The sequence below is a fragment of the Mauremys mutica genome, chromosome 2 (assembly GCF_020497125.1).
Source record: "Mauremys mutica isolate MM-2020 ecotype Southern chromosome 2, ASM2049712v1, whole genome shotgun sequence".
Classification (NCBI taxonomy): domain Eukaryota; kingdom Metazoa; phylum Chordata; order Testudines; family Geoemydidae; genus Mauremys; species Mauremys mutica.
The window spans coordinates 283,715,335-283,837,230 of NC_059073.1; the positions used below are offsets into that span (position 1 = coordinate 283,715,335).

Consider the following 121,896-nt stretch of genomic DNA (forward strand, 5'->3'; position numbering starts at 1 on the left):
CGATACCAGCAGCCTCAGGAGAGGGAGCAGGGTACTCACACCAGCACCAACCCCTGACACCTATAGAAAGGGCCTGGGGTTGATCACTTTGTGGGTGGGCGCTCGCTCAGTGTGACAGGCATGGAGGGGGCGGGGCCAGATTTACACCGTATGCACCCCTAGGCACTGCATCTTCAGCGCCTCACCCCCGCCCCCTCGCCTACAGCTGACCCTCATGTTTTCTGTAAAAAATGAAACGAAAGGAAATATAAACACAGCCTCCCCGGAAGGCACAAGACCCTCCGCCACGCACGGCGCTCCCAGCCCAAGCTGGGGTGCAGCCCTCCCACCCCAGGCAAGGCACCAGGGTGGGGGACTGTACGTCTCCCTACAACGAGCGGTCCCTGGGTGTCTTCTGTCGCTCCTGTAGCCCGCCTCTGCTTGTGCAAGTGAATGGGGCACTGGCTGCACCCTTCCCTCTCTCTCCCCTTCTCTGGCATGGGGTGAAAGCAGTGGGGCGGCTGAGATTGGGAAGGGGCTGGGACACTCCAAGCACCTTCGGCAGCCGCCCTGCCCGGCCGCGGCTCACAGCGCACCCAGGTGGGCTGACTGGGATGCTCACCCTTCTCCAGCCCCACATGCTGGGCAACCACCAACCCACGCCAGGAGCCCAGCCGCCCGCATGGGAGCGGTATGTATTAACTCGTTAGCTTTCAGCCCACTTTTAACTTCTAGGCGCCCCTAGAACACCGGCGCCCCTAAGCATGTGCCTACCGTGCCTAACTGGAAATTCAGCCCTGGGCCGGGGTCATATTTAAAAAGCAGCAGTTTTCTTCTGGTGATATTGACTTCCTCACTTTAGGTTGCAGTACTTTCTTGGTACTAAAATGGAACATCAGAGTGAGCTGATAGCCTGAGCAAACAAATCCCCCCAACCCCAACCTAAACCACCCTTTCAGTGGTGGCAGCTCAGAGATGAAGCATGTGCACCGGGTCCTGTGCATGTGTCAGGACATGAACTCTGGAGAAGCTGAGTGCCTGGCCCTGTTGATCCAGGTGCAATCCTTGGCTGGCGTACAGAGAGCTGTGTGGAAATCTGCTTCTCCTCAGTGTAGGAAGAGGTAATGGCATGTCCCTGTAAGGCCTCTGTGTGGCTGAAACCCAAGAACCCACCCACTGCTGGTACGATCAGTCTGTTGCTGAGTATAAAGCAGCCAGTGGGAGCTCTGCCAATGCAGCACTGTTGAACCTGCTGCTGTGTGCGTGCCTGGATTCATTTCCCACTAGGCAACACAGACTGGATGGATAACAGTGAGCCTCTGGGGTCTGACAAAATTCCCGTGGATAGGTGGGGGGGGGGGGCAGAGAGAGTAGATAGGTGTGTGTGGTGGGGAGAGTAACAGAGAATTTGTGACTAGACCCTCCCCCCACATTTTTGATTTGCAGTTATATCTGCACCACAAAACCCTTCAGCCTCTGTTGGGTCAAACTATTCACCCACCCTGAACCATGGCCCAGCTTTAGGTGCCCAACTCAGGTAAGCTTGTACCTGATCTTCACAGGCAGCTTTCAAGCCACAAATCCACTGCCTTCCATAGGAGCAGGAGCGCCGCCAGCTTTTTTGGCGCCCTAGGTGGCGGAAGGTCCCACCCCCAAAATGGCACCCCCGACAGAGGCGGTGGATGGTCCCGCCCTCAAAATACCGCCGACGACCGGGGCGATTGCCACCCCCCAAATGTTAGCGCCCTACGCGACCGCCTAGGTCGCCTAATGGGTTGCGCCGGCCTTGCGTGGGAGATGGGAGTTCCAGGTGCAGCGCTGAAAATCAGATCCAAAAATGGAGGTGCCCCAAATTACTGACCCGTTCTGAACATTGTGGCCATCGTGCTTTGTGTTTTCAAAGCACAATCTGAAAATTAACAAATGCATCCACCGCCTTGAGGCAGGTAAACCTGAGCCTCACTGCACTGATAGTTAAGCTGAGGTGCCCAGGGCCTAACCAAAACCCACTGAAGTTAATAGAAAGATCCCCATTGATTCCAGTCTGCTTTAGATCAGGCCCTCTGAGATTAAGTGGCTTGCCCAAGGCTCAGCAAGAGGTGGATTTGAAACCAGGAGTTCCTGGCCTTAGTTTCCCATCCAGTGCCCTGTTCCATGCTGCCCCTCTTCAACCACAACACCAACTGAACCTGAATGTATGGAGTTCAAAAAAGCTCGCCTGACTTTTCTACAATGATAAATGACATGCTGTTTTACTTCCTGGCTCCGGCTAGCAAGGACCAAGGTTATTCTTGCCAAGGTTATGGAAAGGCAGATCTTACAAGATTTCCTGCGTGACCCCCAAAAGAGAGACGTTTGGATAAAGAATCCAAAATATCCATTTTGGAACATTCAAATGGAGTCTACAAACCCTGAGCCTCTCCCGTCGCTTATCCTGGCGTCCTCCACATGCACTCAAACCCGAGGAACATGCACTTGAGGTCCAGCACATTTGAGCTGCAAGTGGAAACCTGGGCTTTCCAAGACAACCCACTGTTCAGATGAGCAAGGAGCTAGGGTGTGCGCCTGTGAATTTCCTCCATAGCAGATTTTGATGCTATGGTACCTAATTAAAATTGACTGCATGTGATGCAACAACTATAAACATAAAAATGGGTCTTTCCAAATAAGCCACATTTGTTCCACATGTGCAGTTGAGAGATAATTTTTGTTACTTAACATGAAACCCACAGTTATGGAAATGACTGCTAGGGCCAGATTTTCTCCACACAAAAACAACACAGAGCTGAGAGAAGGGAATTTGAGAAGCAGTGCAAGGGATATTTTTTCTTTTCTAAAACATGTATCACCAATAAACTGATAATGCAGAGCTTTATGTTCCAGACCAGAGGAAATAAAGAAATCAATTCTGCTAATATTAGCTCCTGAGGGCTGCACTGTAAGAACCCCCCCCACACCCACACACACTCTTAGATCCCCGTGCATGCTATCTGGGCCATGAGTCCAGCCAAGCATAAACATATATGGACCCCACATACCTGATACTTTCTCCCAGCACAAGTGTGTGAGGAGTGGACAGGGAGTTTGGTTCCACTCTCCACAATATGCCAGCCAATGCTGCTGAGCCAGCACAGAGGGGGTGTCATAATCTGCAGAGCTGGGATAAGCGGGCTGCAAACTACCACCATGCTGGAGCAAGGGGTAAGCAGGGAGGGAACTGTGCCTCAGAGCCAGAGAAGCATCTGTAGGGCACAGTTCCTCTCAGACCTGCTCCAGGAGCAGGCCAGCTTATGGACCACTGCTGTACTCAGGGCTGAAGGCACAGTCTAACCCCCAGGGTTTGTTTGGGGTTATTTCCCCCTGTGAAACAACTTCTGATACCTTGTCTTGCTCCTATAGATACTGGTAGGGTGAAAAAAGCAGCAACAGTTCCCTTGGGGCATGTCCAGCTCTGCGCGTGCATGGTCCGAGTTGACAGTGGCTGTAGCATCAGAGTTCTCAGTGGGGAGAGCTACATGCTATGGGCTCGGTTCTACCCACCCTTGCTTCTAGTGAGCAGTACCATTGAAATTAATGGGGTAAGTACTTCTCAAGGTGTGGAAGGGTGGCAGAACGGGGCCGTGGGTAATTAATAATACTTGGTGCTTACATAGCACTTTTCAGACTTTACGGAGAAGGGGATTTGAGGCAGAAAGATGAAGGGAGGTGCCCAAAGCCACAAAGGAGTTGGTGTCAACAGTGGGATTAGCGCTACAAACAGCCACCTATCCAGCCCTGGGCTTAAACTGCTGGGCCACCCTTTTCTCTCTCAACCTTTCTAAAAACAAACAGGAAGTGGCCAACATAATGGCTAATCTCACTTTACTCATCTGCACAAAAAAGACAAGAGTGAGATTGTCTCTGGCAAAGGTCGACCTTACTACAGGCATGGAGCATAGAGTATGGAGCAGGGGTGTGGAAAAGGAGACCTGCACACAGAGCCAGACTCAGCCCAATGCCACCTGCAGGACACAATCTGAGAAGAAAAGGCAATATGGTGCTTCATGCATGGCACCTTTCCCCTCTGGAAGGACATTGGTTATAAGTGAAGAAGTCCAAAAACATACACGTTGGGTGGTTCTGAGCTTGCCCCTGCATTGGTTGTTGTGACCACATAGCAGATGCAGCCTGGCAATCTTTGCTTTGAGGAGCAGAAGGAATAGCTTGGCTGATGTCTGCAGAGCAGCATGGGGAGATGTTTGTGCAGTCCACAGGGTGAGTTACAGGGCCTCCTTTATGCTGATCCTCATACGATGTGTTATTAAAACACACACACACACACCCTCCTTTCCAGCACTTTAGCTCAAGCTGTAGGAACTCATGCCTTTAGCTCTGGAGGCCCTGTTCAGTCCCTGTTGTGTTAGCTAAGAGGGCGGCCTTCAAATCTGCAAAGTGTTGACTGCCATCAGTCACTGAGATCAGTCACAACCTTAATATCATAGATTTACAGATTTTCAAAGCCAGAAGGGGCCGTTAGGTCATCTCGTGTGACCTCCTGTATAACCCAGGCCACAGAATTTCACCCACTAACCCCTGTATTGAACCCAATAACTTGTATTTTGACTAAAGCATCTTCCAGAAAGTTATCCAATCTTGATTTCAAGACATCAGAAGATGGAGAACCTACCACTCTACCCATATTCTCCTAGTAATTAACACCCAAACTCCTCTCAGGACAGAATCCAGCTGAGCCTTGAGACAACAAACCTCTCAACATCAGGTCAGACATTCCTGGTTTCATGTGATGAGAAGCTAGTACCTGGCTTGAAAATAGCACATGACTGTAGGCCTAATTTTCAAGAGAGACTAATGATTTTGAAGCAGCAAAGAATCCTGTGGCACCTTATAGACTAACAGACGTGATTTTGAGGGCCTCAGTTTCTCAGTGCCCAATCTAAGATGCCTTAAACTGGGCCTGATTTTCAGGGTGCCTAGTCCTTTCTGAAAATCAGGCCCTGTCATATTATCTTAAGTTGGGGAACCCCCATATGGAGGCATCGCAATCACAGGCCACTTTTGAAAATCTTGGCCTTCATTTCAAAACAGCAGTACAATGATTTGTTTGGTTTTTGATAATTCGTTAAAAAATAAAGTTCACTCCTGGCCTGACATGGCACATGGCAACCTTCAGCAAGAATCAGAGATATAGATACAGCTATAGATTGTTTATAAAGGATACACTGGCAGAGTATTAACTGTAGCAGAACTAGATGGAGCTGTTGTAAGACAAGTCTTTGAGACCTGTTAGCAAGTTCAATTTTTTTGGTTTTTACTTTGTTTTCTGTAAAGTAAATGGAATTTAAAAAAAAATCTTTGGTGGAACTTAAACAAAACATTCTAAAGCAATTAGAGATAGAGCGGATCAGAAATTTTTCCAGCAAATCTTTTTTGTTGTTGTTTTTGCTGAAAAATGCAATGCCTTAAAACCAAAACTGTTCATGAAACAGGGTGGGTTTTGAAGAAGCTCCTGACTCAAAAAAATGTTGGCTAAAAAGGTTAAAAATCATCAAGACGTCCTATTTCAATACTTTTGAACCAGAAAGTTACTGGGTTTTGACTTTACATTTTGAAATGTTGGTAAATTTAGAGTAAAAATGCTTAAAAAAAGAAACAAGGTTAAAATCCAAATGAAAGAGTCTGAAATTATTGAAAAGAAATGTTTCAATTGACCCAAAATCCGGGCCCAGGTGGGGGTGCTGAGAACTAGAAAATCTGACCAGAAGACTTTTTTATTTTTAAATCTGCCTCCATTTATCTAGCAGGCTGAGCCAACATCTTGGTTCCAGCCATCCACTAGGCTTTGGGTAACTTTGACACCAGATCCAAACTTTGCAATTGGCATGTTTATTACAAGGAAAAGCATACCAGCTCCTGATTTCCATTCTCCAATGACTGCATTTCCCCCTCTCCAGTGTCACAGATCGTGTTATTTCAGAACAAGTCCAGAAGGTGGTGCTCTCCACCATGCTCTGTCAGACAGTCTGGCAATGAGGCATTTGTTATTAACCTGGGGAAAAACAAAAAAAAAAACCCATGCTGATCTCAAAGCCCTGTATCAACATTCAGTAACAGATTTAAAAGTAGCCATCCTTCAACAAGAAAACTTCAAAAACAGACTTCAAAGAGAAACTGAAGAGCTACAATTCATTTGTAAACTTAACACTATTAATTTGGGTTTCAATAGAGACTGGGAGTGGCTGGCTCACAACAAAAGCAATTTTCCCTCTCTTGGTATTGACACCTCCTCATCAGTTACTGGGAGTGGACCACATCCATCCTGACTGAATTGACCTTGTCAACACTGGCTCTCCACTTCATGTGCCAGTATATTTCTGCCTGTATCTGTAATTTTCACTCCATACATCTGAAGAAGTGGGTTTTATACCCACGAAAGCTTATGCACAAATAAATCCATTAGTCTTTAAGGTGCCACCGGACTCTTCGTTGTTTTTGTGGATACAGACTAAAATGGCTACCCCCTGATACTTCAATCAACTCGGTCAATCCACTCGTGGGACGTTTGACGACCAAGCCAAGTGGTAAGGAACAAACAAGCGTTGAACAAACCAACACAAAGCAGTAAAAATTAGGCTGAGCATTTGCAAAATAAAAAAATGCCACCCCCACCCACTCACTCACTCACACACACACACACACACACACACACACACACACACAAAGAAACTCATCGAGTTTTTATGGCAATACCAGTATCAAAACATTATATAACTGCAAAAACAGAAATATGGAAAACCACTGGAGAAGGTGCAAACAGTGTGATCACTGAACACCACAACTCCCCCTCCCCCAAATTATATCTGATCTCAAAGCACATTACAAAGAAGGAGGGATCATTAACCCCATTTTACAGATGGGGAAACTGAGGCACGGAGGGATGAAGTGACTTGCCCAAGGCCACCCAGCAGGCCAATGGCAGAAACAGGAAGAGACTGCAGCTCTGCTGAATCTGAGTCCAGTGAGCTATCCACAAGACCACACCGGCCCTTCTCTCCATGTGCAGCTGATAGTGGTATTAGGGGCTAGCGTTGTAAAATCTTCAGAACCAGAAACTTGTCTTCCTACCACTTCTCCATAAAGCACCTACCTGACTTAGCAAAGCTATGTCAAATAATAATTAAAATAGGACACATTATTTATATTACAATAGTGCCCAAGGCCCGAGTCAGAGATTAAGGCCCCATTATGCTAGGCACTGTACATACATTTAATGATAAGACAGTCCCAGTGTTAGCCAAAAGGGCTCGTTTCCCCCTGGAGCTTACCTAATTACACCAAGGAGGCACGGAGACAGGAAGACAAGTACCACACCCTTTATTGATCGGTCAGCTGAGCGGGTGTTCCTCTCGGCTAGTGCCAGAGAAAGAGACACACCTTACATGGCCAGATGGGCTTACCTTTATACCCCGAAACAAACAACTTAGCCTACGTTTGTCTACGTCATTTGGTTGACCTGTAGAACCTGTACATGCATCTGTTAGGGGATAATTGGATATGCAGGATACATATATCATTTTGTGGGGGCTACAAGATACATCTGTTGAGGATACATTTGTCATTCTGAAGGGGACACAAGATACATCCGTTGACCCTTTGTACTAGATACTTTGGATGCATACATGTGAACGCAGCTGCATACACTTGGGGAGCCAACATATACTTGGGGAGCCAAACAAAACTGATAAGCGAAATAGCTGACTTAGGTAGATACACGGCCTTCAGTCTAATGAGTTCTGTAAGCTTTCCAACACAGTTTGGACAAGCATAACATAACTTTGGTTTACTCAGGCCTAATACAAAAAGGCTTCATTAGCACTATGATTTTCCAACAACTCCCCCCTTTGAGAATACTCACCAAACCTTTTGGCTGAGTTTTCTCACACTTTGAGGCCAAAAAGCAATGAAGCTCTGCAGAAATATTTACAACTGCTCTTTTAAGCTTAGTCACCCCCAACCCAGGAATGAATGCATGGACAAAAGAGTGGAACCTTGTTCATTTAACAACGAAGGGATCGGGGCACTGACTATAACTCAGGTAGGTATACCCAGTGGTTTAATTTCCCAGATGTCTCGGTGAATAATTTAATCCCATATGCATCCTCCCCATGGATCCGGCAGGATTCGGTATGTGGGAGCCACACCCACCCCAACCGGTCCATATGCTTGGAAGGAGCACTGTAAATGTACACACTTCCACCCAGAAAGTGTCCAAGTATGTCTTCATGACCACAGATCAGATGGTACTCCTGATATGTCTGTAAGGGCAGTGGGTCAAGTCTGGTGCTCAAGATCACTTCAAATGGCCATCGGCTGGTCATCGAGGAAATCCTGAAATTTTAAACATACTAGATCCCACTGCAATGCCTTCCCAGCCTCAGTGATATTCAATACCATCTCTGTCAGTAACTTCTGGGTTATAGAACTAAGGGTGGAAATGACATGTAACTTACCAACTTCAGCCTATACTTGGGTTAGCTGAACTTCATAAATAAGGCTAGTGGCCCTTTCTAGTCGGCCCAATTTCTTATTATGTTCTTGGCCTTTAAGAATATTCCAAATGGCTGCTACACTATTGGCCCCAGCCCACAGGGATCTGGTCAATTCCCCTTTCTCCAGAGGAAATAACCCAGGCTCTTTGTTGTGCTAATCTAATGGCAGCCCCTTGTGAGCAATCTGGGTATGTAAAAGTGATCTGAAAACTGGATAAAGGCAATGTCATTTAAAATCCAATTAGGGAGGGCAATACATACTAAAGGATTTATCCAAAACACAGGGCGCAGCCTGTAGAATAAACCCCAAAATTCAATTAATACCACATTTCCAAACAGGATCCCACAAGTTTCTTCCTGCCAGTGTAGAATTTTTGTTTCTTTACCAGGGTCAGTTCTCAATGTCCTTTTTAGTCAGGAATTCCTGGACTTTGGCAATGTCAGTGGAGTGAGCGTTCCTTCTCCTTTCCCAAAACAATTGTAGTTTAGCATTTTACAGGGGAGAGATTATCAGCACATCACCCTGTAATGGTTTTTGATTCTTCTAGAAAAGTTCAAAGGCACAGTAGGTCTGTCAGCGGACAAGGGAGAGGTTAGCTAGCACGTCACCTTGTCCTTTTTCCCTGCTGTCCAGAAGGCACAGTGGAGCTAGAAGAAGGAATAGGCTAATCGTCAGTAGGAGAATTCTCCTGATGTAGAGGGGTCTTTTTGCAGTGAGAATCATGGGTCCAAGCAATCAGTCTTTGGCACATCACAGCGGTGTTGGTAATCAGCAGGACTCAATAAGGGCCTTTCCAGTGTGGAGCCAAAGCAGTCTTCGTTGGTGGACCTGTACATTGATCCGGTCTTCTGGTTCCATGGAGTGGCAGGGCTGCTAGGGTCTTCGGGTAGTGCGTCTTTACCTGTGTAAAAAGGAAACCTAACACATTGCATTAGTGTCTTTGCAGATTTTACATCTGCTTGGGTATATTCAAGCCCCCCCCCTTTTCTTGGTTGTTAGCCAAGTCCTTGAACAGAGTCAGTGTCTTATCTTGAAACTGAATATGTTAACTATTTTTTTCTCAGTTAACTCGTTCTTTTTCCTTTTCCCTTCTTGGCTTTTTTAACCTACAAAGGAAACTTTTACTTTTTACTTATACACCTTTTGTTAACAATGAACATATACACATTGCTGTTATACAGTACATTAGTCTTATTATTTAATATATGCCACATATACCCTTCTACTAACATAACCTTATTACAGAGCTTTGGAACAACAAGCCAGGACAAGCACACCCACTTTGATGAGTTTATTTAATACAACCTCTAGTTCAATAGCTTCCCACCATCCCCAGCCCTCTGGCTAGAAGTTTGAGGTAGCCAGAAGGATGCCATGCACAATATGGGGAGTGGGTTAACTTTTCATGTCCTCGCTTCCAAAGACTGTTAGTATGCAAATTTTAACAACAATTTTCAATTAAAAGATTTGGCCAATGTAGTTTCTTTCTCTTACTGAAGAAAATATATTAGACTTTAATAGATCACATTTTTCTGATGTATCCAAACACTTTGTATTTTAAGTTGAACAAAACAAATATCTGCATTTCAATTCAAGCCTTCTGCTTTATTTCAAACCAGACCATCCCATGAAAATATTAAACACAACAATTCTGGCTACGAGACAAACACCACAAGACAGAACATAGAACACAAAACATAATTTTTACTGTGCCAGTAAATCATGGTACGTTGAATGCTGTTTAGCTGGCATTAGTTTTCTTTGATTATCTGAAAGACAAAAACAAAGGTCTACCCCTTCTGGGCAGTCAATCATTGCTTAAAATATACAAATACCCTTGTTGATTTCAGGCAAAACAGGGGAATTACCCCATATTTTCTTATATGTGTTTTATAGGCAGCCCAGGTTTCAGTGGCCTCTACCTTATCAGTTAGATAATTTGCATTAATACAGATGCTTTCTGGCTTGCTTTTTACTTTTAACTCCTGCTTTTAAACACTGAAAGAAAACATCACCACTTATAGTGCCTTAGAGCCTAATACATTTTTATTTACATAGCACTGTATACATTCTTTAGCTAATTCAACAAAATTGTTCATAGCCAAATGATTGCAATTTAATAATTTCTTTGCCTGAATTTATTTACAAATATTTAAAAAAAACACCAAGAACTTTTTTCTTTAGCATCTTTACAAAGTTCAACTACTATTCCCTCCAGCAACTACAGAGTTAACTTTTCACTCTCCTTTAAAAATCACTTGCCCTTCCCTTAAATCACTTGCCTGTCTTCCAACAGCCACTTACCAATTCAAATCACCATTCCAAATATCATTCTGAGTATTTGAAATCCCCATGCTTACACTCACTTACTTCTTCCTTCCACAAGACCCTCAAAAGTTTCCAACCTGTTCTCCAAGCTCTCTGTCTGTTGCCTGCCCGCCTGGGCCCGATCCCTTTTTTTTTTTTTTTGCGCGCTGAACTGTTTCTTTCATGGGCTTCTGCCCCCACCCTTCTGGTTTTTTTTTTTCCTAAAACATTTTATTCACAAGACGACCCGAGTCCTCCCTCGTGAGGCTTGCCACCTGGGCAAAACGCATGGCCCACTGGCGTTAACTATTTAATTGCCTCTTGTAGCAAACACACTGCTGTTACGGCGTATGCTGAGCACAAATGGTTAAATTTTAACAAGTCCCTAAAGGACTGGTACTTGCTTAGCCAGGGCTTCCTTTTATAACTGGAAGTCCTGTCTCAAGGCCTGCAACTTGGCCTGGCGCAGGTTTGAGTTGCTGCCTGGTTCATGATCTATGCTCTTAATTGCTTAATTCCAGTTATCAAATACACATTTTTTTCCTTTTCTCCAACTACTCTATTGCCCAGTCCTGCTACGACTGGGGGTAGATTCACCTGCCACCCTTCCTGGTTAACCAGGGTGGAGAGAGGAATGCTAAACCCTTCTCCAGTTCTCAGACTTACTGCAGCTGAGAATGGGCACACCTTTAATTATGCAATCCTCAACATATAACACCAACAGAACCAAATAAAACAAACATAAAACAACAAGGGTAAAACAAATAGATGGTGTAAATTCTACAGGGTTCCCCCATTCTCTATTGCTCACCAAACTGTGACAAATTTCTGTTACCAATTTATGCCTCATGTCAGGTGATCAAACTGACACTGCAGGACGTTGCAGGAGGATAGAGAAAATACACCATATAACCAAATTTTAAAGCTTCATTAAAATGATAAAACAACAATGGAGAGTGTTGGGAATGCTTCCACATCACTCATAAAAAATACGAATGCCCCATACTTACACATATCCAGACTGGCCACGTCTGTATATAACATTCAGAAAAGGGGAATAGGTGGACGGGAGATTATCCTGTATACAGCTTGTTCAGAATTTCCAACATGCTTCCGCTCTTGGGAAGGCTGTTCTTTTACACCCTGGAATCTCCTGCGGTGTCTCTTTCAGAGATTCTAGTCCAGGTCAGCTACCTCTGGCTTCTCCAGTGTCACCAAGCCACACCAGCACCGGCATCCGTCACAAAGTCAGACTGTTGGATCTCACCAAACAGTTAAGCTTTGCAAATGTAATCTCAGTTCTGTAACTTGTACTGCCTTTGGTTTGCTTGACCTTGAGCATAAAACAACTTTCTCTTTTTATCTCTGGGCGAAGCTGAGTTTTAAATTAACCCGTTTCTAGACAAATTGCTCACACTGTGTCAGAGGCTTTTCTTTGGGGATTAAAAGCTCCTCTGAGATATATGATCTTATCTAGATTAAAGGTACCTTTTAATGGGCATTGTTTAGATGGATCTTCACGCGTATAAAGATTCCAATTCTCTAAATACCTGCAGGTTTTAGAACCATAATGTACGTACATATAATATGCTGGGGTACCCTTAGGGGGTGAGGTGGAATGTTTAGACTGTCCCTTACCCACACGGAAAAGAAGGTGGGGGAGAGAAGATGGGTTCACACGCTCCTAGACCCGGTTACAGTTTTGGCTTCCAGCATTCCAATAGAACAAGAAACAAAAGTACCCCTACCAAAAAGAAAAGCCAGCCCTGGGGCTGCTCTAAGTCCCAGTAATTGTTCAGCACGGCCCACGGACTCGTGGAGTTAATGGAATTATTCATTAGCCGTGTCTGAACCTAGGTACCTTAACCAGAAAGCTTTTACCCACACACTTTCCTATTTGTGGGTTCCTTTACCATTAGGGGCCCAAGGTCCCAACCCGCACTTCGGGGGCGTTAATCCTCAAACCCAGGAGGTAACGCACTTACCACGCCCGGAGTGGCCACGTCTGGCAGGTGGACTCCCCTCTTCTGGTACTGTCTTGCCTCCGTGTCGGCTGGAGTTCTCTGTGGAGGGGGCGTAGCCGTCCCGGCCGATTGCGGCGACCCGGAGCTTGAGCAAACCAATAGCTCAAGGTGGCCACTCTCCTGAGCCGTCCTCGGCCGCCGGTCAGCGCCCCCAACAGGGAGAGAAGTCCCGGCGTGGAGTCGCCATTTGTTAGCCAAAAGGGCTCGTTTCCCCCTGGAGCTTACCTAATTACACCAAGGAGGCACGGAGACAGGAAGACAAGTACCACACCCTTTATTGATCGGTCAGCTGAGCGGGTGTTCCTCTCGGCTAGTGCCAGAGAAAGAGACACACCTTACATGGCCAGATGGGCTTACCTTTATACCCCGAAACAAACAACTTAGCCTACGTTTGTCTACGTCATTTGGTTGACCTGTAGAACCTGTACATGCATCTGTTAGGGGATAATTGGATATGCAGGATACATATATCATTTTGTGGGGGCTACAAGATACATCTGTTGAGGATACATTTGTCATTCTGAAGGGGACACAAGATACATCCGTTGACCCTTTGTACTAGATACTTTGGATGCATACATGTGAACGCAGCTGCATACACTTGGGGAGCCAACATATACTTGGGGAGCCAAACAAAACTGATAAGCGAAATAGCTGACTTAGGTAGATACACGGCCTTCAGTCTAATGAGTTCTGTAAGCTTTCCAACACAGTTTGGACAAGCATAACATAACTTTGGTTTACTCAGGCCTAATACAAAAAGGCTTCATTAGCACTATGATTTTCCAACACCAGTCCAGAGACTTTACAATCTAACTGTAAGATAAGAGACAACATGTGGAGATAGACAGATGGGTGAGTACAAGGTAACAGTGAGACAGTTATAAATAGTGTAATAGGAACTAATGGGCTAGATCTAATAATAATATCTAGCTCTGATATAGCGCTTTTCATCCATATATCTCAAAGGAGAGCAGTATGATTATCTCATTTCACAGATGGGTAAACTGAGGCATAGAGTTATTAGGTTTCATTACCTAGACTAGAGAAGTTAGATAAAAACATAGAATACTCTTGCTGGCAGGTTGGAATGTAACCCTCCTTACTTCTTAGAATTCAGAATGATAACACATGTAAGAACTCAAAAACAGAGAGAGACAAAGCAGAGACCATAATATAATAACATTTAACATTCCTGTGGTGGGAAGAACACCTCAGCAGCCCAACACCATGGTATTTAATTTCGGAAAGGGGAACTATGCAAAAATGAGGAGGTTAGTTAAACAGAAATTAAAAGGTACAGTGACTAGAGTGAAATCCCTGCAAGTTGCATGGACACTTTTCAAAGACACTATAATAGAGGCCCAACTTAAATGTATACCCCAAATTAAGAAACACAGTAAAAGAACTAAAAAAGAGCCACTGTGGCTTAACAACCATGTTAAAGAAGCAGTGAGAGACAAAAAGGCATCTTTTAAAAAGTGGAAGTCAAATCCTAGCGAGGTAAATAGAAAGGAGCATAAACACTGGCAAATTAAGTGTAAAAATGTAATAAGAAAAGCCAAAAAGGAGTTTGAAGAACGGCTAACCAAAAACTCCAAAGGTAATAACAGAATGTTTTTTAAGTACGTCAGAAGCAGGAAGCCTGCTAAACAACCAGTGGGGCCCATGGATGATCAAGATACAAAAGGAGCACTTAAAGATGATCAAGTCATTGCGGAGAAACTAAATGAATTCTTTGCTTCAGTCTTCACAGCTGAGGATAATATTTTCACCTCAAGGTCCCAGAGACACAGACAAGGTTTTCATCTCAAGGCCAAAGGACCAAAAACTTCAAGACACTTGACCACGGCCTTGGATAGGCCAAGAGACTACTGAGGGAGATTCTCAAACCTGAGCCGTCCTTTGTAGGTGACATATCTGAGGAATTGTCACAAATTGAAGTGTCATTAGAGGAGGTTTTGGAATTAATTGATAAACTTAACAGTAACAAGTCACCGGGACCAGGTGGCATTCACCCAAGAGTTCTGAAAGAACTCAAATGTGAAATTGTGGAACTATTAACTATGGTTTGTAACCTGTCCTTTAAATCAGCTTCTGTACCCAATGACTGGAAGATAGCTAATGTAACGCCAATATTTAAAAAGGGCTTTAGAGGTGATCCCGGCAATTACAGACCGGTACGTCTAACATCAGTACTAGGCAAATTAGTTGAAATAATAGTTAAGAGTAAAATTGTCAGACACATAGAAGAACATAAATTGTTGAGGAAAAGTCAACATGGTTTCTGTAAAGGGAAATCATGTCTTCCTAAGCTACTAGAATTCTTTGAAAGGGTCAACAAACATGTGGACATAGTGTACTTAGATTTCCAGAAAGGCTTTGACAAGGTCCCTCATCAAAGGTTCTTATGTAAATTAACTTGTAACTGGATAAGAGGGAAGCTTCTTTCGTGGATTGAGAACTGGTTAAAAGACAGGGAACAAAGGTTAGGAATAAATGGTAAATGTTCAGAATGGAGAGGGGTAACTAGTGGTGTTCCCCAAGGGTCAGTCCTAGGACCAATCATGTTCAACTTATTCATAGATGATCTGGAGAAAGGGGTAAACAGTGAGGTGGCAAAGTTTGCAGACGATACTAAACTGCTCAAGATAGTTAAGACCAAAGCAGACTGTGAAGAACTTCAAAAAGATCTCACAAAACTAAGTGATTGGGCAACAAAATGGCAAATGAAATTTAATGTGGATAAATGTAAAGTAATGCACATTGGAAAAAATAACCCCAACTATACATACAATATGATGGGGGCTAATTGAGCTACATCTTGAATACTGCGTACAGATGTGGCCTCCTCATCCCAAAAAAAGATATACTGGCATTAGAAAAGGTTCAGAGAAGGGCAAATAAAATGGTTATGGGTTTGGAACGGGTCCCATATGAGGAGAGATTAAAGAGGCTAGGACTTTTCAGCTTGGAACAGAGGAGACTAAGGGGGGATATGATAGAGGTATATAAAATCATGAGTGGTGTAGCGAAAGTGAATAAGGAAAAGTTATTTACTTGTTCCCATAATACAAGAACTAGGGGCCACCAAATGAAATTAATAGGCAGAAGGTTTAAAACAAATAAAAGGAAGTTCTTCCTCACACAGTGCACAGTCAACCTGTGGAACTCCTTGCCTGAGGAGGTTGTGAAGGCTAGGACTATAACAGGGTTTAAAAGAGAACTAGATAAATTCATGGAGGTTAAGTCCATTAATGGCTATTAGCCAGGATGGGTAAGGAATGGTGTCCCTAGACACTGTTTGTTTGTCAGAGGGTGGTGATGGACGGCAGGAGAGAGATCACTTGATCATTACCTGTTAGGTTCACTCCTTCTGGGGCACCTGGCATTGGCCACTGTCAGTAGACAGGATACTGGGCTGGATGGACCTTTGGTCTGACCCAGTATGGCCGGGCATTCTTATGTTCTTAGGCTGCTCCCTAAAAACTGAGCAGCACAACTCACCCCAGCTTACTCTAAACTGACTGTCTACTAACTGACTGCTTTTAGGCCCAAGCAGGGGCCTGCTTTCTTACAGAGCCCCCTAGGCTGCCAGCAGGAGCAGGAACCCTCTGAAATTTAAAATGACAACCTACAATTTTAAAATAGGGCAGCAGATTTTACCCTGGACTTTCTCTGCCCTGTGCTGATTGGCTGTTTGTGCCAATCCTCCTCCAGAGTCTCTTCCCCTCAGCTTCACTCCACACCTGCCTCCTGATCCTTTGCTCCCCAGCCCTGTCCCCTCACCTCCCTTGCCTTCAGTGTCCCCTCTCCCTCCAAACTAAACCCACCAGAAATAGATAGATAGATAGATAGATAGATAGATAGATTTAAAGTCATGGCACTACATGCCATTTGCTGCCACCACACTGATCATTTCTGCATGTGTGTTCTACCCCTCTCTCTCGCCTGTGTGTGGCTGGTCTTTTTAGGTTGTAAGCGCTTCAGGGCAAGGACTGTCTATTATTCTGTGTTTGCACAACGGAGCCTCATCCTTGGCTGGCCCTTAGGCATTACAGTTATAAACATGATTAGTAGTAACATAAAATGGGTCTCATTATATTTACCTACCTTGTGGGAGCTGAGGAGCTAAGTTCATTAGTGTGTATAAAGTGTTTTTTTAGATTCTTGGATAGAAGATACATCGGGGCCCTTTCTATTGACTTCAGTGGGCTTTGGCTCAGGCTCTATAGAAATGTACAACATGTTATTCTATAGAGTAATAATACATGGAGGAAAGAACTGCTCAGCCTCTCAATTTGGAACATCTGTCAGTTTATATACCTAGTTCTCTGGTTTGCACTCACTCACTGGCTCAAGCCTGGTGTCAAAGGTTTCTTTTTCAGCGTACACATTTCTGGGTAATGATTTTCCAGCTCAAAGAATGTTTTGATGATAAATGTGGCAATTCTTGTCCATTATACACTGCCCTTGACAAATTCAGTATTCGCTGCCCTTATTCAAGCACTGACTTTGTTGTTTGTTGATCTCTCCAGATCAAGCCGAATAACCCCACAGAAAGGACTTTCACGGTATGTAATTTATATTTTGGGACCAAGGCCCACAGTGTTCATGGTCATATGAGATCCCATCTTGCTTCCTGGAAGAGCAGAGATGTTATCATTGCCAAATTCTGACTTCAGTAGTTATATTTTGTCTACTGTTCCCCACGTGAGAGCCAACTGGAGAGACCACTGCCCTTCCTAAAAGCCCCCCAAATTAGTGGATCATTTACATTAATTCAGTTGGGGCCCAGTCTACCCATAAGGCCTGGTCATCATTTTGTTTTAGACCTGCAAGAGCAATCTATTCACAAGAGTATTTTGCATCATCAAGAGCGGCTCTTCACTGCTGTGCAAAATCTTTCCAGTAAAGCAACAGACCTTGATGCTGTGCACAACACTGGGAAACCTGGCTGGTTTGGGGCAGGAGTGTTCTTGTCCGGTCTCTACTCTTGCAGTGCCACCGAGCAGCCGGAGCATTGGCAGGCTTTGAAGGCCTGGCGAGACATGCCCACTCCTGCTTGGTGCACACTGCTCAAAACTGGAAACGGAACTCACCTGGTGCCTATTCCTGCAGCATATGGCAATAACTCCAAGAGAGGGAGATCGCTCCTTTGGGCAGCTCAGCAAGCTAGCTACCACAGAATCAAAGTGAATTTTAAACGCTGCTTGCTGCGGTTTCTAGTTAGTTGCAATTTGGTGAGCCATTAAGAGTTATACAACCAGTGAAGCCCGCAGATGGAACTCTGCTCTTGATAAACCTGAGCAGCTCTGAGGAGCACATCACCTCTGGTCTCACCCTGGCCTCCTACCCCGACCCCTCCATTTCTCACTCACCCAGCTTCTCTCCTCTAACCTTCTCACTCCCAAACCTCAGCTTCCCCCCACACTTAGACTATAAGGCCAGAAGGGACCATCGTGATCATCTAGTCTGACCTCCTGCGCATTGCAGGCCACAGAAAGAACCTCACCCACCTGCTCCTGTGATAGACCCATAACCTCTGGTTGAGCTACTGGAGCCCTCAAATCCTGATGTAAAGACTTCAGGTTACAGAGAATCGGCCATTTACTCTGGTTCAAACCAGCAAGTGACCCGTGCCCCACGCTGCAGAGAAGACAAACACTTGTGTTTTTTCCGGAGGCTAGACAAAGAGCGGTTTTCCCAGGTGCCATAGCTTATCCTTAGCAGATCACTTCCTGCACAAGTACACAGCCAGGCAAGTCTTGTACGCAGACCTGAGAAGAAGGATGGTCGTGTGTGTCATGTATTTCAGTACCAGATAAGGACTGGCTACAGAGCTTGCTTACACACACCAGATGTGTTCATCGGAAGATCCTTTAATGCTCTGCTAGGTACGGCTGAGGTTCATTTAAATAAGGTGTTTTACACATAGAGCCAGTTAGTGGCTGAACAGTATAATACTCCTTTACAGTGGGTTTAAGACACTAGACTAGGACTCAGGAGATGTGGGTTTAAGTTCTGAGTTAGGCACAAATTTCTTGTGCAACCGTGGGCAGGTCACGCCATCTCTTTGTGCCTCATGTCCCAATCTGTAAAATGGAGATATGCTATTGATCGCCTTTGTAAAGCAGTGTGAGATATACTGAGGAAAAGGGCAATGTATGACATGGGTATTATCTGTAAAATGGGGATAATATTGCTTCCTTTTCTCCCACACTCCAGCTGTCTTGCCTAGACTGCAAGCTCTTCTGGGCAGGAGCTAGCTCATAGGGGATGTCTACACTGGATACGCTACAGCAGCACAGCTACAGTTGCGCAGCTGTAGATTAGGCAGTTACTACATGATGGAAGGGAGGGGCTCCTCCGTCGCTGTAGTCAATCCACCTCTCTGGGGAATGGTAGGTAGCTCGATGGAAGAATTCTTCTGTCAACCTAGCAGTGTCTATCCTGGGGCGTAGGTCGGCTTAATTACATTGCATAGGGTGTGAAACCTAACTTTGTACTCTAGACCAGCCCTTCCAGTGTCTATGTATAACACACAGCGCTAGAGAGGCTCTGATCTTGGGTGGATCCTTAAGTTGCTACTGTAAACAATGGCCTCATAATCTTTTTAAGACTCTTTCTTTGCTATGTATGGCAGAGCAAACATCTGTCACCCTCTGGATCAGCCTGTTCTCAGTGCTTTTTCTCTTCCAGTAGTAAGCCACCTCTCTTCAGTATGCAATTCAGTATACACAGCATGTACCCCAAACACCAGCCCATCGAGTGGCTGAGTGTATGGCTCTGACGCTCAGACGGATATATGGCTGCAAAATGCTTCAACGAGACAGCACGTTTCGGTGAAAATGTTCCAACCAGCTCTGCTGAAATCTGGATTAGCCCCAGTGTTTTTCTAAGTAAGAGACTTGGGGGGAGGAACAGCTTCACAAGGACTGGTGGGAGCCATGCTCCACTCTGCTCTTTAACACCAGCTCTCTGAGTCGTGGTGACCCTGTTCTCACCACTTACTTTTAATATTTAATTGGAGTCCTGCTGGGGGACTTTGCCCACCTAGCGCCAAAGAGAGTGGACAGGAATAAGGAATCAGCTGCATGGTAGCGAGGTGCATCAAGGAACAAATTATATGGCAGAGTCATATCCTGGGCTCAGACCAGCATTCTAGCAAGTAAGTGACTTAACTCTGAATTCTCCTCAGAACTATTATTCTGTGCTGTGATGGATTGCAGAAAGCTTGAATGCACTCAGCCTAGAAATTACTGTGTACTCTTGTCAGCTGGGGGGCTGCATTGCTCATATGGGAAACGTTTATCATGTTCTAGAAAGGTAAGTAAAGTAGGAGAAATGGGTTGAAATTAAGAAAAGGGACATATCATCTGAATCTTAGGAAACATGTCCCTAATGGTGAGATCAGGCTGTATAATAATCTTCTAAAGGACCACCACTGTGAGTCATTTAAAACTAGACATAATGCACCCCAAAAGTATACCCCAGACTGGCCCACAGCAGATGGGACTAGATCAGGGATCGGCAACCTTTCAGAAGCGGTGTGCCGAGTCTTCATTTATTCACTCTAATTTAAGGTTTCACGTGCCGGTAATACATTTTACCATTTTTAGAAGGTCTCTTTCTATAAGTCTATAATATATAACGAAGCTATTGTTGTATGTAAAGTAAATAAGGTTTTCAAAATGTTTAAGAAGCTTTATTTAAAATTGAATTAAAAGGAAGAGTCCCCCGGACCAGTGGCCAGGACCCGAGCAGTGTGAGTGCCACTGAAAATCAGCTCGAGTGCCGCCTTCGGCACGCGTGCCATAGGTTGCCTACCTCTGGACTAGATGATCTAATAAGTCTTTTCCTTCTCGAACATCTATGATATTTAATTGAAACATCCTTGTATGTGAAATGGAAAGTGTCGTGGCCAAAGGTTTCAAAGGTGACTAGTGTTTTGGGTGCCCCACTCCTTGGGGGCCCAGTTTGAGAGGCCTTGAGGGGGGACAGATTTTCAGAAAGTGCTCTGCCACCAAAATCAGGTACTTTAATGTGTCTTCAGTTGGGCCCTCAAAATCACTAGTTTCTTTTGAAAATCTTGGCCTGACTATTCTTTTGGAGAATGCAAATTGCTACTGAAATACAGTTTACAAACAAAATAGGGAGTTTTAACGTGAAAATCTAATGTAGGAATGGTTTCCGTTTTTCCACAATCTTGTATTGTGAATTTTCATTGTAAATAAATAACTTACACACAAACTGTAGCCAGTTATTGTTTCTATGAGAGCAATGTCTAGAGGACCTATTCAAAAACCAGGGCCAAGAAGGTTCAGTACATTTTGAAATATCAGTTTAATGATCTATAGACCAGTGCCTGATACTTTTGCTACTTATTCTTGGGCTTGAATACAGCCATATCTAGTTAACAGACATTAAACTAGACAGACATATTGATGGCAGCAGAGGCATACAAATGCTAAATATCACCTCCTCCAGGTACCACCTCCATTAAGGAGAGGCAGTTGGAAGATCACACAACATTGGAACTAAAGGATGGACCGGTACTAGACCAAATTGTGCCCTCAGATACAGACACAAAACTTCCATTAAAGTAGTTTAATTTTGCAATGATAAAGAGCTCTCCGTCTCTGGTATGTCTTCATTAGGGGCTCTCTACCCTACTCTGGCAGAGGGATGGACATGAAGATGCAGTAGAGTTCTAGTAGTGACAGGGCCGCCCAGAGGATTCAGGGAGCCTGGGGTCTTTGGTGGTGGGGGGCCCCCGCCACCAAATTGCCACTGAAGATGTGGCACTTCGGCGGTGGGTCCCGGGGCGGAAGGATCCCCCGCCACAGGTCTTTGGGGCACTTCGGTGGCAGGTACCGAACAGAAGGACCCCCCGCCACCGAATTGCCACCGAAGACCCGGAGCGGAAAAAGCTCCGGGGGCTCAGGCCCCGCGAGAGTTTTCCGGGTCCCCCGGAGCGAGTGAAGAACCCCGCTCCAGGAGCCCTGAAAAACTCTCGTGGGGGCCCTTGCGGGGCCCGGGGCAAATTGCTCCACTTGCCCCACCCTGGGCAGCCCTGAGTAGTGAGAGACTGAAAAGACCTAACTCCTGCATCAGACTTAAATTGGACGTAACGAGCACCTTTTAGCTGGATGTTACTTTGTAAAAGTTAATGTTGCAAAGAATGAAAAAACCTAGCACAGTTCTAATTTAATCAGTGTTGCCTCTAGCCCTTGCCATGCCTAGCACGCTAGTAGGTACTGTACAAATATATATTTTTTATTAGTAGCATTTCCCAAAATTTGAAAAACCTTTCCCAAATGGTTTCAAGAGAGACAGACATAAATGGGGGAAAACCTGGCCCCAGTGAAGTCGATGGGAGTTTTGCCACCAACTTCAATAGGGCCAGGGCCAGAATTTCAACCCAAATGTTTCCTGATGGAGAAAACTCCAAGAGTGAGTTACTTTTACTTCCTCCCTGTAATTTACTTTCTAATTTACAAGCAGGCAGCCTGGATAGAGTTTGCACAATATCCCAGCCTTTGCCATCTCTCTCCCTTCTCTGTCAATTCCATCTTTCCCTGCTCCTTTTAATCTGATTGAAAGTGTGGCTGTTTCTAGCAACTCTCAACACCAGGGGTTGGATGAGGATTCACGCTTCAGGGTATATAGCCAAGCTGGGCAGAAGAACTTTTGTATTTTCCTCCTCATTTCCATGCATCTGTAACCATCCTCAGGCTGTGCACTGAGGCCCCAGGTCAGGAAATCATCCTTCAACAAGGCAGAATTTAAGCAGGCGGGATTAATTTGAAGCCTGTGCTTAAGTCATGCTGATCGGCTTTCCTGAATCAGAACCATAAGCCATGATGGGGTGTACAAACCCCACTCTGGGGAACAGGGGGTTAAGGAGCAGATCTGGTCACAGGAAGCTCCACCCAGCTGAGCCTGCTGGGAGTGCTCTCAATGGAGGTGGGTTTAAAAAGCGGAGCACGCTCAGTCAGGGTGGTCATGCAAGCAAGGAGCCCTGCACCGCTCTTCACTCAAAGCCGCTAGCCACTGCAGAAGAGACAGTGGAGTAGCTGCTCGGGAGTGGGGAAGGGAATCTCTTAACCCTCTCCTGGGGGGATGCTATAAGCCAGGCCTGCAGCGTGCCTCAGAAGAGGCCAGGACATGGTTAAAGTAACCAAGGGAGTAGACTGGGTGATACCCTAGCCCAGGTCACATACCTGAACTGCCTGACCCCAGACCCTGGGTTGGAACCTGCAGGATGAGAGTGCCCCGGTTCCCCTACCATCAACTCCCTGGACTTGAACCACTAAGCACTACTGCCAACTACAGCCAGCCAGTGCTCTGACCACTCGGGGACAGGGTCTAACAAGATGGTCCCCACCGCAAGCTGCACACACTGTGGTAGTATCAGAAAGCGCATGATCTTTCCTATGATATTTCTGCCCTGTGACCGAGGTCCCGGGGGAAGCCAGCGGAGGTCATTCAATTAAAGTGAACTGCAAAGAATGGGGCAGACAATCCCCCAAAACTGGTGGCTATTCCAATACTTAGATTTACCAAGCCAGCATAAAACAGCTTCTTTATTACCCCACTGGTTACTAAGTCAACAACACAGTTTCCTTAAAGTAACCCAGCTCCAGGCCTCCACCTAGTTACCCAAGTCAGATATGATGAGGATTAATGAAAATCTTATTCATCATATAAAAAAGTTCTACCAATCCCAAAGGATCAGACACATTACCTCCCAGGCTAATAAATATTCCAAATCTTACCCAAATACATGCTTGCAACCAATTCTTATAAACTAAACTAAAACTTAAATTAAAAAAGAAAAGGGAGAGAGTATGGTTCAAGATGAATATACATACAGACACGAGTTCAATTCTTGAGGTTCAGATTCATAGCAGAGATGGTGAGCTTTGTAGTTGCAAACAAGTTCCTTTAGAATTCAGTCCATGGTTTATAGTCCAATGTCCAATATCATATTCAGGGAGTTCCAGTTTAGGACTGGGATCTCAATCCTTATGGCTTAGACTTCCCCTGCATGGAACCTTAAGCAGATCTGACATGACAGGATCAGAACCCAAGGTTCTCATACACAGTTTTTCTTGACCACACAGTCGTGAGTAAACCACAGGCTTTTGATGTAACCTTCTGTTTTCCAAACCTCACCAGTAATTAACTTCATGAATTAACATAAAATAATTTAATCCATTAAGCAGTCTATCACAAACTTCAAAGAGACATATAGACAATGACATTATTTCACCCAAGATTCATCTAAATGTTAATATTCCATTTTGATCACTGAATCAATAGCTATAGTGACAGACCGGAACTGTCTGTTTACATGGCTAACATTTACAAGATTAATAAGTAAGCACACAATTAGTATCACCTTTAATTTCTAACAATATAGGTTTGCATTTCAAGGTTCTAGCCTATCTAACATTGAATGGCCCTAATTACCATTCACATACTTTCTCACATGTCTTTAAAGGTCAGCTTTGGGTTAGTTAGCCTACAGTCTGTTTAACCCTTTCTGGCCATGTGTTAGACTTTGTATAAGATTCGTTTCAATTATATAACAGTGGTAGCAACAATGGTTTACATGATTATATTTTAATTAGATAACATCACATGCCCCATCGAATGCCAGAGTATCTATAGAGCCCCAAGTTCGACCTTCCGCTGCCCCCAGGGCCGGCTCCAGGCACCAGCCTACCAAGCACGTGCTTGGGGCGGCACCTTGGGAGGGGGCGGCGATCGGGGTTTGTTTTTGTTGTTTTTGGTTTGGCCAGGCGGCACTGCGGAGGGGCGGGGACTTGGGCGGCGCGACGCAACGCTGGGGGGGCGGAGACTTGGGCGGCGTGACGCGACGCTCGGGGAGAGGTCGGACGGCGCTCGTGCGGGCAGGGCGGCGCTCTTTTTTTTTTGATTGGGGCGGCAAAAATGTTAGAGCCGGCCTTGGCTGCCCCCATTCAATCTAACTGATGTAAGGAGTTTGCAGAGGTGTCTATATAATACACACTACTGCAAGATATAAATGGAATGGAGAGATTTTCAAAGGCTTTCCCCAAACTCACGGTGCATTGATTTTGCTTCTTTTCTCTGCTGCCAGCAGGTAGAGAGTTGGAGCAGGTACGGAGAGCATGGAAAGGGCTGATAAGCCGAGGCAGCCTCAGTCCTTTCACGCTGCCTTTGGCTCTCCAGGGAGCAGTTCAGCCCACCGAGCAGTGGCTCTAAGAAGAAATTCTGTCTCAGCATTAGTGGCCAGGTGAGCAGCCGATTTCCAAATGCCTCTAACCATTCTGTATTACTGATGTACTGAGATCCGGACTAACTGCAGCAAGAAACCTCCAGCCCACCCTCAGGGAGCTCTTAAACACACAGTTCATATGCAGCGGACTCTAACCAACAGGGCCAGTTACAACCTATAAAGCCCTGACTGACAGCGAGGGACCCCCTGCCTCTCTCCCCTGACATACCACCATAGCTGAGGTCAGCGGGGCATGCAAGCTGGGTATCCCTCATGAGGCAGCAGCGGACAGGGCAGGTTCTGTGAGGACTCTGGGATTCTGGAACTTGCTCCGCAATAGCCCAGGTTTGGTGACCTTCTGGGCACACTGCAAAAGGCCCTTGTTGGAGAGGGGTTTTGGAGAGGGCTAACCGTGCGCATCCCACAGTGAGGAAAGGTTTCTAGGTGACTGGCGGGCCGAGGTCCTGTTAAAGTGATCACTGGGATGCTGCTGGGATTGTTTTAACAATATGGCAGGGTAGCTAGAGCCTTGGAGAGGCAGCTGTTTATTATTTCAAAATTAAATAAATCCTACGCTAACACTTACCCACTTGGAGCACAACCCCAGCAGCAACACAAACCCATTGTAATAATAATCCAACCCCACCCAAGAGAACCACCAGCAGAGTCCCCACTCGATTAGCAGGGGGCATGTGTGTCCCAGAGACCCCTCTGCCCTCACCTCAGACAGTAGAAGAAAAAAAACATAAGGGTTGGAAGGGACCTCAGGAGGTCATCTAGTCCAACCCCCTGCTCAAAGCAGGACCAATCCCCAGACAGATTTTTACCCCAGTTCCCTAAATGGCCCCCTTAACGATTGCACTCATAACCCTGGGTTTAGCAGGCCAATGCTCAAACCACTGAGCTATCCCTCCCCCTCTGCCCAGTGGAGCAGAGGGGTCTCTCTTAAATGATAGGACGTTGAACTCCTTCTCTTTGAAGGTTCATTTTAAGATCTCTGGTGTCTACTGTAAGTGTTTAGGGTCAGACTCTGCCTTCTGACATGCACAGAAAACTCCCAGTGAAGTCAAGTGCATCCCTGAAACTGGAATCAGGTCCCCTGATTCATCTAGTGCAGCCTTCACCACAAGCGTTCCTCCACCCTCTTTCTACCAGGCTCTGTCTGCACATTTTCCTGCACGATTTCTCCATTTCTCCAGGGGCGCAGTATTAGCTCTTCACATTGGTGTGTCTCTGAGCTATTGCCGGTGCTCTCCAAAGGAGGGTGGTGCATTCTCCTGGTGCTAGTTCTCTTCTCTGCTGCAGTTTCGCTGAAATCAGTAGATTATCAGTACCTACCTGCTAGGGCTTGGTGACATTTTTCAACTGAAACTTTTTTTCCACACCGCCAAAAAAATGCAGATTTGGCAACTCTGAAACATTTCACAAATTAGCATGGATGTCACCAGATTGCTTTGGTGGAGGGGAAAAAAAAAAACCTAAATAACATTCCAAAAAAAACCAAACACTTTGTTTCAACATTTTTTAAATGAAACATTTCAAAATTTCCTTTCACTGTATTTAATGTTTTAAAATGTTAAAAAAAAAATTCTCAAAATTGAAACAAAATATTATGTTTTGAGTCAAACAAAACACGTTCACACACGAACAGAATTAGAATCAGAGTGGCAGCCAGAGAAAGAAGGAGAGGAGGCTAAAGAGACTGAAAACTGTGAGGAAAAACTATACATTATTTGTCTAAGGTACAGAGAAAAGTACACTGAGGAGTCGCTGGCGAGCTGCAGTTCTCTGCCCTATTGTTCTACTGTTTGTGTGTTCCTGGACACCACAGCCTGAGTAAGCTAATATTGATCTACTGCTATTAATATTTGGATTACAGGAAATCAAAACACACTGACTATTACATTTATCTTGCTTATTATGTGTGCATAGATGTGAAGTATTTTATTTTAGGATGTCAACAGGAAGATGCCATAACTGAGAAAATGAAGGCGCTCAATCTATTTAGCACATTGAAGAGACGCTTAAGAGGTGACTTGATCCAGTCTCTCAGTGAGAAGATGTCTGGTAGTAGACGACTCTAGTTTAGCAGAGAAAGACACAGCAAGAACCAAAGAATCCTGTGGCACCTTATAGACTAACAGATGTATTGGAGCATGAGCTTTCGTGGATGCATCCGACGAAGTGGGTATTCACCCACGAAAGCTCATGCTCCAATACTAGTTAGTCTATAAGGTGCCTCAGGACTCTTTGCTGCTTTTACAGATCCAGACTAACACAGCTACCCCTCTGATACTTGACAGCAAGAACCAGTGGCTGGAAATTGGTGTTAGAAAAATTCCAACTGGAAATTAGGCTTAATTTTTTAACAGCCAGGGTAGTTAACCATTGGGGAAGCTTACTGAGGGGTGAGGTGGATTCTCCAACCTTGGAGTCTTTAAATTAAGACTGGATCTCTTTCCAAAAGATGTGCTCTATCTAGTTCAACCACAAGTTGTTGGGTTCATTGCAGGAATCCCTAGGGGAAGTTGTCTGGCCTCTGTTATACATGAGGTCAGACTAGATGATCACAGTGGCTCCTCCTGCCTGTAAAATCTATCAAATCCCATTTCTCCATACCTCAAATATCAAAATGTCCAAGTCATCCCTGTGGGTACTCAGGGCTGTGAGGCACCTCGCTACCACCTGCCCTTAGCGTGAGGAAGCCTTGTCTGAGCCTGCCAGGGGTCAGCCCCCTGGCACCACCAGCCCAGAGGTAACCTCCGAGCCTAAGCAGGTTCCGCTGTTCCTCTGCAGGTAAGGCACACTCCAACCCCCGAGCCCTTCGAGCATCCCCCCGGAGTGTCCAGCCTGTGTTCCGCTGGGCACCTGCAGAATTCACAGATCCGCTGTTCCCAAAGGAACAGTGCCCTCCAGCTTACCGCACCACCCAACTCACAGCACTTAGATTTGTTTACAGGGAAAACAAGTAAAAGTTTGTTTAAAAAGGCCTAAAGATTCTAGAAGTAGCATGCAAAAGATTTGGAAACGGGCTTACATGTAAAATAAAATTATACCCCGCTTTCTAGCGCCTAAACTTAAGACATCCTCCTGCCTCACTAAAGGTAGCTCACCCAAAGCTTTTCTCACAGGGTTAAACAGCCAGACAGCTGTGATCATCCATTCATAAAATAAGCCGGCTGGCAGTTTGCCCCCTACATGAAGGATACCTGAGTGTACCTCTGCACCCTCAGATATAGTTCCAGAAATCCATTGTCTTCACTTGTAAACAGGGTACCCCTTGCTGCTTGTTTTTTTACTGGAGAGAATCTCCCCTGGAGACTTCACAATCTCATGATTAGCATTTGCTCAGCCTTTAAATAGGTGTTCATTGTGAAGTAGATAGTACTCAGTTTCCATATAGCCAGACAGGTCGATAAGCATCTCCCAACTGAAAGGAACTGATTTATCACCTTTTGGTGGCCAGCCCCAACTCAGACCTTAAGCACATTTAGATACATGACTTCTTACGAATTATCTGCACATACATTTCACAGTGATTGTGATGACCAGTGTGACACAAGCTTTCAGTAGAGACTTTACACGATACCCTTTGAGGAACTATTATGTCAATACCAGACCCAGGGGATCCCTGTAACCCTATGCGCCCCTCCGCCCTTTGGCACCAGGAGGTCACTGGGTGGCAATCCCAAATTCAGATCCATCCCTTTATCCGAAAGTCGTATCAAAGCCAGAATTCGTTTTTCATGAAACCTGAGTTTCAAAGGTTTAAAGCCCCTCTGCTCCACCAAGACCTTTGAAAAACTGGGTATTTCCTCTACAGGAAAAAAATGCATGTATTAAATGCACTGAATAGAAAGGAAGTAAAGTGCCACATTCGGTCTTTTGTGTAGGTATCAGAACATACTGGATTGTGAAAGTGCCACATCAAAGCAAGACAACTGCAAGGTGAGCTACAGGCAAACTGGTTATTATACGAGGGGTAGACTTGAGTACAGGCTGACACACTGTATTGTCCTAATGAATGAAAATCAAGCAATTCATAGGAGCTGGCTAGTGCCCTTCTCATGAGGGTTCAGTTCAGCTTAAGACTTGGTCACATCATTGGTATGCCCAATGCCCAGAGAATCAGACACAGGAAAGGACACATTGTGTATATCTACACCTGAAATGCTACAGCGGCACAACAGCTGCACTGTAGTGTTTCTACTGTAGATGCTTACTATAGCGTTGCTGTAGTAAATCCTCCACTCCAAAAAGCAATAGGTAGATGGATGGAAGAAGTCCTCTGTTGATCTGGTGGTGTCTTCACCTGGGCTTAGATTGTTTAATTATATCACATCAGTAGTGAAATTTTTCAGTCTTGTGTGATGTAGTTAAGTCAACCTAGTTTTCTAGTGTAGACCAGCCCCTAGTATTCTATAACATTTTTAAAGTTTCCTTTTATAAAATTCAGTTGATTTTGATTGACTATATAACAGGCTTTAGGACCTTGCAGAATCCTAAAACTATTAGCAGAATTTCCCACTGGCTAGGCAGCTGGCATGCAGTGACTGCTGTTTATCATGCTGTGATGAGTACTCTCATTGTTGACTTGTACTCCCCCATCTGCCTGTATCTACCTATTGTCTCTCATCTTCTGCTTCGATTGTAAGCTCCTTTGTTCTGTGTTTGTACAGCACCTAGCACAGTGGGGCCCTGATCCATGACTGGGGCCTCTAGGAGCCAAGAATACAAATAATAAACCCACGCCAGGGAAACCATTCAACTCCCATTGGAGAGTGAGATTTAACTACCCTATTCTCACATGACTAAATTCAAGATTTGAACCCATGTCTGAAGAGGTTAGTTGCTGATCTTGCAAGCTGATCCATGCAGGAAGACCCCATTGAAACCTGTGGGGCTCTGCGCATGGAGCAATGGTTAGCCTATGCAGACCAGCTTGCAGAAATGGGTGCCTAGCATTTTAACCCACTACACCAACCTGGGCTATAACTGTGTGTATCTTTATTTGTTTAGTAACTTAAAAAGGAACAAGAACGTAGATCTTCCCCTCCCCCCTCCCATCAGTCAGCACAAAGCACTGGTCTTTCTGCATTAGGATGCAAGCAAAGTGTATTTGAACTCAATATTAAACAAACATTTCTGAAACTAATTATATTAATTGTTATTATCAAGCATTTAAACAGTACTGTAGCTACAGAGTCTGATTCTCTTCTCACATCAGCCTTATTGCTTTGTAATTTGATTGACTTCAATGTTGCCATTCCTGATTTACACCAGTGGAAGAGGGAATGAATGTGGTCCAAACACAGCACTTTACAGAATGCAGAATAAGACAGTCCCTCCCACAAAAAAAATATACTCTAGCATAGACAAGACAAAACATGGGACCACAGTTCAGGAAAAGGTGAGCCATGTGCAGATCAGGGTCGCTAGGGTTTATGGAAGGAGTGGTTTCTAGGGAGGAGCAGTCAGAAGAACAGGAGGAGAGTGATTGATGGAAGACTGTTCCAAGCCTAGTAACATGAAAGAAGACATGAAGCTGAGAGTGGGTGATGGCGATCAGGACTGGGAGTAGAGTATTACAATCACAGTGTGCTCCGTATGGACAGAGCTATGTGGGAGGTGGTAGAGTAAGTCTATTTTGATGCATTTTTTAGATCATGGTGAGAAATGTTCTACAACAGGCTTCAGGGGGAAAACCTGCCTTACCTCAAGGCCACAGCGATGATGGGTCGAGGAACAAATCCATGGAGAACCTCACCTTCCATCAAACCAGTAGCACTGCAATGAATTCCAGGAGACTTCAGACCAGCTTCAACACCGGTAAAGCTGCTTCCACTTCATGGCTTGCGGCTTTCCCTTTTGCTACACTGCAGACAGCATCTTTCAGTGACAGTTTTAGGAAGACTGAAACGGGGTCCAGCACAGTGACAACCACCCAGCCTCTGACCCAGGGGGCTAAACCCTGGACTGAATTGTCCTTCTCTTCAACCCAGAGCAATAGCAGGAGGCAACAATGGAGCGCTGCAACCTCCATAGGGAAGGATTCAGCCAGAAAGGTTGGTGAACTCTCTTCTTCCAAACCTCCCAAGAAATGTATTTCCCTTTGGCATTCAGGGCTGAACCCTGCTGCCTTTGAACTCAGTGGTGAAATGCCAATTGTTGTCAAGGGGATAGGGAAGCACTATTGTAGAATGGTGAGCGGAACTGAGGAAAGAAGATCAGGTTTCAGGAAGGACAGATATTGGTGTGACACTAGATGCTCAGAAAAGTAGGGCTGGGGGTTGCTCCCAGGTGTGGCTAGGAGACAAACAGCAGAGCCTAATGCACGCAACACTGGCTTCTCTGCATCACTAACACCATGTTTCTCATAACTCACAGTGCTTGCTGCAACACATATTGCGAGTGAAACAAGCACACTACCAGCTTCCCAAGCAGTGCTGTAACAAGGGCGAGGCGAGTGAGGCACTTGCCTCGGGCGGGCAAAGCGGAGGGGCTCCACCGCAATTGGTGGCAGCTCTACCACCGCCGCTTCTTCAGCGGCAATTCGTCAGCGGGTCCCTGATTCCCTGTCATAGGGAAGGACCTGCCGATGAATTGCCGCTGCCACTTCATTCATTCTTCGGTGGCAATTCAGCGGCAGGTCCTTCTCTCTGAGAGGGACTCAGGGGCCCGCCACCAAATTGCCGCTGAAGAATGAATGAATGAAGCGGCAGCGGCAATTTGGCGGCAGGTCCTTTACTCCAACAGGGACTCAGGGACCCGCCACCGAAGAGCCTGGAGCAGGCCCATGCCTCGGGCATAAAAATTCCTTGTTACGGCTTTGTTCCCAAGCACATACCATGTTTCCTGTGGACCAGTTTTTGCCACCTGTTTTTACCTGCTCCATGAGCCACCCCACTGGGTTCAGTGGAACTACTTCTGGAGTAGGGTACTACTCCCTGGGAGTAATAGTGGCAGAATCTGGCTCTTCATTAGTAATTGGTGGTGTTTGTAAGGGGAAATGTATTAGATTTTTAGCACTAATTCATGTGACCAGTGAATAACACTGAGGAGAGCCAGGAAACATCCACTGGTGAGAACAAACGCATTTCCACTTGTAGTTTAAACTAGATTTGAACCCTGTTCTGCAGAGTGTACAAATCCACTGTGGGACAAAGTCCCCTCCTCCACAGCTCTCCTAATCTAAACCCACATCCGTCTGACCCTGAAACACAGTTCAGCCTAGGCCTTCCAGGACTCAGTGATTTTGAACAGGCTGTTTCCAGGAACAAGAGGCACATGCCCCAACATCTATTAAGTACCCTGAAAATCCTTGGGTGACCCAGAAAACACAGTTACACAAACGCACTCACAGTACCTTCATGCCAGTCATAGAATTGAGGCCGTACTGGACCTCGTTGTGCATACTCTTTCTGAGACCAACTAACAAAGACAGGAGAACTGCTTACCCATTTTCTACACCTCTTGGCAGCAGAGACAGTGAAGGAATCAACTGTAAATCAAAAAGTCTTGGAAGAAAGGAGTTAATGAGCCTTAACACTTTGGCAGAGGGGGTGGAGGTGAAGCACAAACCTGTAAGCCCTATAAAGAGAGTCAAACAAGATACTACTGCTAGTCATTAGCATCAAGGTAGATGACTCGCCATAGCACTGCTGGATAAGGCCCTTTCGAGACCCTCATCTGGAACAGCATGTAGCGCCGCTGTAGTGTAGAGCATTACTGGTCGTGATTCCACAGGGAGGAGAGGATTCCCTGACTGAGGAGGCAACAATGAACAACAAAGATAATTTCAGGAATGAGAAATCTACATGCTGTAGGGATAGGTTAAAGAAAGGGCCGGGCTTACCTCTGTCAGAAAGATGAAACAATGAGGTGACCTTAAAAAAGCTGGCAAAACATTCCCCAGGACTTCGGGTTGACAGGCAAATAAAGCTTTCTGGAAATGGCTAAAAAATAAGGGATACAATCGCCAAGGGCCAGATTTTGATCGCTTTACTTGCATGGAGTAGTACCTTACTCACTAAATATGCTGTTGAAACCAATGGGATTACTCCTGGAGTAATTTATTAAGGGGGACGTAACTGAGGCCAAAATTAAGAGTAAACCAGGTATTTATTTGGTGACCTGAGTTACCCTGGGGGTTAAGTGGCTCTGGAGCGTGCTTAGGTGAAGCTGCGACAGTGTCGGTAATATGGAGTGGAATCCTTAGTATTGCTTAGAAGTGCCTGGAATCAAAACACTGTCAGCTCTCTGGGGCTGGTGCACTCTCCTGATTATAAAACAATTTGGGCTTGATGCTAGCATGCCAAAGTGTAATATGCAGCGGGTCTATCAGAACCGCAATGGGACAATAGACCCTATGGTCTAATTGCTTTCCATACATGCCAGTGCCTAGCAAGGTTCCTAAAGTCTGTTTATGGACATGTAACTGTTCAGCTAGCCGCTCAGACTGTTCTCATTCCCATACAGGAAGTGAAGCTCCCCGGGAAAAGTAAGACGCCCATCGCGCAAGTGCCAGATACAGCCTGTGACTCAGCCCCCGGCAAGCGCTGTGAGTTTCTGATTTATTTTGGTTCCTGGGTGATTTCAGCAGCTCTGCTGCCAGGTCTCTGATTGCGCCGATCACAAAAGAGGGGTCACCCTCAACTCTCGTGCAAACCCACTGGTATAAGTTAAATCAACCCTGAAAGCAGAATTTGACCAAGGTCATGCTCGCCAGCATCAGTGGCAGCTTGGATGGCAAGGAGAGGTAGCTTGATGGGTCTGTCTTCCCTAGAGAGTACAGAGTCGCTCTCCAGGAGTCAAAAGAAGAGGGCAGATTATCTAGCCAGTAAGACATACAGCAAATTACTCAAAGCAAATCAAATGTAAATCTGTCATTTACAGCGAGGTTTTTTAGCCTCAAAGCATGAGACATTATTACAGTCCAAGTTTAGAAATTGAGAAACTGAGGCACGTTACTCTGAAGTGACTTGCTCATGACCACACACTGAGCCCGTGAGAGCAGGGGTTGGAAAGCAGAAGCTGCTGGCACCCAGGCCAGTGCTCTGTCCACTAGATCATGTTGACTCTCTCTCTACTGTTAGTCTCTGGGCTAATGTTTAAAAATAGCTGATATCAAATTAGCCCGTGTTTAGCCTGGATGGGTTTGCGCTGCATTCGAGATGAAATAATTTTTCTGTGCTACTCAGTGAGCTATGCAGTTTATTTTGTACATAACTTATGATTGAACTACAGCACTCTTGGCTTGATTCCATTGCAGGCATTGCCTAGGTGATGAATCAGACCCAGTCATCACTGACTTAAGATAGTGATCCCAGTGCTGTGATCTCATTAGAGCCTAGCCATTGCTTTTGTACTGTCGTTAGGAATGTACTCAGTAGTACAGCTATTTGGGGAAAAGAGCAGCTCAGGAGAACATGGAGGTATCTGGTTCCCACCAGCTTTTTAAACAGAAAGGTTGTGGGAATCATCATCATACCTTGCTAAATAGATATTGAGCTCTTTGGGATACCATTAATGTTAGCTTCATCATTAATTTTACAATGCCAAGTATAGGAACAAAGCTCATCATCTGGCTGATGAATGATGATACACTATCTATCTTAGGATTTTATACTGCCTCCCATCATTGCAGTATCTGAGCACCTTCCATGTCAAATCAATAGCAAAAGCAATAGCAAAGTCCCCAGTGGAGTTCATGGAGTCTCTGGCACATCTCCCCAACAGGGGTCTGAACTCTGCTTGGGGTAGGCACTGGGAGGGGGTTAGGAATGAAAGAGGTGTATACGGTGTGAGTGATTTACAGCAGACCAGCTTTCTCAAAGAGGAAGGCTTAGCAACATTGCCTAGAAATGGTCGGACTCTGGATTGGCAACATCACCTTTGGGAGATTGTTCCTTCCCTCCACACAGAATGCTTCATCCCCAGCTCTGACATGCTTCCTCTGGGGCTTTGAGGTCAGGGCCGCCCGGGGGGAGGCAAGTGGGGCAATTTGCCCCAGGCCCCAGGTCCCACAGGGGCCCCGCGAGCCCTGTCCCGGCAGCGGTCTGGGTCTTCAGCTGCATTTCGGCGGCGGGGGGGGGGGGGGGGGGGGGGGGGGGGGGGGGGGCCTTTCAGTGCTGCTGAAGACGTGGAGCGACTGAAGGGCCCCCTGCTGCCGAAATGCCACCGAAGACCCGAACCACCGCCGGGTGAGTACAAGCGCCGCAGCTCCTCCGCTTTGCCCCAGGCTCCCATAATCCTCTGAGTGGCCCTGATTGAGGTCTGCATTGTCCCAGAGGAGCCCAGCTATATCATTACTATACTCTTTCAACGGTAGCACCCTGTCAGGATCCTGGAAAGGGCAGTCAGGACCACGGGTCAGAGCGGGGTCAAACTTGGGGCCAAGAGTAGTGGAGATGTGCATAGTCAAACTCCAGGCCAGGGTCAATACCAAGGATCACAGTCCGAGTCAGGTTTCAGGGTCCAGGCCAGGAAGCGAGGTCCAAGTCAAGCCGAAGCCAGGAGTTCAAGAGCAGAAAGCAGGACTAGTTGTGGCAGCTACAGGAGATCAACACTATTGCCTGGACACTTCCTGGAACGCCCCTTTGGTTCATATGGGGTGGGGAGCCAATCAGCAGCCATTAGGCTGCTTATAGCTGCTGCTGGATGGCAGCACAGGAGTGTTCACTGCCTGGCAGCTCTGCAGGCAGGGGCGGCTCTAGGCATTTTGCCGCCCCAAGCACGGCAGGCAGGCTGCCTTCGGCGGCTTGCCTGCGGGAGGTCCCTGGTCCCGCGGATTTGGCGGCACGCCTGCGGGAGGTCTGCCAAAGCCGCGGGACCAGCGGACCCTCCGCAGGCATGCTGCCAAAGGCAACCTGCCTGCCGCCCTCGCGGCGACCGGCAGAGCACCCCCCGCGGCTTGCTGCCCCAGGCACGCGCTTGGCGTGCTGGTGCCTGGAGCCGCCCCTGTCTGCAGGCCTGGCTTCGACACCCTCTGGACCTTTAAATTATGCCCCATCCAGATGCGCTCTTTGCCAGCCTGGGTTTGTCCGGAGGGGCTGTGTGGAAAGCTACCATGAGGCCAGGGGGATGGACTTGAGATGGTGGGTCCCAGGATCGCTCTTCTGGGCTATAGCCCACCCAGACTACAAGAGACTAGAGCGAGCTGTGTTTGATTTTTGAGTCCAGTATCTCATGGACCTTGTATTCATCACATCCTTGCATCTGCACCAGAGAGGGCAGTGGTTGGGCTTGGTGACCGAAGGGGTTGTTGACATAGGGTTTTAGCAAGGAGATGTGGATTCAGTCACGGAAGGCTCTTGACTGGCAAGATAGAATCATAGAATATCAGGGTTGGAAGGGAACCTCAGGAGGTCATCTAGTCCAACCCCCTGCTCAAAGCAGGACAAACCCCAACTAAATCATCCCAGCCAGGGCTTTGTCAACCCTTAAAAACCTCTAAGGAAGGAGATTCCACCACCTCCCTAGGTAACCCATTCCAGTGCTTCACCACCCTCCTAGTGAAATAGGCACAGGGCAGTGAGGCCAATGGCCAGTATCCGGGAAGGAGAAGGAGGGACGGACCGGCTTGGGGGAGTTTTCACAAAATAGACCTAGAAGAATCATGACTCCTCCCCGGACCACCAGCTAAGCCCCTGACCCTCGAATGCTGGCACCCGATCAGCCAGACCCAGACCAACAGGGAAGGAGACCCTCAGGAGACTAAGATGCAGGTGCAGGAGCTGGAACAATCTAGGTTAAAGGAGACTTAAGCATTCAAATCTTCGCATGGGGGAACCTTGACAACTGGAAAGAAGAGAGACAGCAGTCAGCAGAGGCACATGCTGCATTGGCTTTTGGGTGTCTGTGTTTCACTCCTCTAACAGACAGAATACACTTATATGTATTTTTTACATTATTCAGGTTTTTTTCTGGAGGATGGGAGTTAAATGAAGGGCAAAGTAGGATGTGATATCAGTTCAGTGCAACAAAGATTAAATTGGTGTCTGATGTGACTACAAATTACAGCATGTTCAGAGCAACTGCAAAATATATATAATTTCTTCTCTTTTCCGCTCCGTTTTGTATTCATTTAAGAATGTATCTACAGGGAATTTTCAAAACTCAAGGTGGAGAGACAGAGAGAGAGAAAGTGAGAGAGTGTATAGCTAGATTATATATTTCTTTCCCTGGTGTAAGATTCACACATCCTTAGTACAGTAGGAACAGACCATAAAATATCCAGAAATCACTTTATTTTTATATTTGTTAGTTTGCCACTAGCTTATGAAAGCATTTCTGTTACTGTACCTGTCCTTCTGATCAAGTATCAGGGGTTAACCATGTTAGTCTGTATGCACAGAAACAACGAGGAGGCCGGTGGCACCTTAAAGACTAATAGATTTATTTGGGCATTAGCTTTTGTGGGTAAAAAACCCACTTCTTCAGGTGCATGATGTGAAAATTACAGATGCAGGCATTATTATTCTGACACGTCCTTCTGATAGCCTCTCTGATATGCGGGCTTACACTGCCATCTAGTGGTAGTGTGGTTTCTTGCCTGTACTCCAAATCCTTGAACTGGACCTTCGCAATTGTACAAATCACCTGGAGGAGATTTATGTTGTTCAGTAGTGGAGTGCGGGGGGCTGAGGGATGTAGTTGCTGTTTAGGAGGGAATATCTCATCTCTTACTCCCTTGGCTGTCTGGCAGAGCTGAGGAAACTGTTCCCCTTGAGGGAGGTGAGCACCGTGTCACTCTGCAGCAAATTAAGGAGCAATGTTGCTGGGCTACGAATATGTTGCCAAGTCGTCTCTAGCAAGGAGGATGGTGACTGTGATCTGAGGTGCCAAACTGTGGGGAGCGGAAAGAAGAGAAAAATAAGAGGGACTTCTCTGGGCTCGAACTGGTCAGCACCTAGCACATTGGGGTCCTGCTCTAGACTAGGACTCTAGACTCCAAGGTAGGAGGAGGATATGGGAACGATCCCCAGCTGGTGTGCCTCAGCAGCACTCCACTGAAGTCAGCTGAGCTACATTAATTCACCCCTGCTGAGGATAAAAGCAAAAAATCCTTCCTTGTATTACAAATATGTCTTTAAATGTAATACATTTCTGGTACTTGCAATAGCACAGGTTATTAAAATAGAAATAATTTTGAAAAACTCACGTCCTTTTCACCATTTTCCCTGTGTTTACCCTGTGCACATTGCTTTCCTTGGAGAATGATAAACTGGTTGGTTTTAGAGGTAGCTAGTCTGTTTCTAGTCAATTTCACTCTCGGATTCTCATGCAGGTCTTCAGTGTTTGGATGGCAAACTCTGCTCTTTTGTTTAAACAAAAACTATTTTCTTATGCAATTGAAACAAAAGGCAATCCTGAAAACATTTCTATTGCATTTCTGTTTCTGTTTCTAAACCTGCCTTTTTGCACCAATGCTGACCTGTCTGTGTCTTTTTCAGTCTGAATATTAGCTTTGTGGATGGCTAGATTGAAGATCAGCACCATTTCTGTTAAGGAAACTGTTGCATCATTCCTACTGCCTGAAGAAAATATGTATTTTAAAAAGCCATTTCATATACATATAATTTTGCCTGATCAACTGTGCAAAAATTTCAGAGGTTTTTGTCGATTGAGTCATATTGGTCTCTTCCCAGTGAATGTCAACAAATGTACTGAATGTTACTGTACATGGACTGGGACACTGTTCTTAGTAAAGGCCAGATTGTGATACCTTTACTCATTTACTCTACAAATACATGGGACTACTAATGCTGTAAGGTACTATTTAGTCATGAATAAGGGTATCAAACCCTGGCCCTAATTTAGCAGGACAGAAACCTTGGCCAAAGCCCTGGAATACAGGCAGCTAATCAAATGAGAAGGGCAAGGATTTGTGACTGTCCTTTACATAAGCAGGGCTGTGCATGTGTCCCAGCAAACACAATTACTTTTCTAACATGACAACAGACAACTGAATGCAAAGTCTATTGGAACTAGCCAACAGAGCTGGCTTTCAGTGGTTTGAGTCTCTCACTGTGTCTCAGTTAGCAAGAAACCTGGGCGTTTTAAAATAGGGGATCCAGGTACCTGTCTTTGGGGCAAGGAAGAAAGGGAGAGTGTAAAAGGGTCTCCCCAAACCCAGCAGACCCTGCCTCTTCTTCAGTTTCCTAACAATCATATGAGCTGGCAGGAGGCCAACTCACCAGCCATTTTGTCAGTGAAGCTCCCATCATTGTCAGTATTTCATTCTCTTTTCCTCAGTGATTCCCTCATTGTTCAAACACAAGCATGGATCATAGAATCATAGACTATCAGGGTTGGAAGGGACCTCAGGAGGTCATCTAGTCCAACCCCCTGCTCAAAGCAGGACCAAACCCAACTAAATCATCCCAGCCAGGGCTTTGTCAAGCCTGACCTTAAAAACCTCTAAGGAAGGAAATTCCACCACCTCCCTAGCTAACCCATTCCAGTGCTTCACCACCCTCCTAGGGGAAAAGTTTTTTCCTAATATCTAACCTAAACCTCCCCCACTGCAACTTGAGACGATTGTTCCTTGTTCTGTCAACTGCAACCACTGAGAACAGTCTAGATCCATTCTCTTTGGAACCCCCTTTCAGGTAGTTGAAAGCAGCTACAAATAAGAACATAAGAATGGCTGTATTGGGTCAGACCAAAGGTCCATCCAGCCCAGTATCCTGTCTACTGACAGTGGCCAATGCCAGGTGCCCCAGAGGGAGTGAACCTAACAGGTAATGATCAAGTGATCTCTCTCCTGCCGCCCATCATCACCCTCTGACAAACAAACAGTGTCTAGGGACACCATTCCTTACTCATCCTGGCTAATAGCCATTAATGGACTTAACCTCCATGAATTTATCTAGTTCTCTTTTAAACCCTGTTATAGTCCTAGCCTTCACAACCTCCTCACGCAAGGAGTTCCACAGGTTAACTGTGCACTATGTGAAGAAGAACTTCCTTTTATTTGTTTTAAACCTGCTGCCCATTAATTTCATTTGGTGGCCCCTAGTTCTTATATTATGGGAACAAGTAAATAACTTTTCCTTATTCACTTTCGCCACACCACTCACGATTTTATATACCTCTATCATATCCCCCCTTAGTCTCCTCTTTTCCAAGTGGAAAAGTCCTAGCCTCTTTAATCTCTCCTCATATGGGACCCATTCCAAACCCCTAACCATTTTAGTTGCCCTTCTCTGAACCTTTTCTAATGCCAGTATATCTTTTTTGAAATGAGGAGACCACATCTGTACACAGTATTCGAGATGTGGGCGTACCATGGATTTATATAAGGGCAGTAAGATATTCTCTCTCTTATTCTCTATCCCTTTTTTAATGATTCCTAACATCCTGTTTGCTTTTTTGACTGCTGCTGCACACTGCATGCACGTCTTCAGAGAACTATCCACGATGACTCCAAGATCTCTTTCCTGATTAGTTGTAGCCCCCATCATATTGAAGGTATAGCTGGGGTTATTTTTTCCAATGTGCATTACTTTACATTTATCCACATTAAATTTCATTTGCCATTTTGTTGCCCAATCACTTAGTTTTGTGAGATCTTTTTGAAGTTCTTCACAGTCTGCTTTGGTCTCAACTATCTTGAGCAGTTTAGTATCATCTGCAAACTTTGCCACCTCACTTTTTACCTCTTTCCCCAGATCATTTATGAATAAGTTGAACAGGATTGGTCCTAGGACTGACCCTTGGGGAACACCACTAGTTACCCCTCTCCATTCTGAGCATTTACCATTTATTCCTAACCTTTGTTCCCTGTCTTTTAACCAGTTCTCAATCCATGAAAGAAGCTTCCCTCTTATCCAGTTACAACTTAATTTACATAAGAGCCTTTGATGAGGGACCTTGTCCCTCTTGTCCACATGGTTGTTGACCTCTTCAAAGAATTCTAGTAGATTAGTAAGACATGATTTCCCTTTACAGAAACCATGTTGACTTTTCCTCAACAATTTATGATCTTCTATGTGTCTGACAATTTTATTCTTTACGATTGTTTCAACTAATTTGCCTAGTACTGACGTTAGACTTACTGGTCTATAACTGCAGGGATCACCTCTAAAGCCCTTTTTAAATATTGGTGTTACATTAGCTATCTTCCAGTCATTGGGTACAGAAGCTGATTTAAAGGACAGGTTACAAACCATAGTTAGTAGTTCCGCAATTTCATATTTGAGTTCTTTCAGAATTCTTGGGTGAATGCCACCTGGTCCCAGTGACTTGTTACTGTTAAGTTTATCAATTAATTCCAAAACCTCCTCTAGTGACACCTCAATCTCTGACAATTCCTCAGATTTGTCACCTACAAAAGCCGACTCAAGTTTGGGAATCTCCCTAACATCCTCAGCAGTGAAGACTGAAGCAAAGAATTCATTTAGTTTCTCCGCAATGACTTGATCATATTTAAGTGCTCCTTTTGTATCTCAATCGTTGAGGGCCCCCACTGGTTGTTTAGCAGGCTTCCTGCTTCTGATGTACTTAAAAAACATTTTGTTATTAGCTTTTGAGTTTTTGGCTAGCTGTTCTTCAAACTCCGTTTTGGCCTTTCTTAATTACATTTTTACATTTAATTTGGCAGTGTTTATGGTCCTTTCTATTTACCTCACTAGGATTTGACTTCCACTTTTAAAAGATGCCTTTTTATCTCCCACTGCTTCTTTTACTTATCTCGCACTACTTCTTTTACCGCCCTCATTCTTCTCTTCTGCAGACTAAATAATCCCAGTTCCCTCAGCCTCTCCTAAGTCATGTGCTCCAGCCCCGTAATCATTTTTGTTGTCCTCCACTGGACTCGTTCCAATTTTTCCACATCCTTCTTGTGGCCAAAACTGGACACAGTACTCCAGATGAGGCCTCACCAATGCCGAATAGAGGGGAATGATCACATCCCTCGATCTGCTTGCAATGCTCCTATTTATACAGCCCCAAATGCCGTTAGCCTTCTTGGCAACAAGGGCACATTGTTGACTCATATCCAGCTTCTCATCCACTGTAACCCCTAGGTCCTTTTCTGCAGAACTGCTGCCTAGCCATTCGGTCCCTAGTCTGTAGCAGTGCATGGGATTCTTCCGTCCTAAGTGCAGGACTTTGCACTTGTCCTTGTTGAACCTCATCAGATTTCTTTTGGCCCAATCCTCTAATTTGTCTAGGTCCCTCTGTATCCTATCCCTACCCTCCAGCGTATCTACCACTCCGCCCAGTTTAGTGTCATCTGCAAACTTGCTGAGAGGACAATCCACGCCATCCTCCAGATCATTAATGAAGATATTGGACAAAACTGGCCCCAGGACCAACCCTGGGGCACTCTGCTTGATACCGGCTGCCAACTAGACATGGAGCCATTGATCACTACCCGTTGAGCCCGAAGATCTAGCCAGCTTTCTATCCACTTAATAGTCCATTCATCCAATCCATACTTCTTTAACTTGGTGGCAAGAATACTGTGGGAGACCATAACAAAAGCTTTGCTTAAGTCAAGATATATCACGTCCACTGCTTTCCCCATATCCACAGACCCAGTTATCTCATCATAAAAGGCAATCAGGTTGGTCAGGCATGATTTGCCCATGGTGAATCCATGCTGACTGTTCCTGATCACCTTCCTCTCCTCCAAGTGCTTCAAAATGGATTCCTTGAGGACCTGCTCCATGATTTTTCCAGGGACTGAGGTGAGGCTGACTGGCCTGTAGTTCCCCGGATCTTCCTTCTTCCCTTTTTTAAAGATGGGCACTACATTAGCCTTTTTCCAGCCATCTGGGACCTCCCCCAATCGCCATGAGTTTTCAAAGATAATGGCCAATGGCTCTGCAATCACATCCGCCAACTCCTTTAGCACCCTTGTGTTCATCCATGGGATCAATAGGAATCAAGGCAGGTAAATCAGGCCCTGCTCCCTGGCTCGCCTGAGGTTTTGGCCACTGTCTACTCAGCTGGGATCCCAGTCAGATCTTTTACCTAACTTTCCCTGACCAGGATCTCCTGTAGGAACCTCCCTACTTCCTGCAGCTCTTTGCTTAAGTGAGCAGCCTGTTGGCTTTGTAGCTCACAGCCAGGAGGCAGCTGACTAGTGGCAGTTATGGGCTCTGCCCATCCGCCTCACTCACCAACTCTTATGGCAGCTACTTTGATTTGGATGTCTCAGGAATGAGGCTGGAGTCCTCTTCAAAGATGAGCAGTTTCCGAACCATTCCATTAACAAACTGCCTTGTTTGTTTTGAATGAATGATTTTTTGTTACTGTGTTTGTGTCTATATAAATAATATGTGATTTTCAGGTTCTGATTTGCCAGTTGATCATACACAGGGTTTTTTTTAAGCAATTTTGTAAGTTGTGTGTTGTTTAAAGTGCTACTGTGGCTTTTTGTTTTTAAATTGATGATGGTATATTATAGTTACATCGAGATTGTGGTCTATTATTTGAATGCATGAAAATGCTCTAAGCAGAGGTGTATGAAATTAGGTGAAAAATATCAATTTACTTTCGACTTTAACATAAGCTGATCCTGTATTTAAATTAATGTGAAAATCTCTGGATTTTTAAACTGTTTTTGTTTACTTGGAATTATTCTTCTTCTTTCTCAGGGAACAGATGAATATTAGATTCTTTTCCACGTATTAAAAACGAATTGTATAATAATAGCTCTTAAATTATGCATTGGGCAGGGACTAAATTAACTATTTGGTGATTTGTGCCCCAGCTGTCCAAAAAAGTCAAGCTGCCACTGGTAGACACTCTGAAGCATGGGCGCCAGGTTTGTATAATTTTTGGTGGTGCCCAGAACGGGTCCAAGCAGAGCCGTCCCATCCACAGGACAGACCAGGGCAACCACTCCGGGCCTCACATTTTGGGGGGCCCCGTGCTTCAGGGGGATGCGAGGTCCAGGGCGGCCTGGGAGGCTAGCGGGGGGCCCGGCCCCAGCCTGTCCTCCTCCCCCAGCATCGCTCAGGGGAGGGGGCAGAAGCTGGAAAGAGGTGGGATGGAGTGGGGGCTGGGCAGGGGCAGAGCAAGGGCGGAATGAGGATGGGGCAGGAGCAGGGCTCCACGTACCCCTGAAGCACAGGGACCCCCAAAGAATGGGGCCCGGGGTGGTTGCCCCGGTCCATCCTATGGACGAGATGGCTCTGAAAATATAAGCCCAAACGTTGGTGGAGCCGGGCCCACGTTCCTGAATATTGATAGAGCATGGGCACCACGGGCCCATATAACTCGCCGCCTATGCTCTGAAGATAGGATCTCAGCCAAGGGACTACCGGCTGCTGTCTTCTCCAGCAATGTGGAGAATGTTGTGCTCTGTTCTTGACCTGGTGCCTTTTCAATGCTCACTGCCTTTTCCTCTTCCCAGCATCTGTACGAAATTAATAGGCTGCAGCTCCACTGTGTGTCCTCGGTGTTCCCAAGCTAGCCTGTCACTCCATTTGCTGACTCTCGCTTGTTACAGAGCTTATGAATAATCTAGTTAGCTGAGCTGGTAAACATCTGACAACCCCTGCCATTTCCATTCCTGTGAGTCAGAACCTGGCTGGTAATCAATGAAACATATATTGCATGCTTACTCAGATCCCCGGCCTTCCTCCTCTCAATGTTTGAGATACCCCGGGTGGGGATATTTTATACGAGACTCTACCACTGCGTAATAGTGCCTTACTCAGAGACCATCTCATGCACGGAGTGCAATGTCTTGTTGACATGGGAGATTAATGACTGTGGTCTCTGAACGATACTTTCGCCAGGGCTCTTTTTTTTTCTTGCAGGTACAGTAACTCCTTGCTTAACATTGTAGTTATGTTCCTGAAAAATGCGACTTTAAGTGAAATGATGTTAAGCAAATCCAATTTCCCCATAAGAATTAATGTAAATAGGGGGGTTAGGTTCCAGGGAATTTTTTTTCATCAGACAAAAGATTAATTAATTATATTTTATTTACACACACACACACACAGAGTATAAGTTTTAAACAAAATTTAATACTGTACACATCAATGATGATTGTGAAGCTTGGTTGAGATGGTGAAGTCAGAGGGTGGAAGAGGGTTTGATCCCACCTGCCAATGACCAGGGTCTGTTGGCGTTACACAGTTTTCTACTTAGGGGAGAAAATTCCTTGCTGACATCAGCTAATGATCAGTTTGTGCTCTGAAGTATGAAGTCTGTCCACTCTTCTTGTTTGTATTCTAGCTAGGATATGATAGGAGCTATTGTTTATATGTAGCACCCTTTTCCACAGTCGAAGAAGAAGAAAGGAAAAAATAAAAGGCAAAAAATATAAGCTAATTAAAAATAAATGCTTTTAACCAGTGGAACTCATTGTCACATGATATTATGTAATGTAGTGGACTGCCCAACTGGCCTTCTCTGTATCATTCCTCATGTTATGTTCCTCTGCCATATCTCCTCTTGCTGTTCTCTTTTCCAAACCAAAGAGTTCTAGAAATAATACACATCCATTTAAAAGCTAACTAGGAATCAGTTTGTGTTAATTAATACTTGTTGCCATTGCTAGCTTTGAACATAGTAAAAATCTTGTGACAGTCACAAGGTGCCAATGCCGTGGCCCAAGGACCCTTGAGAATGACTCAGGAAAGTGCCTCTTCTCTGATGCACAATATTTGGAAGCTTACACATCCCTTTACTGAATTACAGTGGGGTGGTGCTGAATGAATAAGCCTATCAGCATTGCAAGCTGCTAGTGCCAGTGACACCTCAAGACTCCCCCCTGCCAGAGCTGCAAGAACTCTTGATTGACTCAGCCTGATGGAACAGCAACTTCCGTATTCCCTAAAATAAGCCATTTGGCTCATCCTCTCAACTTAGCCCAGCACACTGTGATAAAATCAGCTGTCAGAGACCAGTCAGAGACAGAGAACAGGATCAAGGGACGCAGATTGGAGCAGGGCTTCTCCATAGGAACGTCTGCTGGGATTTTCTACCGAAAAGACACGACTGGCTGGAACTCTCTGTAAGTAATCTTTTGCTTGGTGAGATTCTAGTGAAGATGTGCATGTATTATGCGAACAATGTAAAAGGCCCAATCCTGAAGTTCAATAGGTGCTGAGGGCACTCAGCCCCTCACACTATGACGCTCCAAGTGAGTTTGCTGCCATTGGAAAGCAATGAATTTTGTCAGCCTGGAACCTAGTAAATCCAGATCTCTGTGGTCTCTTTTCCTAGGGAGGTTATTGTGTCTGTACCATGGGTTCTATTTTCTGTCTAGTGCAGCAAAATTTTGACTTGAGCATTAGGGGATGCTTGAAATGGAGAGAGGGCTTTTAACATGGTGACAAAACCATTCCTCCCTTCCCCCATAACGAAGCAGCCAAGGTTGTCACAATTTCTAGCGTCAGTGCAGCCATTTTAAATGCACTGGGCAAGTTTCTCAGCTTCAGTTACGTTAATGGAGCTACATCAACTTATACTAAGGGGCTGGCCCATTGTAGCAGTCAAATCAGGGGTAGAATCCATGCAAAGTCCATCTATTCTGTACCTCAGCTAGCCAGATGGCGGTGATAGATAGATTAGATAGATGATATTGTAAAAGGTAACACCGCATGTGACTTGCTAATTTGCATTTACGTGGAATTTGAGGACTGATCAGGATGAAACAGGTCCTACTTCAATTTATACCCTTCAGGAGCAAGTGGCAGCATAGATTTTGCCAAGGATAGAATCTGATTCCCCCCTCATCACTCCCACATGTCAAACAATGAAGAAAGCATTTGTGTGTCCATATCCAGGGATCATTCATGAGGCCTGCTCTTGAGAGGTGCACAGCTCCTATCTGAAGTCAGTGGGAGCAGCGGTTGCTCAGTACCTCTCAGGTTCAGGCTTAACGGTTATAACTTTTGGAAATCCTTTTGTCACTTCTATTCACTTGTCCAGCCCAGCAAGCGCCTTTGGACAAGCCCATAGATCTGCCAGATTCTTTGTAGCTTCAATCTCTCTCCTGCACTGCTGCATCTCTTTGCTTATTTGTTTAATGGGCACCAGAGCTGCAGCTCTAAAGTGCAGGTGTTATCTAAGGGGTGGAGCAGGGCACTGAAAGTCAGGAATCCTAGGGGCTATTCTTGATTCTGCCACTGACTAACTGCATGACCTTGGACAAGTCCCTTAACCTCTTTGCTCCAGACCCTCAGTTGGTGTGAAATGGTCTAGCTCCACAAACGTCAGTGGATTTACATCAGCCGAAGACCTGGCCCAGTGTGTCTCTAAAAGAGGTGTACTACTATTTATCCTGTCGTCAAGCAGTTTTAAATCATCAGGTGCTATTGACATGCAAAATATGTTCTTCATTCATTTATTTGCTTCTTGTTATCATTTCTTTCTGGGATTTACCCACGGGCATTCTGCCAACTCCCGCAAGGACATCAGGGCTGCTTTTCCCCCTCCCAGTCATTGGCTAAAAACAGCTTCGACAGCTTCTTTTTAGTAGAAAAATGAGAGAGAGAGAGCGCTCCCTCAGTCCAACACCAGGTGGTAGACAGCTCGCTAGTCTAAAGGAGAATAAAGAGAACCTTAGGCTGTGGGTGGGAAATGTTATGATGCACATTCAGGCCCATAAGTGCCTTGAACTATTAGTTATTTCTAAGGAAAGGAAACAAACGAAGCTCAAGATGATTCCCTGAGGCACATTCCTGAAAAGCTGAGGGCTCATCTACTCACAAAAGTTGTACCCCTGTAACTATCCCGGGATAGCTAAAGCAGTACAACTGCCCTTAGTGTGGGCACAGGCACATCAGGCTAAAGGTGTTTTATACTGGTACAGCTTACTTCTGTGTGGGACTAGGAATAAGCTATGCCAGTATTAAGCACCTTTATACCAGTATAAAGTGAAGGCCCACTAAATCAACCGCAGATCGCTCTCCCATCGATTCCTGTACTCCACCTGAATGAGGAGCGCAAGGGGAGTCAACGGGAGAGTGTCTCCAGTCGACATTGTGTAGTGTGGACCCCGCAGTAAGTAGATCTAAGTACGTCAACTTCAGCTAGATTATTCACGTAGCTGAAGTTGCGTAATTTAGATCAATCTCCCCCGTAGTGTAGACAAGGCCTAAGAGAATAAGTTATCAAAACGGTCAGCTCTAAATAAAGATCAGTTTTCCGTTGGAAGAATGATCCTGTGAATGTAGCACTGGATTGGGGCTCAGGAGAGCGGGGTTCAGTTCCTAACTCTGTCACAGACTTTCTGCGTGACCTTGGGAACGTCACTTAACCTCTTTTTTAACCTGGAGATAATATTCCTTTTTCCGTCTTACTATTTAGATTGTGAGCTCTTTGGGATGGGAACTGACTCTCCCTGTATGTAAATACAGCACCTACCACAAGGAGGCCCTGATCCTGGTTGCAGGGTTTCGGAGCTAAAAACAACAGTAATAATAATAATAATTAAAGATTGGTAGTTAGATACGGTATTAAAGAGATGTGTATGGTAGAAAAGTAGAACAAAAGAGGCAGTTTAAATAATATTAAGAGGATTCATTTGTGATCACATTTTAGACTAAAGTCCATAAAGGGTTAAGAAATGATGACTATATGTTACAAAAGTGCTACAGACAAGAGTAGCTCATGTGATAGGCGGCTCTAAGCACCTCAGAAGTGTTATAGATGGTTACAAGGCATGGTTATGAGCAACCTGTTGACCTGATGGAATCTATAATAATTTATTAAACATTGATTAAAACATCTGCTCATCATTTATTTCAACCCTTTATAAATAGAAGATGACTACAAAGTGTGACCCCATTGGTAAAACAATTGTGAATCTGCAGCCATAGCTTCATCCATCTAGTCAATTAAAATTCAGAATCCCTGGAAGGCTGCATGGGCGTGGTTTAAAGCCCTCTCTAAGCATGGATCTTTCTAACCAGTTGCCCCCTTGCCAGCAACCCCCCGCCCCTTCTCCAGTCTCCAATGCCACTAGCAGCTGTTACTTGGGGACGCATCTTTGCATTTTTTGCACCCCAGGAATAGTGTCTCTGCATTCCAGCAAGCCTGAAATTTTACAAAGTCCAAAAATAACAGCCCAGCGCTTCAAAGTGACTCTAGTGTCAGTCTGGGGCTGCGTTTTACTGAGTCACCTCGGGAACTCTTTAAATGGCATGGGAGTATTAAATTGTGATATACTGCCTGCAAAGAATGATTCAGGTTATATGGCCAGGATTTTTCAGGAGTGACTAATGACTTGGTTGCCTCAGTTCTAAGGTACCCAACTTGAGACACCTTAAAAGGAGGAGTCCAGTGGCACCTTAAAGACTAACAGGTTTATTTGAGTTTTTTTAACACGGGTACCCCTCTGACACCTTAAAATGGAGACTGCACGAACCGCCGGCTGGGGGAGGCTAGCCCCCAGTCCTTCCCCTTCCACATGAGGCCCCACCCCTTCTGCACCCCCAGAACCCAGAGCCCCCCCCCCACAGCCTCTCTAGCCCGGGAGCGCCAGGAGGGGGAGCACGCGGCGTGGCCCCAGCCCCTGGAGCCTAACGGCAACACAGAGGGGAGCCTGGGGGCAGAGTGCGGGCGGGGCCATGCCTGGCTGTTTGGGGAGGCACAGCCTCCCCCAGCCTCCCCTACCCGCCGCCCAAAGGGGCCTGATTTTCAATGGTTATGGATTTTCTGGAAGGCAGGACCACTTAAGATGCCTCAAACTGAGCATCCAAATTAGTCACATTTGAAAATCTTGGCCTTTTAGAATATATTTAAATCCTAACTCCTTGTGCTCGTAACACCTTAGATTATTAAAACTGAAAGAATTTCCTTTCCACCAGAGCTGCGCCGTATTTACTTGCTTTGCATTTCACTCTGCTCTTTCCATTATAGTCAGTTTCACTTTCCAGCTGACATGTAGTTAGCACAAAGTTGCAACATGATTCTAAGGCACTAGCGCAAGGTTACTATGCAACAGGTGGGTTGAACCCCTCTGCAAGCGGATGTTTAAATCCAAGCTTTAAAAAAAAAAAGCTGATTTATATTTTATTTTGGGTAAAGATTTGTATTATTATAATACACTTGTATCTATAACAGAGCCCAGAGACCCCAAACTGATATCAGAGCCCCATTCTGCTAGTTGCTGTGCACACAGATTATAAAACACAGTCCCTAGCCCAAAGAGTTTGCAATCTGAAAACAGTGTTACTAGCTCACTTACTTTTATTGTGGGTCTCGTGATCATTAGAGTTTTCCTTAAAGCTCCAGTTGCTGCACTCGTGAATAAGTGAGCATCTCAGCTTTTATTTTTTTTAAAGGTACATTTCTAGTAGGGTGACCAGAAAGCCAGTGTGAAAAATCGGGACAGGGGGTGGCGGGTAATAGAAGCCTATATAAGAAAAAGACCCCAAAAATCGGGACTGTCCCTATAAAATTGGGACATCTGGTCAACTTAATTTCTAGCCCTTATAGCTATGGAGAAAAGGCTGGAAATGTGACTCAGGTCACCCTAAAGGGACAAAAACCAGAAAGGGAAAAAAAACCCAAGAAGTATTTAAAAAAAAACCTTCATGATTTTTAAGCCAATTTCACGATTTTGGGGGAACAGACTCATCATTTTTGACTATTTGTGGTTGGCAATAATGAACTGTCCCCTGCTGGCCCATCCCTAGAAAGAGGCCAGCTTGAATTTCAGATCCCAACTGGACTTTGCAAAACTGGCAGTTGGAGTGAAATGGGCAGTTTGCAAACCAGCAAATACCTGATCCAGAAGTCCTGGAGCAAGAGGGAGAGAATAAATAGGAAGCCTCTGGACATCAGTGTTCACAATTCTTTCCTGCCAGCAGCCTCACTTTAAGCAGCTGTTTCCTGCCCTCCCCCACGCCTGTGGGAGGTCCACCGGAGCCGCGGGACCAGCGGACCCTCCGCAGGCACGTCTGCGGGAGGTCCACCGGAGCCGCAGGACCGGTGACCGGCAGAGCGCCCCCACGGCGTGCCGCCGTGCTTGGGGCGGCGAAATGGCTAGAGCCACCCATGCCAACGCTGCCCTTTCTTCTCACATTGGCAGAATCAGCACGTGGCCTTTGAATGATTTTTCCCATGTGTCCCAAATGCTCAACAGCAAGCTGGAGCTGGGCAGTCAACTCAGAAATAGCTGAAATGCACTTTTATCCACTGCTGAGCTGCCTGAACAAAAACCGCCTGTGCCCCTTCCCTCTGCCCTTTTCACCCCAATAGACGGTCTATAGCATTTTCCACTCGTTCCAGGAGTGTATCCCCAGGATCACTTCCCCTTTCAGCCCAGCTGCTGGAACTCCTGGGCCTCAGAAAGGGAGAGTGATTGAGATTGCCTGGTCAGTCCTCTGAGCTTCCCCTGCCCTCCCCCATCTGCTTTCCACCTGGTTAGTATTCACCACTGTGACAAAATGGCTCCACAGCAGCTATTAGGCACTGGAGCTGGATCATTCCATGAGGAATGTGGACCCAGCGCGGGCTTGAACAAGGCCCATCGGCCTTTGCTCAAAGTGACGGGATCAAGGAACTGACAGCAGCACAATGGGCCGTCAGAGCACAGAATGGAGGAAGAGATTTGAACGTGTTCCCATTGATTTAACAGAGCCAATGAGCACCTAGGCTCCCAGATTAAGCTGCCACACTGGCTTCTTCTCCAGCTATTATTAGTGCTTACCCAGCTATGAGAATTCCACAAGACCAGCCACATGAGCGGCGCTCGCATTTAGCAGCCCGTTTGTCGGGGGACTGGTTATCTCCCAGTGAAGCCGGGGGAAGGGAATGATTCAGCACAACTGACTTTCAAAGCCAGCGACAGGTACATGATCCATTAAAACCGGGGTGAGGGCAAATTGCGATTCTGATGCACAAACACTGAGGGCTGGTGTCGCTGCTCAGCGCTGACTCCATCTCCTGGAGGCTGATGGTGAGTTCCCCAGGGCGGGTGACATGGCGAGGTTCATGGACATGGCGGTGGGGGGAGTGGCAACGAACACTGCAGAACACCCCTCCAGCCCGCCGCACAAACACACCGCTGGGAAGTCTGAAGCAGCTCCCGCGCTGGGTGCCCCTCCCGGAGGACCCAGCAGCTGGGTGACTCAGGGCCCTTCCCAGGCTGCAAAGAATCGCTGGGATTCTAGAGATTCTTAGTAACAAAACCAGCCAGCTTAGAATACGTCAAAGACCATACAACCATGTGGGTTAGTCTCAGTCGCTAAACTGCTTCATCCACGGCGTTACCCCATCGCTCGAGGTGTTGAGAAACAGAGCGAGTGAATGGTAGAAAACAACAATCCTGCATTGGCAGACAGAGGAAAGAGAGCTCTTTGCCAGCTCTGACTTCCACAAGCGGCTCCTCATAACCACTGCACGTTCGGTTTAGTGAGGCTCAGTGCACATCTGCTAGTGACTCAGGGTTCACTAGTGACTGGCAATAACAGGGCTCAGAAAAGCCCACTGGAGAGAGTAGCTACCTATTTCCCCGTGGCTGGGGAAACACCATGCAAGGCGAGGTCTCTAGTAGCTATTCTCAGCCACACTTTCAGAGCAAGAGGAGGAAGCTATTTTGCCTGGCATCGCTGGCTTGCGTAGATGTGAGTTTATTGAGCTCAGAGCCCAGTTTCACCCTTCACATCACTGGATGGTTTTTCTTTGCTTTGTAAAAACAAATTTCAAATGCATTAGCTGCGGCACCCCCACTTTAGCCCACCCGGCAGAGCTCAGATCCCATTACACCATCCCACTGTACAGTAACAGGCAGAGAAATACAGAGTCACCACTATTGGGATGGCCAAAGTGGGGTTCATATGGTGGCACAAAGGGTGTTTGCTTAGCGGCTGTGTTTGTTCAGTGCGGATGATTTCAGGAGCAAAGCTGATGACATGCTGTTGGCCGACCATCCCAGATAGACTAGGTGCTGAGCTTGCAGCTTCTTTTTTTTACTAGGTGATTCAGTCATTCAGTAATTCACTGGGGACGGTGGTGCTAGCCACTCTGCGAAAAGTCCTAGCAAGAAAGATGATGGACACTAACAGGTGGGTGGCATTGTTTCCCTTCAGCACATAATGGTTTAGGTGGAATGAGAAGCCAACCAGGGTTGCTGGCTTATTGAAAGACAGGTTTTGTCTCAGTGGCAAAAGAACTTTGTTTTTCTTTACTTGGATTCTGGCTGTTGGATCTAACATAGTTGAAAGAAAGAAAGAAAGAAAGAAAGAAAGAAAGAAAGAAAGAAAGAAAGAAAGAAAGAAAGAAAGATAATTTTGTATTGAGTTTTGCATCATCATTACCTTTTCCCTATGTAGCTCTGATGCTTTCTTCATCTTGTAGTGTTACCTTCACTAGAAGGCAGTGTGCTCTGGTGGTTTTATCTACAGTGTTAAGTGGTTAAATGCTTGTTTGTGCTTATGATTTAGGGTTTATCACAACATGCCCCAGGAAGTCTAATAACTGATCAATTAATATGAATGACTATAATGCATAATTTCCCAAGCAGGGGAAAGTGTAGGTTTCTCAGGTTCTGTGTTATGCAGTTTTCCAGGATCCTTGTAACATTAGAAGACTCTGATTCTAGCTTTAGAGACTGAACACCAGGCTAAAACTTGCTTTAAACACAGGTTTGACAACAGAAATATGAGAGTCAAACTCTACTCTGGGTGTAATTTAACTGATTTCAGTGGAGTCACACCAGGGATGAATTTAGTCCTCTCTTCTGAACTTTGCGGGGCAGAGTCTCAGCAGATGTAAATCAGAATCGCTTTGTTAACATGAATGCACCTACACTAATTTACACAGCTGAGATTCTGGCCGTAGGTGTGTGTGTTTTACAGTAAAGATGAACTAAATGATTGGAAAAGCGGTAGACTAATGGTCACTAGCTAGAGCTGGGCGTAACTCAGACAGGCACTGTGCAAGCTAACCACTGATACACTTTGCCGATGCTCAGCACCTCCTGCTATTCCACGTCTGGGCCACTGCAGACTTCTACCCACTGCATCTCAGCTCGCACCTGCAGCTCTCCTGCCATTGCTGCTCCAGGCCTCTATTGAACTGAGGCTGCCAGCTGGCCCAAGCTGAAGGTTATGTCTAACAGGAGAACTAGATGACTACCCAGAGGTGTTTGCCAAGCTACTGAAACTGTAGCCGCTTCCCAGATTCAATTTATAAATACTCTACCACATTCCAGCTCCATTGGAGCCAATGGGCATTCTGATGTGGTCTACAATGGGAACCATATCAGGGTTAGATCCTATGATCTTTATTCAGGTAAAATTCCCAGTGAAATCATCAACAGCAGATTTTCCTAATCAGGATTGCAAGATGCAGCCATCACAGATGAACATTTTTAATGAGCTAGCCAGTGAGGATGCCTGTAGCCATTAGAGTATCAGGTTTTAAATCCCTAGCCTCTCTGGGACCACAGCTGGTTCTATTGTTTTATTTATGTCCGCATCTGCCCAGTACAACCAGGACGGCTGTAATAAATCAAACAAATTCTAGCGGGTCAGCCTGGCCCTTCATCTAGGGAAGGCAGAACACTGCGTTCCATACAGTCTACTAAAGCTTTCAGAGGAGATGTTGTGCTCCAGGGTCTCAAACATTTTAACCAGACACAACCGATTCCATGGCAATTTTTGTGACCAGTAAGGGTTTGCCCTAGTGTTTTAGCCAGAGGTGGCCACCTTGCAGTAGTACGATATGTTTATAGTTTGTGAAGTGCTTCGGGATTCCAGTTGCTGTCTGAATGTCAAATAATGAGACCCCGTATAATATGCTGGCTAATAATTGCAGACAGTTTGTAGCCTGACTTTCTGATTATCAGAATGAATTGTTGTTCCTCAGCTGTGTGGGCCATTATCTATAATTAGTGATTGAGTGAGTGGCTGCTATGCGCGTTGTCCTGCAAAGCTGGGGTCATTGCATACTTTCCATGCTTTCAGAGCACACAGCTCATGCTGCCGTTTTTAACTCCCTATATCTAAGGCATGTGATTTTCAGGATGGTGATAAGCAAAGAGCAGGTTTGCAAATCCCAAGCACCGTAAAAGAAAAAGAAAATGACAGGGAGAGACTTGACTAAAAGTCTCATATCTAACTGTATCCATCATCCAAAGAGCAGCCCTTTGGTCTTTCATTCGGTGGATCGAAATGCTTGAGGCACTCGGGATAAGAATTTTGCCACATGCTAGCAATGGAGTCATTCATTTCTGCTAGGCATATGATTTAATCTACTATAAATCTCAATTAAGTGGTAAAAAACAGGGCCACACAGAGGATTCAGGGGGCCTGGGGCAAAGCAATTTCGGGGGCCCCTTCCATAAAAAAAAGTTGCAATACTATAGAATAGTATATTCTCGTGGGGGCCCCTGCAGGACCCGGGGCCTGGGGCAAATTGCCCCACTCGCCTCCCCCGCTCTGGGCGGCCCTGGTAAAAAAATGTGTTATGTCCATAAACTCTCTGGGACAAGGACTATCACTTTGTTCTGTGTTTGCACAGCGCCGAGCACAGTGGTGTCCTGGTGCATTCCTGCGGCTCATAGGCACTACGGGAATACACGTAATAAACAATACTGTGCAGAACCATCAAAATACAAACCTAGGATCAGGGGTGCTGGAACAATTTGTGTAGCGGGGGCACTGAAAGCCATCGAACCAGACTGTAAGCCCTGTGTATGATGGAGACCACTTCAAGCCAGGGGGTGCAGCTGCACCCCCAGAACCCGTAGTTCCGGCACCTTTGCCTAGGGTAACTAATGCAGACGGCACATCCCTGGAAGGCTTCAGGATATAAAATATGCATGCGGCTCCATAATATTAATTTCTAAAGGGGGAAACCTGGACCCACTAGCTGTAGGCTGTATACCTGAATGTCACGTGGCATTATCAGCCCAGCTATTTTTAGCTTTTTATCATCTGTTTGAATTCATCATTTTAAGGAGATTTCATACATATGTAACCCACACACCTCCTGGGTGTGGTGTTCTGTCCCATCTAGTGGCACCGATACCACTTAGAGATTAATGAGTCTGCTCTACAGCCTTAGCTAGGGACCATGTGGGTTTCAGCTCATGTGGTAGAGGCTCATGCACTGAGGTCCCAGGTTCGATCCCACCCACCGACAAACAGAGTCTGTTGGTGTTACACATACATAGGCTGTTTCTTTGCAAGGGGAAGGGCTGGAGGGAGTGATGAAAATTAAGATCTACCCCCAATCCTAAACCCTGCCTGCAGGGCCGGGTCTACACTACGGAGTTAGGTCAATATGAGGCAGCTTACATCGACCTAACTCTGTAAGTGTCCACACTACAGCATTGTTCCTGCCTATGTAAATCCCCCACTACACCAACCTAATAACTCCGCCTCCACGAGAGGCGCAGTGCATAGGTCAAAGTCATCAGGATGATGCATTGCCTGTGAGCCCCACTGCCTGGCTGTGGGATCCACACAGAGCCCCACTGCCAGGGGCTGACAGCCCACCAGCTATGCGTGGCGCTCAAAGCTGAGGGCTCCACGCGGAGCTAGCAGCTCGGGCTGTCCGCACTTCATACTGCCCCAGTTAAGTCTGTGCCAGAGCTCCTAGTGAGGACACGCACCACCGGCAGAAGGAGAGTAGTGTGACATGAAAAAACATAGTAATTACTGGAGTGGCTGTACGTCGACCTAACATAGGTCAACTTAATTATGTAGTGTAGACAAGGTCCTAGAACAACTGGGTGCTTCTGCTCAAAATGATCAGATGCAAAACAGTTAACAACGTTGACAGCGATGCTGTTGTGTTAGGGTTCACTGCCAACACCCTGGTGAGATGAATAGGGACAGGCCACACCTCCAAGAGCTTTTTTGTTTCGACTGTGCACCTAGACACAGGATGATGCCATTCCATTGCTGGGGGGAGGCCACATGTGGAAGGTTGTCATCACAACCAGAAGGGCTAGAAACTTTTGTTTTTAAATGAAGGTGCTACGGGACCACCACATTAGTGCTAACTTGGCATTTCGACCAGTACCAGCTCAGTCTTACTCCTGTTTATAGGACTGGGACCATTTAGGCTGGGATTTGCAAAGCAGCCTTTGAGAGTTTGAGATTCAAGTGTGTTACCTGCGCCTAATTCCCGTAGGCCTTTTTAAAGATCTCCTCTTTAATAGGCATTTCAACAAACAGGGAGAATAAGTAGGGCAACGCAGGGTTTTCCTATTGGCCAATGAGTACTTTAGGGGTACGTCCAGACTACCCGCCGAATCGGCGGGTAGCGATCGATTTTGCGGGGATCAATATATCGCGTCTCATCTAGACACGATATATCGATCCCCGAACGCGCTCCCGTCGACTCCGGAACTCCACCGGAGCGAATGGCGGTAGCGGAGTCGACGGGGGAGCCGCGGACATCGATCCCGAGCGGTGAGGACGGGAGGTAAGTCGGGATAAGATACTTCGACTTCAGCTACGGTATTCCCGTAGCTGAAGTTGCGTATCTTACCTCGACACTGCCCCCCAGTGTGGACCAGGCCTAAGAGACACTTTCCTGAAGATAATTCAGCAGGCAGCTATGCTGCACTCTTATAAGATATGGCTATAACAAAGGCAGCCTTAGGGTACCATGAAGTGCATCGTACCTGCACTTGACCAGCCCTATAGGCCAAAACGTTGCTATGGTGACAAGCACCTCCATTGCTTGCACTCCACAGGCCAAATCTGGATAACTCTGTAAAAACAGAAGTTGTGGGCTTGATGCAGGAATTACTGGGTGTGGTTCTCTGGCCTCTGTGGTGCAGACTAGATGGTCCTAATGGCCTTTTCTGGCCTTAAAATCTAGGAATCACAATACCTTGGTCATAGACTCAGAGATTCCAAGGCCAGAAGGGACCACTGTGATCATCTAGTCTGGCCTCCTGCATAGAATAGGCCATTGAGCTTTCCCAAAATAATTCCTAGAGCATCTCTCTTAGAGAAGAACCACCCAAGCTTGGTTTAAAAATGGTCAGTGATGGAGAGTCTACTGTGACCCTTGGTAAATTGTTCCCATACTTAATTACTCGCACTGTTAAAAAATTACACTATATGTCCAGTCAGCTTTGTCTAGCTTCAACTTCCAGCCATTGGATCATGTTATACCTCTGCTAGATTGAAAAGGCCATTTTAAATATTTGTTCCCCATGTAGTTACATGTGTAACTTGCGTAAGTTACTTGATCAAATCACCCCTTAGCCTTCTCTTTGTTGAGCTAAATAGAGATTGAGCTCCTGGAGTCTATCACTGTAAGACACGTTTTCTAATCCTTTAATTATTCTTCTGGATCGTCTCTGAACCCTCTCCAATTTGTTGACACTCCTCTTCCCATTCTCAAATACTGATGTGGCAAATACCACAACTGCTTACATAGAAAAGTAATACTTAGATAGATCCATGTATTTGGAATGTTCTGCTGCTGGTATCTATTTCCTCTCCTCCTCTTATGTGCCAGTGACCCCAGCAGATCCAACTAGGTTCATTCCTCATTGTTTCCAGCTGTTTCCCAGGTATCCAACCTCCTTTCTGCATTGAAAAGCCTGGGCATTTGTAGAAGCAACTGGAAGCAAACAGGAACACCCAGCACCTCTCCATGGCCTGCCAAGAAGTGTCACCAATAATCACAGAGTGAGATACAGAGAGAGAGAGAGAGAGTGTGTGTGTGTCAGTGTCACCAGGTCTCGCGATTTTATGAGTCTCATGCTACTTGATGTTTTACCTAAAGCCAAATCCCCTGGGGTCATGTTATTGCGTGAGATTCTCAGCTTTCCATTCGTTTTGAAGAGCGCATTTCTAGCACTCATGGGAGCAGAGAAAAGCTTGACAATGTGAAAAAAATGAACCTCCAATTTATTACTTTCAAGGTGTCATTATTTTAAGCCAATTGTGTGGTTCTTGGGGACCTGACTCAATGCCTGGGGCTGGCAATGCTGCATAATGAACCAAAAGGATTATTATTATTATTATTAATTCAGCACCATCAATATACATACAGTGGTCACCTGTAAAAACCAAAGCAACCTTTACTGCACTGCAGTAGTTGGATTCATTGTGGTATTTCCTATACAGTAGTTCAAGTAGAAAACACTGTAAATACTGCAGTAAATTCCAGTGCAACAAACACTGTTTTTTCTTTAAGAGGCACGCAGCATACGAGCAAGGTGCAGTGGTCCTCTCTTGTACTGAGAGGGGAAATAAAATCTTGGCTAGCAAGGAGAGAAAACATTCATATGTGGACGTAGCTGTACATATGGGCTGTGGTGGCAGAGCGTAAAGGTTCTTCTTGACATTTTGGCATCCATTTGGGATAGCTGCCTTCCTTACTCATGACACAGCAAAATAGAAATACATTGGCTGGCATAGGGAGTGATGGATCTCTTTTGGCAAGGTCAAATCGGCCGCAACAGGCATCTTCATTTCAATATCCATCTCTCTATTAGGGTCTGACCCTGATCTCGTCTCAGTCAGTGGCAAAGCTCCCAATGACTTCAGGATCAGACCCTTAGCTACAAACACATGCCCTGGTTGGGTAAGTGTGAGCAAGGGAGAGCTAGCTCGAAAAAGAAAGTGAGCAAGTGTGCAAGCAACAGACGGCGGCCTTCTCCATAAGGCAATGTTGGAATTATGTTAGCAAATGCTTGGGGTGGGCCCTGGGAGCTCAAGGAGGAGAGCGGACATATATCATAAGGGAGGAAGGATGGTCTTGTGGTTAGGGTATTAGACTAAGACCCAAATTCAATTCCCAGCTGTGCCACTGACTTCCCGCATGACCTTGGGAAAATCAGTTAACCTCTCTGTGCCTCAATTCCCCATCCGTAAAATGGGGCTTATAATATTTCCCTACCTCACAGGAGAGTTGTGAAGCTAACTGCTTGTGAGGGGCGTTGGTAGCATAGTGATGGGGCCATAGGAAGGGGGTGTTGATTAAAGTTTAAAGTAAATAAGAGTTTCAGTGTCCCCCCCCCTCCCCATTCCTGGCAGTTGCATTCCAATATTAAGGTGGCATTGCCTTAGCTCTGTGAAGCCTGGGCTGGCCTGTGTCCTAGAAATGCAGCTTTGCTGACACGACAACAGAATGAGGAGACTGCTTGCAAATATGTCTCTTGCTGCTCACAGGTGGCAGCCAGGATGTGATCTCTCCTTCCAGCACATGGTATGCAACAGGCAGGACCTGGGACGAGATGGCCCAAAGCTCCATTCCAGTATGGCGGTTCCAGCACCCGCTAGTTTTTGTCTGATCTTTCGCTCTCCCCAACCCATCTCTCACAAGTTAATTTCCATCCCCTTGGTAGTTTGGGGACTTTCAATGCCTCTTTCATAACCCAAGAGGAATCACAGTTAAGATCAGCAGGGCTCCCCATCTGCCAAACATTTCACCCTGGGCTGCTTCCCTACCCAGTCACAGAACATGCAAACAGGCCAACGACTTGTCCTTGGAGCTGGGAGCAGGGTCCCCAACCTCAGCGACTGACCACCCAGTTCCTCCCCACCACTCGAGACCTGAGCAATTGGGACAGAAGTTATTGAAAAGACTGGGTGGGGAGTTGCCGAGGCTCCTCTCAGGGACCCAGGCAGTCCTTTGTCTCCCTTGTGCAGAAGGCCAGCCCACTTTGCTGCCTTGGCACGCTGGCATATATCTAACACACACCTCTGTCCCTGTTTCAGATGAGAGGACACGGTCAATTTTAGACAACACTAGACGCATACTGCACCAAGGACACGGGAAACCCTCCTCCCCCTCCGTGAAGGAGCGGTCAGCTCTCTATCTGTCTGAGACAGCTGCTCACGCAGGCAGCCTCCCAAAGTCTGTAAGTATCTCATGCTTTTCATTCCTGGCCCTCGTATGAGTCACCAAAAGCATCTCAGCAATGTCCATTCCCAGCAACTGGCCATAATGAGGGGAAATAGAATGTGTTTGTTTAATATAGATTTGGAAGAATATGGAATAATCCTCCAAAAATCACCATCTTTCTCTTGCCAAGGAGCTGTAAAACATATTAATTTACCATATATATATATATATATATATATACACACACACACACACATACATATACACACACACACACACACATATAAGCCCCTGGTAGAAGGGTTATGTGTTATATTACACATGCATGTACACACACATATATTGTATGTACATTATATACACGCAGACACTCAAATATATATATACACACACACACATTATTCTATATCCTCTATATTTAATAACCTTCTCCAAGTACAGTGCCTATGTTAAGCATCTACAGTACTCTTGCAGCTTCAGGAGCCTGTGATATTGTTCACGCCCATCCCTACATTCTTGTGTAGTGTTGCTGCGTGCTGTTAAATTGCTGCTGTATTCCACCCCAGAGGTGACTGCATTTCAGCAGTGAGTAAAGTCATCCCCTGGCCTTGATGGTCTGATCCCACTTGCACTGCAGAAAATAGCAAAAGTCCAGTAGACTTCAAAGAGGCTGGATCAGGCCCTGTAGGATACAAAATAGTCATTTGTAATATGTATTGGGGCTTTCAAAAGGTGCCATACAAGGGTCTGATCCTAACTGAGGCTGAGCACCCGCAGTTCCCATTGACCTCAAGGGACGTTGTGGATGCTCAGCACCTTTCAGGATCAGGCCCTATGTGAACCCTAATGGATAAATCAATTTCAGGCCGGAAGGGAAAGATTTTCTCTGACATTTACATGGATCCCATTTCTATTAAACACGTATATCAGAACACATCAATACATCCTGTGCAGGCAGTGCAGCAGCACACACAACGATGATGCACTCTAACAGTGCGAGGAGAGGCTCTACGTTCAGGCTTCGTCTCCATTGGAGCTGGGCAGTGTGACGCCTGACTCATGTAGATAAACCTCTGCTGGCTCTGCTCAAGCTTGCACCTAAAGTAGCAGCGTAGCTGGGCGGCTTCTCAGCCTCACCATCTGAACACAAACCCACCCAGGCGCCCTGGTACCGACATGGGCGGCTAGCCCAAGCTGCTGCCTCTGCTACCACAGATATGCTACTATGGTCCATCTCCCAACGCTGGAAATCACATCTCCCAGATCACACGTGGATGTATCCATAGCCAAGTTAAGCCTTAGGGCAATTGTCCGTACTGAGTGGCAGGAAGTCTGAAGTTTTATTCATGTCCGTTCCCTTACTCACATGGGCAGGATACCAAAAAGGGGCAGGTAAAGAAAGGGTGCAGCTGAGAACGATGGTTTAAATATGATCTTTCTCAAGTAGTTTAGCTACCTGGTCCCCTCTTAGGGCTCACTCCTGCCCCTAAATTAGATTATCATTGTAGCCCCACAACAACACTCTCATTCCCGTACACTCCCCGTCCTTTGTACTTACGTGCGTAACACTCCGTGCATCTCCTCTGAATGAACGTGTCCACACCACAAGGGCATTCTCTTGGTTTTCAATTATAATGCTTTCTTTGGGGTTTGGGGTTGGAAAACATAATTCTGAAATAATAAAAAGTCTAATGTAAGAACTAGTATGTTATATATACACACACACAGAGCATGTGAATGTGTGCAGTTCTATATAATTATGTTTTATTTCTCTTTCAGAATACCACAAAGGAGAGCGCAGCTCATCCTCTGGACAGCCAGAAAGCAAGCAAGGTAGGACATGCTAAAAACACGTGTGGCTGTCTAACAAAGTCTTTGTGGACTGGTTTACAGTGTGATTTAACTACCTGTGCTTGACAGTGAGGCGCACTCTCATGCAGAATATGGAGGTCCAACACCTCAACTACTCAGCCATATTTATAACTGAGGTTCAAATTTATATTTATGGGGTTCAAAATCACCTTACATGAAAAGTGTCCAGGAATTTAGAAAAGTCAGCTCCTATGAAACTGCAGTGTTTTACAGCTTGCCATGAAATATACTCATTTTGGTCTTTTGTTACTAAGGTTCAATGCATTTTTTTTTAATGGAAATAGTTGTGTGTTTAACAGAGTGACATAACATTGCACATAACCGGTTTTGAGTGAAAAAATATGCAAAGTTTAATGGCACGCAAAGGTTTCTGCTTGTGTTGAAAGATGAACACTAGAATTATGGTCTCTCCTAGGAAATGATTAGTAGCTTCAGCTACCTCCCATTGGTAAAATCTCCTTTAGATTATAGTATATATAGTAAATCTCCTATAGTATAGATGCTGTGCATTCAACATAGCATTATGCCATACCACAATCAAACTTCACAAGCTAAAATACTAGGGAGCAAAGTCAGCATATAAGCAGGCAAAATTCTAATGTCACATAGATGCAACTCCCATTCACTTCAATATCAATGTTTCCATGTAACCGAGAGCAGAATTTGGCCCAATAGGTCCGGAGGGAATCTACTGGCGTAACTTACACCTTCTCCTGGCCCCTCAAAGTATGTATGTTATAGCTGCTTAGATTTCCTTTTCCCTACTTAGTCCCCTCCTTATGTATCATCTCTGGAGTTGGCCCACCAAGTCTAATTGCATCTTAACTGGTTTAACTCACATGCTGAGGAGCCAAAAGAGAGGCCCTCCTAAGGAAAAGCAACGAGGAGGAGGGTTTAAGGCAGTGGAAGGTAAAGTGGCCCACACGTTACTTTATTGTACACCTTTGCACATTTTCTTCTGGCTCCATGATGTGTAAGTTACTCTCCCTTACAGATCACAAATAGGCATGAGGGGCTCTCACTTACACCAACTCTCATTTTGGCCCAATACCTGTGACATTCCAAGTTAAATGTCACTTATCTTTGGTCTCCAATCTGCATTATGTTTTCCAAGCATATTAACTATCATTGTTTCACCTGGAGCAATGGGACACGTGGTCGAGCCACAACAGAGGAAATCATTAATCCGGTCAAGTTTTTCTTCATTCTGGAGGTGTAGGTTGCACAGGTTGTAACAAAAGGCTTTGGCATAGATAGAGAAAGACTAGCTCTGATTAAGACCCATCTTTCTAACTACTTCATGCAGTGTGCCATCCACCCAAATATAAAGATGATCTTCACTCATCATCATAGTCACTGAGTTCTGCCTCCTCACTGGGTCTTTTCCCATCTGATTACCAGGGAGCTGTAGTTCCACTGGCTTCCTTCTGACTCCCTAACTGGGTCTTCATTCCCCAGGCCCACTGCAGTACTGCACACCTGGGGAGAGATCTAAGCAGGGCATTAGCTCCCTGCTATTCAGACGTGCCCCCGTTAACATTATTCTGAGGCTCATCCTCTCTTGCTAACACTATCCAGATCTGGTCTCTCCGTTATTCTCTAGCTGACTTGAGATGTGGGGATTCTAGACTATAACTGCTAGAAACGTGTGGATTGATTTAAACTGCCTGGCTGTGGAAAGAGATTTAACACCATAACCCGAAGCCTGGAGAGAGTTTGCTGTGGCGTGATGCTTTTGGGTGCTGTGTGCTGCTGAATCCAAGGTATGGAATTCATATTCAGTAGGTGCATGGGTTTTCCTCACTTGTTTGCTGTTCTCACTACTAACGAGCACCGGACTAGTGGGGGGAGATAATGCTGACGTTTAAAACTGTTTCCCCAAAGATGGCAGAGCTTCAGAACCAGACGTCATCTAAAGTGAATGGCAAGAAAATGGAAGAGGACTTACCGCCCCCTCCCCTGCAAGACTCATTCCAGCCCTCTACTTCCCTGGCTGGGAGCCAGGATTCAAACCCACTGCCTCCCCCTAAGGAATCCTTCTCAAAGTTCTACCAGCAGCGCCAGGTGAATGAGCTAAAGAGGCTCTACAGGCACATGCATCCTGAGCTGAGGAAGAACCTGGAGGAAGCTGTGACTGAGGATCTGGCGGAAATGCTCAACACGGAAGATCCCAGTGCCCAGGCCTCCGTGAATCTGGATGCAGTGCTCCCGGGGGAGGTTCAGTCCATGCGCTGGATCTTCGAAAACTGGACGCTAGACTCTATCGGGGAGCATCAAGCCACCAAGAAGTTGGCAGAGGAGGAAACCATCCCAAGCGGGGATGTGAAAAGCACCTCCAGGAGGTTCGAAAGCCAGTCGTTAAACGGAGACAGGCTATCTGCGTTGACCGAAGTGCCCATGACAGTCCACACCAAAGGGGACGTGCGTACAGCCCGGTGGCTGTTTGAAACCCAGCCGCTGGACTCCTTAAACAAAATGTACTCAGATGAAACAGACGTGCAGGAGGCAGTTCTCAAGGAGCCTGTTCAAAGAGGGGACGTGAAAGGTGCCAAGCAACTCTTTGAAACCTACTCCCTGGAAGCGCTGGGCCACTACAGCTCAGTGGAGGAGCAGAGTATCCTGCAGCTCAAATCAGAAATCCAGGAGCTAAAGGGCGATGTCAAGAAAACCATCAAGCTGTTCCAGACCGAGCCACTCTGTGCCATCAGAGACAAAACCGGCAACATCCACGAGATCAAATCCGTCTGCAGAGAAGAAATACAGAGCAATGCGGTCAGGACAGCTCGCTGGCTGTTTGAGACTCAGCCACTGGATACCATCAACAAGGACACCTCCAAAGTGAAAATTATCCGGGGGATTTCATTAGAAGAGGCAGGAAGGAGGGATGTCAGTGGAGCAAGGTGGATGTTTGAAACTCAGCCACTTGATGCAATCAAAGAATTGACAGTGGAAGAAAGTGATTTCAAGGCTTCCATGGATTTCGTTGAAGGGGCAGATGTCAGTAAGCAGCGCCTACTTTTTGAGACCCAGCCTCTTGACTCTCTGAAAGGAGAAGTCTCAGACAGCGGCCCAGCCAAGGAAGAAGTCATCGGTGGTGACGTGAAATCTACACTCTGGCTGTTTGAAACCCAACCAATGGAAACCCTGAAAGATAATTTTGAAGTGGGCCATTTAAAGAGAGTGGGGCTTTTGGAAGAGGAGAGGGGGGATGTGAAGCAAAGAAAGCATGTCTTTGAGACCTGTCCCCTTGGCAGCATCTCCAAGGCATCCTCTGAAGACCCCCCCTCAGCCTCTAACGTACAAGAGGTGATGAAAGGAGATGTAAAATCTTTCAAGAACCTGTTTGAGACTCTCCCATTAGACAGCATTAAGCAGTCTGATGCTGAGCCTATCACCAAACAAGAAGAGGAGATACCAGCTGGGAACGTCAAAGCCAACCAGTTCCTGTTTGAGACAACACCTTTGTACGCCATCAAAGACAGCTTTGGAAACTTCCACAAGGTCACCTCTGTAAGCAGAGAGCAGGTCATGAGCGGCGATGTCAAGAACTACAAATGGATGTTTGAAACCAAACCTTTGGACCAGTTTGATGACAGCACTGAGAAGGTGGATATAATCAGAGGGATCACAAAGCAGGAAGTGATAGCTGGTGATGTCAGAACAGCAAAATGGCTCTTTGAAACCCAGCCCATTGATGTCATCCATCACCAAGCCAACCCAACAGAAGAGCACTCCTCGGTGAAAAGAGAGGTTACCCAGCGGGGTGATGTAAAGACTTGCAAGTGGCTGTTTGAGACACAGCCCATTGACACCCTATATGAGAAAGTGGAGAAAAAGCAGGAAGGGGAAAGCTCTGTACCACAGGCTGACGTTAAGTCGTGCACGTGGATGTTTGAGACCCAGCCCCTGGACTCCCTGAAAGGCCAGGAGGAGCAGTATTTGCAGGTCAGCAAAGCATACTGCCAAGATGACTTACAAGGAGTTGATGTCAAAACTGTCAGACATCTGTTTGAGACTGAACCACTGGTCACCAATGCCTCCAGTGAGACTGACTCAAAGAAAATGGTCAGGTACTCCAGCCACGTGGAGATACAGTCAGGGGAAGTGTCTCGGGTGAAGGAGTTCTTTGAAACCAAGCCCCTGGATGTACCGGGTAAACTGGCTGCAGCCATGAAGGAGAATGGAGTCCCTGCAGATGGGAACATCGAAGCTGGATCAGTGCACAAGTTCACCTGGCTCTTTGAGAACTTCCCCATGGATACTATAAAGAACAACACTGAGGGCATCCAAGAAATCCCCCCCGAGAAGGATATCGAGGGCGGGGACATCGGAGGCAAGAGGTTCATTTTTGAGACCTATTCCCTAGACCAGATTCATGACAAGGTGGATGAGACGGAGATCAAGAGGATTCAGGAGGAGACAATGAGCAAAGCCAGCATCAAGTCCTGCACCATGCTCTTTGAGAGCCTCCCCCTATATGCCATCCAGGACAAGGAGGGGGAATACCATGAGGTCACCTCAGTGAAGAAGGAAGAAATAATGAAAGGCGACTTGAAAGGTGCCCGGTGGCTCTTCGAAACCAAACCTCTGGATCAAATCAAGAAGGAGGAGGAAGTGTTCATCATCAGGGCTGTCACCCAAGAGGACATCAAGAAAGGGGATGTCCAGTCTGCCCGATGGAGGTTTGAGACAGAGCCTCTTGATTCCTTCTCTGGGGGGAAGAGGTCTGTGGCCAGGACAGTGGATGATGTACAGAAAGGAGACGTCCAGTCCAACAAGCAGCTTTTCGAGTCTCAGCAGGTGAGCCAGAAGAAATATGTGAGGATGGTCAGCGTCAGCGACGTCCAGCAGGGTGACGTGAGGACATCCACCTGGCTTTTTGAGAACCAGCCCATCGATTCCCTGAAGGGAGAGTCTGAAGGAAGCTCCAGCATGACCACTGTGCAGAGAGAAGACAGCCAGAAAGGGGATGTGAAGCGCTGCACCTGGCTGTTTGAAACTCAGCCCATGGACAGTCTCAAAGACCCTGAGGGGTTTGCCAGCACCCATGCCCCAGAGGTGGTCCCTTGTGCTGATGTGAAGAGCACAACGTGGCTGTTTGAAACCACCCCTCTGGATAAACTCAGCTCTTCTAAACACAGAACTGAAACTGAGGTGAAAGAGAGGACAGTGAGGGGGACTTTGGAAGGCCTCTGCGCCTGCCAAGCCATCCAGCATGACGGGATCCTCATCGAAGCCAATGACGTAGGGAGCGTGAGGATGGTGAAGTACCAGTTCAGCAGGCAAAGTACTCCAGAGATCCAAAAGGAAGAGATTGTGGGAGGCAATTTGCAAAGGATCATGCTGCAACTACTGCACAGGACCAATGTGGAGCCCCAGGGGATGCTGGTGGAGGAGGACGAGGAGGGCAAGATCAAAGTCAGCCCGCTGCAGCTACTGGACCCAAGCGAAGCCGATAAAAGCAAAGAGGAGTTGAGGGATGATGTTGCTAAGGCTCTCCAAAGTCTCCTTAGCCAAGATGCCTCCATCAAAAAGGGAATGGTCATGCAAGAGACAGAGGTGGGGTCAGTGAAGATGACTATCTACTCCCTCCTGCACCACTCCGTCCAGCAGGAAGTTGTCAAGGGGGATGTGAAGTCAACTATAGGGAACCTGCTGGCTTCCTCACAAGAGCAGAGGATGATGGCAACCGTCAAACGGGAAGACAACGAGAAGGGGAATGTCCAGTTGTACACCAGCTGCATCGAGAAGGGAGACCTGGACTATCTAAAGAACCTGCAGCGGGAGTCCGAGATAGAGTCCCTCGTCTCCTCTCAAGCAGAGCAGCAGCCAGCTGAACTCATCCAGCAGGATGTGCAAGGGGCTAATATGCCTGCCTTGCAACAGGAAGAGCCAGCAGAAAAAGTGACTGCAGATGTAGGACAAGGGGGCATTAAGGGGGCTAAAAGAGTGCTCATGTGTGAAGCTGTTAGCAAAGAGAACAAGTTAGAAAGAGAGGCAGTGCATGCAGGTGGACAAACCCTGAGCCTGCCCACAGGGATGGGAAAGGAAGATATTGTGTGTGGGGATATTCAGGCGAGCCCACAGTCACTGCAAAAGGCTAAGAATGGCAGCAGGAAGGCAGAGAGAGAGGAGAGAGTCTCTAGAGATGTGAAGGAAGTAAAGATTGCACCACAGGGAGCAGCCTCCACCCAAGTGGCAGCTCAGAAAGATGACATGGCCAGAAGCCAGTGTTCAGTGGCAGGGGAAACCAGCCAGACGACAAAAAAACTGGAGGAGCAGGCCCTTGGAAGTGATCTTCAAGCCGCAATGCAGAGTCTGAGGCTGGCCACAGCTGAGGCGAAAAGCATTCAGCACCAAGTCCAGAATAAGCGCCACAAGAGCACGGAGGAAATCCATCTCGCCTCTAAGCAGCAGGCACCCAGCATTCCGGGGCCAGTGAGCCTGCAATCAACTGTTCGCCAACAGGAATGTGCATCTGGCAAGCAGCATCAAGCCAGTGCCACCGTCAGAGTCCAGGAGTTATCCAAGTCCCACGCAAGTGTGCCTCAGAAGAGCATGATGTCTCACAAAAAGGTCAGTACTTCCGAGGAAGTACAGGGAGTGCAGCATTTGTGCCAGAAAAGCCAAGTTGTACCTAGTGCAGATGTTAGCGTTAAGGATGGTCTGTGTACTGCCAAGCCAGTGAAACCCTATGTAAACCCTTTTACTGAGTCTGAGAACAAAGAGCAATCAGTGCAAGAAGAAAGAGAGCAAGATGTTATGCTCAGAGGGGATGTAAAGACAGCTATCAGAGCACTGCAAAGTGCTGCGACAGAACAGAGACAAGTAGAGAAGGAGGATGTTGTTCGAGGTAACTTAAAGGCCACTCTTCAGTCGCTGGAGAAGTCTAACGTTAATGTCTCCAAAGGGGATTTTAAAGCCGCTATGATATACAGAAATGCAGGGCAGTCATATTCCATATGTAAAAAGGAAAACGAGACTCAATCAATTAGTAACCAGACAGCTGTAGTGGCTTCAGGGTCCCAGTCTGATAATGACTTTCCTCCTCCTCCCCCAGTTGCTGTGATGAAAACTAAGTGTTGTCCACCCACGACACAAGCAAGAGAAGCTGCCCCTTCCCAACCAAGCAAAAAAGATGAAGCCCTGGGATGTTCTGCACCCATGCACAACGCTCTCCCTAAGACTCTCACTCCCACCTCCACCAAAGCCAATGATCAGAGGCCTTCAGAGAAACCAGCGATTCCCCCCAAACCGGAAATTACTGCCCCACCAAGGAGGAAACCCATTCCACCTCCAAAACCTGAGCGCTTCCTGCAGGAGGCACCTTCACACCCTGCTAGCAACAGTAAAGGGAGGTTGACAAAGCTAGTCCCACCCCCACTGCCTCCTAAACCTCCAGGCCTGAGCGAGCTAAGCAGAGCAAAAACCCCACCCATGAATCAGGCAAAGGACTCGTGTTCTGCTGATGCCTCAGCACAGGCGGGATGTGGGGACTGTCACTCAAAGGGCTGTACTCCTCAATCACCAGTGGCCAATGCTGTTACAGTAAAGAACTCTGAGAAGAAAGCACCGAAAGACATAATCAAAACACCTCTTCAGATAGCAGAGGAAAGGTACAAGGCAATCAAGGAAGAACAGGGCAGGCAAGAGTCAGTAGACTCTAAGACGTCAAAGCCACTTAAAAATAGAGTGACTGGCTCTGAAACAGAACAGGTGATGACCAAAGAGAAGGCAGCAGCTCCAAGGAACTGCTGTCCAGCTGAGGAAATTCAGGGACACAGACTTTCATCTGGCCAAGAGAACAGCTGCACATTAACATCAAAACAAGAATGGCTGGATGGATATCAGACAGGTCTTACTAACCCTGAGAGTGAGAATAAGCCAAGTACCTCTCCTAAGAATCAAGCTACCCTTCTGAGACAAGGATCTGCCCCAGCACTAAATGCCTCACCTAAGACAGAAAGTGCAAGCATGTCTAGTACCAATGGGCCATGGGATAATCAGAGCACCACCCAGAAAACAAATCAGAGAAGACAAGAAGAGCCTTCAGCATCTTCCCATCAGCATTCCAGGGACCTTTTTAAGGAGCAGCAGCAGGTGAACAGCAGACAAGGGGGACATCTTGAAATGAAGAGGGAGCAGCTTGCACAGAAGCCAGTGGTGGTCATGCGAGAAAAGGCCTGCAGAGAAACGGAGGATGAACGTCGCAAGAGACTGTCTTTCCACAAGGAGGAGATCATGAAGGGCAGCGTCAAGGAGGCTATGGAGATCTTTGAGAACCTGCGGAGGCAGGAGGAGCTGCAAGAGATCCTGACCCGAGTGAAAGAGTTTGAGGAGGAGACATTTAAGGTGGACGTGAAAGCCCTAAAGAGCTTCTTTGAGAATGTCCCAGAATGGGTGGTGCATCAGAAGCCTCACCAAGTGACGCAGCAGCACAAGGCCGAAAAGACCGAGCAAATGGCGAAGGAAGACTCTGACAGCGTCTCCTCTGTGGAGCTGGCTTTTGAAGACCTGGAGAGGGCAAGTGCTGAGATCATCCACCTGAAGGAGCAGACGCTAGCTAGGTTGCTGGACATTGAGGAGGCCATTAGGAAAGCTCTCTATTCCGTCTCTAATCTAAAGTCAGAATCAGACATAGCTGGGCTCTCTGGGCTCTTCAAGGAGTCGCTGGGGAATGCCCAGAGCCCTACAACCAGCAACAATATCCGCAAGATCAGCATCGTGTCTAGCAAAGCCAAGCAAGAGAAAGCAGCACAAGGGACGCTGAATGCCGCATCTGTGGGAAGTGCAAATGAGTCAGAAAAGACGGAGATGCCCAAAGGAGAGTTAGAGGTCCCCTGCATCATTCAGCAGCGCGTAAATTCTCCATCATCTCCTTCCTATATCTCCATTGAGTCTGCTGCCAGAAAGCCTGCGGAATCACCCAGGATGGCATATTCCCCCTGGGATGCCCCCTTACCAGATTATCCCAACATGCCAGGAAAAGGGGACACATTCACTCAGGACATCTTTAACTCATTAACTCGCAAATCAGTGGGGTCCGGTGGATGCAATCCAGCTCCCTTGGAGAATGAACACGAGCCCATCCAGATGAAGATAGGATCAAACTCAATTAGGCAACACCATCTCAGCAATGAGCGTCATCTCAGTGGCAACAGTGACAAGGAGACGTGTGCACCGGACTCATCCAAAGGCAGCTGCCATGGTGCAATCAAAGGAGGCTTTTCTGACTACAAAGCTCCCCTGAACATCTCTAGCCCACAGAATCCAAGGAGGCAGAAAAGCATATTAGAACTGCAGACCGGTCCAGATGGATCCAAGCTTTACGGAGCCACCAGAACTGTGACTGAGCAGTACGAGGAGGTGGATGAGTTTGGAAACAAGATCATCACTTCATCCACCACTGTCACCAAGCAAGCAGAGACCCAAACCTCCTCTACGTGCAATGTGGTCTCTCCTCCCCGGTATGAGATAACCGCCTCACCCCTCCTTCGGAGGTACCTAAACAGCCCAGGTGAAGATTTCCACTCCAATGGCAGCTTCCAGGAAACAGGGGTGGTCTTTGTCACTTTTGGCAACTCCAAGCCAAAGAAATAGAAGGCTTTGAATGTGGGAGATGCTAACCAGGTAAAGAAGAAACAATGAATTCACTGATTTAATAACCATGTGACATACAGGAACTCCACCAAGCCTTGTGATTCTTTTAGGATATTCTCCTAGCGTTTGGCGTACAAATACAATTCAGGGCCACCACTTGTGGTAAACAACATCCTTCGCCTCACTAACCCGACAGACTTGGAGTTACCCCACATCCGAAGATCTGAGTCTTCGATAGCAGCACAAGCAAGAAAATAAACAAATGGGTGTTTCAGGGTGGTTTCTTCACCTCTGAATAGTGTTTGCGGGTGCGTCCAGGACATCTCTCAACACAGGCAGGAAAAAAGGACAACTAGAGCCAGCCAAAAGAACTAGCCTGTCTGGGTATTTTGGAAACAGACTCATTTATCCTACCTTGTCCATCTCTTTCCGATATCAGTGCAGACCTCCCAACAAACATATGTCATCTCTCTATCACACACACACACACACACACACACACACACACACACACACACGGATGTGTTGGAATAGTTTTTGCTCAGCTATTAAAAGAAAGAACATCTTCAAATTGCTTTCACGGGGGTGGGAGGAGAGATACTTAGCAGAAACCAGTACAATAGCAAGTATTCAGTACTACCTAAAACTGTATAAATCAGGATTTCCAGAATGTTTGTCAGTGTCATTCCCCCTAAGGTGGACATGAAGACAGATACTCTAGTTAAGACTGTATCAAGTTCAACTAAAGAAATAGATGGTTATTGCTTTCCTTTCTTTCTTTTTTAGACCTGTAATTTATTATTCATTATATACAAAATCTTTTATTTTAGTGTCCATGCATTCTTATGTTTAATTTTTAAATCCATTTTGAAACTTTGTAAAGAAATTTTCTTTTTATTATGAACTTGTTTTGTACATTCTCAACTCAAGATATTAGTTTTTTTTTTAATTTTTATTTCTGCATTTTGAAGGTAAACATTACCTCTGAAAATACTCTGGTTTGGTTATTTTCTTTTGCCACATGTTTGATTCAATTCAAAGTATTTAGAATGCCTCTGCTGATGAACTAGTTGTGTCTTTCATTGTCACCACCAACCTTTATCAATGAAAACTAAAAAGAAAACAGAGCTAGAACTGGTAGAAAAAAATGAATTTTCAACACAAATGTATTACCAACAACAGCAAAAATCCACACACACAAAAAAAATTTTATTTTTCCACATTTTTCCTCTTTTACAACCATATTCTTTTGAAAATTCAGAATTAAAAGAAAAAATCTGCATACTTTGACCGGCTATAAAAACATGAGCAAAGAACGTGTCTAACGTTTGATAAGTTGATTGGAGTTACTTAGGGCTACCTTGTGATTTGGTCATACAAGACAGCAAGAACACCTCTTCGCTGCCGTCCAGCTCTGAGCCAAGCCTGGTGTGAGCAGTCACACTACAAAGCCACATCCCTGTTAGTGTGTCCTTACTGGGTGCTGCGCTCACGCACGTGCCTCACTAGGATTTCTAGGGGCATAGCCCATGGCTTTCAGAGCTACAGTGAAATGAGCTGCTCTGTGATTCTTTTCCAATGACCTACGGGAGAACTTGTCTGTTTTTCTGGGCACAGTTGTGGGACGGCATTGGAGGACTATCAGCACTGGAGTGGTTTAGACTGTGTCCTCACTGCAAAGTACGTGGGTTACCTGCCTGAGAAAGCAGCACTTGGGTTTTAGCCTATACCCCAGATAAGCCAGCTAGTCCAGGTGTAAATCTAGGTTAACCAGATGTCCCTGTTTTATAGGGACAGTCCCGATTTTGGGGTCTTTTTCTTATATAGGCTTTTATTACCCGCCACCCCCATCCTGATTTTTCACAGTTGCTGTCTGGTCACCCTATGTAAAGCACCACCAAACTCAGGCCAGAGGGGTTAGTGTGTGGATTGCAGCTGGATTAGGGACAACACCTGCTTAAGAACCCTCTGTGCAGGCTGCTCAAGGCTTGAGTTAACAGGCCTTCTCTGGAGCAGGCTCCAGCCCCATTACTTGTTGGCCAACACCAAGGTGTAGCAGTTCACTGCTAGTACAGGCCAGCAGCAAATTACTCCCTCTCCCCCAGAGCAAGGAGGAAGCAACGGTGTTGCGACTCAGCGGGGTGTCTGTGCCCCTCAGGGCTACGTGTGGGGCAGTGCAGCTGATGCCCTCTGCTCAGGGTCTGCCTAAAGTCGCAATCTAGCCCTTCCTCTGGAAAGGAAAAGAGTTAGTCCGGATTTTTCTCAAGCTGTGTGAGATCATGGAGGGTCTATTAAAAAATTAACCCAGCAGTGCGGCCTAGTGGTTAAGACCCTATGGATTCTCTTCCCAGAAATGTCAGTGGGCATGTTGGGTGACCTTGGGCAAGTCACTTCGCTGCTCGGTGCCTCTGGTTCCCCTTCTGTAAGATGGGGCTAATGACACTGATTTATTTTGTAAAGCACTTTGAAAAGCACAGTATAACAGCTGGGAATTATTATTATTATTATTATTCTTTCTACCAATTCCCCTTTGAGATAGAAGGGGTTCTGACACTTACACTGATGATTAACAAGAAGAAAAAAAATGAAAGAAAATATCTAGTCCTGCCGCATGTAGTTAATGCATGGAACCCGCTGCCTCGAGATACCCAAGGAAGTTAAAGTGGCTAGATTAAAAGATCAGGGTCATTCTATGCTTGCCCAGCACTTGGTGAACTGAGATAAGGAGAAAGGTAATCAGACTTCATACTTCAGGACATAAGCTGATCAACTGTGGGGAAGCCAGAAAGAAACCTTGTCTCCCATATATGGTGCTGCATGCATCAGTCAGCTATGTTATGGCTGGTGTATTCCTTCCTTTGAAACATATGGCATTGGTCCCTGCAGAAGGTAGGATGTCTCATTGGGTCGACCAAATGATCAGATGCAGAATGGAAACTCATGGAAGATACATTAAGAAGGAACACAGGGGCTCATCCAGTGAGCCGATATTGTCATGTGGTGAGGATCTGAGTTCACTCCTCACTCCCTGGGGAACAGGGTCTGAGAGAGCTATGCTCTGGAAGGAGGGAGCACCTCACATATAACTCTAGGGTGACTCTTCCAGATGACATATGTAGTAGCCCTGATAAGCTCCAGCCGGAGCCTTGATGAGCCTTTCTTGGAGCATAGGAGCAGGGGCGGCTCTAAGAATCCCGCCGCCCCAAGCAGGGCGGCGCGCCGCGGGGCGCGCTCTGGCGGTGCCGGTCCCGCGGCTCCGGGGGACCTCTGGCAGACGTGCCTGCGGAGGTTCCGCTGGTCCCGTGGCTCCGGTGGAGCTTCCGCAGGCATGTCTGCAGGAGGTCCACCCGAGCCGCGGGACCAGCGAACCCTCCGCAGTCATGCCTGCGGGAGGTCCCCCGGAGCCAGCTGCCGCCCTGCCGGCAAAATGCCGCCCCAAGCGCGCGCTTGGCGCGCTGGGGTCTGGAGCCGGCCCTGCATAGGAGGACCCCTTGAAATGGAAAAACAAGTATAAGGAACAGCTCCAGCCCTTAGAAAGAATGCACACACATCCAAGAGTGATTTTTAAAAGTGGAAAGATAAGGGATTTGGCTTTGGGCCATGTTAAATTTAAGTTGATGGTGAGACATCCAGGAGACAAAGTCAGAAAGACAGGAGGCAAAAGGGCAGTTTCAGTTCTGACCAGAACCCAGAAGAACAGAGATGCACAAAACAATAAAGCAATGGGCAAAACCACGTAGGTCCATGCAAGACACCATCCATTGAGTGCACCTGGTCTTGGAAGATAAAAAGACATTCAAGCATTTTAGCTCCTCCAGCATTGTTTTGTTCAGGATAAATTCTGTAAACAGGACTAACCGGGTTTATTTTGATTTTTTGGAGTTGCTATAGAAAATGTTTCCACACTGCTTTTCTTATTCCTCCTTGACACAATATTAATTAGTTTCAAGTTCCCCATGTATTTGGTTTATTTTATTTAATTTTAAAGACAGCTGCAAAGCTGCTTTAGCAAACTGCATATTGCTTGCATGGGCTGTGTAATCTGGTCCACAGAAACTCAGATAACCCCAAATATCTTGCACTGCCAGCACTTAATAAATAATCATCTTATTATTTGCATTGCTGTTTTTTATGGGCTTTTCCAGTGCCTCAGTGAGCCATTTATGAGGCTGAAGTAATTTGAGAGGTCTTCCTTTCAAGCTAATTTCATCAACCAGGAATTGAAATATCGTGACAAGATAGATGTTGCATTATTTCAGCTCTATATGTGGCCTCTTGAAGCATGAAAAGAGCCAAAGAAAAGCAAAAGCAAATACCTGCAACACAAATACATGTTGAAAAATCAACACATTCTCACTGCCTCACCACCATTTGAGACCCTACAATAACAAACCAACAGAGGGTTTTTCCTCTCAACTTCCAAGCAAGTTTGCATACTGCTTTCGGGGGTCTTTGGATATAGTGCATGATATTGTTCCAAATATTTTCCCTGCTGCGTCTGTCTGCAGAGAACAGCGATCGTTGTAAACATTGTATATTTGCAAGATGAAATTCAAAAAAAGCAAGTGTAGATTACTGCACTTAGAAAAGAAAAATCAAATGCACAAATACAAAACCATCTAGGCAGTAGTACTGTGAAAAGGATCTGGGGGTTACAGTGGATCACAAATTGAACATGAGCCAACAATGTGATACAATTACAAAAAAGACTAATAACATTCTGAGATGTAGTAACAGGAGTGTCACATGTAAGACATGGGAGGTAATTGTCCCACTCTCCACAGGCGAGGAGGCCTCAGCTGGAGAATTGTATCCAGTTTTGGGCATAACACGTTTAAGAAAGATGTGGTCTGATAGGAGACAGTGCAGAAGACAGCAACAAAAATGATGAAAGGTTTAGAAAACCTGACCTGTGAGGAAAGGTTAAAGAAAACTGGACATGTTTAGTCTTGAGAAAGAAGACTGAGGCTGTGGCTACACTTAGCACTTCAAAGCGCTGCCGCGGCAGCGCTTTGAAGCGTTAAGTGTAGTCAAAGCGCCAGCGCTGGGAGAGAGCTCTCCCAGCGCTGTCCGTACTCCACCTCCCTGTGGGGAATAACGGACAGCGCTGGGAGCCGCGCTCCCAGCGCTGGGGCTTTGACCACACTGGCGCTTTGCAGTGCCGCAATTTGCAGCGCTGGAGAGGGTGTGTTTTCACACCCTGCTGCAGCGCTGCAAATTTGTAAGTGTAGCCAAGCCCTGAGAGGGGAATCTGATAACAGTTTTCAGGTATGTTAAGGGCTGTTATAAAGAGAATGGTAATCAGTTGTGCTCCACTGAAAGTAGGGCAAGGCTTAATCTGCTGCAAGGGAGATTTAGGTTGGCTATTATAGGAAAAAATTTCTAACTGTAAGGGTAGTTAATCTCTGGAATGAGTTTCCAAAAGGAGGGTGTGGAACCCCCATCATTGAAGGTTTTTAAGACTAGGTTGGACAAACACCTGTCACATCTGGACTAGGTTTATTTGGTTCTGCCTCAGCACAGGGGACTGGACTAGATGACCTCCCAAGGTTCCAGCCCTCCGTGTCTATGATTCTATGAAAGCTGATGGGTGGATTGAATGGGGCAGAGGAGGGTACGTATCACACTTATTATGCAGACCCAAAACTTCCATTCATGACTGTGTCCCTTTAAATAATATCACACCAATGAAACAACAAAAGGAGAGAGGGACAGGTTGAAGGGCCACCCTTTACTCAGCTAGTTAGGCCTACAATGGCTGAAGCAGAATGTAGAGTGCATGTCCCTTCAATCATTGATAGGATACTCCTGCCACATTAGGAAACAATAGAGTATAGTAGAGGTGGAGTCTCTGCCTGAAATTTGAACCTCCCAACTGTTACCAAGTTGCATCACCACCTCAACCCTGAGTTGGCTGGAGTTTTGTCATCTGTGAAATAGGCTTGGGAAAGGAAAGGGGCTTTGATTCATGCTCTGTCCCTAGACTCAGGCCTTTCTACGTTGCTCTTCTTTACTCAGCCCTAAGAGAAGCCAGGCAACTTTCTCATATCACTAAGAATGGACACGGCCCCAAATCAGAAGCCTCTAGACTAGCTCAACTAAAGAAACATTCTGCATGCCTCCCAAATGTTTATTAAAATTACTTCCCGACCCCATTAGTCAACCCACAGACCTTCACCTGTAGCCCAACTAAATATATTTGCTTCAGCCTCAGGGAAAGAGTTGAACATGAGGAGCCTTTCACACTGCAATCAAGTCCACTGGCATTCAGGATTGGGAGGGCCTAAGCGACAGTTCTGTTTCTCACACATTCATACCCGGGGCACTGGGGAGGCCAGTAACTCGTAGAAATACTGGATTGATAATCACAGAATCATAGTAGCTGGAAATGGAAACAACTTACTACTCATTGACTCTGTGCCCTACAAAGAATGGATCTAATCCCCCAGTACAGGAGGTATCAAAGAGTAAAGTTATATCACGCTTGATCTTAGCCAAAAGGCCAAAGCACCTGTAATGCCGAAGACCATAAAAGCTTTGTGCAACTGCTTTCCTGCTCAGAGCACCTGGAGACAGCGAATACTAACGGCAGGCTGTAGACTTGAATTAACTGCCCAAACGCTTTGCTGGCACAGAATAAAGGCTGCCCAGGACTGCCTCGTGCCCTTTCAGAATGTGGAAAGTGGCTAAACTTAAACCTCTGAAAACCAGGAAATACAAAGTTAGGATACATGCCAACTTCTGACATTTCCTTCCGACTCCTTTTTCCACAAAGATACAGCACTTTGAGGAGTGACACTGATAGGTGAGATCCCTTGGCTCATGTAGATTGGATGAATTATTGTCAAAAGTTGACATTTGTTTTCTGTGTTCATTTTTCATGATAAATGTAAGCTACTGTGTTGACTGAGGACAGTATCTGGTATCTAATCAGTCAATGTTGACCATAGGCCAGTTCTTAGGCCATGTCTACACTACAGGCACAACAGACTAGCTATAGCACTGTAGCTATGCCGCTGTAACCCTGTAGTGTAGACACAAACTACACCAACATCAAGGGCTTTTCCATCACTGTAGGAACTCCAACTTGCCGAGCAATGGTAGCTAGGTTGACAGAAGCATTCTTCCATTGACCTATCTGCATCTACGCTAGGGGTTAGGTTGACATAGCTAAAGTGCTCAAGGGTGTACATTTTTCACATCCATGAGCACCTCAGTTATGTCAACCTAAATTTTAAGAGTAGACCAAGCCTTAGAATAGAGCTTTCTATTATGGGCACCTTTCCTGATGTCCAGCAATCCCTTTGATCATACAGCCATCAACAGTTTCCACTACTTGCTTTTCTTTGATGACACTCAGTCCCATTGTTCAAGAAATGGTAAGTCACATGATTACATTACCCGTACCACATTACCTTTATCATTTAGTGTCTTTCATCTTCCCTCTATTTAATTGATGCTGTTTTTCTTGACAATACTTCTAAAGTAAAACTGGAGTCTTTATAGTGTGGATTTTAGAGCACTAAGGGCTAGTCTACACTGGCAACATTAAAGTGCTGCTGCTCTCATTGGAATGCTGTTCTAGCAATATCTAGTTCTAGGCAATGAAAACCAGGTTGAAACATCAAATAATCTGGGGGGAGGGATAGCTCAGTGGTTTGAGCATTGGCCTCCTAAACCCAGGGTTGTGAGCTCAGCCCTTGAGGGAACCACTTAGGGATTTGGGGCAAAATCAGTACTTGGTCCTGCTGGTGAAGCCAGGGGACTGGACTCAATGACCCTTCAGGGTCCCTTCCAGTTCTCTGAGATAGGTATGTCTCCATATATTATATTATGATATTCCCAGTCAGGCATCCCTTTTTTTCTTATACTTTTAAAGAATCAATAGAGTGCAAAGCTTCCACTCCACCCTTATATCTGAGCTGATACAGCTTTCCATGGAACAGTGCAGAGGTTGGTCCCCCTCACTTTGGGAAGAACGCCTAACTCCACTCACTATGACAGACTAAACAATTAGTGGGGTTATGACATTATTGCAGACTGGGAAACAGAGAAGGGCTGGGATTTTTCATCAGATGGCACATACTTTTTTTTTTGCTCATTTGTTAACACCTGCTTACCTTGTGAAAGACTCAGGGCTGAAAATGCTCTCATTTTAGCTTACCTGTCTTCCCAGGAGTCAGTCATCCAGCAAAAAGCAAAATGACTTCATATAGCTGGTATTTTTAAGATAAAAAAGTGGTCTAAAATGATTATGCATCAATTAAAAATAAAGAGCACAACATTTCCCCCCTTATCAAGTCTCATTTCAGACACGTGTGGGTGTGATGTTGTAATGGAATAGTCCTTGGTGTTGCCTTCGGTCAGGACTGAAACTGTTGTCCCCAGGCCTAGTCCCCCTAAAAGGTAGGATGTAAACTTGCCTCAGTCTCTTACGGGTTCCCTAGGGAATTACATTCAGCAAACTGGCAAACCTGCCAGCAGACACAGAGCGCAAGTGATCAGAGAACAGCAGCAAAACACACAGCAGAGCCAAATCAAAGCAAACATGGAAATCCTTTCAGGAAAAATTAGACTTTTCACTCATTTGACCAGTGGATGTTGGCCCAGGCTCTAGTTACTAAGTCACTAGTGCAATGAATCAGAGTTAGGCTTTCCTTGAGTTCAGGGGTCAGCTCCTACCAACCCTCTTCCAATCTCAGTGAAGGCTCTGAAAGAATTCATCAGGCCAGATGAGCTTCTGCTGAATAGTGTCACTGTGAAAACAGATCTCAATGAAATAGCTACTTTACAGACCATCCTGGCAACTGCCCATACAAACTACTTGTGGCTGCTTCAGTAGCTGAGCTAGGGTCTCTGCTCCTTTGCTCCGCAGAAACAACGTGGTGAGGGGTGCTCTAGGGCTGTACAATGCATTCCAAAGCGATTCACTGGGCCAGTTCACGTCAGTAAGAGTTTGCAGAATCAGGCCTCAATATGAGGCTTACACTGTAAAATATGGGCCATAATAAAACATACTGGATGGATGTGCGCCCCGGGCTGTTACTGTAGCTAATGGAGAAATAACATTTACATTTGCTGCCTTTGTGTGATTTTAACTGCACAACCTATGAGAGCATTTCTTACACTGGGGACAGGGCCGGCTCTAGGTTTTTTGCCGCCCCAACCAAAATAAAATTTGGCTGCCCCCACCCCCGCCCTGGGCCCACCTGCACCCCCTGCCGCCCCAACCCTGGGCTCTGCCACACACACACACACACCTGCACCCTCCTTCCGCCGCAGCCCGGGTCACTCGTAACTCATTCCCAGGGCGGGTCATTCAGCAGGAATTTGGATGTGCACAGAACACAGACAGGATTGGTTCCCATATGGTTACAGAGCTGCAGTAAAGTGGAACAATTTTCAGCTTGTGTGACTGGAGGATATCTGGATGCATATTATAAGACTGTCCTCCATAAATGAGGAAAAGTTGAGGTGCCTTTATTATTCTTTTGTTCCACTCTTTCTTTCTATGGGGAATTTGCCAATGCAATATCACTGTCTTCCTTTTAAACAAATAAAACTAAAAAAAAAAAAAAAAGGCAATGGCTGTTGAAAATAGCAATTCCAGTCCTAATAACCACTGGGAAGCATTTCTTCCTCAATTTTATCCTACTTTTTCTACAGCAAATTACAGTGGATCAGTATATTTGATTTGGGAGGTATGAAGTAACAGCTGCCCAAATTGAGCTTGAGCACTCCTGAATTTTGAGGGTGTTCAAATCTGGAAGGCAGGTGCTAGATTGCCTTTCTGAATATTAGCTAAATCTGGAAAGGAAAGGTCAATTTCTGCTTCCATGACTCAGAAGTGGAAATCCTCCTAAGTGCCTGGTACTGTAGGCCCAGGCCCAGAGCCTCCCCTCCCTTACTTTTCATTTAAATTCTAGTGGGATCCACGTACCTCCCTTGCTAGGCTTCAGATAGAGAGGTGCACTGCCCATTTAGTCCCCCCAATTCCTTCTTTGGGGGCTGCAAGGGGAGGTCAGACCAGTATCCCTAAGCCAGTCTGGGGATGTCTTCTCAAGGGGATATCTGGGCCAAAGCCTTCTACTCCTTGAGCACACTTGTTCTCCATTCACAGCAAGAGGCAGCATGAGGTTTCAGCTTCCATACTCCCTCCCCCTCCCTTTCCTGTTGATTGCTGCCAAGGGAATGCTGGGAAATGTAGTTCTTTCCCTGCTCCAGGGCTGGCTCTATAGGCAGGGAGCTAACCAAGGAACTACAACTCCCAGGACCCCCTGTTGGTTCTCAGCCCCCAGGCTGGATCCCTGCAGCTGCCGCCCCTGCAAATGGGTTGCCCCAAGCAGTTGCTTGCTTTGCTGGTGCCTAGAGCCACCCCTGACTGAGGATTGGTCCATCTGGTTTTAATAGGGTTACTCTAAGGGCAGGTCTACACTACGGGGGGAAATCGATATAAGATACGCAACTTCAGCTACTTGAATAACGTAGCTGAAGTCGAAGTATCTTATATCGAATTACTTACCGTCCTCACGGCGTGGGATTGATGTCCGCGGCTCCCCATGTCAACTCCGCTACCGCCGTTCACGTTGGTGGAGTTACGGAGTCGACATGAGCGCGTTCGGGGATCAATATATCGCGTCTAGATGAGACGCGATATATCGATCCCCGAGAAATCGATTGCTACCCGCCGATACGGCGGGTAGTGAAGACGTACCCTAAGAGTTTACAGCATCAGGTTCTATGTGTGTCGATTTGTCTTTTTACTCACTCAGACTTGTTAAATGGTTCTGTCTGCTTGTGGAGGAAAGGTTCAGGGCAATTCTTGTCGCTTCCAGACTCGTTCACCCATTTCTAACTGGACCCCAAACAATGATCCTATACATGACAGCAAATAGCTTGGACCAACCAGGAATTTGAGAGCTTAAGAAAAAAATTAACATCATTTGTATATGACGAGAAAGTTCAACAAGAGGATCCAAATCAGCAAAATGATGTTGCATGTTTAATTGCAGATGTTGGGGTCACAGTGTTATTTAACTATGGGTTTGTCATTTCAGTCGATGATGAAGGAGGTATGTTCCTCATGCCTCCAGCCTATCTCTTCTATGGAGTGTGTGGCAGCCAACAAGGTCCTTCTGCACCAGTCATGCTTCTGCTGCAAGCTCTGCAAGAGGAAGCTAAGGTAAGTAGTGGGACTAGGTGCCATTTACTCCTGAGGGATCTCAAAGTGGTTTACAAAGTGTGGGCCCAGCAGGCCCCTCCAGTATCCTCAAGATGGGGATCTGTGGGCCACCTGGGAAATCTCACAGCCATTCAAAAGAGCCATCCAGTTTGAGACCCTCTGTTCTACATTGTGTGGTGCCTGCATCAGACATTCTTAGTGTTTAACACATGCACAGTGATAATAATCAGTTGGAAAATGGGCTTTTTTTCTGTGGAAAATTCAACAACAAAAATCAAGTGTTTTCCTCAGAATTTTCCGTGGAAAAATTTGGCTTTTTGGTGAAAAATTGAAAAGAGAAATATTTCAATTTGGAAATGCTGCTGTGGCATCTCATGGGAGTTGTTGTTTGGAGGCCTCTTGTTCCCATTCTCCTCTGTAGCTGGGCTTCCTGGTCAGACTACATCTCCCATGATACATCGTGGTCTCCCCTCATGGAGAGGTGAGACATTTGTGTCATGGGAGTCCTGGATCATGGTGCATCAAGGGAGATGAAGTCTGTTTGGAGAGCCTGACTCACAAAGGAGAATGGGGACATGAGGAAATGGAACTACAGCTCCCATGGTGCACTGCAGCAGGATATCCAAATAGAAATATTTCAGTTTGCAGGTCTTTGGTGTTTTGACAAAAAAAATTCCATAGAAAGCAGAAACTTCAAACATCCAAACATCGGAAAAAATAACCCCAGCTTTACATACAACATGATGGGGGCTAATTTAGCTACAACGAGTCAGGAAAAAGATCTTGGAGTCATCGTGGATAGTTCTCTGAAGATGTCCACGCAGTGTGCAGAGGCAGTCAAAAAAGCAAACAGGATGTTAGGAATCATTAAAAAGGGGATAGAGAATAAGACTGAGAATATATTATTGCCCGTATATAAATTCATGGTACGCCCACATCTCGAATACTGTGTACAGATGTGGTCTCCTCACCTCAAAAAAGATATTCTAGCACTAGAAAAGGTTCAGAAAAGGGCAACTAAAATGATTAGGGGTTTAGAGAGGGTCCCATACGAGGAAAGATTAAAGAGGCTAGGACTCTTCAGCTTGGAAAAGGGGAGACTAAGGGGGGATATGATAGAGGTATATAAAATCATGAGTGATGTTGAGAAAGTGGATAAGGAAAAGTTATTTACTTTTTCCCATAATACAAGAACTAGGGGTCACCAAATGAAATTAATAGGCAGCAGGTTTAAAACAAATAAAAGGAAGTTCTTCTTCACGCAGCGCACAGTCAACTTGTGGAACTCCTTACCTGAGGAGGTTGTGAAGGCTAGGACTATAACAATGTTTAAAACAGGACTGGATAAATTCATGGTGGCTAAGTCCATAAATGGCTATTAGCTAGGATGGGTAAGAATGGTGTCCCTAGCCTCTGTTCGTCAGAGGATGGAGATGGATGGCAGGAGAGAGATCACTTGATCATTGCCTGTTAGGTTCACTCCCTCTGGGGCACCTGGCATTGGCCACTGTCGGTAGACAGATACTGGGCTAGATGGACCTTTGGTCTGACCCGGTACGGCTGTTCTTATGTTCTTATAAACTTCTAGTGAAAATTTTCATTTTAATCAAAAACCAAAAATGTCCATCATAAAAGTATTTTGATGCAAACTTTTCAACTAGCACTAATAATAATTCTTTCCCTCACACATAGTACTCAACTGCTGTCCTGATGTGTGTTTTACAGCTTGCATAACTACACTGCCCTCCATGAGGCGTTTTACTGCAAAGTCCATTACAAGCCGCTTGTCAAAGCCAGGGGAGGAAGCAAGGAGGAAAAGACTGAATGCAAACAACAAGATCAGCAGGTACACACAATGCTAACACCAGGCCTCGGATCAGAGCCCAGGATTAGATATAACAGGGCAGAAAAGAAAATTGTGGAGACAGAGAAACTGCAACCCAGATCCTTTAATTCACATCCACATCTAAGCTTGGGGCCACCTGATGGAATGAGACAGCTGAGCAGTGAGTTTGCCTCGAGAAACCAGCTGAGAACTAGCTGTCCGCCTTTGAAAAAAAGCTCTGCAGAGGCAGCCAGAAACCATGACAAACCTGGAAAGAGTGAGGGGCGAGACACTACATTGAATTTACAAACCTCCCAGGCTGCAGGCAGCAGAGCAGATGGGGTTATGCTCAAGACACATGATGGAAAATCAATAACAGAAATGGCTGTGAAAAAGAAACCGAGCCTGTTACCTAGGGTCACCTTTCTAAAGGAGGACGGGCAAGGTTTTTCCTGGGTTAAAGCAGGGGGTGGGAAAGGAGAGCTCAGAGATGGTAAAAAGAAGCTGGGGTTCATCGAGGGAAACGTGGTGAAAGCTCCGAAAGGAAAGCAAGGGAGCAGAGTATCAGAGAAAGTTGCTGTGTTCCAGCAGAGTAAACCCAGACTGGAGAGTAAGAGTGTTCCTACCACCTCGCCATTAGCACTGGTGCCTGTGAAACCTCCTGCCCGTGGTTCATTCATCTCCCATTCAAAAGCATTAAGAGCTACTAATTGGGCATCTACAATAGCTGTTCAGGCTGATGCTCTCTCTACTGCAAAATTCCTGCCAAAGGATAACAAGCTTAGTGTAACTCGCTCCACCAAGGGCCTGTTTAATGAAGGAAACATAAACCTTAGCCTAGAGATAGCTGAATCTGTTCCCGAAATTAAAGTTAATTTGCCTGAATTGACTCTATCCACGAGTTCCAATACACAGGACCAGCAGCATCCCGAGGATACTGGGAGCAGCCCACTGGCCTCTCACGTACTAGGAGAAGCTGAGACGCACAGCGTTCCAAACATGGTACCAGAATGCGGAGCAGGGAGCTACATTTCTTCCCAGCATAAGCCTGAAGCTCAGATACATCCAGCTGAACATGATGCTGTCAATGGCAATGAAACAACTTGCCTCCCCAGTAAGGCAATGACATCTTACACAGTGGCTGGTTCACCAGAGCTGGGAGTTTTGGTGCCATTACTCCAGACAGCTGAGCAGGTGAATGAGGATTCAAAGACAGACAGCCAAGAGTTCTCTGGAAACCTAATGCCACTAACTTATGAGGCAAATGTGCAGGGATGTGGAGAAGACCTCAAAAGCCCTGGGGCAGAGGTTGAGAAGGTGAAAAAAATGCAGCCAGAGAGCAAAGAGTGTTACGAATTTATGGCGCATATTCCTGGACATATCTCTCAGGAAAGCAAGCCAGAAGGAAGAGCCATCTCTTCAGCTGGACAGGCAGGGAGAACAAATGATCAAACTGGGTCCTACTTACCAGAAATAGAATCTCAAAATGCGTATGATCCCCTAGTAAATAGCCCACAAGGGGATATTTTCATAGATAATGTTAAATTATCTACTAGGGACATTTCAGGATCAATGGACACACATCTGAATGCAGCCAGCACTACTGGGATCTCACATGAGAAGCCCAGCAGCTCAGAAGATACTAAACTCAAGTCAAAGGGTCAAGAGGACACTTTGGGACAGAGCATCCTCCACATTTCTGAGCCACTGGGCAAAAAGTTAGAAGCTTTCAGATCTAATGAAATAGCAGACCAACCTGAAACTCACCTAGCAGGAAATGGGAACATGGATGTGAAACCCCAATATGAAAGTGAGTCACATGGAACTGCTAGTGCTCCCCAAGGCATGGGGACTAGAAATGGTCATGCCAGGAAAGATACACTCGCAAAAGCTTCCAGCTTTGGGAAAAATCCCTTTGCTAGGCTTTTTGCTTCCGAAAATAAAGGCAGCACCTCAAAGAAAGCGCTTGCGGGGAAAAAGAAATCCACTAAGCCGCAGTCTGCCTTGGTGACATTATTTGGCTATTCCTCAAATAAAGAAAGGAATCCAAAGGAAAGTCTTACAAAACCTTCACCAAAACTTTCAGAGCAAACAAACAATGGAGATCAGCAGGAACCTTCCCAGACTGGAAACTCCTCAAGCCAGTCAAGGCAAGAGGTCAACAAGAGAGAGGAAGCATCAGATGCTGTTACTCAGATCGAAAGAGCAGAGGCAGCCCCGCAAGATTCACCGCAGAATTCAGGGTACCACGTGGGAGATGGACTAAGTGAAAGTTTTCCACATTTAGCCAGCACTGAAGTCTTAGGGTCCAATGTGCTTTTGTTGACTCCTGGTGCAGACAGTTTGAATAATGCTAGAAATTTACATGAGGCACCTCTTGAATTTCATGACCAACCTGATTTAAATATGCAAACTGCACAACAGGGTGATGCCAATTGCTCATCTTTGATTCCATCAAGGGACTCTCACGAAGAATCTCTAGCAACCAAGGAAGGCAGGCAGCTTTCTATGGGACCGACAGCTGCAGCAGACACTAGACTGAGTCTGACCAGTGAAGGAAAGCATTATGACACATGTCTACATAAAATGGAAAACATGGCTGGCTTGGATGATCAAGATTCAAAGATCAAGACTGGAACCTTTTCTACATTCAGTCAGTTAGGAATGTCACACAAAGAAATTGACCTTCCCTTAGAAGACAGAGATCTTTTAGAGTCCACTACACTTTTGTTGTCTGCAGGGGCCAGTAATTTTAAAAGCACAAGCAAAAACTTTCCTGGCATCAGTGTCACAGATATCCAATGCCCAGCTGATTCAGACATGCAAAATTTGCAAGTGAAGGATCAACCTTCCTCCAATTTAAATTCCTCAGAATTATACAATACAAGTCCATGGCAGAGAAATGACCCTCAGCTGTTACTAAAACCCAGCTCCCCTCTCCTGATGGAAGAAGACCGTTTAGATATTGACGATACTCATGGAAATCGGAACTCTGAGCTGTTACAGCAGTTTGATCTAGACTCCAAGCTTCAGGTGGATAGAGATGATCCTTTTGGACTGGGTCTCGACACTAGACAACCAACTACTGATCATCTGCATGCTTGGGGAGACAACTTTCAACCAATGGCCACATCTACTCCCCACGTTTCTGAGCCCCTTAATGATATCCTGGATACCTTGAATACTGAGGCAACAGTAGCACTCCAGCAAGCACTGATGACAGTGGAAGAGTGTGTACAAGCACCAGATCTTCCATAGTATTGCATGATGTCCAGCCCCGCGCAAACCGGACTTTACTTAATGATGGTTTTAAAACCCAAGACTGGTTTATATAGATGTGATTAATGGATAAAAGCACAAACACGCACATGCACATACCATTAATTAGCTGACACTGGAAGACGTTTGCTTCACAAAAATCAGATCAGAAATCCAGCCAGGAGGTGACATTAGTGCTGAATTTGAACGCCTGTGATAGTTTTTGAATGGCATGGAGATCAGAGTTTGAGATCACAGCCCAGGTCCTAGTGGATAGGTGTCCATATCACAGAATCCACGATCACAGCTGGATCCTTGTCAGCAGTCTCCACAGAGAACCTGAATTGGCCACAAGGACTAACCTACCTTTTCTCACCACTTGAACAGGGCCTCTTCATGTTGGAGCTGAAGCACAATATCAGAACAGCAAGGAGAAAGCTTGAACTGCTGTTTTCTAAGTTATAATGGATTCATAGAGGCCTTCAGGCTCCAAAGATGTCACTCTAGTAAGCTTTCATGGGCAACAAATTCAATCAGAAACCAGAAGGGAATAGCACTGTCATTTGAGAATCTACCTCTCCTTAATAAAAATGACAGCAGCGGAGATGCAAACTGTGCAAAGAAACAGAATTTCCCATCACTTTTCACCATGTTGTTTCTATAGCACCTAACAATAATCCTTGACTTCCTCCTGCCTTCAACACTGGTGATCTCTCTCCACCTCCTCCACATCCTGCCCTCCCCTTGGCTTTCGTAGCACCTTCCTCCCATGGTTTCCCCTTGTCAGTCTAGCAGCTTTCGCAGCATGTCCTTTGGCAGTTCCTCTCCTCTGGCCCATCTCCCCTTCTCAGCGGGAGTCTGTAGCAGGGTGGTTACCCTACTCCTGCCCTGAAGGGGTTAAAAACAGCCCTGGGAAGGGGCTGTGGCTGGAGAAAGCAGCCTTTAGGCTGGGCTGATTGGGGAAGTGGCTGCAGCTGGGGCCACACCCCAAACTGAGCCCAGGGCCTCATAAGAAGGCCAGGGAAGCCGGAATGGAGCAGTCTCTCTCTAGCTCTAGAGGGAGATGGGCCTGGCTGCAGGGAGCTAGACAAGAGGTACCTGAGTGGAGCAGGGCTGGGGAAAGGCTGGGGAGCTCCAGCCTGGAAAGCCCCAGGCTGCAGCCTAGCTATTGGCCAAAAGCTACTGGGGGTTGCAGAGGGCAACCCAGGGGTAGGCCAAGGCAGCAGGTCCAAACCCCCTTTGCCGATGATGAGTGGCGGATACTGCAGTCTGCCCCAGTGAACGAGGGGCTAGGTGGAGACTGGGCAGTAGCCAATACTGAGGCAAAGTGGGGATAGTGGGGTGAGGGTCCCCCTGGGAGGGGGAGACCCAGTAAAAGGCGCACCGGGGTCCAGGGAGGGACACGGGGGCCAGTAGCTGGAAGGCGGATCACCGGCCTGCAGCGGGCGCTCTGGACACTGGACTGAGCTAATTCCCGAGGATGACCAGTAGGAGGCGCCGCAGGGGCGAGTTCGGCCCGTTACAGAGTCCCACAAGATTCTCCCTGTGTGGGTGCGTGCCTGTTTATGCATGCATTGCTCCCCTCTGCTAGATACTCAGGCCCTATATACTGCTAATAGTAAGCTTCCTTTTTCTAAAGTGCAGGGGTCCTGTGCTTCTTGAGAGAAGTTCTATCCCCTGCTGCTGCTGTGACCTTCAGCAGGGCCACACTGTGCAACTTAACAATAAATGTCACATCTTGGCTAGCCATGGATTTGTTTCAGGTGTAACCCACCTTCCCTCCCCCTATGGAGTTTGCCAGCTCCTGGAGCGCTGGACTGAGCCTTTAGAAGATAGCTGTCAAAGCCCGCAGACCCCACTCCCGGCATACTTGGAGTCAGGGTTGAAACAGACAGTGGGGTGATCTGGACCAGCAGTCCACTGGACAATGACAACCCAGGGCTGCTCAGCCCTCAGCAAGTTAACAGAGGAAGGGCCAGTCTGACAAAGAAGGCGTCCCTCCTAACTGTGCAGGAGGCCAAAGCGGGATGGGTGGGGAGCCTAGGTGCTCCCTCCTGGGGGATTGACTCCCGGGGGAGTGGCAGAGCAAGCTCACCCTGCACTCAACCCCCAGTACCAGCTGCTGCAACACCTGTCCTGCAGGTCTGGCTGAGCTTGTCATCGCAACCCCGGCGCGCAGCACCACTCAGGATTGGCCCAGCCCCCCGATGGTGGGGTTCACCGGCCCACGTTTGAGTGAGTGGCATGGCACGGTGCCGCTCACTGACATTTGGCCCTGCGACCCTCTGTCAGACCAAACCTGAGCAGCACCGTGACCCAGTGCACCAGGAGCTGGGTTACAACATGCAGAGCAGGGAGCCAAGCCCAGCCAGCCCCACGGGAGAGGAGCCACGGGAACCGGGACAGGGGCTTGTGTGGCTCCAAATGGGCTAGTCCTGCAAAACCTGGGGCTGTTGGGAGGTCTGAGAAAGCGAGTTTCAGTTGGGAAGCTGGGAGAGAGGCAGCGCCGCTCAGGGAGTCCCTGCCACTGCCCCCAAAGGAGCTTGCGCTGCTCTGAGATCTAGGTGCCCGGATCCAGCGACCAGAGATGACCAGTAACTCTTGACGGGGGAGGCACAATTTAAAGGGTTGGGGGGGCAATGTGACCGCTCCACGCGTCGCCTCTGGCCCCTTTCCCACTCCCTTTGCGCCTCCCACACACACACACACACAGCTCCTTCCTCACTTACTTCTCCCATCGCCTCCTACCGTGAGTGCAGCGTGGGGCAGAGCAGGCTCCAGACAGCTACTGCCGAGCTGGGTGAGGAAGGGGCAGGACTCAGCGGGCTTCTCCGCACCCTCTCTGGCCAAGCTGCACTGCCAGCCCCATCTCTCATCCCAACTCTGGGCATCTTCTAGCAGGCTCAGTGGGAGCGGTTCCTTTCCCAGGCACATCCCCCTCCACCGCGCTCAGCCCAACTCCCACCCTGGCAGAAATCTAAGGGGAGCCGGGGGTATGTGACCCCATGCGGCCCCCACACTCATCTCCTCTGGCAGTGACCAGCACACAGAGAGATGCAACCTGCCACCAGCTATAGAGGGCCAGCCGAGAGCCCAGGCTTGCAGAGCAGGGAAACCAGCAAGCCCAGCTGGAGTCAGGAGAGATCCTTGCCCCACTCGGGGGTGAAGATAAAGTAAAGGCGACTTTTGTTTAAAGCAACCAGTGCCACAGCACTCCACCTCTCCATCTCAGGCCACACAAGCTCGGCCATGCCGTCCACCTCGGGGAGGTGCCAGGGAGGAAGCTGGTGTTAGGAGGTGGAGAATTGGGTTATTTATAAAATGTTTAGTAATCATTAATCCTTTCCTTCCCCAGATCTGAGCCCCCACCCTCTGTTTTGCTGTTCAGTTTGGTGTAGCATTCCTTTGCTGCAGTTTGTTGCATTTACTCTTTCTCCACTATGCCCTGGGCTTTGCACTCCAGGCCAGCTTGCAGTATTACCCTGGATTTCTCAAGGGATATCACTCCCGGGTACGCGGCAGAATGAGGAGTCACCTTGAGTGAAGACACTAGGCGCCAAGAACAACAAAGCTAAACAGGTCCCGACCTGCACAAAGGAGTGGGGAGAAGCCACTCCAAGTACGGGGGATCCCAAGTAGCTGGGAGAGAAAGGGGAGGAGGCTTAAGCCACACCTCAGGGGAGGGGGCTACACTGATTTCAACACTCCTTTCCCCACATGAACCCTCTTCATAGAATCATAGAACTTAAGATCAGAAGGGACCATTATGATCATCTAGTCTGACCTCCCGCAAGATGCAGGCCACAAAAGCTGACCCACCCACTCCTGAAATAATTCTCTCCCTTGACTCAGCTGTTGAGGTCCCCAAATCCTGATTTAAAGACTTCAAGTAGCAGATAATCCTCCAGCAAGTGACCCGTGCCCCATGCTGCGGAGGAAGGCGAAAAACCTCCAGGCCACTGCCAATCTACCCTGGAGGAAAATTCCTTCCCGACCCCAAATATGGCGATCAGCTGAACCCCGAGCATGCGGGCAAGACTCTCCAGCCAGACACTCAGGAAAAAGACTTTCAATATCCCAACATTGACCCTCGGTACTAATTACCAGTGGTCGCATGTTATTGACCTATTGACTAAATCACGTTATCCTATCAAACCATTCCCTCCATAAACTTATCAAGCTTAATCTTAAAGCCAGAGAGGTCCTTCGCCCCCACTGTTTCCCTCGGTAGGCTGTTCCAGAATTTCACTCCCCTGATGGTTAGAAACCTTCGTCTAATTTCAAGCCTAAACTTCCCGACTGCCAATTTATATCCATTTATTCCACAGAATAAGCAGGAAACTCCTCCCAGTAAAAACGCTTTCACTCTGCTTTAACTGTGCTGCACGTCTCCCAAAACAGTCCCATCTTTAGTGGTTTTGTAGACAGTATGAGGGAGGAAGATGAAGTCTTCTTGCAAGTCCTATGCACCAGTTGTGCTGCAAACAAATATCCTCAGAGCTGCACTGCCTCTGCCCTACGCCTTCATCTCTAGCAAGTTATCTGCAGAACAAGGTGGCCTGTGAGGATGCAGTGTAGGGAAAGGACAGGTTTTCCCTTCATATGAAATGGCAAAAGATGATCACAAGCAATTAGAAATCATAGTGATGGGTGCGGCATAAGAAAGGGAACAGACCATCTCCCAGATCATCACCAGAGCTGGATAGTCTGTATAGCATTTTCTCTTGAGCTATCTCCAACTCCATGAGGTTCAATAATCTCCGTGGTTGGGCAAATTAAATAAGGTGCTTCTCTACAAAGTGAAAACTTGCTTCCAAACAGATCCCCCCAGCACTCAAAGGATTCCCCACAGGTTTTCATGTTGACAGCCAAGCAAGTGACACCTGAAGGACAATTGCTCCGCATTAACCAGGTTGGCTGATAGCTTGCCATTCTGCAGCAAAAACCTGGTTAGATTTTTCTCCCCCCCAACCCGGGTAACTGAGGACTACATAAAAGCAGCAGGGTTCTATGCGAGTACAGAGTAAGAAGAGAATTAGAGTTGAAAACACTTACTACAGGAGTTCTGAACCTGTTCTGAGTCATTCCCCACCCTAGCATTCTTTTTATTTGGGCCTGCCCTCCCATTGTTGTGCCCCTGCTGAGTGCAGGTGAATTAAACTCATACTTGGGAAAGCAAAAAGAACAGGACGACTCATGGCACCTTGGAGACTAACACATTTATTTGGGCATAAGCTTTCGTGGGCTAAAACCCACTTCATCGGCTGCATGCAGTGGAAAATACAGTAGGAAGATATATATACACAGAGAACATGAAAAAATGGGTGTTGCCAACTCTAATCAGTTAAGGTGGGCTATTATCAGCAGGAGAAAACCAACTTTTGTAGTGATAATCAGGATGGCCCATGGGACTTACTGGGGAATGCTAAGAGGGAGCACATGGGGAAGGCAAACGGGAAAGAGGAGAACACGAGCTGGCGGGGAACTGTTCTGCTCCAGGAACTACTGTAAATAAAAAACCAAGCTGAGTCCACTGCTGGCTTGCAGACCTCATTCCCAGCACAACATTACGTGGTCTTTGATTCCTCAGGATCTTATGGCTGTTCGCTGGCTCAGCTAAACACGTGTGACCCTTGTGTGTCCTACATCTCGGTCGCCATCTTTTAGTGTCAAGTGTCCATTTTCACTGGCCCTAATGAAAGGGAATATGGTTAAATACAGCAGAAGGACCCTTTTCAATATTACAACAGCTTTTCCAGCTTTGCCACTGGCTTGCTGGGTAGCCTGGGGCAAATCATTTAACATTTAGAACATGAGGATAATGATACTTCTCCTCTCTGACCAGATTATGGCACCAGCTCGGGGGCACCAGCTCCTGAGGGTGCTACAAAAAGAAACAGGTGGGATTCTCTCTGATTAATGGACTGGGGAGCAGGCAGGGAGTGGCTGTATAAAGCAGAGGAACGTGACTGTGCGGCAGAGAGATTTCTCCTGGGAAGGTGGGGGAGGAGCTAGTGGAAGCTGCTGAACATTTCTGCCAGTCATCGTACAACCGGATATAGTTTCACGGATAAAAATGAAGCACCAAACACAGCAGTGTTTAACCTCAACTCTTTGGGGAAATTGACCAGAATGCCTGGAATAATATGGATACTGGACAGCAGAATAGAAGCCACTTTGATTCCAGAATAATCAGGATGCTATTCTGGAACAGAGTCTCTACCCAAAGAGCCTTTCTGAAATAGCTATTCCGGGCAATGTCCACATGTGGACAAGCCCATAGCCCAGCTCCTATTCCACTCACTCCAAGCACTCTGCAGGAGCAAATCCCACTTGCCCCGTGGCTGCTGAGTGAGCCTGCCTTACCTTGAACCACTGAGAGCACATATATTTTTTCAGCTCCTCCCAGCCCCTTCATGCCTTCTCCTTTCCCTGAACAAAATTACAGCTCCCCCTCCACCTTCTCAACCCCTCTTACCAGCATCAGAAGACAGTGCTCTGCTCAGTAACAGGAAGCCTCATGCTCACATCCCACTTGACCGTGCTGCTGCCCCTGCTTCCTGACACAGGAGTTGCTTTAGTCTCCATGGCAGTTGCTGATGCATATTGCACCCCCCTCTAGTTCCAGGACCAATCATGCAGTTAAAGGAAGAAATGAGTAATGGAATGCTTAACGGTGTCATACTGTTCAGCCACAGCATAACCACGTGGCACTGTGTGTGAAATACCTTATTTAAAACTGGCAGAGTGTTAAAGGATCTTATAATAAACACCTCTGCTGTGTACAAGCAAGCTCTGTGATAGTCTATATCTGGTACAGAAGAATGTGACATGGTGTCAGGAGTAAACTAAACAGAAACAGGAAGGAAAACAGCAACAAAGGTTGCAGGACCTCATCAGCATGCCATTCTTCAGTGCCTCAGAGGACCTCAGCTTTGACAAACCTTCAGAATGGACAGACTGGAAACAATATTCTGCAAGATTTTGTGTTGCTACTGAGCTCGGCAAACAAACAGGAGATATACAGGTATCTTCTTTAATTTATGCAATGGGGAAGTACACAGCATATCTTTAAATCCTTTGACTTTAATGAAGACAGTCACAAAGATGACTAAGAAAGGGTTCTGGCTATGTTTGATGCATACTTTAATACCTCAGAAATCTAGTTTATGAAAGAGCACATTTCCACCAGAGAATTCAAGATCCAGGAGAAAATGTTGGTTTAAAAAAAAACAAAACATGCACAAAAAACAGGAGTTCTCTGCATACATTGGCTAAAAACTGTGATTTGGGGAATGCAAAACATCAGACAGAGGCTGGTTACTGGGAAGACAACTCAGAACCGCTGTTCTAAGTTTGGAAAAGAATCTCTCTCTAAAGTAGCCAGATGTGAAGAGAGTAGCCAAACTGGATAAAAAGACAGAAAGAGTCGAGAGACATGTTTACAACAGAAATCACGGTTCGAGAACTGCCAGGTGTCAAGGACCAGAACAGCTGCCAGCCTGCTAACTGTCCTGCTAGGCAATCGAGGAGCCCAGCTGAACTGCCTTCAAACTCAGTGGCCACCGCCCTGATTGGTTCTTGGCTGAGCAGTCCTGCTTATAAGCTTGACTCCACAGCAGCTCAGCATGTGCTCAGTGCATAGCATGCCCTTAGCAGCGCTTGCCCTTGTTCCAGTCCTTGCTTCAGCCTGCTTCCAGTCTCTGCTGCTTCTTGTTCCAGCCCTTGTTCCAGTTCTGCTCCAGCTTCTGCTCCCCTCTGGCTTTGACCCCCAGCTCTGCCTCTTACAACTCTGGTTGGCCCTCTGGCTCTGGCATTCAGCTTCTATTATCCAGTAATAATCCCTAGATTCACCTCTTGCTTACAACTCCCATTTACCCCCCTGCCCCTGGCATTTGGATTCTGTCCATCCAGTACTGACCATAGGCTTGTTTCCTGGACTCTTCCCACCCTGGACCCAGCTCCAACAGGTGGGCCGCTGAACTCTCACTTTCACCACTAGGCATGATGGCCCAATCGGCAACAGTTTAAGCAGCCCAGTGCAAAGGCTAGGGCCCCATCTCACTGTCATGGACCAACACTGTCCTGACAGATCTGGTAGGGGCCAGACAGAGCTTGCAGTCACAGGTGTCCACCCTGCAGAGGTAGAATGTGGCCCTACGAGCCCAGGTGCCTTCACCGGCAAGCCCAGCTCTTGCCCCCCAGGAGCCAAAGATCCTGCTCCCAGACAAATTTAGTGGCGATCATGGTCAATTCTGAGGTTTCCCAAACCAATGCTGGCTCCTCTTCTTGCTTCACCCCTAATTGGTTCCCACAGATAAGGGCTCAGCAGTCTGCTCACTGGGGAGGCCATAGCCTCGGCCTCCCCACCCATGGAACAGTCCAGCCCCATCCTGGGCCAGTTGGAGCAGTTCATTTAGGCCACGTTGCCTATCTTCAGTGACCCCCCACCACACCCAAACCACTGAAACCATGCTGCAAACGCTACAGCAAGAGCATCACTCAGCTGCCCAATACGCAGCCAAATTCCATTGCCTCTCCGTGGACACTGTGTGGAATGACTCCATGCAGTGTCATCAATTCTGGATTAAATGATGATATAACGGACAAACCCGCACAGGTCAAGCCCCCCTCCCGTCTCGATGACCTGATCGACCTACGTATCAGAACTGATGACCGCCTTGCTGAGCGACACCATGAACATGGCACAGCTCCTTGCGCCCAGAGAACGCCCTGGCCTCCCATCCCTCAGCTGCGCACCCCACGACCCAGAAAACCACTTTATTTGCAAATTATAGGTTCCATTCTCAATATCACCCCGAAATCCCCCTTGACTTGCCAATGCCCATCACTGCTGACCTCACCGCACACATCCACCAAGTACATCAAGAATTCAGGCACTGATTAGAAGAGAGTAGGCCAGCGTACAAGTGCCGCACCAACCAACACGATCAGCTGACCTCTAATCTCAAGGTAGGGGATAAGATTTGGCAAAACCTGAGCTCCATTTGCAAAACTGGACCATAAATACTTGGGGCCATTTGCAATTATTGAACAACTTAACTAGGTAACCTTTAGATTGCAGCTGCCAGAACCCGTTGAGATATACCCATGTTCCACATCTCCCTCCTGAAACTTTTCATCAAGAATCCCTTCCCACAATGCACTACTCCTTCCCTTCCACCGATAGCCATACAGGGCCAAGAGGAATACATGGTCCGGCTGATTCTGGACTCCCGCCAAGTCCAGGGATGACTCTAATATCTGAGTGGGAGGCCCAGAGGAGTTTTCATGGGAACCTGTGGAACACATCCAGGCCCTGGACTTCCTGTGCACCTTCCACTGGGCCTACCCCATGAAACCTGGCCCAGGGTCTCCTGGGGGGCAACCCTGAAGGGTGGAGGGTGCTGTCAGAGACCAGACCAGCTAGGAACAACCGCTGGCCTGCTCCCTGACTAACGGTGCTACTAGGCAACCAACGAGCCCAGCTGCATTGCCTTAGAACTCAGGGGCAATCGCCCTGGATTGGCTGTTGGTTGAGCAGTCCTGCTTATAAGCCTGGCCCCCACAGCAGATCAGCTGCTGCTCAACACATACCACGCCCAGAGCTGTGCTTGCCCTTGTTCCAGTCCTTACTTCAGCCTGCTTCCAGTTCCTGCCCGTTTCAGTCCTGCTCCAGCTCTGATCCAGCCCCTGCTTCCCTCTGGCTTTAACCCCCGGATCTGCCTCTGGCTCACAACTCTGGCTGATCCTGTGGTTCTGGCATCTGGCTTCTGTCCAGGAATGGCAGAAGGTCCCTAAAAGTGGGGGAGCCACTGGCATCCAAACCATGGCCCCGGCCCCCCTCCACTGCCCCTTCCCCTAAGACCCTTCCCGCTGCTCACTCCTCTCCGCCCCTTCCCCCCCCTTCACTCACCCTTACTGGAGGTAAAAAGTGGGAGCATCATGGCCCCCTAGTCCCCCCTGTTCCAGTGCCCCTGCTTCTGTCACTCTGGTGCCAATTGCTGGTTCCGCCTCTGGCTTATGACTCTGGTTAACTTCCCCTCCTCTCCCAGCTCTGGCATTTGGCTCCTGCCCCTCGACTTGTTTCCTGGATTCCACCCACTCTGGATCCAGTTCCAACCAGTAGGCTGGACTCTTGCTTTCACCACTAGGCGTGACTGCCCACATCCTGGTCAGCAGTATGGTGTCTAGAACCTAGTGACTGGGTTCATGTCAAATTGGGCAGCTCCAATTTGGTGTAAAGAAAAAGAATTCAGCGCCCGGATCATGTGTGATTGAGACTGACAGTGGAGAGTTCAACAGAAACTGTCAAAGACTACAAATTATTCCTCAGGAAGATCAATCAACACAGCAAAAACTTCTACAGAACAAGGCAACAATGACTCAAATTCCAGACCAACCACAGCCAGTCATTGCAATGGATGGACAACCAGATGACCAAGTTGTTATGCATTTGGGTCATGTAATTAGAAAACCAGTACAATTCAGAGACACTGAACTTCAAAGACAGTGTGATAGTGTATACAGTAAAAGCTGTGTTATCTGGAACTATATCAACCGGAAAGCTCTATTAACCGGCATTTCTGATATCTCCCAATACAAATCTTCAATCTAGTAACTGGGACTAGTATACTGCCCAGGAGGTTATGCAATTGCACATTCTGCACTCTACTTTTAGGCAAAAGACACGTCAGCAAGCTGATATCAGGGATTTATTCAAAAAAGCAGCTTCCAGGGTGTGTCATAGGGTCATTACAGATTCAACCCAATCTCCTACACCATCTAGATCTACAGTGATAACTGATGTTGATAATGATGACCCTGAGGCACTGCAAGATCCTGAAGTGCCTTCTGAATCATCAAAGACTGAATTATATTCAATATAGTTGTAGTGTCAGGTGTACGTTTAGTGATCTGGGTGTACGCCATGCGCTGCCCATAGTGATACATAGCGTCATAAGATAACCTGTATACACCTAAGTGCTTCAAGAAACCAACCACTCTGCAGTGCAGTACTTCTGAATTGGTCCATGCCTGTCTACTATTTTATACTTTATTCATTTTATTATATTCAAATACTCTGAAAATTGGTATTCCATTTGTAAGTATAACTCTTAGTCAACTGGAATTATTGACTAACCAGCACCCTGGCCCCATACCTCCAACATGTCAGATAACAAAGCTTTTACTATATTTTGTGTATGTTAGAAATGTAGAACTAAAAGGGGGCGCTGTAATGGAATGCTGTTCAGCCACTAGGTGGCACTGTGTGCAAAATACCTTATTCAAAGTTAACCTTAGCCATACCTGGCAGAGCATTAAACGAAGGTGAAGTCGTGCGTACGCGGTGACGTACGTACACGATGCCATGTGGCCCAGGAGGCGGAGGCATGACCGCACCGTCGTGGTCGGGAAACTGACGAGGTCTCGGATGATGGAGACCATCGCCTGGTGTCGAGCGCGAGGGAGACAGGCTCTGGCCATCGTGGAGTCGAGGACCGCCCCAATGAATTCGACTCGCTGCGTCGGATGAGGGGTGCGGAACTTGGGCTTGAGTAGGTATCTGTTCAGCCCGCGAAGGTCCATAGGACGTAGCCCGCCTTTTGCCTTGGGGATGAGGAAATATCTGGAGTAAAATCCCCTGCCCCGCCTGGAGGGAGGCACCTCCTCTATGGCACCCACGCTCAACAGAGTCTGGACCTCTTGTAGGAGGACTTGCTCGTGAGAGGGCTGAGCACCCAGCCGTCCGACGTTACTCGGGACCACTCCAAGAAGAAACGGGCGAGGCGGTTGTGAAATAAACGAGGAGGATCCGTAGGGGAGAGTGATGTGCAGCCCTCGTGCGTCCCATCAAAAGGGTTGCTTCGCTGCCTGTGGGGCTTTGGAAGCGGCCTGGCCCCGGTTTCGGCGGTTGCCCGACGGGCGACGGCGATTTTGGGCCGGTCGCCGAGCCGGGTAGGGTCGGTACCGCGACTGATAGCGGGAGGGCTGCGGGCGGAAAGGTCTACGTTGCGTAACCGGCGTATGCATCCCGAGTGTCCGGATCGCCACCCGGCCGTCCTTGAGCGACTGGATCCGCGAATCCGTCTTCTCCGAAAACAATCCCTTGGTGTGGAATTGGAGCCAGGCGATGCGCCGCATCGTGACCAGGACCGCCTCCCTTCCTCCAACATTGTGGTGAAGTCCTGGCGGGATGTTGACGGCAGGAGGTCAGTGAACTTGGCCAGAGACGTGAGTATGTCGAACACGTATCTGGCCAGGAGGACCTGTTGGTTACCGATCCTCATCTGCAGGCCCCCTGCAGAATAGACCTTTCGCGAGAAGGTCCATCCGCCTTCCGGCTGGCCGTTACGCTCCCTATCGTTAACGGACTGTACCACCAGGGAGTCCGGAGTTGGATGCACGTACAGGTACTCATAGCCCGATGGAGGGACTGAGTACTTCCTTTCCACTCCCCTGGCTGTGGGAGGCGCGGAAGCAGGCGTTTGCCAAATGGTGGTGGCGTTTCGTTGGACCGTGCGCACAAAAGGTAACGCAACCCGGAGTGGCACGTCTGACCCCACCACGTTTGTGATGGGGTCCTCGTCCTCTTTTACTTCCTCTATAGGGAGGTCCATAGCCGTCGCCACACGGCGGAGTAAGTCTTGGTGCGCCTTCGCATCAACGGGGGGCGGCTCCCTTGATGCCGCGCCGGCCACTGCCTCATCGGGAGAGGATGAGGAGGATAACTCCTGAACGACCTCAGCCGAAGAGGGGTCCACCGCGTGGTGGGCTGGGGGTTCGGAGGGGCACTCTGGCACCACCGGAACGGCTGGCGGTGGGGATGGCGGTGGTCGGGATATCGATGCCTCTGGGACTCTGCGGTGGGCCGCTGGAGGCCTCGGCGGAGCCGGCATAGCGTCCGACTCATATTGTGCCCATGGGACCCAAAAACCCCACTGCTGGGCCCCGCGAGGCTGGGCCGGCGGCGTTGGAGCCCATAGGCTTCTGCGCCGGAGGCGACCGACTCAGGGCGGGAAGGCCAGGGAGGTGCCAAAGAGGGTCCAGGGCACACCGCCGGGGGATGCTCTTCCCCTCGGCTCTGGGAAGGCGACCTCGCTCGACGGTCTTCACGGTGCCGGGAGCTCGACCGGTGCCGGGAGCTCGACCGGTGCCGGGAGCTCCGCCGGTGCCGGGAGCTCGACCGAGAGTAAGATCTCCGATGCCGAGACCGACCATGATCCCCGCGGTGCCGGGAGCTCGACCGGTGCCGGGAGCTCGACCGGTGTCGGGAGCTCGACCGAGAGTGCGAACTGCGACGCCTGGAGCGTCCGCGGGAGTCTCGGTGCCGGGAACGGTGCCGGGACTGAGACCGGCGGTGCCTAGCTGGTGGCGACCTCGATCTGGTGCGACGTCGGGAGTGCGACCGGTACCGCGAAACGGAGCGGTACCGGGACTTCGACCGACGAGGAGACTGCGATCGGTGCCGCGATGGGGTGCGGTGCCGGGAGCGCGATCGGCGGGACGGCAAGCTGTCGACGGTGCGGGAGCGAGACCGGGACCGTGACCGACGTCCACGCCTCGATTCCATGGAGGGTGGCCGGACCATTGCCGCCGGTTTTCCCCTGGAGACGACAGCCCGCGCCGGCGGTGCCGGGGGCCGGAGGCCTGGAGCCTCTATGAGCTGTATCAGCTCTCGCGCAGAGGCGAACGTCTCCGGCGTCGACGGCCGCCGAAGCTCGACCACGGACGGCACCGGGGAGCGAGGCGGCGCCGGACTCGACGGCCCTTGCGGCGCCGGAGTCACCGGTGCAATGCACTGTTTGTGCAGAGGCACCACAGAGGCTGCAGGCTGCGGAGTCGCCTTGGCGGAGTCCTGCACGCGCGCCTGAGCCAAAGCCTTTGCCAGTCTTTGCTTCCTGGCGGGCGAGAGGGAGCGGTGCCGAGTCTTCGCAGCCGCTTTCTTCGCCGGCGGTGCCGCAGTCGGTGCCGGCGGTGTGTCCTGCACGGGAGGAGGCCGCGGAGGCGGCGCGGGCGGTGCCGGTGGTTGGAGGGACTCCTCCATGAGGATCTGTTTTAAGCGGCTATCTCGATCCTTGCGGGTCCGCGGCTTGAATTTTAAACAGATCTGGCACTTGTCAGTTCGGTGCCCTTCGCCTAAGCAGCGGAGACACGCGTCGTGCGGGTCTCCTACGGGCATCGGTTTCTGGCACCCCGTGCAGGGCTTAAAGCCCGGTGCTTTGGGCATGAGCCCGCACCGGCTAAGGCAAAAAAAGGGGGAACCCCCCCTTTTTTAGCCTAACTAACTAACACTAACTATGCTAACTGAACAACTATGACTAACTATGCTAACTATGTACAACAATGAACTAGAGAAGCTAGGGACGTGAAGAGCTATCAAGCACTCCACAGTTCCAACTGCCGTCACGGGCGGTAAGAAGGAACTGAGGAGCGGACGGGCCGGCTGGGGTATATATTTAGCGCCATGGCGGCGCCACTCCAGGGGGCGCCAGCCGGCCCGCCGGGGTTGCTAGGGAAAAAGTTCCGGAGAAGCCGTGCACGCGCGGCGCGCACACCTAACTGGAATGCATTGGAGCAATCACTCGAAGAAGAATAAATCTTATGATGAACACATCTGGTATGTATGAGGAAGCTCCGTGACCAGTCCATATCTGGTACAGAAGAACATGACAGAATCCGGGTAAATTCCTGACAAGGTCGATCAAGACTTGCTTCAAGCAAAAGTCCCAGTCAGGTTCTGGCACTGGGCCCCCGGGGGTTCCTCCAAAACGTGGGAAGTTAAGCAGCTGGGGACTGGTATTTCCCTAGTGGCTAGTCCCCCCATTTTCCACACACATGACTCCCTCTCTCATCCCCACAGTCACATTGTTTAGTCTCCTCCCTTCATAATTAGATCCTGTCAAGCCGCCGGTTTGATGACTGACAGTGCAGGTGGGCGAGTGGGGCATTTCATTCACTGATGGGTCTGAAAGAGCTGGCAGCTCAGTTAGGGACAGCTCCTTGTTTCACCTCAATGCTCAAACACTTTGTGCATTGCAGAGTCTTTCATGAGCTACAAGTCAGGCCTCAGCACTGCTTTGAAGAGCATCAAAGAGGGAAGCAGCAGACCCCACCAGTGCCATTTGGCCATGGGTGAAAAGATGAGGGACATAGAAACATCTGCAGACATGTTCTGAGGACTCACCACTGGCTCTCCTTAGCTTCCTCCGTGTGATCCTGAAGCTCTTTGCCACGCGTCTCTGGAAGCAAGAAGCAGAGGATTCCTGCAGTCACTGGAGTGCTTCCAAATATCACCATGGGAATAGCAGGATGGTACTTGTCCAATAGACTAATCAGAGGGGAGATGATGCCACCCACTCTGGATGACATTGAACACAACCCCACACCAGTCTGCCTAGTAAGAGAGCAAAACATGGAAGGTGTAAACAGCATGCATTAGAAGAAAGTCTTTGCTTATGAGGATGTCTCCAGGGGTTTAGATCCTTGTTCTAGTCGATAGCTTGGGAAAATCACAGTTCAAGCCTTGATCAGCACCCCACCTTCCACAAGTGTAGGTAGTGCTAGAGGAGAACTTAGGATCTTTAACCTTTATAATTTTGGGGGAAATCTCCCATCTTTGCATTACCATTAGAAAAAGCTATAGCATAGATGGGGCTCCAGTGTTTGGAGAAAGTTGCTTAAAAACAACCACAGGTCCTCAGTCAGTGAATTCTTGATCACCAAGTGTAATTGATTATTGATCTTTCAGCTAAATATTAGTGGCTTTAGGAATAGGGCATATTAGTGGCCAAAGAAAGGCATTTGCCAAAAAAAAAAAAAGTAATTGATGAAACATAAACCACCTGTGGGTAAAGGGAAGAAAAAAGCACCAAGTGGATTCTGATTTTAAGGAAAATAGCCAGCCCAGTCCCCATGCTACTAGGCCATGTTGTCTCTCAGGCAGTAAAGGATGCATGTGGTCACCCAGTCTGGTATTGTGTCTCAATCCAAAACCATTGCTCCAAAGCCTTAACAAGGACCACATCTCTCACATTAACTTGTACATCAAAACCTGGCCATTGACCCCTGTCTGTTCTAGAGTTGGGAAACAGGCCGGAATTGCTGTACAGGACCTGTCAATGCGGACAGAGCTTCCGATGACAACGATTTATTGAAGAAAAGGTTACTCTTTCTGCGGGCCTTTATCCAAATCCTCTGTTACCATATTAAAAGCCTGTATTAAACCCAGTTCCTGGGCTAAGGCAGCATGAAAAGTAAGGACACCTCACCTGATGATGGTGGGGAACAGCTCTGCGGCATACACATAGGAGACAGAAAAAGAGGCCGCGATGGCAAACTTCCCTATCACCGCCATCGTCGTGACCACCACCGGCAAATCTAGTGGCATAAGGAGATGATTTTATATAAAGCCCATTTGGGGGGTTAGCTCAGTTTGTGCAACTCCACATACACCTGCCAGGAAGAAAAGCTATTATACATGTACAGAATACGGTGAGAGCTCCACTAAGGAGCCCACCTCCAATGGGCATCTCCATAACCAGGGACAAAGGACGGTTCTGCTCTGAAAAGTGACTCTGTACACATGGCATCTCCACGTTTATTGTGCCTCACTGATCAAATGCACTCAGTGTACCAAGGGCAAAGACCTTTGCCCTAACTGCCAGCCCTACAAACTCACCCTGGATTCAGAAAGGTAAACTGAGTTTTTCCTTCTGATCACCAAAAGCATTAATCGAAGGTGCTACAGACCAATTACGCCCTGAGTTACACTTGTGTAGCCCCATTGCCTTAAGATTATATGTACTCATTTACTCCTGCGTAACCCCCACTGCCTTCACGTTGCTCCCTCAATCACACCAGTGCAGCTCCACTACCTTCAGATTAGGCCCTTGGTGACATCTGTGAAGTGAAGGGTAGAATTTGACCCTGCAATCAAATTTTTGTAATTCCATAGATGATTTATGAGTCACATTAGAATCCAGCTCCCACAGCCAAGCTGGATCAACTGAGCTAATAGCTATGAAATTTTAGTTTGGGAACTGAAGTCAATAAATACAACTTGAGATGCACCCAGGGAGCTGATCCATGGGTTAAGGAGGAATCAGTTATACACAGTCACTTGTCAGATCAGAGCCACATTTTACAGAATCTCCAAGGTTTCATGGACACATAGGAGTGGAAGGGCCCTCGAGAGGTCATCTAGTCCGGTCCCCTGCACTCGTGGCAGAACTAAGTATTAGGACTAAGTATTTCCAGTGCAATGTCAGCCAACTGCCAATTAAAGGCAAATCTTTATTAGATGATCAGTTGCAGCAGTTTCCTGAGACAGTTACTTAAGATAATTTACGCTGTAGACTTTCTAGAGGCCAGACAGAGGGGTGCAGTGACTCACACTGGTGCAATCAATCAAGTTCCGCCCGCAGCTGACTTCAACAGAGTTGCTCTAGGATTGAATTTATGATGATACTTGATACATCAGAAGGGGATTTCCGAAAGGTACACATGAGAATTAGATGCTCCCACTTCCAATTGACTTTCAGAAGGAGCAATGTGCAAAACTGCCATTGTGCCTTTGAAAATCTTTCCTTGAACGTCCTTTATTTGAAAAACGCTGACAGGTAACTAGCCCAGGGGAATTCAGATTGTCTGATCTACCCAGGCAACTGTTTGTCACTACTGAAATCTCTGGCTATGCAATGAACCCCAAGCATTGCTTAAGGATGACGCAGGAACACAATGTTGTTCAATGGATCTTGCTTGCAAGGAAGGGGGGATTTTAAAGAGCCAGAGAGAGAAAACAGTAACACTGAGAAAATTCAGCTTATCATTGGCCAGTCAGGTGCCATCTCCAGCAAAGATGGCTCAGGCATTGAAAGCAAGTGTTAGGAGTCAATAGAGAGGGCCTCAGTCAGCTGAGCTATGGAAGGAAAGAAAATGGAGCACAAAGGAACGTGTCTGGGACTCGACTGCTCCAGGTACCGGGTAGGTTGGGCTGCACTCCATGGACTGGCTGTGTACCTTTTGGGATGCAGGTGATGATGAGACACATGGCTCCGCCCAGGAGCAGAAAGCAGCCCTGGCATTTCTTCCTCCCAAACCACTGCAGCAGGAAGATACAGCCGAAGCGAGCTGGTATTTCAACAGCCCCGAACACAAGCTGCGTCAGGTAAATGTCCAAGCCAAAACTCCCCACGTTAAGGCTGAGGCCATAGTACACCAGGCTGTTCACAAACCTGAAAGCAAAGGAGAGCAGAGTGTATTTATCTCTGAGTGTGGTTAGCCTAGAGGATCCTAGTTTCCATAGGGATGAGAAATACCCACTAGCCACATCTGCACTGGCACGTTTAATTTGTCATTGCTACAGCTGTATAGCTTTGGACTGTGATCTTGGGAGATCTCACAAGGTGAGTAAGGTCAGATGAAAGCTCATTAAGTGACTACAAAATTTCCATGCACCAAATCTGCACACACAAAAATCCCTTAGTTTTTTAAATAGCTGTTTGTGATGGGGTATACAAACCCCACACTGGGCAACAAGGGGTTAAAGGATTATTTTGGGCCCTGTCAGCCCCACCCTGCCACACCTGCAGCAAATGCTCCATCTGCTGGAGCAATTAAAAGACAGGGGAACAGCTCAATTGGGACACAGTGCGAGAAGAGAGCAGACCTGTAGCCACAGCTCCAGTAGTGTAGAGCAGAGGGAAGCCTGAAGTCTCTGACACAGCTGCCCAAAGGGACCCTCCCTGAGGAAAGGGAGGACCCACCACAGAAACAATCAGAGGGAAGTACCCCTCTTGCCCTGCCTGTGGATCCTGGACATTGGTAATCTCCTCCCCACAACCGTCCGGCCAGTCATGGAGTGCAGCCTTAACCACTAGGCCACACTTCCCTACCATACTCCAAGTGAGAACCATTACACTGTTATAAAAATGGAGTAATGTTTGGACAACTTACCAGGCATAAGCCATAACTAAAGTCACTTTCCTCAGGCGCTTCTTCAGGAAGAGGTACAGAATATTTCCAGACTTAACCTTCTTCTCAGGCGTCAGCTTCAAAATTCACAAGGCAAAAGGGTCAAGACATGAAACAGAAAGCAATGGCCTGATCCAATTCATACTGAAGACTTTCACCAATGTCAGGGAAGTGGATGGGACCCCAAAAGTATTCTGATTATGAAAGGTAGAGCACTGCAGTACACAACATGCTGGATTTACATGCCCAAAGTCTGTTTTTCAATTGCAATGTTTCAGTCACGAAAAGGGGCGGCTCCAGGCCCCAGCACACCAAGCACGTGCTTGGGGCGGCATGCCACAGGGGGCGCTCTGCCGGTCACCGGGAAGGCAGCAGGCCGCTCCAGTGGACCTCCCGCAGGCATGACTGCGGCGGGTCCGCTGGTCCCGCGGCTGGGGTGGAGCATCCGCAGGCACGCCTGCGAGAGGTCCACCAGAGCCACGGGACCAGCGACTGGCAGAGCGCCCCCCGCGGCATCCCGCTGTGCTTGGGGCAGCAAAATCACTAGAGCTGCCCCTGGTCACGAAGAACATTTTCTGACAAGTCAGTTTTGGGAAAATGTGGTAGAAATGTTGGGTTTGGTGTTTGGCTTTGGTTTTTGTTTGGTTTTTTTGCAATGCGATAAAGAGAAGAAGCACTGAAACATCCAACAAATTTCATGGCATTTGAGCAAACATCTGAAGAACCATTGTATGGCTGGAGAGCCTATGTACAACGTGTTTGGACACCATAGATGGACCACAGGATAGCGAGAGCCCAAGAATGGGCTAAAATGTTGTCCTTTTCCCTGATCTGCTTTCTACAATATACAGCCTTGAGTAGAGCCAGCTGGAAGCTGGAATGACCGTTCCATGGTAGGTTCCAAAATTTCAACAACAACAAAACATAGTTTGAAACGGAATGAAAACTGCAATTTCAGAATCTCCTGTGGATCAGGAATCCCAAAACAACATTTTCATTTTGTTCTTTTCTAAATGTTTCCCAGGCTGTCCAAGCCGCCCAGTGCCTAGGAGCCAGGTCTCCCAAGGCTTTGGGGCTGCCAAAGAACTGCGAGCTTAGAAGCTCTCACTCATCATCAGCCAGCCTGATGTGCTGCCCAAGAGCCAGAGACCCTGGAAGCCCCCATTCTATGGCATTGTGCTTGGCAGGCTGCCAAGGAGACAGGCAGGCAAATTAGCAGGAAACCAGGCTGGTGTTGAAACCTGCCAGGCAAGCAGGGTCCCATCAGAAACCTGCCTGGTCTTTGTTGCTCCTTTATTTTTGTTAGACTGTGTCCGGCACAGGTTTTGTGTCCAGCTGCAACACTGACCCATGTAAGATTTATGTGCTATATCTGCATCATTCAAATGATCATTATTAATCATCGGCTGGAGTTGCTACAAACCCATGGGCACAAACAGGCACTGCAGGCCCCAGCTGAACTGTGCACTTCCTGATCCAAGGACAGAATCCAGGATTTCAGAAACAGCCCTCAATCCTATGAGCTAAAGGTGAATTCCTTCCATTAGCCGTCACTTGGGATTGAGGATTTCATCCTTTGTAGGCCAACCACTAGAGGGCAACACTTGACCAATCTTAACGCTGTATCCATCAAATGGCAAAGTCACACAGCTGCACACTAGTGGGACCATGTCAGCTCATACCTAAAATAAAATCAGCTGGTACAAATACAATGACAGTTTTGAATTTGGGAGAAGTTAAAAATCCTTCTTACGTTTAGGATTAAAATGTAAAAGTGCTGGGGCGAGTTACGAAAAAGATCATCGTTCGCGTACATCTCCATACTGTGCCCTGGCATAGAATGCCCTCCTTGGATTGGTCGGCAAAGGCCACTCCCTCTCCTCATTAAGACAGCTCTGCCATGGCGCCTATATGGAATCATTCAGTCACTGATGCCTTGAAGGCCAGGTGGGGATAGCTAACATTCCCTTTATTTACAATAATCAAAACAAAGTGTGAATGTAGGTATAAAGCCCCCACCCCCATTTGGCCAACACAAGGAATTGAACTTGGGGCCTACAGAACTAAAAGCACGAGCCACTACAGCTTGAACTAAAGACCCAGCCTCTCTACTTGCTCATGTGACAGGTTCATATTCTCTGTGGATTGGTCACGGCGTGCTGACACTAACCAACGGGCAATGTCTATATGCATACAAAACTTGTACATTTGTATCCCTATTCCACTCCTTCAGCATGTGATTTGTTTTATTAGATAGTAAGCTCTTTGGGGGAGGGCCCATGTGTTTGGACAGCACCTGGCGGAACAGGGCCTGATCTTAATCTGGGTTTCTTGGTGCTACTGAAACAGTAACATGAAGGAAAATACAACATTCTCTGAGGGGCTAAAATCAATAAAGGAATAAAAACTGACACCGTTCTACCTCCGGCAAAATGATATGAATCAGCAATTGCAATTTTATTGACTGTTCCTTTCTGTTGTTTCAGTAGAAGGTCCTGGGTCCTTTGATATCACACATGCATGGTTTGGCTGGTGACCATGGGGTTCAACATGGCCAGCCAGGAAATTTTTGTCAAGTGCAATGGTAAGGACTTGCAAGTTTCGATTACTTTACTCCTGGGGGGATTCTGCATCACTGTGCAATGTAGAATTGGCACAGAATTAATGTTCTGCTCAGAATTTCATTTCCCCCCCCCACACACCCAACAGTTGGTGCTGCAGAGCTGTTGGCTGCCCTGGGGGTTGCTGGACCCAATAGAGTCTGGCTCTCCAGCTCGCAAATACAGGGCACTGTGGGGAGAGAGGGGAAGGAGGAGCTGGAGGGTTCCGGGAAGCTGCAGTTCCCAGCATGTCCTGAAGGAAGGAGGCAGCATGCAGGAAACTCCGTAATCTCTGGATACCTGGCAGGGAGGGACGTCTGTGGGGGAGGGCGTCCTGCGGCTTGGCTCTGGAGTGTAGTGGTTGTGGGTGTCTGGGCTGTGGTGGGGCGTGGCTGGGCTCTGGGAAGTAGGGAGTGCAGTTGTCTGCGACCAGAAGGGCTGAGTTTTCCCCCAAGATGTGCCCAGCTGGCGTGTGTGACACACCCAGACTGACACACCCAACAAAAGTATAACAGACAAACAGGAACTGAGTTGCTGTAGGAGTTCCTTTAACATTCTATTCCTGGGGGAATCTTTTTTGTTCTTTGTATTGTTACAGACATATTTGCTGACAGGTATTTTGAAGTAAATTACCAAAATAATTGAAAAAGGTGTGATTATATTGCGTTATTTTGACAAAATAAGCAGAATTTTGTACAATTGTATAGTATTGTGCACAGAATTTTTAATTTTTTGGCCAAAATTCCACCCAGGAGAAATGACTTGCAGGACTTTTAAGGGACAGTGCAGTCACACCCTTATGGAGCATCTGCAAATGGCACATCATATGAACACAACCTCTGAAGTTCTCTTCCCCACTTTTGGTAAACAGGAGAAAATATTAGGGGCTTCTCTGAGCACAAGAAGATAAGATGAATTCACAAGTGAAGATTGTTTGCTCATATGAGATGTGAGAATATTCGGATAATTCTGTTTCTAGAGGGAGGTTTTAAAAAATTCTTAAGGAATATAGACATAGCAGTCCCACCGGCTTGAGAAATGTGCACCTAAATCCATTAGGTGCTTTTGAAAATCTCCCCCCTGTATTTTGGGTTGTTTGCTAGAAGACAGAAAGAGAAATTCACCCAAGAGTTGCTTACCAAGAAAGCTTTTTTATGGTCTATATAACACTGAAAAATAAGGCCTGAAACACTCCCTATCTCAGGATTTATTACCTGATCAAGCAGTTCTGGAGAGATGGTCCGTCTATTCACAGATGCTGCCTTTTGAAGTAGGTTTTTGGCTTCCTTTACCTTCTCTTTTGTCATGAGCCACCGAGCAGATTCTGGAAGGACCCTACAAAGCATGTGAATTCCAAAGAGTTCTTTGCTATCAAAACCCCAGTTACTCACTTAACTTCATCCACTTGATGCATCTTCCATAGCAGTAAAATATATTTGACGATGTGTGTTTACTACAGGAGATGTAATTCTTCTGAGGTGCTATGGCTTGGGTGTGTGTATATGAGTTGTTTTGTTTCAATAGAAATAACGTTACTGTAGTGCCAAGATTTTCAAATCTTGGTGCCTAAAGTTAGGCACCTACATAAAAGTGGCCTGACAGCCAAAAATGCTGGGGGCCCAGCAGATCCCATTATAAACCTTTACAAGATATGGGTTATATTGGGAAGGACCACCCCTGCAATGTGTCGATGAATCCATTCTGTAAAGCCCGTGTATAACTTGGATCACAAACAACACTGCAATGCTTGAGAAAAGCTCTCTGGCAAATGCACACTTACCATATGTAAAAGAAAAGGCAAAATACAGGGGCAGATCCAGCAATCTGCAGCAACCTCCAGTTGCGAACGCCATAAGCTAAGCCAGCCAAAACCATCTGTCCAATGGAAAAGCAGCAGTGGGTAACAATTACTGCATGTGACCGGTAGGGGACTCCAACCCATTCAGTACCTAGAGACATTAACACAGATTGAACTGCTGAGAATCCTAATGATTCAGCACTTTTTAAAGGGTTTTTTTTTTCTATTCCAAACTAGATCTGCTTTCATTTGGGGAGTGTTATCTAGTAGCTAGAGCAAAGGCTCTGGAGTCAGTACTCTGGGATTTGGCCACTGGGTGACCTTAGATAAGTCACATACACCCAGGCTTTCAAAACTGCCTAGTGACTTTAGGGGCTTCCATTTCCGAATGTTCAGAGTCATTTTAAAGGGGTCTGATTTTCAGAAGCTGTGTGCTCAGCACTTTTTGAAACTTGGACCTTGTTACTTGGACCAAAGTTGACGCTTGTTAGGCACTCAAGATTCACTGGTCACGTTTGAAAATTTCTGCCATAATCTCTGGGCCTCAGTTTACACATCTGTAAAATGAGTATAAATAATAATAATAAATAATAATTCCAGTACTGCTGAGAGATAGAGAATCTAACAGATGCAGTTGTAAAATTTTAGACAGGTAAGGGAGGGTGTCGGAGGGGATGGGGAGAGCATGGGGGCCCCGGGCTGGGGCGGGGTGGGAAGGAGTCACATGGAGAGTCACTTGGGGAGGACACGTGCCCCCACTTGTGTCCCTCCCATGAGTGCAGTACCAGCAAGAAATTATTTCTACTTGCACCACTGGAGATACTAATGACAAACCGAGCACAAATAAACCAACATTTCACATTCTCCAACTAAAAGCTCCTATGCTTTCTGCCCACCTCCCACCAACTATGTAAATACCCAGGCCAGATTCTCCTCTTTCCTCCACTGGTGTCACTCTCCTGACTTTGGTGTAAATCAGGAGTAATCACATTAGTGTGAGAGGAAGATCAGGCCCACTGTATTTCAAGCAACATTAATTTGGTAGTAAATTTTTTTAAAACATGTAGCATGTAATTGTGCCGAGCGTTTGTCCATGGGATCTTTTCATTGCCATTTGTCAGAGCACTTATACTGTGTAGCTAAAACATCTCTAGCAGCGAGGGAGTCTTACCTAAAGCCAGGATGCCTATAAAGATTCCAGATACAGCAGCACCCACAAGACATCTCAAGATGACGTAGACATAGAAATTTGGCACAAAAGCTGCTCCAACACCAAATGCCCCCATTACAAGCATGGAAAGCAAAATGATGGGACGCCGCCCAATCCTAGGGGAGGAAACGTTTTCGTAAATCTCTGAGGCTACTGTCAGCTTTCACTCCTAATACAGCAGCTAAGGCACCTGGATACTGTAGTGCTAGTCATCAGTGTAAGAACTTGGCTGGATACACTAGGTGGTTGGTACAGGGTTAACATGTAGTACCTGGTGACCACCTGACCAGAGGACCAATCAGAGATAAGATTTTTTCAAATCTCTGTGGAGGGAAGCCTTTGTCTGTGTGAGAACTGTTTTTGGATCTAACAGAGGACAGTCATGTCTCCAAGTTCTCCTGGAGTAGTTTCTGCTAATTAATAGTGAGTATTAATTAGAAAGGCGAATTAGTCTTATGATTTGATTTCTATATTTGCAATTGTGTGTTTGCTAAAGGAAATGCTTTATTCCTGTTTGCTGATATTGCTTTTACTGAGAAAAGGGGGAGAGGGGATTCTCTCCAGAGATTGATAAGGTTATACCCTATGAGTGTCCAGCTTGGGCTCATAGAGATTCTGTATTTTCTTTTTATTCTTTAATAAATTCTTTTCTATTAAGGACTTGTTGGTCTTTCCTTGGGTGGATTCTCAGGGAAAGGGGAGGGGGAGGTATCCCTCTGTAGTTGGATCCCGGTATCTCTCCTAGGAAAAGGGAGGGGGGAGGAAGCAGGGGGAATGGTTTGTTTCTCCTGGGTGTGAGAACTCCATGGATTTGGGGCTCTTGGAATCCCCTAGGATTTTGGGGAAGGACTGTGTCTCAATCCACATTTCTTGATTGAGTGGTGGCGGCGAGAAGGAACCCCACCCTAAGGGTTAGGGTGGTGGCAGAATACCTGCGGGTCCCCATCTTTGAACCCACAAGCTCAAAGTGGGGGTGAGATCCCATAGGACATGGTGGCAGAATACATGCGGGTCCCCATCTTTGAACCCACAAGCTCAAAGTGGGGGTGAGATCCCATGACATGGTGGCAGCTTACTAGATCTAAACTAGAATTTTAGTTTAGAGGGAAACCAAGTCAGGTCCCCACATTGGAGCCGAACAGCTCCAAGTGGGGGTGAGACCTTTGACATGGTGGCATGCGGGTCCTCACTTTGAAACCGCCCAGTTTCAAGTGAGGGTAGACCCATGACACCCCATTACAAGCATGGAAAGCAAAATGATGGGACGCCGCCCAATCCTAGGGGAGGAAACGTTTTCGTAAATCTCTGAGGCTACTGTCAGCTTTCACTCCTAATACAGCAGCTAAGGCACCTGGATACTGTAGTGCTAGTCATCAGTGTAAGAACTTGGCTGGATACACTAGGTGGTTGGTACAGTGCAGAAATAGTTAATATAGGTAAAATGGGATTGCTGCAACATCCGAGTTCTGGCCAAGATTATCAGAAGTGACAAGTGACTTTGGGTGCCCAAAGTGGGAAACCTTTAAAAGGTGTGTCAAGCTGGTCCCCCAAAACTTGAGGCAGTGGGGCCTGGAGGACAGAGCATTCGACTGGCAATCAGGAGCCCTGCATTCTATTCCTGACTCTGTGACAGGCAGGATGACCTGGGCAAGTCACTTCACCAGTCTGTGCCTCAGTTTCTCCATCTATAAAATGGGGAGAATAATGCATCGTTTATATTTACAACACCATCCTCTCCATCAGACACGTGTTCAGTTCACCCCACTTCTGAGTTACCCTCCGCATCCTCCTGTCTTAGAGAAGTGAAACCCTTTAGGGCGGGGCAGAGTTTTATTTTTATGGCACAATGCACCTTCAGCAGTAAAAAATAACAACACTTATGGTAGGTTCTGACCCCCATTCTAAACATAAGAAAGGGCCAGAGCAGTGAGCATGTTGCCTGCTTTGGGGAGGACGGGAACACAAGTAGAAGAATGGGGTTGAGGAAGTGTGGGCAGCAGGGAATTGTGAGGAGACCAGTGAGATTGACGTGGCTGGGGCTGGGGTAGGAAGAAATTCAGACAATGCCCTCCCCCAGCGGTGGCAAAGCAAGGTCCCACAGAGCCCTGGTGCAAGAATAGGTTAGGGGCTCCATTTCCATTTCTGAAATCCACCGCAGTCCAGCTTCCTCCATTCCTGCAGATCTCTCCACAGCCCCAATCCAGCCCTCCCATCCCCCACCTCCTGCCTAGCTCCCCCACTGCCCCAATCCCTCCCTCCCATCCCCCACCTCCTGCCTAGCTCCCCCACCCTCCCAATCCATCCCTCCCATCCCCCGCCTCCAGCCTAGGTCCCCCACCTCTCCAATCCAGCCCTCCCATCCCCCACCTCCTGCCTAGCTCCCCCACCTCTCCAATCCAGCCCTCCCATCTCCCACCACCTGCCTAGCTCCCCCACCACCCCAATCCATCCCTCCCATCCCCCGCCTCCTGCCTAGCTCCCCCACCGCCCCAATCCCTCCCTCCCATCCCCCGCCTCCTGCCTAGCTCCCCCACAGCCCCAATCCAGCCCTCCCATCCCCCGCCTCCTGCCTAGCTCCCCCACCGCCCCAATCCATCCCTCCCATCCCCCGCCTCCTGCCTAGCTCCCCCACCGCCCCAATCCAACCCTCCCATCCACCCAATCCTGCCTAGCTCCCCCACCGCCCCGATCCAGCCCTCCCTGTGATGCGCCATACCTCGGGGGAACAGCCTACACCGCTATGTTCATCTTTATGAAATGATGGTGTGGTATCCAGTGCAAAGTTTGCCATGTTGGGTGTCTTCGGAAGGCTCACAATGCCCTGAGCATGGTGCATCCGACGAAGTGGGTATTCACCCACGAAAGCTCATGCTCCAATACGTCTGTTAGTCTATAAGGTGCCACAGGACTTTTGAGCATGTTTGTTATAGTGATGTTATAGTAATTGGTACAATAATGTTGTAGTGAGGTTATGGGTTATAATTTCATGTATATAGTTATGAGGCTGAATATGTATCCTCAGGGCTTAAAGCAAGCCCATGCAAAAACTCTCCAGGAGCAGAGGGGAAGTTCACACCTCATCAGGGCATGGATGGGACAAACCCAGCCCAGCCTCACAGGAACAATGGACACTGGCTTAGGCAGCAACAAAAGTCTGTTAGACCCTCGAGGGAGTCACCCCCCTTCCTTTGGGGAGTTTGGGACTGCAATGAGGTAATGCTCACCTGACTCTGAAGCGGGGAGGCAAAGCCAAGAGGAGAGAAAGGACATGATAAAAGAGAGAGACATTTTGCCAGGCTCTTCCTCTCTCTTCCATCTACATCTACAGACACCATCACCACCACCACCCGACTGAAACGCTGATCAAAGGGGAGAGCCTGACTGAAAAGCAGCCAGCCAGCCTGTGGCGAGAAGCATCTAAGTTTTTAAGGACATTGAAAGTGTTAAGATCAGCTCAGAATGCATTTTGCTTTTATTTTATTTGACCAAATCTGACTTCTTGTGCTTTGACTTATAATCACTTAAATCTACCTTTGTAGTTAATAAATCTGTTTGTTTATTCTACCTGAAGCAGTGCATTTGGTTTGCAGGGTGTCAGAGACTCCCCTTGGGATAACAAGCCTGGCACATATCAATTTCTTTGTTAAATTGACTAACTTACATAAGCTTGCAGCGTCCAGCAGGCACAACTGGACAGTGCAAGATGGAGGTTCCTAGGGTTGTTTCTGGGACCGGAGATATTGGCTAGTGTCATTCGCTTGCAAGTAGCTGGGAGCAGCTTACATGCCAGAGGCTGTGTGTGAACAGCTGAGAGGTGGGGGGGGGTCTCACAGCGGAGCAGGGCAAGGCTGGCTCCCAGAGTCGAGGACTGGAGTGACCTAGCAGATCACCGGTCCAGATAACACCAAAGGGGAACATCACACTCCCATCCCCCACCTAGCTCCTCCACAGCCACAATCCCTCCCTCCTTTCCCCCACCTCCTGCCTAGCTCCCCCACCGCCCCAATCCATCCCTCCCATCCCCCGCCACCTGCCTAGCTCCCCCACCACCCCAATCCATCCCTCCCATCCCCCGCCACCTGCCTAGCTCCCCCACCGCCCCAATCCATCCCTCCCATCCCCCGCCACCTGCCTAGCTCCCCCACAGCCCCAATCCCTCCCTCCCATCCCCCGCCACCTGCCTAGCTCCCCCACCGCCCCAATCCCTCCCTCCCATCCCCCGCCACCTGCCTAGCTCCCCCACAGCCCCAATCCAGCCCTCCCTCCCCCACCTCATGCAGAGCTTCCTTCTAGATCCTTCATCCCCTATCACTCCCCCTCAACCACCGTCTCCAGCCTCCTTCAGTCTCTCCTGTAGCTCCCCCAGTCCCAATCCAATCAGCCTCCCAGGCCCTTTTAACTCTCTTCCTGACCCACATTTCCCTGATCCACCCTCCCCCCATCCCCATTTCAGGCCCCCACAAGCCTTCCCGCAGATCCCCCCACTTGGCCCCCTTTAGCATCACTCCAATACCCACCGCACACACCCACAGCTTCCCAAGCTCTGATCCATAACTCCTGAGCTCCTCTCCAACTTCCCCAATCCAGCTCTCCAGCCAGTTCTTCTTCAACCCTCCGGTCCCACTCCCCACACAGCCCCACACACAGTGGCTGATGCTTATACCTTGCACTCCATCTCCAGGAGAGCCAAATCTAACCTACAGGGCACAGCAGTGCCAGGGCCTAGGGATCTGGGCTCCAGTGTTATAACCTCACCAGCCTTTACCCCCAGGCTCTATGCAATACGCCCCAAAGCAAAGTTATGCTGCTGACTTTGCACAGGTAACTGCAAGTGGATTTTCTCTCTCTTTACCTGTCACTTAAGGAACCAAAGACCACAGCTCCAAGGAGAAGTCCCAGCATGTAAATGGATTGGGAGATGTCATTTAGCTCTTTTCGGTCACATACCAGGTCAAACTGAAAGAAGGAAACAAAGTAGGTTTCATTTTAAAGGGGTTTGATTTTGATGGCTGGATTCATGACGTGCCAGCAGCACAATCATTCCCAGAGAGAAACGGAGATTAAGGTACCCGGCCTATAACGCCCAAACCACCATTCACCTATTACAGCTCCAGCCCAGTCGGCACCTAGGGTTGCCTGAGAGGCTCTGATGTGTTCATAAGTAATACAACTCCAAATAGAACAGACATACCTGATCATTCAGTCCCTCTCCCACTCGCTGCAGGATTACCCCAAGCAATGAGGCTTTGTGGAGAAACTATCCCATCACAAGGGATCTCATTGTCACAAAGCTTTTCCCAATATTCAACCTTCCATAAATTCATCCCGATACCCCTCATTACACTGCTACAATAAATGCCATGGTAAATAGTTCCTCTCCCTTCTTGGTATTAGATCCCTTCAGGGAGGCATAAACCACTCTCTCTCTCTCTCTTTTTCCTTTTTGACTCTCCCCCGACATCTTCAGCCCTCAGATCCATTTCAGTTGCTCTTTCCTGACATTCCTGCATTTGTTAACACGATAACAAGCAGAGCTGGTCAAAAACCAAAAGCAACCTCAACATGTATTTTGGAAAAACAATGGTTTGGGGGTTGGTTTGTCTTTTGAAGATTTCAAAAAGCACCCATGGTTTGTTTATCCAAAATTCTGTTCAAAATTGTTAAGCTTCTCCATTTCTTCCTTTTCCCCCCTTTTCTGCTTTGTCACAGAAAAAAGCAAAGTTCATTATTTGAGTTAGAAAAGGAAAGCCAGAGCGTACAATATTTTAAATATTGCTCAATGGACTTTCCATTAGAAAAATGTTACATAGCTGCCATCAATAGTTTGTGCATATAGGAAAATATGTAAAGACGACAAAGCATGGACTTAGAGGTATAGTTTTTGCAAGGCTCTGGCTAGTCTCTCTTGTTTTGGTAAAGCCCAATTCTTCAGTAACATAGTTTGATGATCTCCTTGCACAAAGAAAAGCAACAACAGAGACCATGATTGTTTCTGAAAAATCCTAGAAGTCACAGTTTGTGTCACGGAAATTGTGGGCATGATTAACATACAGCTTCATTCCTGCAATGGGTATTTGTGCAAGGACAACAGAGACAAGCTGAAAACCAGCATTGGCTCCATCTATCTGTCTATGATACGTACACAGCCCCATCTCCATGGTATCTGAGCACCTTGCAAGCTTTAATAGCTGTAGCCTCACGCCACACCCCTGTGAGATGTGCTTTTGTTCCATTACATGCAGATGGAGAACTGAGGCATAGAGTACGTCTACACTGAAAATTAAGGTCTAGTTGTAGCAAGGGCAGCCATGCCCATGAGAGCTTTAATCTAGCTAACATCGGTAACAATAGTAGTGAAGATGTAGTGGCATGGACCCACAGCAACCTAGGTACATATCCAGGTTCCCCCATGGTCTCCTAGCCCATGCCACCACTACTACTGCTACACACACTAGTTAGACTAAAGCTAGGGCAGACATGCTTACCCATGCTACAATTACACTTTCATTTGCAGTGTAGATGCACCCTAAGTGCCTTGCACTGGGTCAAACCAGATGTTTGCAGTAGAGGAGGAACTGTAGCTAGATCGCCCATGGGCTAGAAGTGCTCTAACCACTAAACAATGCTTCCTCTCTCCTTTCTGCCTGGCTGCTAGCAAACTGCAAACAATAATGGCTGCTCTACACCTAATAGCTGCATTCGTTTAACAAAAAATTGCCATTTAAATGACCAGACTAAACTCAATCGATATAATTCAAGTGTAAACCAATCTATATGCATCCACACAATTGGGCGGGTTTAAATTGATTTAAAATCCAGCATATCCATTATGTGGAGACAATCCCCAGTGTGCGTGTGCACTTTCAAATCAGCATGATCCTTAGCAATAAATATAGGCTCAAAATGCAGTTACAAACCTGAGTCACCAACGTTGGGATCTGTTCTGAAGAATAGACCCACCCCTCTTGGCACTTCTTAGTGACATTAAGGCCGTATTCTACGACGGAGTCAATATCCCAGTTCACAGGAGTGTACATAAGGCATTCTTCATACGATCCCTGTGTGTTCCTAGGGATAGTTAGGTTCAGCAGCTGTTCCTCAGTCAGGTTTGGGCTAATGGCATAGATCCAGCTTGTCTTACAGTGATGAGGCACATCCAGAACCATGAACACTTGGCCAAACATGGGAAAAGCCGTTAGAAAGTTTGCAAGGCTGAGCATCAGCAGCAGCCATTTTTGAAATGGCCCCAAATCTCCTATAGCGTTGATAATATCTCCAAAGTGTGTCATTGTTTGCTTGTCTAATGCTGGAGTACAGCACGGTAGCTTTTTTTACATGGGCTGAAGTTAATGTTTAAACTCAATGTGACTCAAAAAAATTATCGGCTAAGACAACATGAAATGTTGTTGCATGCTCCATGCTCATGTCAGCCTAATGAATTATGTTTTTAATCTTCAAGCATGTACTTCGTAACCCACTAATTACTTTCCACACTTCACGTGCAATAGCAAAGAGTCTGTTAGCGCTTTCCACAGCAAATAAAACCAAGACACACAAAAGTTGAACTTGTCATGACTTTAACTGGCTTCTGAAGGCAGAAGCCTCAGCAAAATGGATGCAACCAGAAAGCATGGGTTGGGATTTTCAAAGCAAAGCAGGGGATTTAGCCACACATGTGAGGGAGTTGGACCCAAAAACCCCCTGGATCCGAACACTGATCTAATTCTAAAGGTTTAAGAAGAGAAAGGAAGGAACATTAGGCACTAGCCTAGGATGTGTGAATCCTGGGTGCAAGTCCCTGCTCCGCCACAGAATTCCTGTGTCTCAGGGCAAGTCTACAGTACCGCGCTACATTGGCACAGCTGTAGCATGTCCGGAGAAAATACACTATGCCAAGGGGAGAGGCGGAAGCTATGTTGGTGGAAGAGTGTCTCCCATGACATAGCATGGTGTGGACCCTGCTGTAAGTCAATGTAATTTACAGCCCTCAGAGAGGGGTCGGTGTGTCGTTTTCATACCCCTGAGTGATGTAAGTTACATTGACTTAAGCGGTAGTGTAGCCCAGCCCTTAGAGATATGAGTGGAATAAACAGTTGGACAGACAGAATGTGTGTTGAAGGCTGTTCGCTTTAAATATACAAGTGATGCTGGCGCGTGACTATACTGAGCATCCACAGGATCGGCTATAGACCTAGTGTGGCTCTCTTAAGGACACATTTCCAGCAGATCTATTTATGCATGCCCTAACACACACTCCTCCTCCTTTTCTGTGTTCCTCTGGACAGCACAGCTTGCTTTGAACCAACAGAGATGGGTCACGACTGACAAACAGAATTGTGGCTCTGCACCAAGTTGTTTCTGTAAGAGTTCAAGGTTCCGCTGACCAGATTGTGATGATCCCGGCAAAGGACAAACATTTTACAAATAAACTCTCCCACGCTGTGCACCTCACGGCTGCAACGGGGTCCACCAATGAAACACCAACATCACCCTTATCTTGCTTCGCATCCTCTATCACCACCAGGGACTGATCCGAAGCCCACTGGGGACAATGGAAGAACTCCCGCCAACTTCAGTGGGCTTTAGATGCATTCAGTTAAGACATTGGACAGGGACTCGTGGCTGCCGGGTGTTGGATATTTAGCCTAAATGGGAACTGTTGGAAGCTGAGTTCATTTGAAAATCTGGTCCATAGCATCAAGG

General features: G+C 47.1%; 3 protein-coding genes across 5 annotated transcripts; 2 read left to right on the forward strand and 1 right to left on the reverse strand.

Moving 5' to 3' along the window:
* The first annotated feature begins 19,942 nt into the window (after window positions 1–19,942).
* On the forward strand, window positions 19,943–73,129 carry XIRP1 (xin actin binding repeat containing 1). Its single transcript, XM_045004350.1, has 8 exons — window positions 19,943–20,028; window positions 24,988–25,143; window positions 29,019–29,073; window positions 30,789–31,190; window positions 33,604–33,685; window positions 60,747–60,889; window positions 62,653–62,706; window positions 64,630–73,129. The coding sequence occupies exons 2-8, from the start codon at window positions 25,019–25,021 to the stop codon at window positions 72,343–72,345; spliced, it is 8,577 nt and encodes a 2,858-aa protein (XP_044860285.1). The 5' UTR covers window positions 19,943–20,028; window positions 24,988–25,018; the 3' UTR covers window positions 72,346–73,129.
* Window positions 61,079–120,482, reverse strand: LOC123363411 (solute carrier family 22 member 13-like). Of its 3 annotated transcripts, XR_006576745.1 has the most exons (11): window positions 120,111–120,482; window positions 118,046–118,149; window positions 113,155–113,309; window positions 111,966–112,134; window positions 111,400–111,520; window positions 107,568–107,662; window positions 106,632–106,846; window positions 104,882–104,990; window positions 103,798–104,007; window positions 62,432–62,544; window positions 61,079–61,555 (listed from the first exon to the last, which is right to left on the reverse strand). XR_006576745.1 is itself a non-coding variant. In XM_045004352.1 (10 exons), the coding sequence occupies exons 1-10, from the start codon at window positions 120,480–120,482 to the stop codon at window positions 94,227–94,229; spliced, it is 1,626 nt and encodes a 541-aa protein (XP_044860287.1). In that variant the 3' UTR covers window positions 94,001–94,226. The 3 variants fall into 3 exon arrangements, 2 of the variants coding, with proteins under 2 accessions (XP_044860287.1, XP_044860289.1); XM_045004352.1 differs by lacking the exons at window positions 61,079–61,555; window positions 62,432–62,544 and adding an exon at window positions 94,001–94,302; XM_045004354.1 differs by lacking the exons at window positions 61,079–61,555; window positions 62,432–62,544 and adding an exon at window positions 103,224–103,264.
* Window positions 83,347–89,557, forward strand: LOC123363410. Its single transcript, XM_045004351.1, has 2 exons — window positions 83,347–83,527; window positions 85,253–89,557. The coding sequence occupies exons 1-2, from the start codon at window positions 83,358–83,360 to the stop codon at window positions 88,608–88,610; spliced, it is 3,528 nt and encodes a 1,175-aa protein (XP_044860286.1). The 5' UTR covers window positions 83,347–83,357; the 3' UTR covers window positions 88,611–89,557.
* Window positions 120,483–121,896: the final 1,414 nt, after the last annotated feature.

Bases quoted from the DNA above. Each gene is read 5' to 3' on its own strand.
- XIRP1 (XM_045004350.1), top strand. From the start codon at position 25,019: ATGGAAAGGGCTGATAAGCCGAGGCAGCCTCAGTCCTTTCACGCTGCC. The intron at 25,144-29,018 runs GTGAGCAGCCGA...TCTTTTGTGTAG, and splicing joins GTCTCAGCATTAGTGGCCAG to GTATCAGAACATACTGGATT. The intron at 60,890-62,652 runs GTAAGTATCTCA...TTTCTCTTTCAG, and splicing joins CAGGCAGCCTCCCAAAGTCT to AATACCACAAAGGAGAGCGC.
- LOC123363410 (XM_045004351.1), top strand. From the start codon at position 83,358: ATGTTGGGGTCACAGTGTTATTTAACTATGGGTTTGTCATTTCAGTCG. The intron at 83,528-85,252 runs GTAAGTAGTGGG...TGTGTTTTACAG, and splicing joins CTCTGCAAGAGGAAGCTAAG to CTTGCATAACTACACTGCCC.
- LOC123363411 (XM_045004352.1), bottom strand. From the start codon at position 120,482: ATGACACACTTTGGAGATATTATCAACGCTATAGGAGATTTGGGGCCA. The intron at 107,663-111,399 runs GTAATAAATCCT...TGAATTTTGAAG, and splicing joins CTCCAGAACTGCTTGATCAG to CTGACGCCTGAGAAGAAGGT. The intron at 104,008-104,881 runs GTGAGGTGTCCT...CTCTCTTACTAG, and splicing joins CTGTTCCCCACCATCATCAG to GCAGACTGGTGTGGGGTTGT.